Source organism: Ornithorhynchus anatinus, chromosome 16 (assembly GCF_004115215.2).
Source record: "Ornithorhynchus anatinus isolate Pmale09 chromosome 16, mOrnAna1.pri.v4, whole genome shotgun sequence".
NCBI classification, from domain to species: Eukaryota; Metazoa; Chordata; class Mammalia; order Monotremata; family Ornithorhynchidae; genus Ornithorhynchus; species Ornithorhynchus anatinus.
In genome coordinates, this window is record NC_041743.1 from 18,463,820 (window position 1) to 18,607,998 (window position 144,179).

At 46.1% G+C, this 144,179-nt stretch overlaps 1 protein-coding gene and 1 non-coding gene across 4 annotated transcripts; both read left to right on the forward strand.

The window, feature by feature from the left end:
• The first annotated feature begins 22,938 nt into the window (after nt 1-22,938).
• Nucleotides 22,939-103,303, forward strand: HTRA1 (HtrA serine peptidase 1). 3 transcript variants are annotated; one of them, XR_003765211.1, is made up of 10 exons: nt 22,939-23,418; nt 64,290-64,389; nt 65,093-65,297; nt 91,468-91,662; nt 94,019-94,051; nt 99,611-99,725; nt 100,207-100,288; nt 101,361-101,456; nt 102,576-102,881; nt 102,977-103,303. XR_003765211.1 is itself a non-coding variant. In XM_029081020.1 (9 exons), the coding sequence occupies exons 1-9, from the start codon at nt 22,947-22,949 to the stop codon at nt 102,742-102,744; spliced, it is 1,467 nt and encodes a 488-aa protein (XP_028936853.1). In that variant the 5' UTR covers nt 22,939-22,946; the 3' UTR covers nt 102,745-103,303. The 3 variants fall into 3 exon arrangements, 2 of the variants coding, with proteins under 2 accessions (XP_028936853.1, XP_028936854.1); XM_029081020.1 differs by having other exon boundaries at nt 102,576-103,303; XM_029081021.1 differs by having other exon boundaries at nt 100,231-100,288; nt 102,576-103,303.
• On the forward strand, nt 36,302-36,439 carry LOC114817626. The gene has a single exon (XR_003765488.1). It is a non-coding gene; the product is annotated as a small nucleolar RNA SNORA7 (small nucleolar RNA).
• Nucleotides 103,304-144,179: the final 40,876 nt, after the last annotated feature.

A 144,179-nucleotide genomic window follows, 5' to 3' on the forward strand; every position in this document is an offset into this window, starting at 1 on the left:
AATTCTAATGATGAGGACGATGTTGATGTTGTTGGTGGTGGTAATGGTGGTGGTGTTGGGGTGGGGTGGTTACTGGAATATTGGGAAAGAGTACTGTGAAAATTTCTGGGAAGGGTGCCAGATTAAAAGTCTCAGGAATTATGGTGAATGTTTTCATCTGAGGAAACTGTCATGACAGTAATGTCACCTCCTGAGTGTGCCCAATTACTTATTAAAATAACAACTCTGTGGTAAAATGTGTAATTGAGAACTAAAAGTTTCAGGCATCTAAGTTGGCAAAAACTCTCTCAGTTGAACTATTGGTTGCTTCTCAGTCCAATTTGAAAGCATAGCCTAGTGGAAAGAGCATGGGGCTAGGAGTCAGAGGACCTGAGTTCTAATCCTGGCTGTACCACTTGTCGGCTTTGTGTCCTTGAGCAAATCACTTAACTCTCTGTGCCCTAGTTACCTCACTGCTAAATGAGGTAGGACCGTCCTCTTACCTACAAAGACATTTTTCTAATATAAATAAATAGTCACTAAACTAAGGTCAGAGCCCGAGAATAACTGGTGTTGATTTTCCTATCCTCTGTATTTCCAGTCATGTCCACCAGGTCTTTGGCTTCCTCCATCTTCTCATTTTAGGGGCAAGGGTATCTGCTTTCCCTACCCTTTAGGCTGTTAGCTCCTTGTGGGACAGGAAACATGTTTGAGCTGGAAAAAGTGGGGCCCTGGGAGTCAGAGGACCTGGGTTCTAATACCTACCCTGCCATTTATCTGCTTTGTGACCTTGGGCATTACTTCACTTCTCTGTGCCTCAATTTCCTTATCTGTAAAATGGGGGTTAAATTCTATTCCCTCCTACTTAGACCGTGAGCCCCATATGAACAGGGACTGTGTACAGCCTGATTATCTTGTATCTACCTGAGCATTTAGTACAGTGCTTGGCACACTGTCAGCGCTTAACAAGTATTATTATTATCATTATTATTATTATGTTATTGTTATACTTCTTATTATCTGGATTACACTATCTATTAAGCACTTACCAAACTCCAGACACTGCGCTAAGAGATGGGATGAAGACAAGATAAACAGTTCAGACTTGATCCCCGTCCTACATGGGGCTATGGAGGTGGAGATTACAAAAAATCATAAAAAATTTTTTAAAAATTTCAGGCAGTGGGTGAGTTTAAAATTACAAAGTTAAAATAATAAAGGGCCAAACTGATGAACAATCTTAGCGGGATTCTGTCAGGTCGTCTTTGCTCAGGAAAGAGAAGCTGACTCTGTTCAGGAAATAGCTCCTCTGCTTGCTGGGAAAAGTAGTACAGACTTTAGGAATCCAACCCTTTTGCTTACTGAGAAAGTCTTTTGCCCTGCCCACCTCCAACAAGAAGTTTAATTGGCAGTTTTGAAAGACAGTATGGCCCCGTATCTTCAGAATGTGTTTATCCTTTATCGGATTCCTATCATTTGCAAAACTGGGGCCTTTTCGCTGTAGGATAGCCTATGAGGAACAAAATGGACAGCCTTCCTCTATGCAGAGCTTTCAGAAGGAATCAGAGGTGTGGCCAGGATCCAAGTGGAAGGTGTACAAAAGCCAATCAATCCATCAATCAATCATATGTATTTGAGCATTTACCCTATGCAAAGTACTGAATTAAGTGCTTGGGAGAGTATAATATAACAGAGACGGTAGACCTGATACCTGCTCACAAAGAAATTACAGTCTAGAGAGGGTGATAGACACTAAAATAAATAACTCATTAATTTATTCATTCATTCGTATTTATTGAGTGCTCACTGTGTGCATTGCAGTGTATTCAATGTTTGGGCAAGTACAATACAACAATGTACAGTGATATTCCCTGCCCACAACAAGCTTACAGAGTTGGGGAGACAGACCTCAGTACACTTAAAAAAAGTACATAAGTGCCGTGGGGCTGGGACGGGGGGAGAGCAAAGGAAGTAAGTCAGGGTGACACAGAAGGGATTGGAAGATGAGGAAAAGTGGGGCTTAGTCTGGGTAGGCCTCTTGGAGGAGATGTGTACTTGAGTGTTGTGGGGCTGAGGGTGGTGTGAATATAAAGTGCTTAAAAATTAAAGGAGAACACCGAAAAGAGAGGGAGTAAGGAAAATGAAGGTTTAGTTGGGGAATGCCTCTTGGAGGAAATGTGATTTTAATGACTAAAAATGGTTTCCTAGACAGAATGAAGGCCAGAACTAATGTTTAATCACAGTTGTAATGAAAAAGAATGTAAGAAGAGATTAGAACAGAGATTTAAAAACATAAAAACAATCTAGGAACTAAGGAGGCTCCTTAAGATATCTTCCAACCGAGGTTTCTGGGCATCTTTTCCTCTGGGGCTTTAGCATCAAAAGAGAACAGAAAGGGTTTACTATTGCAATCACCTCAAATGAGATGGCTCTTGCCTTTTTTTTTTACCACAGATATTAATTAAACAGGGAGAGACAAAGCCCATGCTCCAAACTCAGGCTCAGGCCACCCTTTCCAGAGCTACATTCCTCTCTCTGCATCAGGGGGTTAACAGCAGCAGAAGCTGAGAGGCTTCTGCATTTTTGCAATTCCTTACAAAGGGTGTATCCACCACTTCTGGCAGTGAATGGAAATTGCTTTTAGAAAACACCAGTGGTTGCTGGGAACTGTATGCAATCAGCTCTTGTCTTTTCTGGGACATGTAGTTTTCTCCCTTCTTTCTCTGGAATTTCCTTGCCAGCTCTCAAACAGACCTCTGATTGAAGGGATTGAAATCACAGAACTCTCCTCCAAAGACTCAGCATTCAGTAACAGCATAAGAAATGCCACCCAGTGACACCAAAGGAATCTTGGAGAAACAGTATGAGGTTGTCTTCCCTCTTCCTTTGTGGTTGACATCTTGGTTACCATTCCTCCAAAATCTATCCCTTCAGCCCCGATCTCTCTCCTTCTCTGCTGTCAGATTTCCTCCTGCCTTCAGTATATCTCTACCTGGTTGTCTTGCTGACACCTCAAGCTTAACACATTAAAAGCAGAACTCATCATCCTCCCACTTAAACTCTGTCCTCTGTTAAACTTTAGACAACAGCACCATGTTCCCTATTTCACAAGTCTTGGCATAATCCTTGACTCACCTTTCTCATTCAACCCACGTATTCAATCTTTCCCCACATCCTGTCAGTTCTCACCTCGCAATATGATTAAAATCTACCCTTTCCTCTTTATCCAAACTGCTTCTACACTGATCTAACGCTTAATTCTTGCCTTGACTACTGCATCACTGACCTCCCTTCCTCCTGTCTTTCCCTGCTTCATCCATACTTCACTCTGATGCCCAGGTCATTTTTCTTAAAAAATGTTCAGTCCATGTCTCAACCACTGAGACTCCTTACAAGCACTCCTCCTTTCAAGCACTCAGTCAGCTCAATCCCTTCTACCATCAATCTACTAACATCAATCTACTCAATATTCGATTTCTCTGCCAACCTCTTCTGGCATATCCTCATTCTGGCCTGGAACTCGCTCCCATTTCATGCCCAATGGACCACCACTCTCTTCGACTTCAAAGTCTTATTAAAATCCCATCTCCTCCAAGCGACCTTCCGTGACTAAGTCCTCTTTTCCTCTGGCCTCTCTCCCTTCTGCATCACCTATGCACTTGGATCTGTACCCTTTAACCGCTTGATATTCCCCCCACCTTCAGGCCCCCAGCACTTAAATACATTTCCATAAATTATTTCAATGCAGGCAGTCTCCCTCTAGTCTTTAAGCTCCTTATGGACAGGGAACATGTTTACCAACTGTTGCTGAATTGTACATTCCAAGCGCTTAGTACAGTGCTCTGCACATAGTAAGCGCTCAATAAATACTATTGAATGAATGAATGAATGAACTCTGTGGTATTGCATTCTTCCAAGTGTTTACCAGAGAGCTCTGCACGCAGTAAATGCGCAATAAATATTATTGATTGACTGATTTTTCCCTCTAATAGCCCATCTCAACCCACAACCTTATCGATGGATTTGTCCACTCCCTTTGTGAATGCCCTCAGGCTCAACTTTCTGAGATTTTAAATGTTGTGAGAAGAAATGTTTCTTTTTGTATAACTTGATCGTGCAATCTGTGAGCTTCAGTGGGAGCCACTTATTGCTGGCAGGATGGGACAGGACAAAAAGCTCTTCCATTTTTACCTGGCTACATCATGTAGCTTCCTGCCTCTGGCCTAGAAATCCCTTTCTCTTCATATCTGACAGACTGTCACTCGCCCCACCTTCAAAGCCTTATCAAAAAGCACATCTCCCCTAAGAGGCCTTTCACAACTAAACCTTCATTTCCTCTTCTTCATCGCCCTTGCGTTTAGATTTGTGAAGCAGCGTGTCTCAGTGGAAAGAGCATGGGCTTAGGAGTCAAAGGTCATGGGTTCTAGTCCCGGCTCCACCACCTGTCAGCTGTGTGACTTTGGGCAAGTCACTTAACTTCTCGGTGCCTTAGTTACCCCATCTGTAAAATGGGGATTAAGACTGTCAGCCTCACGTGGGACAACCTGATTACCCTGTATCTACCCCATAGAACAGTGTTCAGCACATAGCAAGCGCTTAACAAATACCAACATTATTATTATTACCCTTTATTCACCTCTCCCTCAGACCCACAGAACTTAAGTACATATCTGTAATTTATTATCTGTATTAATGCCTTTCTCCCTCTCTGGGCTGTAAGCTCCTTGTGGGCAGGGAATGCTGTATATTTTTAATATCCCAAGGTATAGTGCTCCATCCAGTAAAAGCACTTAATAACTACATTTTACTGATTGATTGAATGATAGTATTTAAAACTTCCTCATGCTTTCCAGATTTAAAATTTCTCATCCTCTCAGCTTTTGCTCATGTCAGAATTGTTTCCTTTTCTCTTGTCATTTTGTTTATCCTTCTTGTAACATTCTTCAGTGATACCTGGACATTACTGTAGATAGTAGTGGTAGCGAGTCATAGTATTTTTAATGGTTTATTCATTCAATTATATTTATTGAGCATTTACCGTGTGCAGAGCACTGTACTAAGCACTTGGGAGAATACAATACAACAATAAACAGACACATTCCCTGCCCACGTGAGCTCAGAGTCTAAAAAAGCAGCATGGCTTAGTGGGAAGAGCATGAGCTTGGGAATCAGGGGACGTGGGTTCTAATCCCGATTCTGTTACTTGTCTGCTATGTGACCTCGTGCAAACTACTTAACTTCTCTGTGCATCAGTTACCTCATCTGTAAAATGGGGATTAAGACTGTGAGTCCCACATGGGACAACCTGATTAACTTGTAACTACCCCAGCGCTTAGAACAGTGCTTGGTACATAGTAAGCACTTAACAAATGCCATAATTATTATTTTTCTTATTATTAGAGGCAGGGAGATGGACATTAATATGAAGATATACATTAGTGCCATGAGGCTGTGAGGAGGGAAGATGAGAGGGAGCAAATCAGGACAATGTAGATGGGAGAGAGAGAAGATGAAAGGGGGGCTTATTCAGGGAAGGCCTCCTGGGGGAGATGTACCTTCAGTAAGGCATTGAAGAGGGGGAGGGTAAATGTCTGTCAGATTTGAGGAGGGAGGATGTTCCAGGCCAGAGGCAGGACATGGGCAAGGGGTTGGTGGTGAGATCAAGGCACGGTGAGAAAGTATTAGAGGAGTGAAGTGTGAGGGCTGGGTATAATAGAAGAGTAGCAGGGTGAGGTAGGAGGGGGCAAGGTGATAGAGTGCTTTAAAGCCAATAGTGAGGAGCTTTTGTTTGACTGGAGGTGGATGGGCAACCACTGGAGTTTTCTGAGGTGTGGGGTGACATGTTCTAAATGTTTTTGAAGAAAAACCTTTTTAGAAAAATAATCTGGGCAACAGAGTGAAGTATGGACTGGAGTGGGAAGAAGCAGGAGGCTAGGGGTCAGCAAGGGGGCTATGTAGTAATCCAGGTGGGTTAGGATGAGTGATGTATTCATTTGGTAGCAGTTTGGATGAGAGGAAAAGGCAGATTTTAGCCATCTTGTGAAGGTGGGACTGACATGATTTAGTGAGGGATTGAATATGTGGGTTGAATGAGAGAGTGGAGTCAAGGATAATGCCAAGGTTACGGGCTTGTGAGACTGGAAGGATGATGGTGCCATCTATAGTGATGGGAAAGTCAGGAGGAGGACTTGGTTTGGGTGGGAAGCTAAGGAATTCTGTCTGGGACATGTTAAGCTTGAGGTGATGGGAGGTCATCCAAGAAGAGATGCCTTGAAGGCAGGAGGAAATGCGAGACTGCAGAGGGGGAGAGAGATCAGTGCTGGAGATATAAATCTGGGTATCATCTGCAGAGGGATGATAGTGGAAGCCATGGGAGACAATGAGTTCTCCAAGGGAGTGGGTGTAGATGGAGAATAGAAGGGGACCCAGAACTGAACCTTGAGGGACCTCCACAGTTGGGGGTGGGAGGCAGACGAGGAGCCCGCAAAGGAGACTGAGAAAGAATGGCCAGAGACATAAGGGGAGAATCAGGACAGAGTCAGTGAAGCCAAGGTTGGATAGTGTTTCCAGGAGAAGGGTGTGGTATTTATAAATGGCATTTATTAAGGATTAATTGTATGCAGAGCAGTGTGAAAATTAATCTTTAAATAGTTGGCATGGTCCCTGCCCCTCAATCTGAGAATAATTCTTAACCCAAGATTAAGGGAGTGGGTATTGGATAGACAACCTATTTATTATAGGAGTCCTCTAATTTACGAGACAATTAGTTCCTGAAAACTACATGTGAAGTTGAACCATCATAACTATGAACGAGTTTTCCCACAGAAACACTGTTATAACTGAGGAATTGTTCCCTCAACCAAGGCCACCTATACTATTTTCACTAAATTCTCCAGAATTGTATACTCCACCAGTTACACCATATTAACATATTTCATATTGTAAAGGACACTTATATTGCTCTACAAATCAGTTGGAAAGTTAAAACTACAGTCTCGGGTGGGGAGGGATGGAGCCACAGGCAGGAAGGAGGGAAGCCAGGGCAGTCAGAGAAGGCTGGCACCTTCTGGGGTGGGGTGGGGGAAGTGGTGTCAGCGGTGATTGGTGGTAACCACATATGCTTAGCTGCAGGAGAGTGAGAAGAATATGGAGGAGGAAGGAAAGAAGGAGGAGGAGAAAGAGGAGGAGAAAGGAAGAGGAGGAGCATGAGGAGGAGAACGAGGAGGAGAAGAAGAATAAGTAAGAGGAAGAATAGGAGGAGAATGAGGAAGAGAAAGAGGAGAGGGAGAAGAAGGAGTTGGAGGCCAAACTCTGGGCGTAGAAAGGTGGCACTGCTTGGGATGGGGGACAGCAGGAAAATAGCAAGACAAGGGGAAGAGAGGACAGGGATGAAACTGACCTATTGGCAGTGATTGGTCAGCAACAGCATGCACTAATGGGATCAGAGGACCTGGGTCACTTAACTTCTCTACAACTCGGTTTCCTCATCAGTTAAAATGGGGAGAAAATACCCATTCCTACTTTGTGAGTCCCATGTGGGATAGAGACTATGACTGAAATTATTATTTTATCTATCTCAGGTCTTAGTACAGTGTTTGAGACGTAGTAAGTCCTTAACAGTTACCATTATTATTATTAGTACTAGTAGTAAGTAGTATCTAGTAGCATAATTATCATCGAGGATAGGATTTACAGATCCTAATTATGGAACTAATTATGGTGCTTACTACAACTCAAGCACTGTTTTCAGTTCTGGGGTAGATAAAAGATAATCAGGTTGGACACAATCCCTATCCCACACGGGGCTCACAGTCTAAGTAGGACAGAGTAGGAGTTAATCCTTATTTTACTGATGAGTAAACTGAGGCTCAGAGAAGTGACTATATTAACCCTAAATAGAATGATAATCAGTTTAGATATATATATTATTCTAAGGATGGCAGTGGAAGCGTCTACCAGCTCTGTTATATTGTACTCTTCCAAGCTCTCAGTAGAGTGCACTGCACGCTGTAAGTCTTCAATAAATACTATTCATTGTGTCTTTTTGAAGATGATGGGAAGGACAGTTTCTATCCTCTAGTCTGCAAACTTGTTACGGGCAGAGAACGTATCTATCAATTCTGTTATACTGTACTCACCCTATTGCTTAGTACAGTGCCCTGCAAGCAGTAAGTGTTCAATAAATCCACTATTGATTGACTAGCCACAACTGCGAGTATGGCTGAAATCTTTCTGCCTTAAGTCCATTTAAAGATAGATTTGGGGCAAAATACGCTTATTCCAAAGAGGGTCCGACTGTTTGGAAACCTGCCTTAGGAATCCCAACATTCCTGAAGTCTTGCGTAGTGGATAGAGCAGAAGCCTGGAAGTCTGGAGGACCTGGATTCTAATCCCGGCACCACCACTTGTCTGCTGTGTGACCTCGGGCCGCAGTTACCTTATCTGTAAAATGGGGAGTAAGACTGTGAACCCAATGTAGGACAAGGACTGTGAACAACCTGATTTGCTTGTATACACCCCAGAGCTCAGTACAGTGCCTGGCACAGAGTAAGTTCTTAAGAAATACCATTATTCTTCTTATTATTAATAATAATGATAAGAATAAACCCATCTCTCAATCACATACTAGCTGGCTAGTCTATCTTTTGCAGGGCTCTCCTGCTAAGCCACATGGCTTAAGACTGCTTCTCAGTAATTTAAATTGTTTCTTCTGTCCTCAGTCAGTCAATCGTACTTGAGTGCTTACTGTGTGCAGAGTACTGTATTAGACACTCAGGAGAGTACAATAGAATAATATACCAGACATACTCCCTGCCCACAATGAGCTAAAGGGTCTAAAGGGGAGACAAACAGTAATATAAATAAATTATGTGTATGTACATAAGTGCTGCGGGGCTGGGGGTGGGGGTGAATACAGGGAACGAGTCAAGGCAACGCAGAAGGGAATGGATCAGGTCACCACTCTCAACTCCACCCTCTCTACTCATCTCAACTCTCTCGTCCCCCCTTTCCCTCTGCCGCTCTCACTCCACTAACCCACAGCTCTGGGTCACTGCCTCTGTCTGCCTCTTATGCTCCTATGCTTAAGCTGCCAAGCGCTGCTAGCGAAGGTCCAAGCTCCAAGCTGACCTTATCCATTTGAAATTTATCCTTTCCTGCCTTAACTCTGCCCTCTCCTCCTCCAGGCAAAACTTCTTTTCCTCCCTCATTGACACCCATGCCCATCACCCCAGCCAATTGTTCCGGACCTTTAACTCTCTCCTTAGGCCCCCTGTTCCTCCCCCTCCCCCATCCCTCACCCCTAATGGTCTGGCCACCTACTTCATCACAAAAATTAACAGTCAGGTCTGAGCTCCCCAAAGTCACCCCTCCCCCTTCTAGCTCCCCCCGCCCCAAACCTCTCCCCTACTTTCCCATCCTTCCCTGCAGTATCCTCAGAGGAGATCTCCTCCCTCCTCGCAAGTGCCACCCCCTCCACCTGCGCCTCGGACCCCATTCCCGCTCACCTTATAAAAACCATCGCCCCTGCCCTCCTTCCCTCTTTAACTTCTATCTTTAACCGCTCACTCTCCAATGGCTTCTTCCCCTCTGCCTTCAAACATGCCCACGTCTCCCCCATCCTAAAAAAACCCTCTCTCGACCCCACTTCCCCTTCCAGTTATTGCCCTATCTCCCTACTACCCTTCCTTTCCAAGATCCTAGAACAAGTCATCTACACTCGCTGCTTAGAATTCCTTAACTCCCATTCTCTCCTGGACCCCCTCCAATCTGGCTTCCGTCCCCTCCACTCTACCGAGACTGCTCTCTCTAAGGTCACCCATGACCTCCTTCTTGCCAAATCCAATGGCTCCTACTCTATTCTAATCCTCCTTGACCTCTCAGCTGCCTTTGACACTGTTGACCATCCCCTTCTCCTCCACACCTTATCTCACCTTGGCTTCATGGACTCTGTCCTCTCCTGATTCTCCTCTTATCTCTCTGTCCAGTCATTCTCGGTCTCCTTCGCAGGCTCCTCCTCCCCCTCCCATCCTCTAACTGTTGGGGTTCCTCAAGGGTCAGTTCTTGGCCCTCTTCTGTTCTCCATATACACTCACTCCCTCGGTGAACTTATCCGCTCTCACGGCTTCAACTATCATCTCTATGCAGATGACACACAGATCTACATCTCTGCCCCTGTCCTCTCCCCTTCCCTTCAGGCTTGTGTCTCCTCCTGCCTCCAAGATGTCTCTACCTGGATGTCTGCCCGCCACCTAAAACTCAACATAAAACTCAACATGAGCAAGACTGAGCTCCTCATCTTCCCTCCCAAGCCCTGTCCTCTCCCTGACTTCCCCATCACTGTGGATGGTACGACCATCCTTCCCGTCTCTCAGGCCCACAACCTCGGTGTCATCTTTGACTCGGCTCTCTCGTTCACCCCACACATCCGATCCATCACCAAAACCTGCCGGTCTCACCTTTACAATATCGCCAAGATCCGCCCTTTCCTCTCCACCCAAATGGCTATCCTACTGCTACAGGCTCTTGTAATATCCCGGCTAGATTACTGTGTCAGCCTGCTCTGTGATCTCCCTTCCTCCTCTCTCTCCCCGCTCCAGTTTATTCTTCACTCCGCTGCCCGGCTCATCTTCCTGCAGAAACGCTCTGGGTATGTCACTCCCCTTCTTAAAAACCTCCAGTGGTTGCCTATCAACCTCCGCAAAAAAAACAAAAACTTCTCACTCTAAGCTTTAAGGCTTTCCATCACCTTGCCCCTTCCTACCTCTCCTCCCTTCTCTCTTTCTACTGCCCACCCCACACACTCGGCTCCTCTGCCGCCCACCTCCTCACCATCCCTCATTCTCGCCTATCCCGCCGCTGACCCCTGGGCCACGCCCTCCCGCGGTCCTGGAATGCCCTCTCTCCTCACCTCCGCCAAACTAATTCTCTTCCCGTCTTCAAAACCCTACTTAAAACTCACCTCCTCCAAGAGGCCTTCCCAGACTGAGCTCCCCTTTTCCCTCTGCTCCCTCTACCCCCCCACCTCTCCGCTGCTAAACCCTCTTCTCCCCCCTTTCCCTCTGCTCCTCCCCCTCTCCCTTCCCATCCCCTCAGCACTGTACTCGTCCGCTGAACTGTATATATCTTCATTACTCTATTTATTTTGTTAATGAGATGTACATCACCTTGATTCTATTTATTTGCTATTGTTTTAATGAGATGTTCTTCCCCTTGATTCTATTTATTTATCTTGATTCTATTTAGTTGCCATTGTTTTTACGAGATGTTCTTCCCCTTGACTCTATTTATTTATTGCCATTGTTCTTGTCTGTCCATCTCCCCCGATTAGACTGTAAGCCCGTCAAAGGGCAGGGACTATCTCTATCTGTTGCCGATTTGTACATTCTAAGCGCTTAGTACAGTGCTCTGCACATAGTAAGCGCTCAATAAACACTATTGATTGAATATTTATTGCCACTGTTCTTGTCTGTCTGTCTGTCTCCCCCGATTAGACTGTCAGCCCGTCAAAGGGCAGGGACTGTCTCTATCTGTTACTGATTTGTACATTCCAAGTGCTTAGTACAGTGCTCTGCACATAGTAAGCGCTCAATAAATACTATTGAATGAATGAAAGAGAAAAGAGGGCTTAGTCAGGGAAGGCCTCTTGGAGGAGATGTGCCTTCAATACGAGTTTGAAGCAGGGGAGAGTAATTGTCTGCTGGCTACGAGGGCATTTCAGGACAGAGGCACGATGTGGGCGAGAGGTCGGCAGCGAGATAGCTGAGATCGAGGAGCAGTGAGAAGGTTAGTATTAGAGGAGTGAAGTGTGTGGGCTGGGATGTACTAAGAAAGTAGCGAAGTGAGGTGGCAGGGGCAAGGGGATTGACTGTTTTAAAGCCGATGGTCCACCTGGCCTTGGTCCTCCTGGTCTTGCCCCCATTCAGGTCTCCATTCAGCAGCCGTTTAGATATCGTGCTGGTATCTTCCATTCTGTGACTCTTGAGTTTCGCCTCAGTGTTCATTCATTCATTCAACAGTATTTATTGAGCGCATACTATGTGCAGAGCACTGTACTAAGCGCTTGGAATGTACAAATCGGTAAAAGATAGAGACAGTCCCTGCCCTTTGTTGGGCTTACAGTGTTGGTGAGCTGACTATAGTTCAAGCCCTCATTATTGGTGCTCTGGCCCCACCATTTAATGTTGAGTATGGCTTGTCGGTGATGCAGGTGAACTGCACTGGAACATGGACGGTACGGGTACAGAACATGCAGCCTTATCCCAAATTGGTGACCCCAATAATTCTATGGAACTTCGAATTGGGAAGGGGCTTGTTGTCTCATTTATTATTAACGCATTCCATGGCACATGTTATTGGGTTTCAATAAATGATGTTAGCTGACAACTGTTCTGGTGAGTAATCTGATCAATATCATGCAGCCACCAGAATTCAATCAGGTCACTTCACAGCTTTTTGTGACCTATCCATACTCAGTTTCTAACAAGACCTGTAGTCCTGATTATATAAAAATCTATTACCCCCCCGGCCCCTGGGCCATTTAGTAAAATAATGGGAAGCAGTGTAGATGAGTGGAAAGATGATTAGGTTGGAAATCAGAGGACCCAAGTCCTCATCCCAGCTCTGCCACTTGCCTGATGTGTGACCTCGGGCAAGTGCCTCAGTTGCCTCATCTATAAAATGGGGATTCAATACCTGTTCTCCCTCCTACTTCGACTGTGAGCCCCATGTAGGACGGGGACCATGGCCAACCTGATTATCTTGTATCTATCCCAGTGCTTAGAAGAGTGCTTGACACATAGTAAGCACTTAAATATAATAGTAACAGTAATAATAATTCATCAGAAATGAATCCGGTAAATGGTTTCTCTCTCTCTTTCTCTCTCTCTCTCTCTCCCTCACACACACACACACACACACACACACACACACACACACACACTTGTTTTCCCTTGTGGTTTTATTAACAGAAATTCTCCTCAGAATACCAGGCAAGGTGACACTAGCAACCAAAAGAAAGATCACACAATTTTTCTCCATGCGCTCATACCTTCCTGCAATTCTTATGTGGAATAAAAATGCAGGGAAATGTATATAAAAGCAAACATTGTGAGAAATTTAAAGGCCGAGAAGCTTTCCTTCCATTTCCTTGCTTCCACTGCCATCCTTAGAATAATATGTAAATCTAAAATGATTATCATTCTATTTAGGGTTAACATAGTAATTGTATTTATTCAGCACTTCCTGTGTGCAGAGTACTGTACTAAAAGACTGGGAGAGAATCCTCAGGTGGGATTTATTCATTCAATCGTATTTATTGAGCACTTACTGTGTGCAGAGCACTGTACTAAGTGCTTGGAAAGTATTATTGGGCAACAAATAGACAATCCCCATCCAACAATGGGCTCATGGTCTAGAAATTAGACATGGTCCCTGTCCCTTGTGGGGCTCACAATCTAATAGCTTAAGTGGGGAGAGGGATTGGAGAGAGACACATCAGGAATGATGAAACTATAAAACGCAACCCAAATCGACAAATAGGCTCAAAGTCTCGGAGATGTTGCAGAAATTGGAAAGCATATGGAAGCACGCGGGGAGCAGGGGCCCTCTCCATGGATGCTCTTCTCAGCAGCGATGGAAGAGTCTGAGAGCTTGAGGGAGGATCTTTTATCCCTAGCCTAGCACGCAGAGAAACAGGCTGGGAGTGTTGGGGGGTGAGGAGAGGAACGTGGGGACCCTCATTGAGGGGAGGGAGGGAAGGAGGCAGTTAGCATGGATGCTTTCTGCGGGAGCAATGGAGGAGGTCCAAGAGTGCACAGAAGCAGCTCAGGACCCATGACGCAGTGCCAGGAGCGGGGATCCTCACTGGAGATTACATGTAGAAGAAAGGCTGGTCCATGCTGAAAGATAATATAATGAAATTATTGAAATTCCCAATCATTTTCGCAGTACACAGCATCATTGTGGTGGTATTGGTTGAGTGCTTTCTATGCGCCAGGCACTGTAGTAAGCTCTGGGACAGATACCAGCTAATCAGGTTGGACACAGTCCATGTCCCACATGGGGGTCACAGTTTTAATCCCCATTTTACAGATGAGGTAACAGAGGGGCAGAGAAGTTAAGTGACTTGCCCAAGGTCACACTGCAGCCACCCAATCACTGTTCCACCAGGAAGCACACTCAATACGTGACCATTCCCATCTTTTTATACTATTCACAAATGCTCGGAGATCGGCAAGTCTTCCTTTAAAGTGTTTTGGCCTAATTGGCCTGTGGCGGCCATTGAACTTGTGTCAAGTTCGATAGGCAAATGGGAAATACATCTCTCTTATTACCAGCAATAGAAACAACTAATTATTGGAATAGTTGATGGTATGGAGGTCTTCTGGGTAATAAGAGGTTCCAAACATCATTAAGCTTGCTAGAGATTTTGGAATAAGTCACTTAACTGAGATCACGGACCATACACATTATTCTAATCGATAAATCATCCATCGTAGCAACTAACAACAATAGCAAGAGCTGCAGTACATCACTGCAGCGTGGCTCAGTGGAAAAAACCCGGTCTGGGGAGTCAGAGGTCATGGGCTCTAATCCCGGCCCCGCTGCCAGACAGCTGCATGACTTTGGGCAAGTCACTTCACTTCTCTGTGCCTCGGTGACCTCATCTGTACAATGCGGATTAAGACTGTGAGCCCCACGTGGAACAATCTGATGACCTTGTGTCCACCCCAGTGCTTAGAATAGTACTTTGCACATAGTAAGCACTTAACAAATACCACCATTATCATTATTATTATCACTGCTACAGGGTATTGTCTTCCTGTCCCTGAGCCCGAGTCGAGGAAGAGATTCATTCATTCAATCACATTTATTGAGCATTTACTGTGTGCAAAGTACTGTACTAAGTAGTTGGAAGAGTCCAATAAAACAACAAACAGACATATTCTCTGCCCACAACGAGCTCACAGTCTAAAGGAGGAGACAGGCATTGATACAAATACATAAATGAATAGATGAATACATAAATACATAGGCCCCCTGTTCCTCCCCCTCCCCCATCTCTCACCCCTAATGATCTGGCCACCTATTTCCTCACGAAAATCAACACGATCAGGTCTGAGCTCCCCAAAGTCACCCCTCCGCCTCTCCCCTCCCCCCCAACAACCCCCTCCCCTACTTTCCCATCCTTCCCTGCAGTATCCTCAGAGGAGATCTCCTCCCTCCTCGCAAGTGCTACCCCCTCCACCTGCGCCTCGGATCCCATTCCCTCTCACCTTCTTAAAACCATCGCCCCTGCCCTCCTCCCTTCCTTAACTTCTATTTTTAACCACTCAATCTCCAAGGGCTCCTTCCCCTCTGCCTTCAAACACGCCCACGTCTCCCCCATCCTAAAAAAACCCGCTCTTGACCCCACTTCCCCCTCCAGTTATCGTCCTATCTCCCTACTACCCTTCCTTTCCAAAATCTTAGAACGAGTCGTCTACAATCGATGCCTAGAATTCCTTAACTCCCATTCTCTCCTAGACCCCCTCCAATCTGGCTTCCGTCCCCTCCACTCTACCGAGACTGCTCTCTCTAAGGTCACCCATGACCTCCTTCTTGCCAAATCCAATGGCTCCTACTCCATTCTGATCCTCCTTGACCTCTCTGCTGCCTTTGACACTGTCGACCATCCCCTCCTCCTCCATACCTTATCTCACCTTGGCTTCACGGACTCTGTCCTCTCCTGGTTCTCCTCTTACCTCTCTGGCCGATCATTCTCGGTCTCCTACGCTGGAGCCTCCTCCCCCTCCCATCCTTTAACTGTTGGAGTTCCTCAAGGGTCAGTTCTTGGCCCTCTTCTGTTCTCCATTTACACTCACTCCCTCGGTGAACTCATTCGCTCTCACGGCTTTGACTACCATCTCTACGCAGATGACACGCAGATCTACATCTCCGCCCCTGTCCTCTCCCCCTCCCTTCAGGCTCGCATCTCCTCCTGCCTCCGGGACGTCTCCACCTGGATGTCTGCCCGCCACCTAAAACTCAACATGAGCAAGACTGAGCTCCTCATCTTCCCTCCCAAGCCCGGTCCGCTCCCAGACTTCTCCATCACCGTGGATGGCACGACCATCCTTCCCGTCCCGCAGGCCCGCAATCTCGGTGTCATCCTTGACTCGTCCCTCTCGTTCACCCCACACATCCTACCCGTTACCAAGACCTGCCGGTTTCACCTCTACAATATCGCCAAGATCCGCCCTTTCCTCTCCACCCAAACGGCTACCTTACTATTACGGGCTCTCGTTATATCCCGGCTAGACTACTGTGTCAGCCTTCTCTCTGACCTCCCTTCCTCCTCTCTCGCCCCGCTCCGGTCTATTCTTCACTCCGCTGCCCGGCTCATCTTCCTGCAGAAACGATCTGGGCATGTCACTCCCCTTCTTAAACAACTCCAGTGGTTGCCTATCGACCTCCGCTCCAAACAAAAACTCCTCACTCTAGGCTTCGAGGCTCTCCATCACCTTGCCCCTTCCTACCTCTCCTCCCTTCTCTCTTTCTACCGCCCACCCCGCACGCTCCGCTCCTCTGCCGCCCACCTCCTCGCCGTCCCTCGGTCTCGCCTATCCCTCCGTCGACCCCTGGGTCACGTCCTCCCGCGGTCCTGGAACACCCTCCCTCCTCACCTCCGCCAAACTGATTCTCTTTCCCTCTTCAAAACCTTACTTAAAAATCACCTCCTCCAAGAGGCGTTCCCAGACTGAGCTCCTCTTCCCCCTCTACTCCCTCTGCCATCCCCCCTTTACCTCTCCGCAGCTAAAGCCTCATTCTCCCCTTTTCCCTCTGCTCCTCCACCTCTCCCTTCCCATCCCCACAGCACTGTACCCGTCCGCTCAACTGTATATATTTTCGTTACCCTATTTATTTTGTTAATGAATTGTACATCGCCTTGATTCTATTTAGTTGCCATTGTTTTTACGAGATGTTCTTCCCCTTGACGCTGTTTACTGCCATTGTTCTTGTCTGTCCGTCTCCCCCGATTAGACTGTAAGCCTGTCAAACGGCAGGGACTGTCTCTATCTGTTGCCGACTTGTTCATCCCAAGCGCTTAGTACAGTGCTCTGCACATAGTAAGCGCTCAATAAATACTATTGAATGAATGAATGAATGAAATTACAGACATATACATAGAGATGCCATCTTCCCTTTCTGTGCCCACCCTGAATGGAGTTGAGCCCCAACCTGCTAGAGGGGTATGGGCAGAGCAGCAGCTGCAGCAAACCTGTAATTGTCAGAACACTGAGAATGACTAAAATTGAATGCTCAATCAGATCTAGACAGGCACAAGGACTAAGGTTGGGTATAAACACATTAAGTCCTAGAGGTGACTGTTGGGTGAGTGCATATTATGAACATATCTTTTAATCATATATTATAAATCATTTATTTCTATTAATGTCTGTCTCCCCCTCTAGACTGTAAGCTCACTTTGGGCAGGAAACTGAGCAGGGGCAAGGGTCAGCAGAGAGATAGGAGAGAGCGAGGTACAATGAGAAGATTAGCATTAGAGTAGCAAAGTGCGCAGGCTGGGTTGTAATAGGAAAGTAGCCAAGTGAGGTAGGAGAGGGCAAGGTGATGGAGTGTTTTAAATAATAATGTTGGTATTTGTTAAGCACTTACTATGTGCAGAGCACTGTTCTAAGTGCTGGGGTAGATACGGGGTAATCAGGTTGTCCCACATGAGGCTCACAGTCTTAATCCCCATTTTGCAGATGAGGTAACTGAGGCACAGAGAAGTTAAGTGACTTGCCCACAGTCACACAGCTGAAGGTGGCAGAGCTGGGATTCGAACCCATGACCTCTGGCTCCCAAGCCCGGGCTCTTTCCACTGAGCCATGCCGCTTTAAAGCCAAGGGTGAGGAGTTTCTGTTTAATGAGGTGGATGGACAACCACTGGAGTTTTTCGAGGAGCGGGGTGACAGGTCCTAAGCGTTTCTGGAGAAAAATGATCCGGGCGGCAGAGTGAAGTATGGGCTGGAGTGAGAAGAGGCAGAAGGTTGGGAGGTCAGCAAGGAGGCTGATGCAGTAATCCAGGCAGGATAGGATGAATGACTGAATAAATCACTCTCTCATTCTCAGTCACACTCTCATTCTCAGTCTCCTTTGCGGGCTTCTCCTCTGCCTCCCATGCCCTAACAGTGGGGGTCCCTCAAGGTTCAGTCCTGGGTCCCATTCTTTTCTCCATCTATACCCACTCCCTTAGAAAACTCATTCGCTCACATGGCTTCAATTTAGAAGACTGCTTGACACACAGCAAGCACTTAACAAATGTCATCATTATTATTATCACCTCTATGCTGATGACCCACAAATCTACATCTCCCGCCCTGCTGTCTCTGCCTCTCTGCAGTCTCACATTTCCTACTGCTTTCAAGACATCTCTACTTGGATGTCCTCCTGTCACCTGAAACTTAATATGGCTAAAACTGAACTTCTTATCTTCCCACCCAAACCCTGTCCTCCTGCTCACTTTCTCATCACTGTTGACGGCACCGCCATCCTTCCTGTCTCAAAAGCCCGTAACCTTGGTATTCTCCTTGACTCCTCTCTCGCATTCCACCCCCGTATTCAAGCCATCACTAAATCCTGTCAGTTCTTCCTTCACAACACTGCAAAAATCTACCCCTTCCTCTCCATCCAAACGGCTACTACATTAATGCAAGCACTTATCTTATCCCGCCTAGATTATCGTATCAGCCTCCTGGCTGACCTCCCTGCCTCCTGTCTCTTTCCACTCCAGTCCATTCTCCATTCTGCTGCCCGAATAATTTTCCTTCAGAAACGTTCAGACCATGTTTCTCCACTTGGCAACTTGGGCCTGGGAGTCCAAGGACCCGGGTTCTAATCCCATTTCCACCACTCGTCTGCTGTGTGATTTTGGGCAAATCACTTAAGTGCTCTGGGCCTCAGCTACCTCGTCTGTAAAATGGGGATTAAGACAGTGAGCCCAGGTGAGACATGGATTGTGTCCAACTTGATTAGCTTGCATCTACCCCAGTGCTCAGTACAGCGCCTGGCATATAGTAAGTACTTTTCAAATATCCTAAAGAAGTGGGATTAGAAGAAATTCACGCCTGATGGTTTATATTCTACCTGCAAAGTGGTTGACAAGCTTGGTGGGGGATAGAGCGGGGAGGTTATGGGCGCATCGGGGACTTCAGTGAAATTAAATGCTTGGGATAGTTGGGATGGGCTGTGGGCATGGAGGTTGATGAACATGGAAGGGAAATGGCAAACAGAAGAAGGAGATGAAGTAAGAGAGAATGAATTTGAAATGGCAGAAGTGGTGCCGGTGCCGCTATATACACCAGTTGGGTTCAGTTGCAAGAGTGCAGGAATCGGTGAACCAAGGATGGGGCTTAGTGAAGGAAGCTCAGCATGGGGCGCAGGGAATGGAAGGGAATTGGGTAAATTGGAGAGGGTGAGGTTGAGAGCAAGGAATTTAGCATCAAAGGATGGGACGGTTGGTAGGATCTCTAGAACTGCTGGTGCCCATTCACAGGTAAAAATATTTCAGTGTCGGTAAACAAGGGCATCCACCCTGCTGGGGTAGAGTGTCCCTTGCTCTGTCCCTTGGCTCAGGAGCCGCACCTTCTCCAGCCCGGCCGGCTCCTTAAAAAAAAAAAAATGTTGGTATTTGTTAAGCGCTTACTATGTGCCGAGCACTGTTCTAAGCGCTGGGGTAGACACAGGGGAATCAGGATGTCCCACATGGGGCTCACAGTCTTAATCCCCATTTTACAGGTGAGGTAACTGAGGCCCCGAGAAGTGAAGTGACTTGCCCACAGTCACACAGCTGACAAGTGGCAGAGCTGGGATTCGAACTCATGACCTCTGACTCCAAAGCCCGGGCTCTTTCCACTGAGCCACGCTGCTTCTTAGCCGGGAGCACTGCTGCCCAAGGCCTAGGAGCAGCCGTGGTGGCCCGGCAGTGGCAGACAACTGACACATCCATTTCCTGAAAGGGCAGGGGAGGGAGAGTACGGGCCCCCAGCCCAGCCTGCCAATCCTGATCATCAGATGGGAGACAGCACCCACCCGGGAGTGTAAGCTACGGGGCCTCCTCCTCTGCCCGAGCAAGGTTCGACTCAACCGGAGAAGCAGCGTGGCTCAGTGGAAAGAGCACGGGCTTTGGAGTCAGGGCTCATGAGTTCGAATCCCAGCTCTGCCACTTGCCGGCTGTGTGACTGTGGGCAAGTCACTTAACTTCTCTGCGCCTCAGTTCCCTCATCTGTAAAATGGGGATTAAGACTGTGAGCCCCATGTGGGACAACCTGATTCCCCTATGTCTACCCCAGCGCTTAGAACAGTGCTCGGCACATAGTAAGCGCTTAACAAATACCAACATTATTATTATTAACCGGTGCAGCGGCCGAGGCTGGGCCGCCGCCTGCCACCCCCTCCTTCCTGTACCCCAAACACAAGCTCCTGGGCTGGGGGGTGGGGGGTGGTCATCAGGTTCCCTCTCTCCGCTGTGGTGCCCCTTTTCCCCCTCCAGCGGAGCCCTGGATCCCCCTTCTCCAACTGAGCAGCTGTCCAGCTTCTGGGCAGGAGGAAGTGAGATGAAAAAGAGAGAGCCTTTACATTCCTCCCTTTCCTTCCCACTTTTCTTCTACCCTTCCTCTTTTTCTCCCATTTATTTGTCCCTCATTTCTTTCCCCACACCGTCATCACTTCCCGGCCCCTTGCTTCCTACTTTTCCTTCTGTACCTGGGTCAGTTATGTGTATGTGTGTGTGTTTGGGGGTGGAGGGGGAATGTTGCCACTTAAGAGCTTTGGCAGAAGGAAAGAGGTAGTGGAGCGGGGGGAGGTGGGTTGTGATTTCTACATCGTTTTTTGTCATCCCCAATGTCCCTGACACTTGGGTTTGTGTGCCCTGCAGAGCTCTCTCCCCGAATTAAATAGATGTCATAACTGATGCCCCCAACCATCCCATATTTCAGAAAATTACGTGTGTTTAAAAAGCGTTGAAAAGCAAAACCTTTCAGACTGATGGAAAAAAAAAAAATCATTTTCAGCCGTTGGCAACCCCGTCTCCCTAGAAGAAAAGCTGGAAGGCAGGGAGAGAACCGAAGAGCAAAGAAAGCAAAGACAGTCCATCTTCTTTTCCAGTTTTCAAATGGGAGTTGGGTCTGCGGGCCTTGTCCTGCTCTGAGCTGCCCTCCGCTCGGCCCGAGGGTGAGGGTGAGGGTGCCCCATCCAGCGTCCCCCGCCGGAGCCCCCGGGCCCTGCAGCCTTACGGGGAGACTGAGGCTCTCTGGCCGCCAAGGACCCGGGGTACAAACGGAGAGACGGACTGATGGCCGAGGAGGTCGAGGCCAGGGCTGAGCAGGGGCGCGGAGGGGGCTCAGGGGGAAATGAGAAGCAGGGTGGCTCGGTGGAAAGAGCAGGGACTTGGGAGTCAGAGGTCGTGGGTTCTAATCCCGACTCCGCCACTCGTCTGCTGCGTGATTTCGGGCCAGTCGCTTACCTTCTCTGGGCCCCAGTGACCTCCTCTGTAAAATGGGGATGAAGACCGTGAGCCCCACACGGGACAACCCGATTACCTTGTATCCACCCCAGAGCTTAGAATAGTGCTTGGCACATCGTAAGCGCTTAGCAAATACCATCATCATCGTTATTATTATGACCTTATCTGTCAAATGGGGATGAAGACCGGAAGCCCCACACAGGACAACCCGATTACCTTGTATCTAGCCCAGTGCTTATAACGGTGCTTGGTACATCGTAAGCGCTTAACAAATAACATTATTATTATGACCTCCTCCGTAAAATGGGGATGAAGACCGTGAGCCCCACGCGGGGCAACCCGATCACCTTGTATCTAGCCCAGCGCTTAGAACAGTGCTTGGCTCATCGTAAGCGCTTAACAAATAGGGATCGTCTCTGTTGCGGAATTGCACATTCCAAGCGCTTAGTACAGTGCTCTGCACATAGTAAGCGCTCAATAAATACTATTGAAATAGCATTATCATTATGCCCTCATCTGTCAAATGGGGCTGGAGACTGCAAGCCCCAGGGGAGGGCAACCCGAGTACCTTGCATCCAGCCCAGCGCTGACAACGGGGCTTGGCACATCGTAAGCGCTTAACAAATAATATTATTATTACGACCACCTCTGTAAAATGGGGATGAAGACGGCGAGCCCCACGCGGGACAACCCGATTAGCTTGCATCTACCCCAGGGCTTAGAACAGGGCTTGGCACATCGTAAGCGCTTAACAAATAACATTATTATTACGACCTCTTCTGTAAAATGGGGATGAAGACGGCGAGCCCCACGCGGGACAACCCGATTAGCTTGCATCTACCCCAGGGCTTAGAACAGGGCTTGGCACATCGTAAGCGCTTAACAAATAACATTATTATTACGACCTCTTCTGTAAAATGGGGATGAAGACGGCGAGCCCCACGCGGGACAACCCGAGTACCTTGCATCCAGCCCAGCGCTGAGAACGGGGCTTGACACATAGTAAGAGCTTAACAGATAACATTATTAGTAGTAGTATTCGTTATCCCTGAATGGGGGGTCGTGCTGGGGGGGTGGGAGGAGGGTGAGTCCGGGGGGAGCAGACTGGGCGTTTGGCAGCCGTTGGTTGGAGGGTGTGTGGGGGGCGGGGCGGGGCGGGGAGCGCCGGCGGGGCCCTCGCCGTGGTCCCCGCGGTGGGGGCCGGTCCTCCCGGGGGCGGGACCGGAGGATGCCCCGGACGCTCTCCCGCCCCGCCCCGCCCCCGGCGCTCTCCCTCCCGCCCCCCAGGCGAGCGGGCGGGTTTAAAACGCGGCGGCGGCGGGCGCTGCCCTCTATCCGCGCCGCTCCCCGCCCGGCCCGGCCCGCTCCGCCGTCCGCCCGTCCGCCCGTCCGCCCGTCCGCCCGTCCGCCCGTCCGTCTGTCCGCCCGCCCGCCCGCCCTCCCGCTCCGAGCCCAGACCATGTCTCCGCCGCCGCCGCTGCTGCCGGGGCCGCTGCTGCTGCTGCTGCTGCTGCTGAGCCCCGGGGCGCCCTCCCCGTCCGCCGCCCCGCCCTGCCCCGAGCGCTGCGACCGGGCGCGCTGCCCTCCCGCCCCCGCGCTCTGCCCGGCCGGGACCGTGCTCGACGGCTGCGGCTGCTGCCCGCGCTGCGCCGCCGCCGAGGGCGAGCCCTGCGGGCCGGGGGTCGGGGCCGGGGCCGAGGCGCCCTGCGGGGAGGGTCTGCGCTGCGCCCCGGCGTCGGGGCCGCCCGCCACGGCCACCGTGCGCCGCCGGGCCCGGCCCGGACGCTGCGTCTGCACCAGCGGCGAGCCCGTCTGCGGCAGCGACGCCCGCACCTATGCCAACCTGTGCCAGCTGCGGGCCGCCAGCCGCCGCTCCGAACACCTGCGCCAGCCCCCCGTCATCGTCCTGCAGCGCGGAGCCTGCGGCCAGGGTGAGCCCCCGCCACCCTCCCCTCTTGCCTGCGGCCAACGCTCAGGCGCCGCTCATGGGTTCGCATCCCCCCTCCGCCGCTGGCCCGCTGGGTCACCTTAGGCAAGCCGCCTCCCTTCTCTGGGCCGCAGGGTCCTCATCTGGAAAAGGGGGATTAAAAACCGTGAGCTCCACGAGGGACCCCCTTGCATCCCCGCCCCCCCCCCCCGCCCCCAGTGCTTTGCACAGAGTAAGCGCTGAACAAATCCCACCGCTATTATTGGAGAAGCAGCGTGGCTCGGTGGAAAGAGCCCGGGCTTGGGAGTCAGAGGTCATGGGTCCGAATCCCGGCTCTGCCACTCGTCAGCTGTGTGACTGTGGGCAAGTCACTTCGCTTCTCTGGGCCTCCGTGACCTCATCTGTGAAATGGGGATGAAGACTGGGAGCCCCACGTGGGACGACCCGATTCCCCCGTGTCCACCCCAGCGCTTAGAACAGTGCTCTGCACATAGTAAGCGCTTAACAAATACCAACATTACTCTTGTTATTATTAGTCGGAGGCCAGGCCAACTCGACCCAAAGTCGACAGTCTTCTCCCGAGGCAGAAGAAACGACTGGCCGAAGGCGGGACTGTTTAGGCCGTCCCGCAGCGTGCTTTCTGTTGGGCTTTTTAAAACACCACAAAAGTAGAGGACGGAGAGGGAGCCGACTTGGGTTCGTTCCTACTTTGGACGGCAGAGGATCCGCAGATCCCGAGGGGAGACACCGGGTGGATGAGAAGGAGCCGTGTGGGAGAGGGTGTCCAGATTCCGTTAGGATTCTTGGTATTGATACCTTCATTCATTCATTCGTTCGTATTTATTGAGTGCTTACTATGTGCAGAGCACTGTACTAAGCGCTTGGAATGTACAAATCGGTAACAGATACAGTCCCTGCCCTTTGACGGGCTTACAGTATAATCGGGGGAGACGGACAGACAAGGACAATAGCAGTAACAGTACCTGTCTTCTTATCTCCACCTTTTACACTGTGAACCCGTTGTTAGGCAGGGATTGTCTCGATCTGTTGCCGAATTGTACATTCCGAGCGCCAGTACAGTCCTCTGCACGCAGTAAGCGCTCAATAAATACGAACGAACGAACGAATGAATTCTCAGCATCAAGCGTTTAGCGCAGAGGAGAGGGCCGTCTGGATAGCGACCCAGTTCCTGTCCACTCACCACTAAGGGCGACCATGTCGATAACTAGCCAAAGGGAGCGCTTCAGCAATAGACCAAAAGTTTGAAACTGGCCACTTCTTTTTTGATTCGGACAACTTTGTCGAGAGAGGCAGTGTGGTCTCATGGACAGCGCACGGGCCTGGGAGGCCGAAGGGCCCGGGTTCTGATTCCGGCTCTTCCACTCGCCTGTTGGGCGACCTTGGACAAGTCACTTCACTTCTCTGTGCTTCAGTTACCTCATCTGTAAAATTTGGATTACGATTGAGAGCCCCATGGGAGACAGGGACGCTGTCCAACCTCATTATCTTGTATCTATCCCAGCGCTTAAAATAGTGCCTGGCACATAAGTGCTTACCAAATACCGTGGTTTTTTTTTAAAAAAAACAAAAACAAGGAGGGGAAAACTAAGAGTCTAGAAATCGATGGATGGTATTTTACTGAGTGTTTCCCTCCTGCCAAGCGTTAGATGCTTGGGGGAGTATGATACGGTAAAGGTGGTAGAAATGGACCCCATCCAAGAGGAGCTTACAGTCTAGAGAAGGCAGACGTTAAATTACTGAATAGGGGAAAAGGGAGAGTATAAGAATATATACGTAAGTGCTGAGGAGCTGAAGGTAGGATGAATTAAGAGCTGAAGGGGCTACAGCTCCGATACAGAGGCAACACAGAAGGGAGATCGAGTGGGAGAAATGAGGACCTAGTCGAGAAGGCCTCTTGGTGGGGGTGTGATTTTAGGAGGGCTTTGAAAGTGGAAAGGCCAGGGTAAGAAAGTGTGAGAATTTAGTGGACATGAAGAAACCATTAATGACTTCCCCAGGGGTAAGCATTTTTTTGTCTGTTTTAAAACGGTATTTGTCAAGCATTTACTCTGTGCCTGGGGTAAGTACAAGATAATCAGGTTGGACACGGTCCCTGGGCTGCATGTCTTAATCCCCATTTTCAGTTGAGGTAACTGAGGCACAGAAGTTAAGGTCACACACAGCAGACAAGTGACAGAGCCAGGATTAAAACCCAGATCCTCCAACTCCCAGGCCTGGGCTCTTTCCATTAGGCCACCCTGCTTCTTCATGTTGATTTCCCTTTGCTAGCATTCAGGCCAGCATCCCAGCCTTCCAATCAGCCATCCGTCTTAGAGCATGTCTATGGAGCATCTCAGCAGAGGAGTGGCCCTTTTGGGTCCTGCTTCTCCCCTCAGTCAACTTTGGCAGAGTGTTTCTTCATTCCTACGACTGCACAGGGCAAAGCCTGCTGACGGTATTCATTCAGGATCAAGCCCAGGGCTCGTTGTATTATAGAGTTTTTCTTTTGCCACCCTTTCCTCCAGTGTGATGTTGGTCCAGCTCGAATGTGGGGAATCGTTATGTTGGAGTTCTCACTTTATCTTTCTGTAGAGAAATAAACGTGTGGGTGTGTCTGTATGAGAGAAACGAGTGACAAGGTGAAAGGTTCTAAGCTCTTTTATCTAGGGCACTGATTTCAGGGCTTTTTTCTTGCAGCGAGTATCTAGGAAATGCTGCTGCTGCAGATTCAGGGAAACTGGAACTGATCGGAGCTTGTACAAAAGTTTGGCTGAGAGGGGAGGAAAAAAATGCAACCCACAGGGGGCTTAATTCAACCTGAGGCACACTTCGGTGGAAGAGTTTAGCTATGGCCAGCTCGCCGCAAGAGGGTATGGGATCCAGGGTAGAGTATGAGGTGGGGGCGGACGGCTTCCATGTCTCAAACGTTTCTGGGACCCGGCTGATGGCAGCAAAAGATGAGGAAAATGGGCAGCACCATGGCCTATTGGAAAGTGCATTGAACTGGGAGTTAGGATAATTAGGATCTAGCTCTGGCTCTGCTACCGGCCTTCTGCGTGTGGCCTTGAATATGTCACTTCAACTTCTTGGACTTTGATTTCTTCATGGGTAAAATGGGGATGATATATCTGCTCTCCCTACTTCTTAGACTGTGAGCCCCCGTGAGATGGGCCTCTGTCCAATCTGATAAACTAGTATCTTCCCCAGCACTTGGCAGAGTAAAGACTTAATAGATCCCATAATTATTATTATTATCGGTCCTCTAGCTACCTTTGGGAGATCTCTTGAGCAGGAGACGGTATCACAAAGAAGGTACAGATTATATATGCAGACAACTTGGGCAGTGTTTCAGAAGTCAGGGGATTGTTACAAATCTTTGGCAAGTAAAGATGACCAGAAACTTGCTTCTAGAGTCGACAGCAGGGGTGACCAAGCCTGATGAACTGAGGAACTGCAAGCCCAAAACATAGTATGGCCCAGAGTCGCCAATCAAAAGGAATTCCTTCCACTGAAACAGTGAGCAGGGGAGAAGATTAGGTGATTAGGGGAGGAGGGGTGGGTGGAGTGAGTGACAGCTAATGATGGTCCTGGAGGCCACACACCTCCCCCCAAAATGAAGGCAGTCGCCTACTGGAGCCTCCCGTGGCCACTGTGGTCAAATAAAACATGTCTTATCCAAGCCGCACAGCAAGCGAAGAAGAGTTGCGGCTTGACCATCCCAGCTCTATACCCTGTCCATTTATGGAGAGGACAGCAGATTGTGGAGGGAGAATTCTTGCCGAAATTGAGTTCCCCCCGCCAAACAGGGGAAGACTAGGCATCAACAAAAAAGTCCAATCTTAAGTGGTGTCTCATATGTTGGTAGGACCCCATAATTGTGGCTCCTATTTCTGGCAATTGCCAGAGAGTTTTTCAACAGCTCGTTTAGTTATTCAGTGATGATCTGTTGTCACGAGTGATATTTTGACAACTCGGGAAGCCCCGGTTTAGTAAGAATAGCCATCTGTTTGCTTGTTGTTTTTGTTGTTGTTGATGGGTTCATTGCTTCCAGTGGTACTAGGATTTTAATTTTTATACCATTTCCCCCGAAACCTACATCAAGTTATGTTTGATCCATTGCCGTGAACTTAGTGGATGATCAATAACTGTAGATAGCATTGAAAGTGTTGCCGGTTGCATTGGAAAATGTGTGGTTACATGAAGAGAGACTCAAAATAAAATTTCTCTCTGACAGGGACAGAGTTGTACTATTATTATGGGATTTCCATACTAAATTACCCTTGGTGAAGAACAGTGAAATGTGTTTTAAAGACAGTGTCCCACATACATGGCAGATCTCCCAGACTCCATTTAAAGCTTTCCGCAAGGAACACCTAGATGAAACATGCTAGCAAATACTGCCGGCCCCTCCCAGTTCAGGATCCCTGGTGTAGTTTTATTCTTGGCCTCCCTGGGAAATAACAATCCCTGTTTGATCTCTGTCCTGATCCCCTGATGTCTGGGGTTTTTAGTCCTCAATCCTTCTTCAAAGGAGGGAGCCACATAAACTCCTGCCAGATATCTGTCGGGGGAGGGAGCAAGCTTATGGTCACCTTGGGTGGGGTGAGGCCCAAAGAAGTTCTGGCACAAAGATCTTGTTGAGGGAAGTGTGGAGTGGGACATGGCGGGAGAGGGAAGTGAGTGAGAGAGAGCAGAAAAAAAAAAGAGAAGGCACTAAGAAGGGGCTTTTTTATGGGTTACTGGGGCTGCCTGCCCACACCACAGTCGGTTAAGAGGCAAGCAGATAATCTGTCTGCTTATGAGTCTCTGATGCGGCCGGATGGATGTGTGGCTGAAGGAAGTCCTGTCTGTGGCTCGCGTGGGCCAAGTCAGCCATGCTGGTGATGGGGCCTGCCACCAGCAGAGAGGAGGAGGAGGAGGGCTGAGGAGTTTGATCCCGGCCCCTAGCACAATCCCAACTGGTGGGGCAGAACCTCACAAAGCAGGATCCAGAATGGAGCAGGATCCAGAATGGAACATCTGGTCCCCTTCTGCTAACCAGTCCTGCCCCCAGAAACAGCTTCTGCTCTGCTGCATCTTTCGTGGTCTATCCAGTGAAAGAGCGAGCGAGTACAGCTGGTCAACAGTGAGAATCTTGTTGAGAGTGAGGCCTAACGGAAAGAGCATGGGCACGGGAGTCAGTGGGATTTGGGTTCTAATCCCAGCTCTACCACCTATCTGCTGTGTGACCTTGGGCGAGTCACTTAACTTCTCTGTGCCTGTTACTTCATCTGTAAAATGGAGGTTCAGTACCCTGTCTCCCTCTGACAGACTGTGAGCCCCGTGTGGAGCAGGGACCGTGTCCCACCTGATTATCCATCCCCAGCACTTAGAACAGTGCTTGACAAATAGTAAGTCAAAGACAAATAGTAAGTGTTTAGCCAGTATTATAATTATCTACTCCAGTGCTCAGAACAGTGCATGGTGTTTGACAGTAAGTATTTAACAAATGCCAGAGTAATAAACACAGTAGTAGTGAGTGGGCACGAGCTGTGAAGGTGACAGCTGAACCTAAGGAACCTTGTATTGCGGTGACTGAGGACGTCTTCAGGTGCTCTCACAATCTCAACCTTGATATGGTCAGTTCACAGTTTTGTTGTGAAAGTTTCTGATCTCTGAGAGATGGGGTTTCTGAGCAGTGGGGAGATGTGGACTGGACCAGGCCTAAGACTCTAACTTTAGTGTACTCAGATTGGGATGGGCTCAGATAGATCCTGCAGCCTTTCTGGGTTTTCAGGCACAGGGGAAGGGGACCACAGTATATTTATGTATATGGAAGTTTGGCCAATCGTGGCTTTCCCTTAGGCTGCTGCAACTGCAACTTCAGCATCCCTAAGGCCGAATATATGTCTGGGAATGGCGTGGCCTAGAGGAAAGGGCACAGGCCTGGGCATCAGAGAACTGCCATTTGCCTGCTGAGTGACTTTGGGTAAGTCGCTTCTCTGTGCCTCAGTTTTCTCAGGTGTAAATTGGGAACTCAAGACCTGTTCTCCCTCCTACTTAAATCGTCAGCCCCTTGGGACAGGGACTGTGTCCAACCTGATTAGCTTGCACCTACCCCAGTGCTTAGAATAGTGCTACACATAGAAAGGACTTAAATACCGTAATTATTTTTATTTTGTTGAAGGGAGGCCTGGCCTATTTCTTTTTGGCCCTGACTCATTCTCGAGCTGGAGCCAGAACAAGGCTTGGCATGGGCTGAGACCGAGGGAGGCGAGGCTGGTTGGTTCTGAGACGTTTGGCTTCCTTGAGGCATTAGCCACCTGGGCAGGACTGAGGAGACCTCCCGGGCAGGAGTTGAAGAAGCTGCGTCGCTCTGTCCGACCACTCAGACAGACTGTTTCTTGGGCAGTATACCCCGTGGGCACGTGTGTGTTTATAACACACGTGACACTGCACGCTTCAATTTTCAGAATGCCCAGTAAAGATTGCAGGATCCGGAGCATCCATTGTTCCCACTACTTGAGTGCAGGATGAAAAACTGGAGGAGTCACCGGAGAGGCAGTCAAGTGCCAGCTTAAATTCACCTGAAAATGTTTCCCCGGTGGCGAGAACTTTCTCATGCTCGTAAAGTAGCCAAAGATTGCTCACCAGTTCCTTAAAGCCAGTTTGGACTTCAAACCTGAAGACTAACTGCTTTCCATAAAAGTTAGAAGCACAAACAGGCACCAACCTCACCCTCTTCCACTCTGGGACCTTTCAAATCTTGGTAACCCAACCTAAAGTAGTCAAGTTATGAATCCAGCCAAAGTTTCAGCTCAATCCATCAATAGGTTGTATTGATTGAATGCTTACTGTGTACAGAGATTGGTACTGAGTGCTTGGGAGAGTACAGTATAAGAATAGAAGCTCCAAGGCAGATGTTTTTCTGCTAAAAAGCTCTGAAAACATGCAAATGCCAGCTGAACACTAATTACAGTCTTGTGCTAGAGAACAATCATCAGCATAAATATTATGGTGAATATAATGAAATCACTGAATCATAGAAATTCCTGTTAGAACACCGCCAACTCTTCAAAATAATGTGAACACACCCACTTCTTAAACCACCAAAAGATGGACTTACTAATAAGAATTCCTCGTGACCGTTTTGAGTACCAGATAGAGAATGCTTTCCAGTCCATTAATCAGTGGTATTGGGTGCTCACTGTGGGCAGAGCACTTGGACTAAGGAGAGCGTATAATGTAACGGAGTTGGTAGACACGATCCCTGCTGTCAAGGAGCTTCCAGTTTCTCTATCTGCATCTGCTCAGTGTGTGTGTATAGTAATGGTTGAGATGAATGTTTATGGTCCAGTGAGTGATCTTTTTAGTTCATTTACACCTTAGAGAAGTTAGAATCGGTAGTTCAGGCTTGAGGAAGGGGGAAGAAATGCTTGTTGTGGGTTACCTTCAGGGGCAAGTAGAGAGGCCTAGTAGAGAGAGTTTGGGTCTGGGAAGGCCTCTTGGAGGAGATGTGTTTCAATCAGACTTTGAAGGGGCAAATAGAGAGGCCTAGCAGAGCACTATAGGGGAGAGTAATTATCTGTCGGATTGGAGCGGGGAGGGGAGGTAGTTCCAGACCAAAGACAGGATGTGGGCGAGATGGATGGGATCGAAGTACAGTGAGAAGGTTGGCATTAGAGGAGCAAAGGGTGCAGGCTGGGTTGTAGTAGGAGAGTAGCGAGATGAGGTAGGAGGGGGCAAGGTGATTGAGTGCTTTAAAACTGTGGTAGCGGGCTAAAAAGTAGTCTTCCAATCTTCCCTGTGAGAGCGTGCCAAGTCTGTGGACATGACATGCAGCTTCCCTGCCCGTACACTGCACACCGGGCCCGAGCAGGGACAGGGCTGTGCCGGGAGAAGGTGGGTGGCACTGCTGGGCATATTTGAAGTTCAGAGGGCTCAGACCGAGGTTCAGCCACCATCATTCCTGGCAGGGGACAGTGTCCTTAGCGTGTTTCTGAGGAGGAAGTGGGTTAGTGGTTCTGGTCAGTTAAAATGTGTGAGGCCTTAGCACTCACTGAAGTCTCTGTGTTTAAGTGCAGTTAATTAGCTCCCTGGCATGTCTCTTCCTGAATCTAGATAAACATAAAAAGTGTACTTTATTTACAAGACTGATTTAACAACCGATTTGCACCCTCAGCGTGTTGGATTCTGAACACACTGAAGCATGAAGCAAGCATGGCCTAGTGGATAGAGTACAGGCCTGGGCGTCAGAGGGACCTGAGTTCTAATCCTGGATCCGTCACTTGTCTGCTGTGGCATGTTCGGCAAGTCATTTAACTTTTCTGTGCCTCAGTTACATCAGCTGTAAAATGGGAATTGAGACTGGGAGCCCTATGTAGGACAGGGACTCTGTCTAACCTGATTATCTTGTATCTACCCCAGTGCTTAGGACAGTGACTGGTACATAGTAAGTGCTTAACAGATACCACTATTATTATTGTTATCAACATGAGGCAGAGTCTGGAGACCTGAATTTCCATGTAAAAAAGACCAAATGGAGAACTGAAACACTAACTAAAATGCCTATCTGTCACTATTACATGGGAGGTGGTCCTTCCTGACTGCATGTACACAAGATAAGGCAAGGAGACTCTCTTCAAAGCAGTCAGATCCAGGAAAAATGCAAAGCACCCTGAAGTGATGGCATACTTGTTGAACGCTTTGGGCGTGGAGGGGCACTGCTTTAAATACTTCACCGGCTTTTCCTCAGCACTGGGGAGATGCCATCACCTTCGAGAGGAAAAGTGAAATATCAGATTCTGGCAACTGTCATGGGCTCTTATTTCTGGCAAGATTTTTGACCACACGCCTGGAATTGCTCTACGGCCTCACACCACTGTGGCTCGGGGGACGTGCTCTGGGCATCGGCTTGTCAGTTATGGGACAAGACAGAGAGCAGCTCCAAGCATGAACAGCGATAGCTTTCCTAGACCTAATGAAAGTAAGTCTCCCCCTCTAGCCTGTAAACTCATTGTAGGCAGGGTAGGTGTCTTCTCTTGTCTTAGGCTGTTGAGTCGTCCCCAGCCCATAGTGACTCCATGGACACATCTCTCCCAGAACGCCCCACCTCCACCTGCAGCCTTCTGGTAGTGGATCCATAGAGTTTTCTTGGTAAAAATACGAAAGTGGTTTGCCATTGCCGTCTTCCACGTGGCAAACTTGAGTCTCCACCCTTGACTCCTTCCCATGCTGCTGCTGCCCAGGACAGATGACTTTTGACTTGTAGCAGATTGCCTTCCATTAGCTAGCCACTGCCCAAGCTAGGAGTGGAAGCCTCTGCTTGACTCTCCCTCCAGTAGCAAGACTGGTAGAGCACTGGAAACTCTCCAGGTGCAATCCTGAGAGGGGAGGAAACGTGTCTACCAACTCTGCAAACTGGTATTCTCTCAAGCTCTGAGTTCAGTGCTCTGCACTCAGTACATATGATTGATTGAAACCATTCGATACCATCAGTAGATCCTGACTCTAGAAACTGTTTAGAAAAGTTAGCACTTTAAGATTCTGAGATTTCTTCAGGTGAGCTGCTGGGATGTGGAGAACTCACTCCTGAGTTCTGGGAGATGAGAACCAGGAAGGAAGCAAGCTTCTTGCTTCCTAATCCCACTTGGCACCATTCCATCCCCCTCCATCATTCTCTGTATGCTCCTTTGAAGCCCTTAACATCCATCTCTACCATCCGACCCAATTACCGATCGCTGTCATCTCTTGCACCCCAGGCCCCGCCTTCTCCCCCAATTAGACTGTAAGCCCATCAAACGGCAGGGACTGTCTCTATCTGTTGCCGACTTGTTCATCCCAAGCGCTTAGTACAGTGCTCTGCACATAGTAAGCGCTCAATAAATACTATTGAATGAATGAATGAATAAATGCCTGGAGAGTACAGTACAATTGAATCGATAGGCACGATCCCCGTCCTCAAGGAGCTTTCAATCTCATGATTTCATGATCTCTGGTACAACCTCTAAACTCACTAGCTCTGAAATCCCACTCTCCGATCACAACCTCCTCACCTGTCATCTCTCCCACACCCCCACTTCCCTGTAAAACTATCCTGTTCACCCACAGAAACCTCTGACCCTCTCGACCCTCTCCAATTATGCAGTCATTTGTACTCCATATCCAGCCTATCTACCTTTTGATGCACAAATCCATGCCCTTTCCACAGAACTCAACTGCCTCTCACCTCTGTCCCTTTGTCGATCTAGTACCCCCAACTTGCAACCCTGGATCACCTCCACAGTACAATTCCTCCACTCCTCTGCATGAGCAGCTCCTGGTGGAAGTGCAGACATCAGACCGACCTCATCCATCTAAAACTTATCCTCACCTGCTATGACTCTGCCCTCTCCTCTGTCCAGCAACAGTACTTCTCCACCATTTTAATTCCAATATCCTTGCCTGTGCCAGCTGTTTCAGACTTCTAACTCCCTCCTTAATCCCCCGATGCCCATGTCTCCATCTCCTACCCCTCATTCCATCGCCATTTGCTTCATTAATAAAATTGAAACCATCAGGGGTGCTCACCCTAAACTTTTCCTTACAATTCTCTAGTTCCACATCTTTCTGCCCCCTCTTTGACTCTCCATCCTTACCAGCAGTGTCTCAAAAGGAGATCTCCCACCTTCTCTCAAAATCTACCCCCTCCGCCTGAGCCTCTGACCCCATCCCTTCACATCTTATTTAAGCCCCTGCCCCCTCACTTTTCTATAGTCAACTCTTCAGTGACTCCTTCCCGGCTGTTGTCAAACGTGCCCAAGGATGCCTTATCCTAACAATCCCTCCCTTGAATTCACTACATCCTCCAGTTATCGCTCCATCTCCTTCCTTCTTACAGAAGCAGAATGGCTTAGAGGAAAGAGCACAGGCCTGGAAGTCAGAGGACCTGGGTTCTAATACCAGCTCTCCCATGTGTGCGTTCTGTGACCTTGGGCAAGTCACTGAACTTCTCTGTGCATCGGTTACCTCATCTCTAAAATAAAGATTCATTCCTACTCCCTCCTACTTAAACTGTAAGCCTCATGTGGGACAGGGACTCTGTCCAAACTGATTAACTTGTATCTATTCCAGTGCTTAGAACAGTGCTTGGTACATAGTGCTTAACCAGTACTGTAACCATTATTTTTATTACCTCCTTAAAACAAGTAATTTAACCTACTGCTTTCACTTCCTCTCCTCTGATTCCTTCCTTGACCCCCTTGCAATCTGACTTTTGCCCCCTCCCCTCTACTGAAACTGCCCTAAGGTCATGAATGACCTCCTGCTTGCCAAAACCAATACTGTTTACCTCCCCGCTTTGTCTGGAAATATTATTTAACTTTGGCTTCACTGGCATTGTCTTCTCTTGGTTCTCCTTCTATCTCTGGCTGCTCATTTTGTCTTTTTTTGCCAGCTCCCCCTTCCTACTTCCTAACTATGGGAGTCCTGCAAGGCTCAATCTGGATCCTCTTCTTTTTTCCATCTATGCCCACATCTTTGCTCCCACAGCTTCAACTACCATCCCTATGTGGAGGATTCTGAAATCTCCCCCTCTAACTGTTCCCTTTCTTCTCTGCTCCTCTGCAATTTTGCATTTCCTCCTCCCTTCATCATTACTTGTACCACCAACACCACGAACTTAAAATGTCCAAAGCATAATTCTGCATTTTCCCACCTAAACCCTCTTCCCTCCAACTGTCTCATCACTGTAGACAACATCACCATCCTCACTGTCTTATAAACCCATTGATCTGGCCATATCCTTGACTTATTTCTCTCATTCAGTGTCAGTAAATTCTAATTTAACATCTCTAGAAATCTGCTCTTCTTCTCCATTCCGCTACAGTACTAGCTCAAACTATCTTATTCTGGCTCTGAATGGATTGAACTCCTCCCCGCCTCCAGCATCTCCCTACTCAAGTCCATTCTTCACTCTGCTGTTGGAATCATTTTTGTAAAAAAAAGCAACTGTGCATGTCTCTCCACTTTCCAAACACCTCCAGTGGTTACCCATCCCTCTCCATATGAAACGGAAAGACCTTATCATCGGCTCTAAAGTACGCAGTCAGCTTTCCCCCTCCTACTAAATCGGGCTCATCTCCCACTACAGTCCACCTCACAGACTTCACTCCTCTAACGCCAAGCTTCTTAGTGTACCTCGGACTCATCTCCGTCACCGTCGACTCTTGCTCATGTGTCCACTCTCTGTTCCTAAACTCCCTACCTCCTCATATATGAAAGACATCTCAATCTTCTGGGTCCTGGTGAACTCCCGGAAGCCTTCCTTGACTAACCTCATTTTCTCACCATATCTCCCTCCCCTCTGTGTTGCCTGTGCCCTTGAATCTGTTCCCCCTTTACCACTTTGACTTTCACTCCACTCCAGCCACATAGCGCTTACGTATGCTTATACTCTGCCGCTTCCCCATTTGTAATTTATTTTAATGTCTGTCTCCCCCACAGGCTATAAGTACCTTGAGGACAGGGATTGGGTCTGTCAACTCTATTGGATCTTACTCTCTTAAGCATTTAAGTATAGTAAGCACTCTGTAAATGCCATTGGCTGATTGATGACAGCATGGTCGGTCACGTTGTAGTTGGGATGCTCTGGCTGATCCACTTCCCATTATCAATGAGACGAAGCAGGGATGGGTAGACTAGTCTGTCCTGTTCAGTTTAGTCTGTCAGATCATATGACAGGGTCCCTGAATGCAGTCATTTGGATAATACTTCCGTGTTTCTGAGAAACCCAATATAACAGGCATCATTCAAGTCCAAGAGACAGTCCTTCAAGAATTGGCATATTTTGATGATTTTACCTTTTGGAGGTAAAGAAACACATGAGAAAGAAGGTAGGCAAATGATTATAGTCCACTTAGCCTCACCAGCCCCTCTCTGGGTCGCACCTGGAGAGTTTTCAGTACTCTACCAGTCTCTGCTACGGGAGGGAAAGTCAAGCAGAAGCATACCCATTCCATTCCTAACTTGGGCAGTGACTAGCGAGTGGAAGGCAATCTGCTACAAGTCAAAACTCATGCATGCTGGGCAGCAGTGGCATGGGAGAGAGTCGAGGATGGTGACTCGAGTTTACTGCACGGTAGGGAGATATGGTAAACTGCTTCCATATTTTTACCAAGAAAACTTTATGGATGCACTACCAGAACGATTGCAAATGGAGAGCGGGGAGTTCTGGGAGAGATGTGTCCGTGATGTCGCTATGGGTCGAGATGACAGCAAAAGAGAAGACAAGCCGAACCAGTCAGGTGCTATAGGCTAACAGTGCTGAGACAACTAGAGTAAGGCATTAGCCAGTATCAGATCTTTATTGGCAGCATGGAGCTTAATGCTGTCCCAGAATTGGTTACTTAGGCCAGACCCTGGATAACACTGCAGTGATACCGTACAGGAAAGTAAAATGAAGAAGGCCAAACCAAGCTTTGGGAGATTGTCAAATAGAGACTGGAGGAAGTATGGTGTTGAGCTTTGGGTCAAACATAGCCCGAAGAGCTGTGGGAACTGCCCAACATATGACCCTGTCATATGATCTGACAAACTAAACTGAACAGGACAGACTAGTCTACCCATCCCTGCTTTGTCTCATTGATAATGGGAAGTGGATCAGGCAGAGCATCCCAACTACAACGTGACCGACCGTGCTGTCATCAATCAGCCAGTGGCATTTACGGAGTGCTTAATATACTTAAATGGGTTTGAGAGAGCTGGACCTCCTCAATTTGAGAGGCAGCTTGGCTTCGTGGATAGAGCACAGGTGGGACTCAGAAGAACCTGGTTTCTAATCCTGGCTCCTCCATGTGTCTGCTGTGTGACTTTGGGCAAGTCACTTAACTTTTCTTGGCCTCAGTTACCTCATCTGTAAAATGGGGATTAAGAATGTGAGCCCCATGAAGGACGGGGACTGTGTCCAGCCTATTGACTTGTATCTACCCCAGTATTTAGAACAGTGCTTGGCACATAGTGCTGAACAAGTACCACAATTATTATTACAGATACTGCATCTGATTCCTTGGGATGGGCCATCAGCACCACTTAGGGGCCATTCCAACATCTAGTGCAGTTTAGGATCACAAATAAAGGAGGCTCGGAATTAAGTTAGCTGCAGATTTGAGGCTGAGTGGGGCCTGATGATAGCTACTATACAGGGGACTAAAATGGGGTATCTCAAAACAAGGGGACAAAAAACATTGCAAGGATGGAGTAAAACAAACCCTGAGGCGATATGGCATCTCAACTGAAAACTGATAGAGAACTTTGGCAGACCCAGCCCAGCATGGCTTATGGCAGTCGAGAAAGAAACAATTCTGAGCAATAGCTTCAAGATCATGAGACAAGGCAACAAAAGTGCAAACAGCACCAGGCGACGCAAACAACTTAACAAAGGACGGTCTGTGAGGGGGCAAAGAACGGTTGCGACTGTGGGTGACACTTTGGCCTCGGAACAGACACACACACACACACACACACACACGCCTTAGTAGGGCTTTTTTAAAAATATGAATGTTACTGAGATATGTGTGTGTGTGTTTGAGTATTATATTATGTACACAATAAATGATTTGGAGACTTTGAGTGAGATTGGAGCAGCCATGGCCCTGCTTCTAATAATCTTTTCTGATGAAGGGGAAAAGGATGGTTTAAATAAGAAATCAATTCCCCACTGTATCACTAAAATTGTAGATATTTGAAGAATTGCAAAGCTCTTTGAACTATGTGGGGGAAACAGAGAGGTTGAACTGCTCGGATAACTTAGGCAATGATTCCCTCCCAGAGGAGTTCAGCCATAGACTTTTGGCATGTTCTGAAAGAGAGTTTACTAAATTTAGTGTTTATGTCATGGTGCCATACCACCAAGTGGAGATTCCTTCACCTTCTCCAGATCACCAATCTCTCCTCTTTATCTTTCATTTTTCCCTGTTTTTCCCTTCTTCTCAGATAGTGACTTCTACGGGCCTCAAATACCTACGCTACCTGACTCCTCTCCCTTCACGACACCAGCTCCAGTCCCTTCTGCTGCCCTGCTTCTCTGATTCCTGCTTTTTCTTTTAAATAGTGTTCTTTAAGCACTTATGTGCCAGGCACTGTTACTAAGCACTGGGGTAGCTACAAGCTATTCAAGTTGGACACAGTACCTTTCTTACATAGGGCTCACAGTCTTAATCTCCATTTTAAAGATGAGGGAACTGAGGTACAGAGAAGTTAACTCACTTGCCCGAGGTCGCCCAGCAGACAATGGTGGAGCTGGGGTTAGAACCCAGGTCTTTCTGAAAGTCAGGAAGATTCTCAGGCCCTTTCCCTATCCACTGGGCCACGCTGCTTCATCTCTTCTCATCCCCGGGGTCTCTGCTTCCCACTTTGGGGAATGGTGCCTGAGTTTAGGAACTCGGGAGGTTCAATAGCCTTAGCAGGAGCCAGCATAACAACAATGAGGGGACAGAGTAGGAAGAGAAACTCAGCTGAGAAATCTGGGAAGGTCGGGAACTAAGCCAAATTCTTATCAAGGGGAAAGCTGAATGTTTTTGTGAACTGAGCCTTCAGCTGTTTCCCTGAAGATAATAATACATAGATCATGTTTGGCATTCTAGAGAAATTTTTAAGAAGGGCTTGCATTTTTTTTAGATAAAATGAGTCTAGGCTTTTTTGACCAGAACTCCCTTAGTGAATACCCTGAAGTCGGCTGTGACTTTACAGTGTTAGAAACAACACTGAATGTGGGATGTGATCAACTCCTGAGATCATTCCGGTAATGATTTGTGAAATGTAATTTAGAAACAAAATTAAGGATAGCCTGATGCCCCTGTGGCCTGAACAACTTGGTGACCTCTGCCACTTGGCTGCCAGATGATGGGTGTGTAGAGATTTAAAGTAATTGTTCCAGTAATCCTCTTAGAAAAAAATCCTCTTGTTTGGGTCCCGTTTCCTGATTTCAAAGGAAAATAGGACACCTAACATTTTTCACCTGCCTTGTGCCATCTTGTAAGACTATCTCTTGAAGGTACAGGCTCTGCCTCTGAAAAACGACTCCCTTCTTCCCCACTCCACTGCGGAAAGATTTGCAGTCCTTCTCTGTGGGCTGGCATGACGCATTTTTCCCACAGTGAGCTGTTTGTGAGACAGGACCGGAAAACGGTAGGCTGCCAACACTTGGAAGGCCTCGTTCGGTTGGAAATAGAGACTTAAGGAAACCCTCCCCTCCCTTCCCTCTTTCTTTCTGCTCAATAAGCCCCCTTGAATGGGCCTGAGATCTGGCTGAATGAAGTTAATCCTGCAGGGCTCGGAGTCGAGTAATGGAAATAGTTCACTTTAGTTTTTAATATCCTGGTGTCTGTGGTTAGGCGGCTCTACTACCTTTTCGTTTTTGTCATTACAGTCGGCCAGCTGCCGTTTCCATTACTCAAGTCCTTGGCTAAATTACCCTTCAGAAGAGTGGATTTTGCTGATCTAGGAACCTCAGAAGTTACGTACGCAGCCTCTTTCCTCTTGAACTACGTCAAGCTAGCCGGCCGCTCCCCCACCCCCCCGACAATCTCCCCTCTCTCCTTGGAGTTCTATGATTTTTCCTGTCCCTCCCTTCCCCCAGATTGAACTCCGTATTTCTTCTCCTGTAGCTCTTTTTTTGTGGTTGTTTTCTAGAGGTTCCAAGTGGTGGACTTGCCTTCTCCAGCCACCTCTGCCCCTGTTTGCCTTCTGGACCTGAAAAGTTGGGATCTGGGCTGACCTGGAACAGGCAGGTTTAATGAGAGCAGGTAGGGGTGGTAGAAGAGGAAGAGATGGGTAAGGGAGAGTCTCTGACTTCCCTGTGCCTCCCCCCATCCCCCACCACTGCTACTGCTGCTCTCCCCACATTCCCATCCAGTCTACCCTGCCCCATCATCCCCACCTTAGAGTCCCGAGGGGCATAAACAGCGGCAGCGAGATCCATTGTTCTAGGGTGGTGTTCCAGAAAGAGATGCAGAATAGAAAAGAGTGCAGGAGATCCAGGAAGACAGGCAAGTTTGGGGTGAGGGAGGTGGAGGGCCAGAACGCCTAGAGAATTGGGAGGTCTGGGTTAGGATGGAGGGGCAGGACTACCCAGAGGGCAAGTTTGCAAAAGTTGGGATTTGATTGCATTTAATTTGCCAAAGTGGGAAAATCTCTTTGAGAGGAAGCGATTCTGTAGGACTGGAGTAGAACAGTTGGCTAGACGGGTTGTGCCCGGTGGGCTGGTTCACGCAGGCACACTCCCTTTGTAATGGGATCCTGCTTCCTTGCAGGGAGAAGGGCAAGCTGGTGTCCTGAGAAGTGCAACCCAGTGTGCTCAGAAAGATTCTCAACCCCACCTTATTTTTCATGAGCACCCTGGCCTTGCAGCTGCATCATTGATCTGACGGAGCCCAGCTTCCTGCCTTGGCCCAGCCTTGCTTTTGCTTCCATCCATCCAGCCGTGGGACGGGCTGTCTTCGGGGCGGACTTTGCCTCGCAGCCGTCCCTGACAGGTTTTCTTGGAGACCAGTGTGCTCTAGTGGATAGAGCTAGGACCTGAGTTCTAATCTTGGCTCTGCCACTTGTCTGCTGTGAGACCTTGGGCAAGTTATTTCACTTCTCTGTGTCTCAGTTCCCTCATCTGTAAAATGGGGATTAACACTATGAACCCCGTGTAGGACAGGAACTGTGTCCAACCCCATTTGTTTGCATCCACCCCAAGGCCTACTACAGTGACTGGCACATAGTAAGCATTTAACAAATACCATAATTATTCTTATTATCATTACGATGATTATTCCTTTAATAGTAGTTAGAGTAGCCACAGTGCTTCCTCTTGGAGGTACAACAGGGAAGGCTGGGGCTTGGAGGGTGCATTCATACATTTATAACTTTCTTTAGGTTTGGGGGGGTTACTGTATATTAGGCAAGGCAATCCAAAGCAGCAAGGCCTCGCTTGTGCTTCGTGGCGTTAGGGACGATCTTCAGGTCACAGATTCAGATTCCAAAGGGAGCAAGTTGAATGTCATCCCAGGAGGGTGGGGCGACCTGTCCAGGCAGTCGATACCAGAGGCCTGGCCATTACCGCTTCCTCCGTGACACATTTTAAAATGCAACTCTTCTCCTTGTGGACCCATTTAAGTTTCTCCCTGAGCCCTTAACATAGAAGTGAGCAATCTACAGGATGAAACCCCTCCCAATAGGTCTTTCTCAGGGTCCTTGTGGTCACTCTGGCTTCTCCGCTTGCAGGCTAAATTTCATCACTGACCTTGGGCTTGAAGAAGGGGCGATCTCAGCTCCAGGTCCACCCCCACCTCAGGTTTCCCTTTGCCTTCCCCCCTGGGTGGGAGAGACGGGTTACTAATTCAGGGGAGTTAGTAAATCTGGTTAAATATTTCCAGGGTACCGGACAAGTGGGGCTGATTCAAGGCACCGTTAGTATGGTTAAGCTCTGGGTTTCCACCTGGACTTTTCTTCTCCTTGGCATGCATTCATGGTCTCCCTCAGTGGCCCAAGAGAGGGAGTATGGAGGGAAGGAGATCAGTAATTCACAGGCAGACCCAGTGGGGCCTCAGGTGATGGATGCAGTGAGTTCACTGAAAGAGAAGCTTTTGCACACTGTCACCCATAAATCCTGCCTCCATCACATTGGGTGAGCATGGCATACCATGGCAGAGTAGCTCAGACACCACCATGATGCTGCTGCCTCTTCAGCATCGTCACCATCACTGGGATGCCATTTTTGAGAAGCGATGTGCCCTGGAAGTCAAAAGGATCTGGATTCTAATTCTAGCTCTGCCACTAGTCTGCTGGGTGACCTTGGGCAAATCACTTCACTTTTTTGTGCCTCAATTACTTATGCCTCAATTGGGATGAAGATTGTGAACCCCAAGTGGGACAGGGACTGTGTCCGACCGGATCTGCTTATATCCACCCCAGCACATAGGACAGTGCCTGGCATATAGTAAGTGCTTAACAAATGCCACAATTATTAATTACTATTGTTACGTGGGACTTTAGGGTTATGGGAGGAAGATAGCCTACTGCCAGCAAGAGTTGTGGTTCAAGCAGAAACTCCTCACCATCAGCTTTAAGGTACTCAATCGGTTCTACACCCACCTACCTGACCTCACATCTGCTACAATCCAACCCTTTACAGCCCTACTCCAACCATCTATCTCATCACCAACATTTTGCCCACCCTCTCCTTCCTGCTGGATCTCCCTCTCCTTTCGTATCCTACAAACTCCCCATCTTCAAAGCTCTACTAAAATCATATCTCCTCCAATAAGTTTTCCCTGACTAAGCCCTCATTCCCCTGTTCACCTTTCTCTGTCGCCTATCCTCGTTGGTCTGTACCCCTTAAGCACTTTGGTATCATCCCACCCCCATGGCCCTAAGGTACATATCTTTATTCTCTGCTGTTTCCCCCAGCTGTAATTTATTTTAATGTTTGCATCCCTCTGTAGACTGTAAGCTCTTGTGGGTGGGAACTGTGTCTTCCGATTCTATTTTATTATACTCTACTAAGCGTTTAGTACAATAATATATACACAGGACTCAATAAATACAACTGATTGAGTGGTGATGGTCTTCCCTGGTCCATCTCCACTCTTTTGCCTAGTTTTCCTGCACCATAGGCTGTCTGCAGGTGGGAAGTGGCTGCAGGTATAAAGCTGCAAGGCTTGAATGTGGCTGGGTCCTAAGCAATCGCTGAATGAGGCATTCATGGTACCTTGCTTAGGGCTGGGCCTCTCTCTCACCGATTCATAAAAATCACTGAAAGAATAGAACAAAGCAAAACTAAGTACCAAAAAAACATGCCCAAGGAAAACAATACAGCATAGCACAAAAACTGGTGTAAGCAAACACTTTTCTTGGACAAATCTCTCCTGTAAAGAGCTACTCAGAAGCATTCCAGCCCAGCAATCCTAGTAGTGATAACTGAGGTATTTCTTAAGGAGTTACTATTGGCCAGGCTCTGTACTAAGTGCTGGGGATGATATAGCAGATTGGGCAGACCTAGTATCTCCCAAATGAGGCTCACAGTTTAAGAGGGAAGGAGAAGGGTATTGTGTCCCCATTCTACAGATGAGAAAGTAGAGGCACACTGAAGTTGTGACTTGCCCAAAGTTGCACTCCAGACTGTAAACTCGATGTGGGCAGGAAAGGTGTTTACCAACTTTGTTAAATTATACTTTCCCAACCACTCAGTGCAGCGTTCTGCACACAGTAAGTGCTCAATAAGTACAGACGTATATGGCGGAGTCAGACTTAGAACCCAGGTCCTCTGTCAGGCCTCTGCTCTTTCCACCAGGCCATGCTCATTCTCACTCCTCCTCACCCATCCCCTTTCACCTTTCCCTCAAGCCCTCATGAGACCAAGAACTAGACCTCAAGTCCTCTAGTGGGGCCCGGATTCCACCCCCTTCCAACCCATCACCCCATTACGGTGTATCAAGCAGCCCCTTCATTTTCTTCTATCTCCTGAAAAACTCTAGATCTTGATGGTCCTCTGGTTTCAGAGACGGATTATACCTCTAATACCCCCTATGGCTAGTTCCTTGTCGTGCAGGCTAAACAAACATACACACACACACACACACACATCATCCTTTATATTGAAAGAAGAGGCCACTTTTATGGCGAAGTTTGCTCGTGGATGCGAGTATGACTGGAAAGGCCAATATGGGATCTATTTCCCAGCCATATCTTATACACTCCCAGCTTTCTTCACTATGTTGTTGCATTTGTCACATGCAGTCTCAGGCTCCGTTTTAGTCTTTCCCTCCTTGCCTCACTATCCCTCAAGGCTGGGGCAGTAGAGCTGTTGACTGGGCCCGGGGAGTTCTCGCAGATTTGAACCTTCTTCACACTTTAGCCATCTGAGGCATTTTTGTTTCAGCTGGATTTGAAACTTACATAACAGGAAGAAGAGAGGAAGTGGAGGTCTGAAATAGAAACTGAAGTGTTGTAAGATGAGAAGACTTGGAACGAGAGAAGGAGAGAGCGTTACTCCCAATCCATCCATCATTTTCCCAGAGTCCATCTGTGAGGAAAGTAACAAGTCTGCTTTTGATCGTGCAGGATAATTGCGGAGTCCTGCAGGAAAGATGTTCTGTTCCTCTGTCTGGGATCCAGCCCAGGCTCAGACACATCAACTGTTCTTTTCCTCTGGAGTGCTTTTGGTAAAATTTTCCTCCCATTCCTGTCTTGTTTCTATTGAGATTCCACAGGGTCCCATGCGGGCTCCTGGAAAGAGGGTCGCTGGTCTCCCCCATTGAGGACTCTGTCTATCCTCTAGGCTGAGCTTGTTGTGGGCAGGAATGTGTCTGTTATTATATTTTACTCTCCCAAGTGCTTTGCACACAGTAAGCACTCAATAAATATGATTGAATGAATAGCTTCAGAAGAGATTCAAGGGGTAGGAAGTAATCATTCAGTCAATCAGTGGTGCTTAATCAATTCTATACTAAGCATTGTATGGAGCCATATTAAGGTTTAATAGTAATAATAATAATAACAATGATTGTATTAAGTATTTACTATCTGCCAAGCACAGAGAAGTGAAGTGACTTGCCCAAAGTCACACAGCTGACAAGCGACGGAGCCGGGATGAGAACCCGTGACATCTGGCTTCCAAGCCCGTGCTCTTTCCACTGAGCCACACTACTTTCATTCGATCATTAGTATTTATTGAGTGCTTACTGTGTGCAAAGCCCTATACTAAGCACTTGGGAGAGTACAATATAACAATAAACAGACTCATTCCCTGCCCACAACACGCTTACATTCTAGAGGCGTTTACAGCCTAGAGTCGATTGAGCTCTTTAATGCCATCACTAAGGAATTTCTGTTGGATGTGGAGGTGATTGGGCAACTACTGAGGGGTGGGAGACATGGACTTTTTTTGTTTAATGATATGGACATTAGAATGAAGTATTGACTGGAGTGGGGAGAGACAGGAGGCTGGGAGTAGTATTCTAAATGTAGTAGTCTAGGTGGGATAGGATCCCAGCTCCGCCGCTTGCCAGCTGTGTGACTTTGAGCAAGTCACTTAACTTCTCTGTGCCTCAGTTACCTCATCTCTAAAATGGGGATTAAAACTGTGAGCCCCACGTGGAACAACCTGATCACCTTGTATCCCCCCAGCGCTTAGAACAGGGCTTTGCACAGAGTAAGTGCTTTACCAATACCAGCATGGCTCAGTGGAAAGAGCATGGGCTTGGAGTCAGAGGTCATGAGTTCGAATCCCAGCTCTGCCACTTGTCAGCTGTGTGACTGTGGGCAAGTCACTTAACTTCTCTGGGCCTCAATTACCTCATCTGTAAAATGGGGATTAAGACTGTGAGCCCCATGTGGGACAACCTGATTTCCCCGTGTCTCCCCCAGCGCTTAGAACAGTGCCCTGAACATAGTAAGCGCTTAACAAATACCAACATTATTATAAGTGTCTGGATCAGCACCCTAGTAGTTTGAATGGAGAGGAAAAGATGGATTTTAGCAAAGTTGTGAAGGTGGGATCAACAGGATTCGGTGCCAGAGTGAATTTGTGAGTTGAGTAAGAGAGATGAGTGGAGGATAATGCCGACCGCCACACAGTTCCTCCAAGTATTCCCCCTGCCACTTTGGAAGCCAGGATCGTGGGCTGGGTGGACCAGTGTTGTGACCCACTGTTGTGTGACTATTGTTCTGATGCACAGTTGGCATAGACTTTGCATGGAAAGAAAGCAACCTCCCTGGCATTGTAGCTAGTCTGCACTCGGCCAATGTTCAGTACAGTGCCTTCGATCGATCAGTGAATGGTATTTGTTGAGTGCTTATTGTGTGCAGAGCACTGTACTAAACACTTGGGAGAGCACTTGGAGAAGCAGCATGGAGTGCTGATCGGTCCAGCCAGATAGAGCATGGGCCTGGAGTCAGAAGGTTATGGGTTCTAATTCTGGCTCTGCCACATGTCTGCTGTGTGACATCACTTCTCTGTGCCTCAGTTACCTCATCTGTAAAAGGGATATTGAGACCGTCTGACCTGATTTGCTTGTATCCGGCCCAAAGCTCAGTACAGTGCTTAGCACATAGTAAGTGCTTTACAAATACCACATTTTTTTTTTTACAGCACAGCAGAGTTGGTAGACGTGTTACCTGACCACTTTCTAGAGATGAGCTGACAGTCTAGACTGCCAACATGTTAGGTGTCCAGTAATGGAGAAGCAGCATGGCTTAATGGAAAGAGCCTGGGCTTGGGAGTCAGAGGTCATGGGCTCTAATTCCAGCTCCACCCTTATCAGCTGTGTGACTTTGGGCAAGTCACTTCACTTCTCTGTATCTCAGTTACCTCATCTATAAAATGGGGATTAAGACTGTGAGCCCCATGTGAGACAACCTGATTACCTTGTATCTATCCCAGGGCTTAGAACAGTGCTTGGCACCTAGTAAGCGCTTAACAAATACCATCATTATTATTATTATAAGGCTATTTTCTGATATGCCACTGATTTTCATGGAATCGGTGGCAAAAATTTGCATTCCATCAACAGAATTTATTGAGCCCTTCTTATGGTATTTGGTAAATGTTTACTATGTGCGAAACATTGTTCTAAGTGCTGGGGTATATACAAGTTAATCTGGTTGGACAGAGTCCCTGTCCCACTTGGGGCTCACAGTCTAAGCAGGAGAGAGGATGGGTATTTGATCCCCATTTTACTAGTTGAGGAAACTGAGGCACAGAGAAATTAAGTGACTTGCCCAATGTCACATAAGCAAGTGATAGAGTGGAATTCAAACCCTGATCCTCTAACTTCCAGGCTCGTGCTTTAAATAAGACAGGATCACAGACAATGAAGTTCTTGGTTAAGTCAGTATCCTAGAACTGAAGGCACGTTCACCTCAACACAACTCGGCTAGGTGGAACATCGATGGAGAATGGATGACAGCAGGATACTCTGGGAAGCAGGATGGTGGAGTGGATAGAGCACGGGCCTGGGTATCAGGAGGCTATGGATTCTAATTCTGGCTCTGCCGCTTGTCTGCCATTTGACCTTAAGCAAGTCACTTCACTTCTCTGAGGCTCAGTTACCTCATCTGAAAAAAAGGGGATTGAGACTCTGAATCCCACATGGGAGAGGGACTATGCCCAACCCGATTTGCCTGTATCCAGCCCAGCGCTTTGTGCATAGTAATGCTTAAGAAAAACCATAATTATTATCACTCAAAGAGCTGCTATTTCTATTGGAGCCATGGGTGACAGTCATATCCACAAAGGCTTGGGGTTAAACAGGATACTGGTGACCAGTATCATCTGCTGCTGCTGCAGAGAGACTGAAAGCATCACTTTTCCCACAGAGCCTGGGGTCACCCTGTAGATCTTGGCTCTTGAGACTCTCCACTGAGAGTCTCCGAGGAGACACTGACCGTTGAATGACAGAGTCCTTGTGGGAACTTAGTGACCTTGCAGGCTTGGCCTCCTACAGAGAAGGGCTTGCTGGAGCCCTGCATATGGATGGAGCAGCCTGGGAATGCAACCCGCTGTCTGCCTGAGGGACTCCATTTTCTTCGGGATTGTGGTGACCGACTGCAGCTCTTTAAAAGTTCAGCTTTTCACTGAACCTACTGGTGCTCATCTTTGAGCATCACACAGGTTCTCGCCCATCTCCAGAGGTTCCATGGCTGTGGTCTGAGGTGTATCTTCTCCAACCTTCTCACTGCCAGGAGCGGACAGTGCATGACCCATTCCTTCTCTCGGTGCTCTACAGTGTGGCTGGCATGAAAGGCTTTCCACGGAAAGATTTAGTCCACAGAAGACTTGGGTCCTGAGTAGGTCTTGGCCTTAGGGGTGCTGTTCACGGCTGAACTGGATTCTCTTCTGATGGTTTCTAGTAGTTATTTTTCTGCTTTCTGAGCTCTCTGTTGTTTCTGCATTACACGTCTATGTTCGCATCATCTTCCTCCATTAAATTGTATACTCCTTGAAAGTAGGAAGCCACTTTTTTTACAGCACTTAGTACAGTGTTTAGCTCATCAATCAGTGTAACCATTAGCCACTGTCTCCTCAAATAGAGAATCAGGGATTGCAGCTGGTGCAGCAGTCACAATAATGACGTGAATTAAGTAGTGTAGATTACTACTACTACTCGTCAATATTATTTTCCCCTTTAATTCCGTTTCATGGGCCCAAGTTATTCAGTACAAATACTTTCTTCCTTCAACGAAAGATGGGATCACTCGTGATTGAGCTCTTTCAACAAGACAGTTGTGTTGGGTCTAGGTCTTAGAGTCTTGATTTCCTGCAACAAATCAGCCAGATTTTTCTCTTAAGGAAATGCAGCTTCTTCAAATTCTTTACACTTATCCTGACTGCTCTCTTCCATAAGAAACAACCCTCACTCAGAAGGTTCTTTTCTGAATTTTATACCGTTGATTATGATTTTGATATCACTGGCTTTTTTTTAATTTTTTATTCACTCAGCAGTGTGTAGTTGAGCACTTCAAATTGCAAGACAGGACCGCAGTCAATGAAGTACTGAATCTGTGCTCTCCGCAACATATTGTCTTGGTGGAAAATGTGAGGAGAACGAATGAGAGAAAGATACGTAGCTGCTCTGTGGAGAGCAGAAATCAGGAAACCCAAAGTAAGGAGGGCAGAGGAAACAATTTAAGGATCTGGTTCAATAGGTCCTCAGACTTCTGACTGGGTGTCAGGTGCTGCAGTAAACCAGCATGAAGGGCTTCCATCATTAAAGGAACAATCCTTTTTCATCAGAAGCTTGGTAAGGATCGATACAAGGTGCTGCAAGCATCAACTATCACAATACAACGAGGGACAACTATTTTATGTTCTCAGTGCACCTAGGACTGTGGGTCCCACCTTGGCCTTTTGCGCCACACGTGCATTCATTGGTAAATTTCACTCTCTTGGTGTCTTCAAGTACAAAGGAGGACAATATATACATGTTTGCATATATATTGAGCACTTACTGTGGGCAGGGTGCTGTACTCGATAATAATAATTGTGGTATTTGTTAAGTGCTTACTATGTGCCAAGCACTATACTAAGCGCTGGGGTGGTTACAAGCAAATTAGCTTGGACACAGTCCCGGTCCCTCTTGGGGCTCACAGTCTTAATCCCCATTTTCCAGATGAGGTAACTGTGGCACAGAGAAGTGAAATGACTTGCCCAAGGCCACACAACAGACAAGTGGTGGAGCCGGGATTAGAACTTATGACCTTCTGACTCCTATACCCGTGTTCTATCCACTATGCCACACTTCACCTCCTGTGTACAGAACACTTGACCGGGCACTTGTAAATGATATTGCCCCTGTTCTTGAAGAGTTTAAAGCTTAGTGGGAATAGTAAATTGTAATTGGCTATAAAGGGTAATCTCCATAACACTCCGGGGATGGTTGCCTTCTTCAGTGATTGACATTTATGAAATATGGCGATTGACCAAGATCTTTTATGAGTGTACAGTGTTTATGGTTGGAAAAGGCTGAAGGGATTGTGCTGTTCTTAGATGAAAACTAGGAATAGAGCAAACAAATAAAGAATAAAGCAATATTGGCAGCTCTTCTCACCTTGGACCATTTAACACTCTTCTCTGGGACTGACTACTTGATGAGATGCATTTTTGAAATGTGAAGATATTCTTCCCTTTACATAATGTGATTTCAGTCTTGGTTTGCTCAACTTTTTCTGTAAACAAGTGCTTTGGTTCCTGTTCTTTGTTTTTCTCCCTCCGTGCCCCTAGTTTCTATGCCATTTAATAGAGCTTTCAAAAGAGAGACTTCCTGCCCCCCAAAAGGGCATTCTATTTGAGTTACATCGTTTTTTTCCTTGGTTTCATTCAGAAAAACAAAGGGCCAAAAATAAAGGACTTTCTTTTTGAGTTGCTTCTACATTTTGGTTTGATTGACTCTTTTAGAAGGAACTTAATTGTTCTTTGAGGTAGCAACTTGGCTCCAATATTTTTCCTTTAGACTCTTCTCCCCCTATAATTTTCCTCCCTCCTCTTCCACTACAATCCAGCCTGCAAGTTTTGCTCCTCTAAAACCAGCTTACTCACTGGGCCTTGCTCTTTTCTCTTGCCATCGACTTTTTGTTCACTCCGTCCCTCTGACATGGAACTCCCTCCCTCTTCATATCTGACAGACCTCTGCTCTCTTTATTTCCAAAGTCTTGACAAAATTACACCTCCTCCAAGAGGTAGGGGTTGGATCTACCAAGATCCTTTCTGATCTCCCATCCTCCTGTCTCTCCCTGCTTCAGTCTATACTTCACTCAGCTGCCCAGATTATCTTTCTGCAGAAATGCTCTGGGCATGTCACTCCCCTCCTCAAAAATCTCCAGCAGCTGCCTATCAACCTTCGCATGAAGCAAAAATTCCTCACTATTGGCTTCAAAGCTCTCCATCACCTTGCCCCCTCCTATCTCACCTCCTACAGCCCAGTCCGCACACTCGGTTCCTCTGCCACTAACCTCCTCACCTCTTTCCCGCCTGTCCTGCCGTCGACCCCTGGCCCACGTCCTACCTCTGACCTGGAATGCCCTCCCTCCTCACATCTGCCAAGCTAACTCTTTTCCCCTCTTCAAAGCCCTACTCAGAGCTCACCTCCTCCAGGAGGCCTTCCCAAGGCTGAGCCCCCCATCCTCTGCTCCTCCTCCCCTCCCCACTGCCCCTACTCCCTCCCTCTGTTCTACCCCCTTCCCCTCCCCACAGCACTTGTATATATTTGTACATATTTATTGCTCTATTTTATTAATGATTTGCATTTATCTATGGTTCTATTTATCTATTTTGATGGTGGTGATGCCTATCTACTTGTTTTGTTTTGTTGTCTGTCTCCCCCTTCTAGACTCTGAGCCCATTGTTGGGTAGGGATTGTCTCTATCTGTTGCCAAATTGTACTTTCCAAGTGCTTAGTACAGTGCTCTGCACACAGTAAGCGCTCAATAAGTAGATGGAATGAATGAATGAATCTACCTTCCCTATTGTATTCTCCCAAGTGCTTAAGTGCGGTGCTCTGCCCAGAATAAGCACTCAATAAGTACCATCAGTTGGCTGATTCCCCAGATGCCTGAATCTCCGCTGGGGAACTGCTTCAGCTTTTTGATGAATGTTGGTACCTGGTTGAGGTGGAGAATGGGTTCCTGCCATTTACACCTGGGAGGAAGGAGGATTGAGCTCTCTGTATTCATTGCAGAGATTATAAGGAACCCAGGCAACATCCCACACCAGCTGTGGGTCCAGAACTAGGCAAGAAACAGAGGATCTGCAAATAAAGATGAGAAGGGAATCTGTGTTCCCTCTCTTGGGGGGAGGCCAGAAATTGAGCTTCACACTATTCAATAATACTTCAGGCAGTTTTCTTTCAGCTCATGTCTGGAAGCTTGTAAACCCATCAGTTCAGGCTCTCAGAACCACCCGAATGTTGGGTTTCAACATGACCGTGAGGGGCCTCTTCTAGGGAAACGGTGGGGGACGCAGTTGTTCCCACCCCATGGCTGGATTCCCAGCCTCGTTCATTCCTGGTCTCAACCACAGCTTGAATGTTTCCTGGCCTGGACTAGAAAGGCACTAAATCAGGTTTTTCTGACCCATTATCTCTTTGAAACCCTCCTGCCACTCCCAAGCCCCATCTGGCTTCTTTCTCCCCCTCCTCTTAGTATCCCTTCTCCTTTTCTGCCCCCCTGTTCAGTAATCAAAGTTGGTACCTCTGAAGATAATGCTTAGAAGTGCATCATGGCAGTGTACTCAGAACAATAGACTCTGGGGCCTGAAAAGCTCAGTGTTGGACAGAGGGCACCAGACCCCCAGGTATCTGCCCTTGAGTAGACATGAATCTCTGTCAAGCTCTCCCCTCCCAGAAATCCTTCAAACCAGGAGTAATCTGGGGCTCTGCCAGATCTCTTTGATTGGCTTTAGGCAAGGGCAAAAAAATCCCATCTCCACTCGCCAGGCTCAAGCAGACTCAGAACAGGTCAGCCAGTGAGAAGGGAGTTACCGAGTGACCAGCTGTTAGCCTCCCTGAATTCTCCACACTAGACTTTCCGAGAAGCAGGGTTACAACTGGTCAGTGGGGGTGGAGCCTGGAACCACTGCCCTGTTTGAGACCAGATAGAAATTCTGAGGGATTAAAGTTTTGAAAATACTTCCTTCAAGGATGGGGTGGCAATCAGGTGGCCTTAAAATGTTTTAAGAAAAGCCTTGTTCCTCTTACAGGTTAGGTTTGTTGTTAAGCTACCCTTCTTGTCCTTTAGCCTCATTCGTTTTCATCCTTTAAGACTTAGTCATTTTCCTTATTTTGTTTTGATCTCCTTCAGCTGTTCGACAGTTCTTCCTATCCAGGGCTGACATTGCAGAATGCTTGTTGGCTGCTTTTGTTGTTGGGCTTGTTTTTTTTTTGTCTGAGCTATATGATGTTGGCTTCTTGAAATCCTCCTAATAGATCTGTCCTCGGAAAATTCCCACTGCTGCTTTCCACATTCCTTAGCATACTAAATTTTGAATGCAAACTATCTATCGAATAGCATTCAAGGATGGTACCATATATTGAAGCCTTAGAGCTCATCCAAAGAGGAATAAATGGAATCAGTTAATCAGTAGTCTTCATCCAGGGCCTGCTGTGTGCAGAGCACAGTACTCAGGGCTTGGAAGAGTACAGTATAACAGAATTAGCAGATACATTCCCTGCCCATAATGAGTTTACAGTCTAGAGGGGAGACAAGCATCAATATGAATAAATAATTTATAATAAGTAATTTAGAAATAAGGTACATAAGTGCTTTAGGATGGGGAGCAGGGAGACTATCAAATGTCCAAAGGCCACAGATCCAAGTGCAGAGATGACGCAGAAGAGAGAGCAAGCCAGGGAAAAGAGCACTTAGGGAAGGGCTCATGGAGAAAATGTGACCTTAATTGTGCTTTGAAGGTGGAAAGAGTGATGGTCTGGCATATATGGAGGGGGAGGGAGTTCCAGTCTATGGGGGGATGTGGGAAGGGGGTCGACGGTGAGATAGATGAGATCGGGGCACAGTGAGTAAGCTGGTGCCAGAGTAGCAGAGTGTGTGGTCCGGGCTGTAGTAGGGGATTAGTGAGGTGAGGTAGGATAGGGTAAGCTGACTGAGTTTTAAAGTCAGTGGTAAGAAATTTGCTTGATGCGGAGGTGGATGGGCAGCCATTGGAGGTTCTTGAGGAGTGGGAAGGCATAAACTGAACATTTTTGTTGATAGATGATCCGTGCAGCCGAGTGAAGTATGGATTAGAGTTGGGAGAGACAGGAGGCAGAGAGGTCAGCGAGGAGGCAGATGGAGTAGTAAAGTGCTTGGATCAGCTTGGTAGCAATTTGGATGGAGAAGAAGGAATGGATTTTAGCAATGTCGTGAAGGTAGAACTGACAGGATTTGGTGACAGATTGAATTTGTGGGTGGAAATGAGAGATGAGTTGAATATAATGCCAAGTTTATGGGCTTGTGAGGCAGGGAGGATAGTGGTGTCTACAGTGATGGGATAAACAAGGGCAGGACAGGCTTTGGGTGGGAAGATAAGGAGTTCAGTTTTGGACATTTTTAATTTGAGGCGTTGGCAGGACATCCAAGTAGTTATGTCTTGAAGGCAAGAGGAAATACAAGATTGCAGGGAAGGAGAGAGGTCAGGACTGGAGATGTAGTCTTGGAATTCATCTGCATAGAATTGGTAATTGAAGCCTTAGGTGTGAATGAATTCTCCAAGGGAGGGGGTATAGAGGCAGAATAGAAGAGGACCTAGAACTGAGCCTTGAGGGACTCTTACTGTCAGAGGTGGGAGGCAGAGGAGGAGCCAGTAAAAGAGACTGAGAAGGGGTGGTCAGAGACATAGGAGGGGAACCAAGGGAGGACAGTGTCAGTGAAGCCAAGATGGGGTAAAGTTTCAAGGAGAAGGGGGTGCTCTGCAGTATTAAAGGCAGCTGAGAGGTATAGGGATATTAGGATGGAGTAGAGGCCTTCAGATTTGGCCAGAAGAAGATCATTGGTTATCTTACAGAAGGCTGTTTCTGTGTAGTGAAGGGGGCAGAAGCAAGAATGGAGGGGATCTGGGAGAGAATTGGGGGATAGGAAGTGATCACAGCGGGTGTAAACAACTCTCTCAAGAAGTTTGGAGAGAAATGGTAGGAGGAAGGTGGGACTTTAACTGGAGAGAGCCATGAGGAACACTTTTTTAGGAGAGGGGATACATAAGCATGTTTGAAAGCAGCGGGGTAGAAGCCACTGGAGAGTGGACAATTAACAATAGCGGTCAAGGAGGGAAGGAGGAAGGGGTTGAGTATTTCAAAATGGTATGAAGGGATGGGGTCAGAAGCACAGGTGGAGCGGGTAGGTTTACAGAAGAGACAAGAGATTTAATCTCGAGGTACTGCGTGAAATAAAGGGAGAATCGAAGAGGGCAGAGGAGGAGAGGGGAATTGGAGAGGGGCAGGGGAGATTTTAGGGAGATCATGCCTCATGTTTTCAATTTTTTTGATGAAGTATGTGGCCAGGTCATTAGGGAAAGAGATGGTTGGGGGCGCAGGAGAACCAGCATGGCATAGTGGATAGGGCCTGGAGGTCATAAGATCATGGGTTGTAATTCAGACTCCACCACTGTCTTTGTGACCTTGGGCAAGTCATTTCACTTCTCTGTGCCTCACTTACCTCATCTGTAAAATGGGGAATAAGATCTGTAAAATGGGGAATGAGACTGTGAGCCCCACATAGGACAGGTACTGTTGTCCAACTCGATTTGCCTGTATCCATCCCAGCGCTTATTCCAGTGCCTGGCACATAATAAGCGCCATAGATGGCACAAATACCCTCATTATTCTTATTATTCTTCTTATTATTATTAGGAGGTTTGAAAAGGGAATTAAATGTCTGGAACAGCTGCTGGGGGTAGTGGATATAGAAGTGAATTAGGAAGGAGAAGTATTGTTTTGGGGTAGTGAAGAGGGCCGAATTGAAGCAGATAAGAATGACTTGAAGGTGGACAAGGTCAGAGAGATGTCTGGATTTCCTCCAACAACATTCTGCAGCTCAGGCACGGGAGCGGAGGAAATGTACTGTGGAGGTGATCCGGGGATGTGGGTAATTAGCACGAGCCTGGCAGAGGGAGTTCAGTTCAGTGGATAGGGTGGTGTAGAGTGTGTCGATTTGTGTATTAGGAGAAGGTACCTTGGGTATGGAGACCAAATAGGGTAGGATGGCTGTAGAATACTGTAGGGGGGACAAAAGAATGGAGGTCTTTGGGTGGGGTGGGGCAGAACAGATTTGCGTGGGGAGGGTGAATGGAAAGAGAGCAGGTGAGGAGGTTGTGATCAATTAGAGGAGTTTCAGAATTGGTAAGAGAGATTGAAAAATTACTGGAGATTTTAAAATCAAGTATTTGCCCAAGTTGGTGAGTATGTAAGATGGAACGGAGCAGGAGGTCATTGGAGTAGATGAGTGAGAGGAGGTGGAAAGATCATCGGGGACATCCATATGAATCCTGATGTCCCCAAGGATCAATTTAGGGATGGAGAATGAGGGAAGGATTGTGAGAAAGGGATCAGAATGGTTCAGAAAGTTGGAGGTGGAACGTTAGATGACTGTGACTAGTAGTTGGAGTGGGTGGTAAAGGTGGCTGATATGGGCTTCAAAGGAAGGGAAAGAGGCATGGGGGTGGGGCGGGGCGGTACAAAAGCAGCATTGAGGAATAAGAATAATGATAATTGTAGTATTTAAGCACTTCAATGTGCCAGGCACTGTACTAAGCGCTGGGTAGATAGAAGGTAAAACATGAGTGGAATGACATTTTAGAACAATAATCTAGGTGTCATAGTAAAGTATGGATTGGAGAGAGGAGAAGCTAGAGTCAGGGACACCAGGGAGAAGACTGACACAGTAGTCTACCTGTGATAGAAGATAGAAGTGCCTGGACTAGGGAGATGATCATTTGGATGGAGAAGAAGGGGAAGAGCCAAGAAATGTTGTAGGGGGAAAGTCTTCAGGATTTAAAGAATGAGGGAGGAGTCATGGAAAATGCCAATGAGAAGAATGGTGGCCTACTGGAAAGGCCAGTGCTTGTGTTATAATCTGGTGGAGAGAGAGCACAAACATGGGAGTCAGAAGGACTTGGGCTCTAATTCCAGCTCTACCCATTGCTTGCTGTGTGACCTTGGGCAAATCATCTAACATTTCTGTACCTCAGTTTCCTCAACTGTAAAGTGGAGATGCCTGTTCTCCCTCCTATTTAAACTGTGAGCCCCATGCGGGACAGGGACTGTGTCCAACCTAATTAACTTGTTTCTACTCCATGGCTTTGACACATAGTGCTTAACAAATACAATTTAAAAAAAAATCCTGGCTCGGTCCCTTGCCTGCTGTGACACCTTGGGACAGTTACTTACCACATTAATACAATCACTCATCCTATGCTGCCTGTATTACTGCATCAGCCTCCTTGCTGACCTCCCAGTCTCCTGTCTCTTCCCTCTCCAGTCCATACTTCACTCTGCTGCCCAGATCATTTTGCTACAAAAATGTTCAGGCTATGTTTCCCCACTCCTCAAAAACCTCCAGTGTGGGGCCTATCTACCTCTGCATCAAAGAGAAACTCCTCACCATTGGCTTCAAAGCACTCAATCACCTTGCCCCCTCCTACCTCACCTTGTTACTCTCTTCTACAACCCAGCCCTCACACTTTAGTCCTGTAATGCTAACCTTCTCACTGTGCCTTGATTTCCTCTATCTCGCCGCCGACCCCTCACCCATGTCCTGCCTCTGTCCCGGAACATCCACCTTCCTCAAATCTTACATGAGTATTCTCCCCCCTTCAAAGCCTATTGAGGGGACATCTTCTCCAAGAGGCCTTCCCTGACTAAGCCCCCCTTTCCTCTTCTCCCACTCCCTTCTGAGTCACCCTGACTTGCTTGCATTGTTCTTTTCCCCCCTCCCAGCCCCACAGCATTTATGTCATATATGTAATTTATGTTCCTGTCTCTCTCCCCCTCTAGACTGTAAACTCATTGTAGTCAGAGAATGTGTCTGTTGTTATACTGTATTTACCCAAACACTCAGAAAGCACTTAGTAAATTTGATTGAATGAATGAGTATGAATGAACTTCTCAGTTCCTCAGCTTCCTCATCTATTTAATGGGGATTCAATACCTATTTCTCCTTCCTACTTTAACTGTAAGACCTATGTGGATAGAGACTACGTTCAACCTGATTATTAGAGCTTAGAATAATGCTTGACATGTAATGAGTGCTTAACAAATACAACTATTCTTAGGGTGGAGGATTTGGAGCCATTGAGGAGGCTGTTGTTGTCAGTTGTGATGAGCAAGATAAGAGAGGGAGAGTGTCTGAGGGGGAAGTGTCGGTTTTGAACGGGTTGAGCTTGAGCAGCATCCTTGTGGCTGCTTATCCTGGAAGCAAGGGGAAAAGAGTGATTGCAGAACAGGCGAGTAGTCGGGGCTTGAAAGGTAAATTTGTGAATTACCACATGGAGGGGATAGTTGAAGACCCGCATTCCCCAAGTGAGTGAGGGCAGAGTGAGAAGAGAAAGGAGGAGCATGGCCTGATGGATAGAGCATGGGCCTGGTAGGCAGTAGGACCTGGGTTCTAGTCCCAACTCTGCCATTCGTCTGTTTTGTGACCTTGAGCAAGTCACTTTACTTCTCTGTGCCTCAGTCCCCTAATCTATGAAATGGGGATGAATGCCCTTTGTGGGACAGGAACTGTGTCCAACGTGATTGCCTTGTATCTGCCCCAGCACTTGGAAGAGTGCCTGACAAGTAGTAAGTGCTTAAGAGAATAAAAAAGAGAGAGAAGGGGGCCCAGGCCTGAGCCTTGAGGGACACCCCAAGTTAGGGAGTGACAGGTGGAGAAAGAGCGAGGAATAAAGACAGAGAAGCAGCCCAATTCTTCATCACCATGGACATGTTTCAAAGTCAGTGTGCCGCCACTTGGAGGCCTCTTGTGGAGAACATGTGTGGCTGGACCTTACACCAGTCAATCAATCAGTGGTATTTATTGAGCACTTCCTGTATGTAGAGCACTGTATCCTTGGGATAATACAGTACAACAGACATGGTAGACAACATTCCCTGCCCTCAAAGAACTTAGAGTCTAGTTGGGGGGGTTGGGGAGCGGGTGGGAGAACATTTATTCACCACGCCTGTTGCTACAATGGGTAAATTTAGATTTAGGCGTGCAAAATTGAAGTCGTTTAGTTAGACATTGGCAGTGAGCCAGTTCAGGAAATGTGGAAATGTATGCAGAGGTTAGGCTTAATGTTGTATAACCAAAGAAGATTTTTCAAATGATCTCTGGCCTTCATGGAATTAAGTCTTTTCCAGTTTGCAATTAAAATTCCTAAGAAAGTAGGATTGAGGGTAATATCCTCTGTTAAGTTTACAAACATCTTTGAGTTAATGACTTGTTTTGGGGATAACAGCTTCCTAGGATTGCTGACTGAAGGCATAATTCCATCCCAGAAAGCCCAAACGATTGGTGCAATGAGTCAGCTCAGAGGCAGAAAGCCAAGCAATGTGAATGGCCTCAGTCTCCCTCTTTAGATTGAAAGCTCCCTGAAGACGAGGACTATGTCTGACTCTTCTGACTGAAGGGTTAGTATACTGGAAGACGCTTAATGAATGATATTAATTGTTTGATTGAGAGAAAGAAGGCCATGACTCTGCAGTTGCAGAAATCAGTTTTTTGAGTCATCGCGAAGGCCTTGTTTATTGGTCTCCATTTATCTAGTCCAGATCTTGGCACGTAGCGCTTTCCAAACACCTTAAATATTATCCTAGATCATACATAACCTAGATCCTAGAACGAGTCATCTACACTTGCTGCTTACAATTCCTTAACTCCCATTCTCTTCTGGACCCCCTCCAATCTGGCTTCCGTCCCCTCCACTCTACCGAGACTGCTCTCTCTAAGGTCACCCATGATCTCCTTCTTGCCAAATCCAATGGCTCCTACTCTATTCTAATCCTCCTTGACCTCTCAGCTGCCTTTGACACTGTTGGCCATCCCCTTCTCCTCCACACCTTATCTCACCTTGGCTTCACGGACTCTGTCCTCTCCTGGTTCTCCTCTTATCTCTCTGGCCGGTCATTCTCGGTCTCCTTCGCAGGCTCCTCCTCCCGCTCCCATTCTCTAACTGTTGGGGTTCCCCAAGGGTCAGTTCTTGGCCCTCTTCTGTTCTCCATCTACACTCACTCCCTCGGTGCACTCATTCGCTCTCACTGCTTCAACCATCATCTCTGTGCAGATGACACACAGATCTACATCTCTGCCCCTGTCCTCCCCACCTCCCTTCAGGCTCATATCTCCTCCTGCCTCCAAGACATCTCGCCACCTAAAACTCAACATGAGCAAAACTGAGCTCCTCATCTTCCCTCCCAAGCCCAGTCCTGTCCCTGACTTCCCTATCACTGTGGATGGTACAACCATCTTTCCCATCTCTCAGGCCCACAACCTTGGTGTCATCTTTGACTCGGCTCTCTCGTTCACCCCACACATCAGATCTGTCACCAAAACCTGCCGGTCTCACCTTTATAATATCACCAAGATCTGCCCTTTCCTCTCCAAACGGCTATCTTACTGTTACGGGCTCTCGTAATATCCCAGCTAGATTACTGTGTCAGCCTGCTCTCTGATCTCCCTTCCTCCTCTCTCTCCCCGCTCCAATCTATTCTTCACTCCGCTGCCCGGCTCATCTTCCTGCAGAAACGCTCTGGGCATGTCACTCCCCTTCTTAAAAACCTCCAGTGGTTGCCTATCAACCTCCGTGCAAAACAAAAGCTTCTCACTCTAGGCTTCAAGGCTCTTCATCACCTTGCCCCCTCCTAGCTCTCCTCCCTTCTCTCTTTCCACTGCCCACCCCGCACGCTCCGCTCCTCAGCCACCCACCTCCTCACCATCCCTCCGTCTCGCCTATCCCGCTGTCGACCCCTGGGCCACGCCCTCCCGTGGTCCTGGAATGCCCTCCCTCCTCACCTCCGCCAAACTAATTCTCTTCCCCTCTTCAAAACCCTACTTATAGCTCACCTCCTCCCAGAGGCCTTCCCAGACTGAACACCCCTTCTTCCTCTACTCCCTCTACTGCCCCCCTTCACCTCTCTGCAGCTAAACCTTCTTTTCCCCCCATTTCCCTCTGCTCCTCCCCCTTTCCCTTCCCATCCCCTCAGCACTGTACTCGTCTGCTCAACTGTATATATTTTCATTACCTTATTTATTTTGTTAATGAAATGTACATCGCCTTGATTCTATTTATTTGCTATTGTTTTAATGAGATGTTCATCCCCTTGATTCTATTTATTGCTATTGTTCTTGTCTATCCATCTCCCCCGATTAGACTGTGAGCCCGTCAAAGGGCAGGGACTGTCTCTATCTGTTACCGATTTGTACATTCCAAGCGCTTAGTACAGTACTCTGCACATAGTAAGCACTCAATAAATACTATTGAATGAATGAATGATTATTGTGAAAAGGCTAAAGTGCATCCGTGATTTGAATGGTTGGCCATTTACTGGTTTGTTTAGCTGGGTTTAATGGCAGTTTACTTCTGGGACAAACTAAGAGCAGCATGTCAGCTCTGCTCCTTGGGATAAAAGCTTTTTGGAAGGGGGGCAATCCCCTGCTGTCTATGAAGAAGAGGGTAGAACTTGGAAAAGAAGAAAGCTCCTGAATTTTGGAGCCCTGCATGGTGAAAATGAGCCAAAATGAAAGCGACTCAGAGTTTAGTTACTAAATGCAACTATTCATTCCCTTTGTTCCTTTCCCTTCCTGGGGAAAAAGCTGTTCACTGGGAGTCAAGTTTCAACACTTCGGGAGATGCATTCATGTTGCTAGGCTATCACAGTGAACCGTTCATTTCCTTACTGAAGATCTGAAAGAGTACATGTATTTCCAGTGGGCCACATCCGTCAGGCAGTCTGATGAGCAGCATGACCTAGTAGATAAAACACAGTTCTGGTAGTCAGAAGGACCTGGGTTCTAATGCCAGCTCAGCCATGTGTCAGCTGTGTGACCCTGGGCGAGTCACTTCGCTTCTCTGTGCCTCAGTTACCTCATCTGTAAAATGGGGATTAGTTCTGTGAGTCCCATGTGGGAACGGAATTGTGTCCAACCTAAGTTTCTATGTACCCAGTGCTTAGTAAAGTGCCTGGCATATAGCAAACACCTAACAAATACCATTAAAAACAATCAGTCCCTGTACTTTGGAGAGTTTATATTTCTGCCCCTGATGCAGCTGCAGTACTTCTCCCTCTGCTGGGTGGGGTGAAACAGCCAACATCTTTTTTTCACAGTGCCTGAATGGAGAATGTAATTCTGCTTTCTGAAATAGGCAGGCCTATTTCACGTGGGTCTCGTTGTTGTCCACAAAAGCCCAATATTGGATGCAGCTCCAAATTAGTCCTTGTCAGAACGGTCTCTTTCATTTAGGGGCAGATTCAAATGCTAGAGGTCACCCCGTGTTCCCGAGTAACTGGGAAAGTGGAGAAGGAAGAATGGGAGGGGAAAGACCCCTCCCCCAGCTTTGCCCTTTCCTCCTCCCCACAACCCACCAGCCACTCTACCCCTGCGTGAATTTACTGCTCTGGCCAACACCATCACCTCTTGGTTCTGCATTTCCCTTCTCTCCTCATGGGCCAAAGTCTTGATTTCTCCTGTCCATGCTGCTTCAGAAGGGAGGATTGCCTACAGCTAAGCAGGGACATGTAAATGTCCGAGTTTATGATTGTAGAGAAGTTACTGGGAAGCAGCATGGCTTAGAGGATAGAGCACAGTCCTGGGAGTCAGAAGGTCATGGGTTCATTCATTCATTCAATAGTATTTATTGAGCACTTACTATGTGCAGAGCACTGTACTAAGTGCTTGGAATGTACAAATCGGCAACAGATAGAGACAGTCCCTGCCCTTTGACAGGCTTACAGTCTAATTGGGGGAGACAGACAGACAAGAACAATGGCAATAAATAGAGTCAAGGGGAAGAAAATCTCATTAAAACAATAGCAAATAAATAGAATCAGGGTGATGTACATCTCATTAAACAAAATAAATAGGGTGATGAAGATATATACAGTTGAGCGGACGAGTACAGTGCTGAGGGGATGGGACGGGAGAGGGGGAGGAGCAGAGGGAAAGGGGGGAGAAGAGAGTTTAGCTGCAGAGAGGTAAAGGGGGGGGGGGTAGAAGGAGCAGAGGGAAGAGGGGAGCTCAGTCTGGGAAGGCCTCTTGGAGGAGGGGAGCTTTAAGTAGGGTTTTGAAGAGGGGAAGAGAGTTAGTTTGGCGGAGGTGAGGAGGGGGGGCGTTCCAGGACCACGGGAGGACGTGGCCCAGGGGTCAACGGCGGGATAGGCGAGAACGGGGGATGGTGAGGAGGTGGGTGGCAGAGGAGCGGACTGTGCGGGGTGGGCAGTAGAAAGAGAGAAGGGAGGAGAGGTAGGAAGGGGCAAGGTGATGGAGAGCCTTGAAGCCTAGAGTGAGAAGTTTTTGTTTCGTGCGGAGGTCGATAGGCAACCACTGGAGGTTTTTAAGAAGGGGAGTGACAGGCCCAGAGCGTTTCTGCAGGAAGATGAGCCGGGCAGCGGAGTGAAGAATAGACTGGAGTGGGGAGAGAGAGGAGGAAGAGAGATCAGAGAGCAGGCTGACACAGTAATCTAGCCGGGATACTATGAAAGCCCATAGCAGTAAGCTAGCCATTTGGGTGGAGAGGAAAGGGCGGATCTTGGCGATATTATAAAGGTGAGACCGGCAGGTTTCGGTGACAGATCTGATGTGTGGGGTGAACGAGAGAGCCGAGTCAAAGATGACACCGAGGTTGCGGGCCTGAGAGACAGAAAGGATGGTTGTACTATCCACGGTGATAGGGAAGTCAGGGAGAGGACTGGGCTTGGGAGAGAAGATGAGGAGCTCAGTTTTCGTATGTTGAGTTTTAGGTGGTGGGCAGACATCCAAGTGGAGACATCCTGGAGGCAGGAGGAGATACGAGCCTGAAGGGATGGGGAGAGGACAGGAGCAAAGATGTAGATCTGTGTGTCATCTGCGTAGAGATGGTAGTTGAAACCATGAGAGCGGATGAGTTCACCAAGGGAGTGAGTAAATGGAGAACAGAAGAGGGCCAAGAACTGACCCTTGAGGAACTCCAACAATTAGAGGATGGGTTCTAATCCCAGCTCTGCCACTTGTCCACTGTGTGCCTTTGGGCAAGTCACTTAACTTCCCAGTGCCTCAGTTACCTCATCTGTAAAATGGGGATCAAGAGTGTGAGCCACATGTGGGGTATGGACCGTGTCCAACCTGATTTGCTTGCATCCACCTCAGAGCTTAGTACAGCACCTGGTTCATAGTAAGTGCTTAACAAATACCATAATAATAATAATAATAATTACTATTATTAATATCATTGAGAATTGAGCTCCCATTTCCTTAGCGGCTCCCTAGTGGCCATAAGGGGTTTTGTAAGCTCTTGCTCTTAATTTGATGTGCAAACGGAGATGGAGAAGGGATTGCTGACCCTAGTGATCAAGTTGAACAGATTCTCTGAGCATGTTATTGAGTCACATATTTCCAGTGCTCCTCAAGAGTTGGAAAGTTGGTTTGGGGATTAGGGAATTGTGCTGCAGGATGGTAAAGTTGGCTCTCTTTCCTATTTACACCGTGAGCACCATGTGAGAAAGGGACTGTGTCAGATCTATCTTGTATCTACCTCGGCACTTAGAGTAGCTCTTAACAAATGTAACAATAATGACAATAATGATAATGGTGGTGATGATGATAATAGTAACAAACTTTTACCCCCAAGACCTCCCTACTGCTGATTTTGTGTTCTTGAATTTAGCTAACGCTTTTCTCCTTTGATTGTGATGACAATTTTTCTGCTTCCATTTCCAGGCCAAGAGGATCCCAATAGTTTGCGTCATAAATACAACTTCATCGCTGATGTTGTGGAGAAAATAGCACCCGCTGTGGTTCACATTGAATTGTTTCGCAAGTAAAGAAAGCATCCCCTCTTCCAAGTTGACAACCCACCGGGAGTGAATAGCATTTGTCGAGAAAATGTTTCATTTTTAGTTAGCTTTAAGATAAGAAAATTCTTTAAGTGTGACTGAAATTAGTTTCAGTAACTTCATGAAAACCCTCTTAAATTCCTTCTTTCAAAGATTTTCTGGATGACCTGGTCAAATTATAAAGTTCCGTTTCCATGGCCTTAATTTTCCATTGAAGTCCTAGGGATTGTTTCTGTTTGGATATTTTCCTTACCTGGTTCCTTGAAAACTGGGCAGGAGGGGTGCTGGGGTATATTCCTTTCCCTTTGAAAGACCACATCTGTGTCAAGTTTAGTCAATGACAACATTTTAAAAAGCAGATAGAAGATTAAATGAACACCTAAAATATTTGGATTGCCATGGTTACCAGATGTATGCCGAGGACCCAGGGATATATATTAAACAGTCTGAATAAGCAGACTGTGTCCAATCTGATTATCTTGAATCTACCCCAGGGCTTAGCATGGTGCTTAGAAAATGCCATAATTATTATTAAGCAGTTGGCTTAATGATGACCTTCCTCAGTCGGTCAGTCCTGTATTTATGAACAGCTCATTCGGGGCTGAGTTGTGTGGGAGCGACCGAGGAAGGAGAAGAAACAATCCCTACCCTGGGGGAACTTAGATCTTGGGTTCTTTCCATTTTCAGGCTTCCTTTCACCAAGAGGGAGGTTCCCGTGGCCAGCGGCTCCGGGTTCATCGTTTCAGAAGACGGACTGATTGTTACGAATGCCCACGTAGTGACCAATAAACACCGGGTTAAAGTGGAGCTAAAGAACGGAGCCACATACGAAGCCAAGATCAAAGATGTCGATGAAAAGGCTGACATTGCCTTAATCAAAATAGATCATCAGGTGAGTGGCTTTCCCAGGCTAAGCTGGGCCCATTACCTCTCCAAGAGGTACACGGTTCATCCAAATGGCCACCACCTTGGTATAGATGCTCATCGTAGCCCAGCTTGACTATTGTAGCAGCCTCTTCACTGGTCTCCCTGCCTCTGGTCTCTCCCCTTTCCAGTTTAAACTTCACCCTGCTGCTTAGATGATCTTTCTGCACATTGTTCTGCACACAATCTGCGTATTGTTCTGCACAGCTCTACACTCCGCAGAACACTCCAGTGGTTGCTCATTCTTCATTCAGTCATATTTATTGAGTGCTTACTGTGTGCAAAGCACTGTACTAAAAGCTTGGGAGAATTCAATTTAACAACAGACACATTCCCTGCTCACAACGAGCTCAGAGTCTAGAGGGAGAGACAGACATTAATATAAGAAAATAAATAATAAATACATAATAAATTACAGATATATACAGATATTTACGTACATGCTGTGGGGATGGGAGGGAAGATGAATGAAAGAACGAGTAAGAGTGGCACAGAAGGAAATGGGAGAAGAGGAGGGGAGGGCTTAGTCAGGGAAGACTTTTTGGAGATGTGCCTTCAATAAGGTTTTGAAGGGGGAGAGCAATTATCTGTCAGATATGAGGAGGGAAGGCATTCCAGGCCAGAGGTAGGATGTGGGTGAAAGGTTGGCAGCGAGATAGATGAGATCAAGGTACAGTGAGAAGGTTAGCGTTAGAGGAATGAAGCGTGCAGGCCGTGTTGTAGTAGGAGAGTAGCAAGGTGAGGTAAGAGGGAGCAAGGTGATTAAGTACTTCTTCACTTCAAGCAGAAACTCCGGGCTCTAAGGCTCTCAATCAGCTTCCTCCCTCTTATCCACTTTCTTCTCTTATTTCATCATAGCTCATACTCTCCCTTCCCCACAAGCTCACCTCGCTCTCATCTTTTCCTCCTCAGACTCTTCTTTGACCCCTTCCTTCTAGCTGGTACTCCCTCCTGCTTTAAATCCATCCCAGACTACCACTCTCCCCTCATTCAAAGACCTTCTGAAATCTCACCTCCCCCAGGAGGTTTTCCCCAGTTAATTTTTATTCTTCTTGGGTAAATCCAAACAATCAATCAGCGGTATCTTTTGAGCGCTTACTGTGTTCAGGCACTATACTAACTTCTTGGGAGAAAGTGGTGGAGTGGGTAGACATGATCCCTGCCCTCAAGGAATTTACAATCTCAGTGAGGGAGACAGATAATAAAATAAATCACAGTTAGGGGAAGAAACTGCGTATAGGTTCTGTATAGGTACAGAAATGTTGTTGGAGTGAGTTGGAATAAGCACCAAAGTGCTTGGGGGTACAGAGTTAAGTGCTTATACTATGCAGAAGACAGGGAGACCAGGGTGGGGAGATGAGGTGCTCTCTGTGCATGAGAAGCAGTGTGGCCAAGTGGAAAGAGCATGGGCCTGGGAGTCAAAGTACCTGGATTCTAATCCTGGTTCTGCCAATTCCCTGCTGTGTGACCTTGGGCAGATTACTTAACTGCTCTCTGCCTCAGTTTCATCATCTACAGAATTGGCACTTAATCCCTCCTCCTCCCACTACTTAGATTCTGAGCCCCATGAAGGACAAGGGACTGTATCCAACATGATAAACTTGTATCTACCTCAGCCAAGAGGACAATGCTTGACACGTAGTAAGCATTTAACAACTACCAACACCATCAACCATGATCATCACATCAGCATTTTGGTGACTCATTCTTGCATTCAGTATTTCTTGTATATTTGTGCATATTGTTTCACATACTCTACTCTGTAGGCACTCTCCTATTTGTAAATTATTTTACATCTGCCTCCCCTTCTAGATTGTAATAAGCTCCTTGTGGTCAGGGATTGTGTCCCTTCTGTAGTTACCTTCCCAAAAAATGCTCTGCACCGAAGTTTTGATTCCTAAAATTGCTTACAAGCTAGTGACCATGTAAGATGTCTTAACCACTGGTAAAAAGATTAGAAATTGATAGAGCTCTTTTTCTTAGGATGACTGCCTCTCTTAAAGACTCTTTAAAGACTTACAAGATGATAATATAATTCCAAGCCATATGAGTTATCAATATATGATAATAATAATAATGGTATTTGTTCATTCAATTGAATTTGAGCATTTACTATGTGCAGAGCACTGTACTAAGCACTGGGATGGGTACAAGCAAAACGGGTTGGACACAGTCCTTGTCCCGCATAGGGCTCACAGTCTTAATCCCCATTTTATAGATAAGGGAACTGAGGCACAGAGAAGTTGTGACTTACCCAAGGCCACACAGCAGACAAATGGTGGATCCGAGATTAGAACCCATGACCTTGTGTCTCCCAGGCCCATGCTCCATCCACTACACCATGCTGCTTCCCATGTTCCCGTGTATCTGGTTTTTTTCCCCCCAAAATTTCTTGTTAAACAGAATCCAGTCATTTTTTTATAGTCACCAAGTGGAAAAGTTGAAACAAAATAAGTTTTAGATGATTGACTAATCTATTTAATTCATCAAGCTATTCTTCCCACTCCATAAAATATAGTCATAAACAAATAAAGATCAAGTCTAACAAATTTTCTGGACAATTCAAGGTGGAAAATGTCCTCATTAGCCTTAATTGTCAGAATATTTCAAGTGAAATTATTTGTATGATTTGCGCTAGTGGGTAATCCAGGCTGAACAGAATAGAAATAATTAGTATAGCTTTGAGCTACACTAGTAGGTAAAGGGTCTTCAGAATCTTAAAGACCCTTTAGAGAAAAAAGGCAGGCATGGACTTCTCAAGGCAGGGATTGAGACTTTTGGTTATTACTCCGTTCTGGAATTTACAAGAACACTGCGGTTGCTCAGAAGATATGAATGATGAAAGCTGGATTATGTGATGGCGCCTTTGGAGTTTTCCAAGCCTTAGTGCCCACTCACCGAGTTAGTTTAGTTTTGAAAGTCAGAAGTAGGGTCATTTTCTCTTTCTCTTCACCAAACATGAGATGGAGAATATTTTCCGCTTGTTTGCCAAGATGTAAACTAAACTCGAGTGCCGGTTGTGGCGTGTTCAGGCAGGATCTGGAAGAGATAAACAGATGAAGCTTTGCATCATGTTTCCGTTCTGCTGTTGCTGCCCATAAGGGTTTAGTCACAACCCTAGCATGCACGCTATTCGACATGTGTTTCTGGCCAGAGAAAGACCGCTGAAAATACTGTGGCTTTTCAGAGTGGAATAGGAAATGAAAAAGGGGTATTGGATTGCAGGCAGGCACCAACATGATGGGCTGGTTGGGTTTTCTGTTGCCGATGGTTGATTTGATGCCAGTGCTCATTCCTTGGCTCTGGTGTTGGAAGTTTCATGACCGGTCTGGTGTTAATGCAAGCCCTGCTGGGCTGTAAGAAATATATTGTGATTCCACTTGGAGGACTTCTCCCCGTCTAGATGGTAAGTTCCTTGTGGGTGGGGAGAGTCTCTACCAACTCTATTGTACTCTCCCAAATGCTTAGTACAGCGCTTTGCACACAGTAAATGAATACAATTGATGGGTAGCTCTGAGTGGCTTAAGAAAGCAGTATGGCCTAGTAGAACTGGGGGGTCAAGAGACCTGGGTTCTGATCATTCATTCAATCATATTTATTAAGCGCTTACTGTGTGCAGAGCACTGTACTAATTTCTTGGGAGGGTAAGATGTAATGGTAAACAGGCACATTCCCTTCCCACAATGAATTTACAGTCTGGGGGAGGGACAGACATTAATATAAATAATCCTGTCTCCACCCCATGCCTGCTATGTGACTTTTGGCTAATCATTTAAATTCTCTGTGCCTCAGTTTCCTCATCTGTCAAATGGGGATTGACTACTTGTTCCTACTCCTTCTTACACCATGAGCCCCATCGTGGGACAGGAACTGTGTCTGATCTGATTGTGTAGTATCTATCCCAATACTTAGAACAGTGCTTGGCATGTAGTAAATGTTTAATAAATATCATAATTATGGTGATTATTATTATTAGAACCCAATGAGAGGACACGACAACCACAATCCACATGTTCAGTTCATCACATTCAAGCCACATAGTCAATCATTAAATCATGTGGATTGACCTTCACAGCATCACTAAAATCTGCCTTTTCTTTGCCATCCAAAATGCAACCACATTAAACCAATCAGTTATCCTATCCCAGTTTGATTGCTGTATCTGCATCCTTGCTGACTTCCCAGCCTCCTCTCTCTCTCCCCACTCCAGTCCATACTTCACTCTGCTGCCTAGATCATTTTTCTACAAAAATGTTCAGGCTATCTTTCCCCACTCTCAGAAACCTCCAGCGGTTGCCCTTACTCTTCCACATCAAATGAAAACTCCTCACCATTGGCTTTAAAGCCCTCAATCACCTTGCCACCTCGTACCTCACCTCATAACTCTCCTGCTGTAACCCAGCTTGCACACTTCGCTAACGCTAACCTTCTCGCTGTACGTCGATCTCGTCTATCTCAGCACTGACCTCTCGCCCATATCCTACCTCTGGCCTGAAACGCCCTCCCTCCTCATATAATAATAATAATAATAATAATGTTGGTATTTAAGTGCTTACTATGTGCAGAGCACTGTTCTAAGCACTGGGGGAGATACAGGGTAATCAGGTTGTCCCACGTGAGGCTCACAGTTAATCCCCATTTTACAGATGAGGTAACTGAGGCACAGAGAAGTGAAGTGACTTGCCCACAGTCACACAGCTGACAAGTGGCAGAGCCAGGAGTCGAACTCATGACCTCTGACTCCGAAGCCCAGGCTCTTTCCACTGAGCCAGGCTGCTTCCACTGAGCCACGCTGCTTCCATATCTGACGGACACTTACTCTCCCCCACTTCAAAGCCTTATTGAGGGCACATCTCCTCCAAGAGGCCTTCCCTGACTAAGCTCCCCTTTCCTCTTCTCCCACTCCCTTCTGAGTCACCGTGACCTGCTCCCTTTCTTCATCTCCCCTCCTGGCCCCACAGCACTTATGTGTGTTTCTGTAATTTATTTATAGTACTATCTCCCCCTCTAGACTGTAAGATCACTGTGGAAAGGGCATGTGTCTGTTATATTATACTCTCCCAAGTGCTTTAGAGAAGCAGCGTGGCTTAGTGGAAAGAGCATGGGTTTGGGAGTCAGAGGTCATGGGTTCGAGTCCTGGCTCTGCCACTTGTCTGCTGTGTGACCTTAGGCAAGTCACTTCACTTCTCTGGGCCTCAGTGACCTCATCTGTAAAATGGCGATTCTGACTGTGAGCCCCACGTGGGACAACCTGATTACCTTGTATCTATCCAAGCACTTAGAACAGTGCTTGGCACATAGTAAGCACTTAACAAATACCAACATTATTATTATTATTATTACTGTGCTCTGCAGACAGAAAGCTCTCAATAAATATGATTGACTGAAAGACAACAGTGGGGGAACTAGCAAGATCTAGTGGAAAGAGCATAGGTCTAGGAGTCAGAGGACCTGGGTTCTAATCTTCCTAACACCACACACTCTGCTATGTGACCTTCGGCAGAACACATAACTTCTCTGTGCCTTTAACCTCACGTGTAAAATGAGGATTCAAATCTTCCTCCCTCCAACTTAGACTGTGAGCCCCATATGAAACAAGGACTGTGGTCCATTCGGATCATCTTTTATCTTCCCCAGTGCTTAGCACAGAGCCCGGCACATAGTAAGCACTTATCAAGTACCATTAAAAAAACCAAAACAACAGTTGTAGTGGTGGGTGAATTAGTTGTGCACTGGGGGATATGACCAGGAAAGTGTGATTGTGTAGGCTGGCCCAAGAGTCATTAGGGGCTAAACACTGAGCCAAGGAATGTGTACATTGAGTAATCCCACAGACGAGTCTCTAAGCTCAGGAAGCCCCCATCGCCAGGATTGTTTCCAACAAAACCAGACGGGCTCTTGAAACTATAGGATAGGGAAAAGCCTTCACTGGCGGAGACGAGCTAGATGACTAACATATTCTGCTTAATCCCATTTTCCCCCTCTGTAATTTCACTTACAAGAACCTCCATTAATAACGTGGCCATTCCTGTTGTCAAATGCACCCACCCTGGTGCTTTACATTATGTGTGGACATATGGCTTTTCACTTTCTCATATTTTCCCCTCCTTTAACCCTGACCCGATACATATCCTTTTGGGTGATGTCATAGGGTGCTAGAAGAAATTCTTTAGGAGCAGTTAGCATTTGGAGTGAAACTGCTCCATCCTCTTGCTGCTTATTAAGACTATTTTTTTTTAACATGGAAAGCAAACGTTCATCATTTACCTCACTGCTGCCTCCGCTCCGCAGACCTGACGACATTGTGCCTCAGATGACCCAGGGTCATGGGTAATGTCAGACTAAAATCTTTCCCAAGTTATGAAATGAGTTTCTCGTAGTAAAGTTGGCCCCTACAGCCAGTGCAAGAACCCGAACAGCTAGAGCTTGAACTAAGTAGAGGCGGTATTTCTTGTTTGTGAGAAGCAGCGTGGCTCAGTGGAAAGATGCCGGGCTTGGGAGTCAGAGGTCATGGGTTCAAATCCCAGATCTGCCACTTGTCAGCTGTGTGACTGTGGGCAAGTCACTTAACTTCTCTGTGCCTCAGTTACCTCATCTATAAAATGGGGATTAAAACTGTGAGCCCCACGTGGGACAACCTGATCACCCCTATCTACCCCAGCACTTAGAACAGTGCTCTGCACATAGTAAGCGCTTAACAAATACCAACATTATTATTTTGTAGGTAAACACGATAAGAGCAGCTTTGAGAGCAGTCCAGTTTTGCTTCAAATATAAAAGTGTTTCCAAAAGTAATTCCCTATGATTCATCTGTTATCTCTGTAGAACATGATTAACATTTATTAGAAATCTTCCGATAGACTTCGATGCCTCTCTGTACTATGTGGTCGTTATGGGCAAGGAAGGTTGGATTGAACTCTCCCAAGTGCTTAATACATTGCTCAGCACATAGTAAGTTCTCAATAAATACCATTGATTGCTTTTACCAATGCAAATGGAAAGGGGCAGAGAAGAGTTAGACTGGAACTAGGTTTAGTAGACTGTGCTGCTAATTTACTCAGGAGATGGTGGCTGTGAGGACCCTGTTCACTTTTTTTATGGTATATGTTAAATGCTTACTCTGCGCCAGACTCAGTACTAAGAACTGGGGTAGATCCAAGATATTGGGGTAGGACACAGTCCCTGTCCCACATAGGGTTCACAGTGTTAATCACCATTTTACAGATAAGGTAACTGAGCCCAGAGAAGTGAAGTGATCTGCCAGTATCGTACAGCAGATACCTCACTTTAGACGACCCCCAAAAGAACTGATAGCTCTGAAGTCATTTTCAAAGAGACGTGGTTATTAATGGAAGTGACAGGCTCAGGCAGAAGGAAGGGGTGCAAGAAGGCCCATGAGCCAAAGGTGGAAAGTGGAAGTTGGAAAAAGAGAAGAGACCCCCTGACAAATAGTGCCCTGGGCAGCCCCCATTTCCCCTACTCCCTGTCCCTTCTGTGTCATCCTTCCACTTGGATCTCTACCCTTTTTTCACCCCACCTTCAGCCCCCAGCATTTATATACACAACTGTAATTTATTTTAGTGTCTGTCTCCCCACCTTGACTGTAAGGTCCTCATGGGCAGGGAATATGTTCACCAACTCGGTTGTATTCTCCCAGTCACTTAAGTACAGTGCACTGCACACAGTAAGCGTTCATAAATATCATTGATTGTGGGGTAAAACCAGCTCTGGCATCTGGTTTGCCGTGGAAAGGTGGGTCTTAGGACTGTGGTCTCCAACCCACAAGGATCAGTAGTTTGGGTTTGTGAAATAGTTTCTTGTTCCTCATATGGTGAGGTTGACCTGATCAGATGAGTGTTTTTAGATACAGGATTACAATCTAACTGGGGAGACAGACAGGCAGACAGACAAAAATGAATCACTTAGGCTGAGAGGGAGGCAGTGTGGTCTATGGACAGCCTGGACCAGGAGCCCGGAGACCAAGTTATCTAGTCCCAGCTATTTTAAGGGTCTGCTGGGTGACCTAGGGCAAGTCATGTAATCTCTCTGTATCTCAGTTTTCTCATCTGTGAATTGGGGATAAGATGCGGTTCTCCCTTATTCTTAGGTTATGAGCCTGTGTGGGGCTGGACCTGTATAATAATAATAATAATAATATTTAAGTGCTTACTATGTGCAAAGCACTGTTTTAAGTGCTGGGGGTGGTGATACAAGGTGATCAGGTTGTCCCACGTGGGGCTCACAGTCTTAATCTCCATTTTACAGATGAGGTAACTGAGGCACAGAGAAGTTAAGTGACTTGCCCAAAGTCACACAGCTGACAAGTGGTGGAGCCGGGCTCTTCCCCAGCAGTTAGAACATAGTAAGCACTTTCATTCAAATCAATCATATTTATTGAGTGCTTACTGTGTCATACTCACCCACCTCTACCTCCTGGCATCCTGTCCATCCTGAGCTTCTCCTGGGAGTCAGGCAGGGTGACTGGTGAGAACCAGGAGGGTTGTGCGGGAGGCGAGATGGAGGCTGCAGGGGAACTGACTGGTGGTGTCCCTTCTGCCCTCTCTCCCACTTTCTGGGCATTCTCAATGGGGAGCGAGTCCTGAGCCGGTCAGGCTCGTCATTCTCTGTATCCCCTCGGGTGAGGAGGCAATGAGGGAGCTGGAGGAGCTGTGGCCGGAGCCACTGGCAGGGGGTGGGCTCAGTGGAGCGGCTGCCCCCCTGCAAGGGTACCGCTCCTCTGCAAGAGTGGCTCCAACCACTCCTTAGTCTCCCCCCGCCCCGTGCTAGCCCAGGGCCAGTCACCAGGACGTGGCCCCTAAACTGTTTGGCCTGGCCTGGGGTCGGGTGTGGCAAGTTTCCCAGGCATTCCAGGAGTCAAGGGTTGTTTTTTGATAGGTTTCATCCCCAGCCCTCTGCCACCTCCGCCCCTTCCTGCTCCTTTTCCCGGCCCAGCTTATGAGCGCTTGCTCAGGCATCATCCTCACTCAGCCTAACCCGTGTGAGACATGGGAGCTGTGCATATTGTACAGCACCAGATGCCTTGGCTGGCTCCCGTGGTCGTGCAGCATCGGGAGGCTCGGCGGGGTTTGGAAGCATCTGTGACTCCCCCTTCCATCGCTTCTCCTGACTCTAGAGTCCTACCCGACTGCCCCGACCCCAATTTCTCCCATTCTCTATGGCCCTACCTGACTCTCCCTGTCCACTCAAAGACCTAACACTACGCTCCCGTCCACTACTTCTCCCGTGCTTTGGGGCAAAACCCAACTCTCTCTGTCCGCCATTTCTCCCGTTCTGTAGGGCCCTACCTGAGTCTCCCTGTCCTTCTCTTCTCCTCTGCTCCAAGACCTACCACTACTCCCCCTGTTCACCATTCTCCCATGATGATGCAAGGTGGAGATGAGGCAAAGCCAGTAGAATGGCATGAGGGAGCCAGGTTTGGGATAGAGGAGACTGCTGGCTGAGCACATAACTAGAAAGCTCCATAGTCTCACCAGTGTCATGCCCTTCCCTGAAGGGGAACTTTGGTTTGGGGGCAAGATCAGAGTGAAGCTGAATATGTCACGTACAGTATGAAATAGTTTTTTGGTTGTTGTTTGTTTTTTTTGACATTTGTTAAGCGCTTACTATGTGCCAGGCACCGTACTAAGCGCTGGAGTAGATAAAACCTAATCAGGTTGGAAGCAGTCCAGTCCCACATGGGGTTCATAATCTAAATTCCCATTTTACAGGTGTGGTAACTGAGGCCCAGAGGATTTTTGCCCCAGGTCACACAGGAGGCAAGTGGCAGAGCTGGAATTAGAACCCAGGTCCTTCTGACTCCCAGGCCTGTGCTCTGGCCACTTCAAATGCTTCCTTTATTTGAAGCCCATATCATTCACCTCTACCACCCACTCCAGATTCTAGTAAGGGTCATCTACCCCCCACCAGCTCCCACTATCAACTTCTTTAACAATTTTGATCCCTTTCTCATATTCCTCTCTCTTTCTCCATGGCCACTTTGATCCTTGGGGACTTTAATATCCACATAGATGCTCCTGATGACCCTTCTGCTGCCCGCCTTCTATCACTCCTCAGTTCCACCCTACCTCGCCCACTCACCAACTTGGATATACACTCGATCTCATCATCTCTAACCACTGTACAATCTCTACCTGACCACAGCCTCCTCACTTGCCTTCTCTCCCACACACTTCCTCCTTGTTAATCTGTACTATTGCCCCACAGAGACCTCCGATCCCTGAGCCCCATCCAATTTTCTCAGTTCATCATACCTCATTTAGTTCTCCATACCCAAACTACCCACCCTTGATGACCAAATAGGCGTTCTCAACACCACCCTCTCTACTGAACTCAATTCACTCCATCCCTTATCCCCTTCGTTGACCCTTGTACCAGTAACCCACAGCCCTGGATCACCAGCACAGTCCACCTCCTTTGCTCTTGTGCTTGAGTTGCAGAGCGCTGCTACCGGAAATCTAAACATCAGGCCCACTTTGTCTACTTTAAGTTTATCCTTGCATGCTTTAACTCTGCCCTCACCTCTGCCCAGCAAAGCTATTTCTCTACCCTTATTAATACTCATGCCCATTGTCCTAGCCAGTTGTTCCAGACATTTAACTTCCCTCCTCAGGTCCCCTGCCCCCCAAGGCTCATTCATTAATTCAATCCCCATCCCCTATCCCTTGCCCCCAGTGATCTGGCTTCCTACTTTATTAAGAAAATTGACCCCATCTGGTGTGAGTTCCCTAAAATTGCCCCTGCCCCTCCTTTGTTCCTCCCCCTTCCAGCCCCCACTTCAATTCTCCCATTTTTCTCAGAAGAATCTCTAGAAGAGGTCTCCAGCCTCCTCTCAAAATCCATCCCTTCCACATGCACATTGGACCCCATTCCTTCTCACCTTTTCAAAACTGTCACTCCCTCCCTTCTTCCCTCCCTAACAGCCATCTTCAACTATTTGCTTTCCAGTGGCTTCTTCCCCACTGAAACATGCCCATGTCTCCCCTATCCTAAAAAATCCTCCCTCGACACCATGGCTCCCTCCAGTTATGGCCCCATCTCCCTCCTACCATTCTTCTCCAAAATCCTTGACTGAGTTATCTACACTGCTGTCTCAAATTCCTGTCCTCCAATTCTTTCCTTGACCCCCTCCAATCTGCCTTCTGTCCCCTTCACTCTACAGAAACCGCCTTCTCAGAGGTCAACAGTGATCTCTGTCTTGCCAAATTCATTGGTCTTTACTCTGTCCTAATCCTTTACCTTTCAGTTGCCTTCAACACCGTGGACCCTTCTCCTGGAAACGTTATCCAACCTTGGCTTCATTGACTCTGTTTTCTCCTGGTTCTCCTTTTATCTCTCTGGCCATTCATTCTCAATCTCTTTGATGGGCTCCTTCTCTGCCTCCCCCCCTCTAATTGTTGCAGGGGGGTCCCTCAAGTTTCAGTTCTCGGTTCCCTTCTATTCTCCATCTACACCCACTCCCTTGGAGAGCTCATTCGCTCCGATGGCTTGAAGTACCACCTCTATGCAGATGATAGCCAAATCTACTTCTCCAACCCTGATCTCTCTCCCTCTCTGCAGTCTGGCATCTCCTCCTGCCTTCAAGACACCTCTACTTGGATGTACTCTTATAACCTCAAATTTAACATGTCCAAAACACAGCTCCTTATCTTCCCACCCAAACCCTGACCTCCCCTTGTCTTTCCCATCACTGTAGATGGCACCACCATCCTTCCTCACAAGCCCATAACATAGGTGTTTTCCTTGACTCCTCTCTCTCATTCAACCCACTTATTAAATCCTCACTAAATCCTGGTCCCACCTTCACAACATCGCTAAAATCAACCCTTTCCTCTCCATCCAAACTGCTACCATGTTAATATAATCCCTTATCCTATCCTGCCTGGATTACTGCATCAGCCCCCTTGCTGACCTCCCGGCTTCCTGTCTCTCCCCACTCCTGTCCATACTTGATTCTGCTGCCCAGATCATTTTTCTACAGAAACGTTCAGAACATGTTACTCCGCTCCTCAAAAAACTCCAGTGGTTGCCCATCCACTCTACATCAAACAAAAACTCCTCACCATTGGCTTTAAAGCACACCATCACCTTGCCCCCTCCTATCTCATCTCGCTTCTCTCCTTCTAAAACCCAGTCTGCACACTTCGCTCCTCTAGTCTTAACCTTCTCACCTGTATCTTGATCTCGCCTGTCTCACCACTGACTCCTAGCCCATGTCCTGCCTCTGGCCTGGAACACCCTCCCTCCTCAAATCTGACAGACAGTTACTCTCCCCTCCTTCAAAGCCTTAATGAAGGCACATCTCCTCCAAGAGGCCTTTCCAAACTAAGTCCCACTTTTCCTCATCTCCCACTCCCTTCTGCGTGGCCCTGACTTGCTCCCTTTGCTCTTCCCCCCCCAGCACCACAACACTTACATACATATCTGTAACTTCATTTGTATTTGTAAATTTATTTGTATTGATGTCTGTCTTCCCCACTCTAGATCGTAAACTCACTGTGGACTGCGAATGTCACTGTTTATTGTTGCATTGTACTTTCCCAAGTGCTGAGTAATAATAATGTTGGTATTTGTTAAGCGCTTACTATGTGCAGAGCACTGTTCTAAGCGTTGGGGTAGACACAGGGGAATCAGGTTGTCCCACGCGGGGCTCACAGTCTTCATCCCCATTTTACAGATGAGGGAACTGAGGCACCGAGAAGTGAAGTGACTTGCCCACAGTCACACAGCTGACAAGTGGCAGAGCTGGGATTCGAACTCATGACCTCTGACTCCAAAGCCCCTGCTCTTTCCACTGAGCCACGCTGCTTCTGGCAAACCGTGCTCTGCACACAGTAGGTGTTCAATAAATAAGATTGAATGAATAGAATGACTGAACATTCATTCACTCATTCAATAGTATTTATTGAACGCTTACTATGTGCAGAGCACTGTACTAAGTGCTTGGAATGAACAAGTCGGCAACAGATAGAGACAGTCCCTGCCGTTTGACGGGCTTACAGTCTAATCGGGGGAGACGGAAAGACAAGAACAATGGCAATAAATAGAGTCAAGGGGAAGAACATCTCGTAAAAACAATGGCAACTAAATAGAATCGAGGCAATGTACAATTCATTAACAAAATAAATAGGGTAATGGAAATATATACTATTGAGCGGACGAGTACAGTGCTGAGGGGATGGGAAGGGAGAGGGGGAGGAGCAGAGGGAAAGGGGGAAAAGAGGGTTTAGCTGCGGAGAGGTGAAGGGGGGGTGGTAGAGGGAGTAGAGGGAGAAGAGGAGCTCAGTCTGGGAAGGCCTCTTGGAGGAGGTGAGTTTTAAGTAGGGTTTTGAAGAGGGGAAGAGAATCAGTTTGGCGGAGGTGAGGAGGGAGGGCGTTCCAGGACCGCGGGAGGACGTGACCCAGGGGTCGACGGCGGGATAGGCGAGACCGAGAGACGGTGAGGAGGTGGGCGGCAGAGGAGCGGAGCGTGCGGGGTGGGCGGTAGAAGGAGAGAAGGGAGGAGAGGTAGGAAGGGGCAAGGTGATGTAGAGCCTTGAAGCCTAGAGTGAGGAGTTTTTGTTTGGAGCGGAGGTTGATAGGCAACCACTGGAGTTGTTTAAGAAGGGGAGTGACATGCCCAGATCGTTTCTGCAGGAAGATAATAATGTTGGTATTTGTTAAGCGCTTACTATGTGCCGAGCACTGTTCTAAGCGCTGGGGTAGACATAGGGGAATCAGGTTGTCCTTCGTGAGGCTCACAGTCTTAATCCCCATTTTACAGATGAGGGAACTGAGGCACAGAGAAGTTAAGTGACTTGCCCACAGTCACACAGCCGACAAGTGGCAGAGCTGGGATTCGAACTCATGAGCCCTGACTCCAAAGCCCATGCTCTTTCCACTGAGCCACGCTGCTTCTCGTGCGAGGAGGGAGGAGATCTCCTCTGAGGATACTGCAGGGAAGGATGGGAAAGTAGGGGAGAGGGTTGGTGGGGTAGAGGGGAGAGGCGGAGGGGTGACTTTGGGGAGCTCAGACCTGATTGTGTTGATTTTTGTGATGAAATAGGTGGCCAGATCATTGGGGGTGAGAGATGGGAGAGGGGGAGGAACAGGGGGCCTAAGGAGAGAGTTAAAGGTCCGGAACAATTGGCGGAGGTGACGGGCATGGGTGTCGATGAGGGAGGAAAAGAAGTTTTGCCTGGAGGAGAGGGCAGAGTTAAGGCAGGAAAGGATAAATTTGAAGTGTGTGAAGTCGGCTTGGTGCTTGGACCTTCGCCAGCAGCGCTCAGCAGCTCGAGCATAGGAGCGTAGGAGGCGGACGCAGGAGGTGATCCAGGGCTGTGGGTTAGTGGAGCGAGAGCGGCGGAGGGAAAGGGGGGCGAGAGAGTCGAGATGAGTAGAGAGGGTGGAGTTGAGAGCGGAGACCTGATCATCGAGAGTGGGAAGTGAGGACAGGATGGCAAGGTGAGGAGAGATGCTTTTGGAAAGATGGATGAGATCGAGAGAACGGAGGTCTCTGTGGGGCAGTAGCGAAGATTTGCAGGGGGAGGGAGTGTGAGAGATGAGGCAGGTGAGAAGGTTATGGTCAGAGAGAGGGATTTCAGAGTTGGTGAGGGAGGAGATAGTGCAGCGGTAGGAGATGACGAGATCGAGGGTGTGACCGAGTCGGTGAGTGGGCGCCGTATGGTGTAAGAGGAGGTCAGCAGAGTCGAGGAGGGATAGCAGGCGGGCAGCAGAGGAGTCATCGGGTACATCCATATGGATGTTGAAGTCTCCAAGGATCAGAGTGGGCAGAGAGAAGGAGAGAAGGAAGGTGAGAAAGGGGTCTAGGTGGTTGAAGAAGTCAGAGGTGGGACCAGGAGGGCGGTAGATGTCAGCGACAAGTATCTGGAGGGGGTGGTAGAGGCGAATGATATGGGCTTCGAAGGAGGGGAAGGAGAGGGAGGGGGGAGGAGGGATAGTGCGGAAGTGGCAACGGGATGAGAGGAGGAAGCCGACGCCTCCTCCCTTACCGGTGAGTCTGGGGGAGTGGGAGAAGGAGAGGCCTCCGCCGGAGAGAGCAGCGGCGGAGACCGTGTCTTCGGGAGTGAGCCACGTTTCTGAAAGGGCGAGGTGGAGGAGAGAGCGGGAGAAGAAAAGGTCATGGACAAAGGGTAGCTTACCTGTAATAGAGTGGGGGTTCCAGAGGCCACACTTGAAAGTAGCTGTGGGTGCAAGGGGGGGAGGAGGGGAAAGGGCGGGGGGAGGGGAGGGTTTGGATGGGAAGGAAGTGGCGGGGCCCTGGACAGGGAGAGGGGGATGAGGGGTAGCGGTGGGACAGGAGGACTGGGATGGGGCGTGGGTGGGGAAGAGAGAAGGGGGAGGGGGTGAGGAGCGGGTTTGGTGGGGGGGAGAGTAGGGGGAGGGGGAAGAGGGGTAGCGCTGGTAAAGTGGGGTTCTAGGGCAGGGGAGGGGAGGTGGGGAGGAGGCAGAGGAGAGAGCGGGAAAGAGCTGAGCAAGAGAGGGGAATGGGAAGGGGAGGATAGGAAGGGGCCGGAGGGAGGAGGGTGGGAGGAGGGACATGGTGAGGCCAGAGAGGTGGGTGGCAGCACTGACAACAATAAACAGTAACAAACGAAATCGGTAATATAGCAACATGATACAGTATGATACAATACAGTAGTGTTAAAAAGCGGGTGATGACCAGGGTCGGGGGTAGGCTCGATTAAAGGCCAACCTGATCAAACTCAAAGTCAGGTGGCTGGTGAGGCCAGAGAGGTGGGTGGCAGCACTGACGACAATAAACAATAACAAGCGAAATCACTAATATAGCAACATGGTACAGTTAGATACAATACAATAGTGTTAATAAGCAGGTGATGACCAGGGTCGAGGGATGACCCAACCCTACCCAATCAGACTCAAAGTATTCCTTTAGTATTCCTTTAATCTCCTCACCCAAACAAAGCCTCAAGATTCAGTCCTGGGTCCCTTTCTATTCTCCATCTAGATCCACTCCCTTGGAAAATTCATTCAGTCCCTTGGCTTCAACTACCACCTCTATGAGGAAGATGTCCAAATCTACATCTCCACACCCTGATCTCTCTCCCTCTGCAGTCTCTCATTTCCTCTTGCTTTAAAGACATCTCTACCTGGATGTCCTCCCGACATCTCAAGCTTAACATGCCCAAAACAGAACTCCTTATCTTCCCATCTAAACCCTCTCCTCCCCCTGACTTTCCCATCACTGTAGATGGCACCACCATCCTTCCTGTCTCACAAGCCCAGAACCTCGATGTTATCCTTGACTCCTCTCTCTCATTCAACCCACATATCCAGTCTGTCGCCAAATCCTGTTGGACTCATCCTTCACAACATTGCTAAAATCCGTCCTTTTCTCTCCATCCAAACTGCTACCATGCTAATGCAATCACTCAATCTATCCCACCTGGATTACTGCATCAGCCTCCTTGCTGACCTCCCAGCCTCCTTCCTCTCCTCACAACAGTCCATACTTCGTTCTGCTGCCCGGATAATTTTTCTACAAAATGTTCAGGACATGTCACCCTGCTCTTCAAAAAGCTCCAACAGTGGTTGCCCATCCACCTCTGCATCAAACAAAAACTCCTCACCATTGGCTTTAAAGCAGTCCACCACCTTCCCCCCTCCTACCTCACCTTGCTACTCTCCTTCTACAACCCAGCTCGCACACTTCATTAATTCAGTTGTATTTATAGAGCACTTATTGTGTGCAAAGCACTGTATTAAGTTCTTGAGAGAGTACAATACAACAATAAGCAGACAATAATAATAATAATGGTATTTGTTAAGTGCACATTATGTGCCAAGCACTCTTCTAAGTGCTGGAATAGATACAAGGTAATCAGTTTGTCTCACTTGGGGCTCAAAGTCTTAATCCGTATTTTACAGATGAGGTAACTGAGGCACAGAGAAGTTAAGTGGCTCAGGCAAGGCCACACAACAGAAAAGTGGCAGGGCCGGAATTAGAACCCACATCCTCTGACTCCCAAGCCCGGGTTCTCCCTGCCCACAACTAACTCACAATCCTGAAAGGGAGATGGATATTAATATACATAAATAAATTACAGACATATACACATGTGCTGTGGGGCTGGGAGGGAGGATGAATGAAGGGAGCAAGTCAGGGCGACAGAGAAGGGAGTGGGAGAAGTAGAGAGGAGGGTTTAAGTCAGGGAAGACTTCTGGGAGGAGATGTGCCCCCAATAAGGCTTTGAAGTGGGGGAGAGCAATTATCTGACTGATATGAGAAGGGAGGGTGCTCCAGGCCAGAGGCAGGATGCGGGCGAGAGGCCAGCGGCGAGACAGACCAGATCGAGGTACAGTGAGAAGGAAGATGAGCCGGGCAGCGGAGTGAAGAATAGACTGGAGCGGGGCGAGAGAGGAGGAAGGGAGGTCAGAGAGAAGGCTGACACAGTAGTCTAGCCGGGATATAACGAAAGCCCGTAGCAGTAAGGTAGCCGTTTGGGTGGAGAAGAAAGGGCGGATCTTGGCGATATTGTAAAGGTGAAACCGTCAGGTCTTGGTAACGGATAGGATGTGTGGGGTGAACAAGAGAGACGAGTCAAGGATGACACCAAGATTGCGGGCCTGAGAGACGGGAAGGATGGTCGTGCCATCCACGGTGATAGAGAAGTCTGGGAGAGGACCGGGTTTGGGAGGGAAGATGAGGAACATCTGTCGGGGCCCTGCAAAATTGTTTAGTCCTGTAGGCTATGTGAGGGCTAATCCGGTCTGGGGTACCGACTAGGGAGGGTCTCAGAGTGGATGTAGCAGAGTCCTTGTAAGGAGTGACCCTGAAGGATGTCTCTACTGAGAGATACTGGCAGCACGTACAGTACTCTTTCAGGGCTTTTCCAGGTTGCCTTAGTCTCAGGAGGAGCTGGCTTAGCAGAAATAGCCTTTTTAACTGTTTCCTCACAGAATCCAAGATGGAATTGGACTATATTGTGGAAGTTAATGCTCTCATTTCTTCCTCCATGCTTCCTCCATTCACATAAAACAAAGCCTTCCCTTCACCTTTCCTCCCACACCCCTTCCGCTTTCTCTGTCTTCCAGCCCTTTCCGTCCCACCCACCACCTTTATCTCCTTACTGACGTGGCCTCAGCTCTATGTGTGTTGTAGATTTGGGTTCAAGCAGACCATGCTGATGTACTTTTGCTTCTCTCACAGCATTCATTTCCTATAGTTTTATGGGGAAATCAATATTTCATTAGATAATGTAATCCAGGCAGAATGAAAAGCAGTTTTCATTCCCACAAATAAAACCTTTGTCCAGAGGTATAAATCGAAGGAGATTGTTTTAATACTCCAAATTCTTTCAGAATAGAGAAGTATTCTCAAAATTTGCAGAACTGGAATGTCTTTGTGCTCTTTGGCCCCTTTACAGGAAACTTGTTAATTATTAAGGGAACATTTTAGTTCTATTTTCTCCTTAATATGGTAATGCCTGTTTCAGTTTTTCATTCTGGCACCCTCTATTCAGAGCAGTGGATTCAGACCATTATTTATAGTGATGGCAAAGCTGTCCCCAGAACTCTTGGAGAGCTCTGCTGCACAGGCCATTGCAATAAAATCTGAATTTCTGAGTACCTCACAAGAAAATCTCCTGATCCCTTTCTACTTAAGTAAAATTGGGACTAGAACTGCCAGTTGCCTCGCAGCATAAATCAAAGTCAGAACACAGTCTTCTCATTTCTGGATAATGTAGCTACAAACCTCTTTCTGCAAACTCAGACTCTGTCATTGTGCCATCTGAAGATTAGTTCTCCTACCTCACTCCTCTCAAAGGAACGGAGTGGGTTTCTTCTGATATTAATCCGTGTAGCTTCAGATCTTGTGTTTCAATATATTTACCGTTTTCTCATGAGTTAAACCCTCGGCTTTCCACAAATATTGCTTTGAGCTAGGCTGTTTGGGGGCTAATTAATTATTGGATTTCAGCTTTTTTTAGTATATATATTGTGTTTTCTTCCCAGCTAATACTTTGGATGCTGTTGTGAATAGTTTAAGATCGATACTGTTTTCTGGTTAGACCTTTTTTTTTATCATCCATTTTACCTATTCTAAAGGTGAAATCCAGATAATCTACCTTGAGATTGCCTCTCACCCTGGCAAGTTACGACAGGTCATGCTTGTCTGTTTATGAATTTGGGCCTCCCCTGATCTGGGAGGTGGAGGAGACTGAAAGAGGTGGAGGGGAGAGGTGGGAAATTTGAACGTTGAACCAGAAAACAGGGCTGCTTTGCTTGTCCTCTAGACTGTAAGCTCACAGTGGGCAGAGTCTGTGTCTGTTATATTGTTATCTTGTACTCTCCCAACTGTGCTCTGCACACATATACCATTGAGTGACTGACTGTATTCATGTGTTTACAAAACCTTGCCACCTAGAGCCCTATAAAGCTGAATTAATTTGGCCTTTATGAGGGGTCACTGCTGAGTGTCATCTCTTCAAGACCTACCCAGATGTATCACTTTGGAAGCAGAGCATCCGTGGCTTCTCTTGGACAATCCTGGAAGACTTGCCCCATCAGTTTGTCCAAAAATGATGCTTGCACACTATCGGTCAGTCAGAAACATGGCTATAGGTTTCAAAGAAAGAAGACCAAGGCATTATCTAAACTGTTAAGCTCCTAGTAACAGGCAAGGAAAACACGTTTACCATCTCTGTTGTTTTGTACTCTCCCAAGTGTTCAGTTCAGTGCGCTGCACACAACAAGCACTCAGTAAATGTCATTTATTGACTGCTTGTCCTGGCTTGAGGATCCAACACTCAGACAGCAGAAAAAAGAAGAGGATAAAAGCCCTCAGATGCAGCACATGTTCCATTAAAAAGTTGAACTCCGAATAAAGATGTTGGAGACCTCCTGTGAGCACTGTCAGTTGTACACTCAGTTGTCATTGTCAGTTGTAAAGTTACTCCTCCTTTCCCAGGGCCGGGTACACTCTGGTTCTCAAACCTAATGGTGGTATTTGTTAAGCGCTTACTATGTGCCGAGCACTGTTCTAAGCGCTGGGGTAGACACAGGGGAATGAGGTTGTCCCACGTGGGGCTCACAGTATTCATCCCCATTTTACAGATGAGGGAACTGAGGCACTGAGAAGTGAAGTGACTTGCCCAAAGTCACACAGCTGACAAGTGGCCGAGCCGGGATTCGAACCCGTGACCTCTGACTCCAAAGCCCGTGCTCTTTCCACTGAGCCACGCTGCTTCTCTGAAATCTGAAATGGGGGTCTAAAGTTTTACAGGCAGTTTAAATTAATGATAACTGTGGTATTTAAGTGCTTATTGTGTGCCAAGCACTGTAATAATAATAATGGTATTTAAGCGCTTAATATATGCAAAGCATTATACTAAGTGTTGGGATAGATGCAAAATAATCAGACCCCGCATGAGGCTTACAGTCTAAGTAGGAGGGATGACAGGGATTGAATCCCCATTTGCAGTTGAGGAAACTGAACCTCGGAGAAGTCGAGTGACTTGCCCTAGATCCTACAAAAGGCAAGTGACGGAGCCGGAAGTAGAACCCAGGTCCTCTGGCTCCCAGGCCTGTGCTTTATCCACTAGGCCACACTGCTTCTTTCATTAGAGAGCTGTGCAGTCCAACAGAAACACAGAATAGTCTTTGCCCCATTAAAATCTGAGCACCATGAGGGCAGGACATTTTGTCTGACTTGTATTGTTCTCTCCAAATTAATCAGTGGTATATATTGGGTGCTTACTATTTGCAGAACACTCTCAAACACCCAACACAGAGTTTTGCATACAACAGGTCTTACATACTATTGAGAGAACAGGCATATATTATGAGATTCCACTCTAGCAAAAGTAAAGTTGAGGTGGAGTTAAGCCAAAAGACTGCCCGATTTGGTGTCATGGTCGGGGTTAGGGAGAGTCTGCGGTGAAATCCACCCCACCCCATGGGCACTAGGATTTTGCTTAAGAATGTTTACTTTGGGGATATACATTATGCCCAATGAATCTTTTTAAATCCTAAACTATTTCTTAGAATTTGAAAGAGATGAATGAAACTTCACTTTTCCAGGCAGACAGTCAGGCAGCAGTTTCAGACTAAATCATTTGTGGACAGTCCCTATAGATGAATTGTTGAAGTGCTGAATCCTCCAGGGGTTTTTCCAAGGAGTTCTTCTGCTTCTGGAAAGTTTGTGCACAGAGCACATATGCTCCACAAGACCGCCGAATGTTGCCTACAGAGGAGCATTTTTTTTCAGAAAATGAAAGGTTAGCATAACTGTTTCCAGAAGACATGTTGATTCACCCAGATGAGTTCTAGCCAATCCATGCAGAATTAGACTTCCAAACAGCTCTCAGCCTCTGCAGGCCCAGGCCGGAAAACTCAAGCCAGTGAAAATGAGCGGGCCTTGTGAGTGTCAGCGGTGGATTTCAGCGTTCTCCTCCTGTGGCCAGATGGAGATTCAGCAACAAAAAATAGTGGCATGACTCAGAGCACTGAGAATGGATGGGCAGAAAAACAACGTGCTTCAAACATTGCATTTTTTCCCTCTAGATATGGGGAGTTATTTATTTACCTTAATTTTTGCTCTTTCCTTTCTGAAACTTGGGAAAGAAAAGCTTTCGGTATAAAGCTGCTATAAAGATAGAAGCTGTGTGGCCTAGTTGCAAGAGCACAGGTTTGGGAGTCAAAGGATGTGGGTTCTAATTCTGGGCTCTGCCACTTGTCTGCTGTGTGACCTTTGACAAGTCACTTCACTTTTCTGTGCCTCAGTTACTTCAACTGTAAAATGGTTATTAAGAGTATGAGCTCTGTGTAGACAGGGACTGTGTCCAACTTGATTACCTTGAATCTTCCCCAGCACTTAGAATAGCACATAGCACTTAACAAATACCATAATAATAATAATAATTATTATTATTATAAAGCAAACATGATTGGTAAGGCAGAACTCAGGGCACCTAAAGAAGTTTGTAAAAAGTAATCCCTGAAATATCATTTTTGTCTTTTGAAAAAGTAATAATTAATCCTGATAGATTAGGGAGCCGGAATCCCTCCCCAGAAGAAGTTTACAGTCTAGTGGATGATCTTAAAATAGAAAGAGATGGAACCATGAGATTTTTACCTGCTTTAACATTATCTCTGCCTCCAATTACATTTTTTAAAAGTTTTCAAAATTTACCATGAACTCTTGTTGCTTTGTTAAATACAATTTGGCAGTGAAAGTGTTAAGCAAGTTGATTTGAAAAACCATCCTTACCCCCCTGGTCCATTTAAATTGATATTGGACATGAATTATTAGGAAAATCAGCTTGGATTTTGGACTATCTAGAAGGCTTGATTGTTTATGAAAGCATCATAAATGCTTCTTTCAGGCAGTTTCCCTTTTTCTCACACTCGAATTCAGGAGTTTCATAAGGGGACTTCCTTCTCAGTTGTAATCTCACGTCAGGTTTTACTTATCACTAGCCTTCATTCTTTTAACTTAAGTATGGCGCACTCACCTCAAAATCAATATTTGGACATTGTTATCTTTGGGATTGACACTGGTGTCCAATTCCTAATTGAACATTGCTAAGTACTACAAAGGAGAGCTGTGATATTGGGTGTCCATTTATCTATTTACTTCATTTGCAGACATTGGAATAATTCAAATAAGAAATGGCAAAATCTAATAATTGCCCTCAACTCTTTTAGATTTTAAGCTTGTCCACTAGACTGTAAGCTTCTTGTAGGCAGGGATTATGTCTTCCAACTCAACTGCTCTGCATAGAGTAAATCCTTTGTAAATGCCATTGATTGAGTGATTGATCAATTTTATTCTTTAACACCCAAGCATTCATTCTCTAAATACCGATTGGTCTTTTAGTTTATGTAGCACAGTTACTTTGATATAGCCAGGACCCTGGGCTGTTGTCATTTCCTCTTATCTTTAGAGCAAATAAGCAAGTCTTTTGGAACGCTTATGAAAAGTTTTTTCCTGTAAAAGTACTTTTGACCATGTTTGAGGAATGGCATAGTTTGATAAGATCCCTAGCAATAATTTGGGCTAGATCCTCCTAGTGTGTGAGCTACTCTGAGAACGATTTAGTTTAACTCTTCCATGCCAATGAGTCATTAAGATGAGTTACTGCCATGTTACTCCAGCCAGAACGTTCCAGAAGATTTGACTACATGAACCAACCAGGATTGGTTGTTATAGTCGTAGAGGTAGAAATTAATCGATCATATTTATTGAACGCTTTCTGTGTGCAGAGCACTAAACTAAGCACTTGGTCTAGAGAACAAGCTTAGGTAGTAGCCATATTTATTAGAACACCTACTTGGTGTGGTGCACTGTACTAGACTTTTGGGCAGTTCAGAATAAAGAAGTGACGTGTTCTCTGTCCACAAGGAGCTTACACTTTTAAACATTTCTTGTTCCCAATGTATCATATGCGTATACTAGTCAAGATTTCATTTTGGTTATTTCCAATTTATAGTATACTCTGTTCTTAAATCCTTATATGTCTGCCTCATTTACCATGGACTGGTTTGAGCACAGATTGATAACTGGCTGGGGACCATTTTTACTATATGTGATTCAGGTCAAACTCAGTTGTTGGAAGAGGTTGCTATTAATATTGTGCTCTAGCAACATCTTGACCTGAAATCTTTCTCCACTTCCTTGGAAGAAAGGGTTTAACTGTCAAGTTACTGGAGGTTTGTGCTCAACCAGAACCTCTGTATGTTACTCTTGTTTTATTTAAATCTTTAATGATCTGTAATTAACAGTGCAAACCCTGTCCAGAAAACCCTCTGTAATAGTTCCTCAGGCTCTATTCTCTGCAACTTCACAAAACTGAGACTGTGGAATGTATTTAGTGAGAATTGGGAGGAAAATTGAAAATGCATGAGGTTTCCTGCATCATTAAGGGCCCCGAGAAAGTGCAGTCCAAAGATTGGCAAATCATCCTGCATTTCAGGGCTCAATTCTCTACTCATTTATGTAGAACATAACCCTAGTGTTTCAGCATTCCCCTGAGATCCACTAATAGTTACTATGCAGGATGGGTTTCCTTCTTTTTAAAGCCTGCCCCTGAGTGTCTCTGAGTAAACAAAAGGGGTATGGAGCTGTTGGGAAACAAAGAGTGAGTGTTTGGCCAGCCCGCCGGTTCAGTTCAGCAAAAAAAATCCATTTAGGAAATAAGTCCTTGAGCCTAAGTCTGTTCAGCTCAAACAGTGCCTTGACGCAGTGTCTGTCAGGTAACCAGTCTGTCTTTTCAGCCAGATTCTCCACCCTGGGTAGTGAGCACCTCTCCATCGGCAGAAAACTCAGATGACAACTAAGAAGATACTGAGTATCAGGAATCCGGAGAGCACCCTGTATTGTGATTTCATTTGAACCCCCTTTTTATCCCACTTGGTTTTTATATTTTCCCTCCCACCAAAAATGTGAAATAACTGTGCAGATACCAGCAGGATGAAGCACCCGGTTGGTTAATCAGTATCTGGCCACCATCCTAACAGCCCAGGGGAGTGACTCCCCTCTTTCCTGTGCTGGCAAAGGGATCCAACCACTTTTTCTCTCCTTCATCTCCTGAAAGGCCAAGGCAATTAAGCTCAGAGTCTGCCCCAAGCCCTGAATCCCAGGCCCTGAACGTACAGTAGTTTTCCCGATAAGACTTACCAGCGCGGCTTGCGTAGGCTGTGCACATTTCCCACCTTCCAGCAAAGACCAGTACTGACCCTTAACCCACTGTTACTGGTGAATACAGTCGGCCCTTGGCAGTGGTCATTGGCAGGACTCCACCATAAATATACAGCTTTAAGTAACCTCTGGAGTGCCTCTGAACCCAGATGATCTCCAAGAATGCTCTGGACTATGAAGGGAATGTGATTTGATTGCATTTCTGAGCTGCAGACAGCATCCAGAGCACAGCTAAACCCTTTAGGAACTGGGGCCTTTGGAAATCTGAACCTGGAATTTGCTCGGCCTCCTTTCGAAGAATGAGCAGTGTCCTGACATAACTGAAGCCTCGGAAGCATGTTCATAATGATTGTGGTATACTGTGTGCCAAGCCCTGGGCTAAGCCCTGGGGTAGGTACTATATAAACAGATCAGACGAGTTCCTGACCCACACAGGACTCACAATCTAAGCAGGAGGGAGAACAGATACTTAATCCCTATTTTACAGATGATGAAATCGAGTCACCTTGGCTTTCAATGCCTCCTCCCACCCTTCTCCATCTTCTATTTCATTTGTATAGCTCTGGGTAGGTTATGTTCCCTCCTGTATGCTTCCCGTATAGACTCATTATTTTCTGGCCTGGAAATGATTCTTCATTCTTTCATTGATCCACCTTATCTGGAGAAGGATGGGCCAGAGGAGACTCTAGAAGTCTCTTCCAGACCCAGTGGTGGTATTGTAAGTCACCACTCTACCCCTTACTAAAGTTCCTCAGCATTGTGGAATTCTCAAACAACTGGTGGTCCAGGTGAAACACCTCCAGTCCTTGGAAAATGCCCACCCTAAGGAATCCTGAGAGAGCTGACACCCAGGGCAGGACTGACTGAAGAGCAGGAAAAGCTGAAACAACTTGGGAAATGTATTTATCTCAGGATGGGAGAAGCAGTTGCAAGTCACATTCAGGCAGTTTAGTTCTCTTAACTAGATTTTAGAATATTGTGTCGAATCCAGTCAACTTCAGAACTGCCATTCCGGGCATCTGGCGATTTCATGTCTGATGCTTACGTCACCAAGCTATTCTCCTTCCCAGCAAAGAAATGAAATACATTTTCCTTTGCCTTACTTGATCCTGAGCTCCCCTTGTCCTGAAATAAACATGGCAAGTGTGTTCTAATTGCTTCAAGATGCTCTCTGGAAACAGAAACACACTAGGGCCTGAAGATATTTTCCTTGGCGGGCAAAATACAAATATCTACTCGTTTTATAAGTGCATATGATTTATTGGGTGTGGTTTGTGGAAAAGGAAGTGTTGTCTCTGTTAAAAAAACAACAACAACAACAAAAAAACCACTCCTCACAAAGTCCCAGGGTGCCAGACGAGTGTCAGCTTGGACATTTGGGAGCACCTCCATTTGTAGATCTCATTTGTAAGGGAAATCTGGAGGACTTGCTTTTTATGAACATTGGATCTTTCCCCAGGGGAAGCTGCCAGTCCTTTTGCTCGGTCGGTCTGCAGAACTGAGGCCTGGGGAATTTGTTGTTGCAATTGGAAGTCCATTTTCACTCCAAAACACGGTGACTACCGGGATCGTGAGTACCACCCAACGTGGAGGCAAGGAACTGGGCCTTCGGAACTCAGACATGGACTATATCCAGACGGATGCCATTATCAATGTGAGTCATCTGCCGTGCCTTTGGCTTTGCGCTCTTTCTGGATTTCTTCTCATTAAATGGAAATGGATTCAGCATGGCAGTTTTGCTGAAGGAAAGGGAAAGATTGTGGCATAGAGGTGGAGAGCCTTGTTTAGGTCATTATAGTCCGTCACTCAGCACCTCTGAGGAAAAATGTGTGCTCCATTAGTCGTCTACAGGGAAAAGGAACAGCTTTCTATCAAACAATCGGATTTATTGAATGCTTTATGTGTGCAGAGCACTGTACTAAGTGCTTGGGAGAGTAAATGTATAACAGACATTCCCTGCCCACAACAGGCTTACAGTCTAAAGGGGGAAACAGACATTAATATAAATAAATTATAGTTATGTACATAAATGTACATATTACATGTACTGTGTAATATGTACATGTACTGTGGGGCTGAGGGGGGGCATGATAAAAGAAACAAATCCAAATTCAGGGGTGATGAAGAGGGAGTGGGAAAAGAGGAAATGGGGGCTTAGGGAAAGTTCTGAGAGGAGATGTCCCTTCACTTTGGCTTTGAAGGTGGGGAGAATAATTGTCTGTCAGATATGGAGAGAGAGGATGTTCCAGGCCCTAGCTGTGTGTGGGTGAGAGGTTGGGGGTGAGATAGATGCGATCGAGGTAGAGTAGGTTGGCATTAGAAGAGTGAAGTGTGTGGTCTGGGTTGTAGTAAAATATTGTTTATTGCTTTTTATACTCTCACGAACACTTAGTACAGTGCTCTGCACAGAGTAAGTGCTCAATAGATACGATTGAATGAATGAATGAAGAGTAGTAAGGTGAGGTTGGAGTGGAATCATCTGCATAGAGCTGGTACCTCAAGACATGGAAGCAAATGAGTTCTCAAAGGTAGTGTCTAGAAGGAGACTAGAAGAGGCCCCAGAACTAAACCTTGAGGTAAGTCCACATCAAGGGGTGAGAGACAGAGGAGGAGCCTGTGAAAGAGACTAAGAATGGAGCGGCCAGAGAGAGATGAGGAGAATAAAGAGAGGACAGCATCAGTGAGGCTGAGGTTGGATAATGTTTCCAGGGGAAGGGGACAAGGGGATGGCTGACAGTGTCCAAGGCAGCTGAGAGGTCAAGGAGGATTGGGAGGGAGTAGAAGCCATGGGATTTGGCAAGAAGGAGATCATTGGTGACCTTTGAGAGGGTAGTTTCCGTGGCGTGAAGGGGATGGAAGCCAGACTGGAGGGGGTCAAGAAGCCAAAGTTGAAGGCTGTCATTTTTTTTTTCTGGTAATTTTGTAGCCCACTTGTCCTTTCTTGTGACTTAAAGACCTCACCAGCAGATCAAGGATGATGATTCTGAAAGATTCTGGAAGGAGTGAAAGAATAACCTAATAGATCATAATCTCTTACAGGAGTTTGGCTGCTTTTCCCTCCAGTTGAGCTCTCTTCTTTCAACCTAATAATCTCTGCATGACATTAAATTGCCAGTATTTTCCACAATGTAAAAATTGTTTTCTACAAGAGTGCTTTACCTCAGATACCATACCACGTTTTTTTGTTTTGTTTTGTTTTTTTGAAGTGCAAATTTCTGTATCGGGGCAATCCATAAGGAAAAACAGGTACTTATACTCCTGTACTTATGCCAGATGGAGGCTGACACCAAGGCTGATGCGTGAAATAAAAATAAGGAAAAGCTGGTTAATGTCAGTGGAAGTGGATGGATTTTAAAAAAAATAGTGTTCTTTAGATAATAACTAGAAAATTGTCAGATAAATGTGGTGTAAAAATTGTAAGTTTCCTGTACCTTTAGAAAATAGGAGGGAATAGGTTGTTTTCCAGCATTCAGGATGAACTTCTTGGCATTAGGGACCTTTTTTTAAACAAAAATTCATGAAATAAAGCACATCAAGAGCATACATTACACAGCCCACAGCTTATATTACACTATTTTTCTCCAAAAGCTTAGCCTATTTGATAAGTAAAAGAGTTCAGAAGGGACCCTTTACTAAAGCAGAGGGATGTCTGAATCAAGGGCCAATATTTTAAGTTACTCAAAGTGGGTTGGGGCCAGTTTTCCGTGAGAGTGGGATGATGTGTCCAGGAGTAGAGGGAGGAAAATGGTCAGAAAGGGAAACTGAATGGAGACAGGGAAGTTGAGACCTACCACCAACCCCCTGGCCAAAGGTAGTGCTGTAGCCTGTTCGCTGGACTCCAGGCCCCTTCTCCATTTTAGGGGATAGGAAAAATCCATATTAACATTAAGGAAACAAACTTAATATTTGGGTTTTAGAATTCTAAGACTCAAAATGCTTGGAGATATTCTGTTTGTGCCTGTAGCTTGATGTGAAGAAATAATCTATTGTTTTGTCTTGTTTAATTTCAGTATGGAAACTCAGGAGGCCCTTTAGTAAACCTGGTGAGCATTTTCAGTTCTTCTCTCAATTTTACATTGTGCTCTGTCTTTTCCTCAGAAATGAAATTTATTAAATATTTGTCAATAATATTTATAATATCCACAATATGATATTTATGAATGCTGTAATATTTGCAAATATTACAGTATTTATACTATTTAATTATTAAATATTTATTTGGTTGTGGTTTAGTTTTGCAGAGACTTTGTTTTCTCACTGACCACTCAGATTTTTAAACGAGTGAAATTCCCATTTCCCCCGCCAAATGCCAAATGTTATGCTTACGAGGATTTTTTTAAAATATTGCCCATTTTAAAGTGACTCCATGATTTATTTTGCCAAAGATTTGCTAAATAAAGCCTATACTGGGACCTGAGGTATTTTGATTTTTAATGAAGATGTCAGACCCAGAGTGACCTAAGTGGAATGTAACTTTGAATGCTTCAACCGAGATCTGGTAGACCCAAATGGACAATCACACTTGGAGACCAGAAATTTTTAGGTTGGAAATTACATACCTTAAGGCAAGGTGGAACCCAGTTAATGGGTTAGTAGGTGCTAAGGAATTTCTGTTTGCCACTGCAATCTTTGCCCAAATTAGATCTACAGTATGATAGAGACCATGTCAATGGTAGTGATAAAGTAAATATGGAATTCAGGGAATATTTCCCAGAGTGCAATGTTTAACCATATTCACTTAAGTGTACAAAAGTACCATGTAATAAAATTGTGAGGAAAAACCGAGTACAAATAATAAATACATTTGCAGAAGGTATTGCTTTTATAATATCCTCGCACTGGGCATTCGGAGTAGTTTGCAGAAATTGAGGTAGATTCTTCTGGGGACTGAACTACTCCCTGGATATGGAAACACTTTAATAATGGATATGCAGGTCCAGGGCCTTACTGGGTAGCTAGCTGTCCTGTATTACAATCAGTTCTCTGATAATATGGGGGTCATGTGCTTGAAGAACCTCACATTAAGGAAAGCTTGCATTTTTTCCAAATGCCCATTTCTGTAAGACATACATCCCAAAATTCCTGATGTTTGATCAAGAATGCAAAGGGAAAGCATGTGTTAATGGGAGGACTGACTGTACTTGCCTTCTTCTGCACAAGATTACATTGTGACCAAGAAAACCCTTCCCTCCCCAATTAGTCAAAGCACAAACTCATTCCCAGGTCACAAGAAGCTAGCACTCTAATGGGGAGATAATCATAAAATTATTGACCACTTGAGTAGTCAGAATAATTACGTGCAAAAAGTACAACCAAACAAAACTGTTGAGGATGGGTCTGAATAGGTTCATAAGTGTTATGGATGGTTTATGGGTTTATGTGACTCAACATTAAGGGAAATAATCACGATAGACTTGGAGGAGAAGGTGGGATTGTAGGAGGGTTTTGAATGTGGGGAGAGCTGTGTTGTGAGACGCTGTGTGTGAGAAGTAGTGTGGCCTAGTGGTAAGAGCACGGGCTTGGGAATCAGAGGACATAGGTTCTAATCCCAGCTCTGCCACTTGTCTGCTATGTGACCTTGGGCAAGTCACTTAGCTTTCCTATGCCTCAGTTACCTCATCTGTAAAATGGGGATTAAGACTGTGAGCCCCATGTCGGAGAAACTAATTACCTTGTATCTACCCAAGTGCTTAGAACAGTGCTTGGCACATAGTAAGCATTTAACAAATACCATCATTATTATTGTTATTATTATTATTATTATGTCAGATTTGGGGCAGGGGGAAAGAGTGTTCCAAAATGGAATGACACTGTGAGCAACGTAGAGGCCATGAGAATTGAGTACTGCTAAAAGTTTGGATTGGGAGAAATGTAGAGAGGAATTGGGGAATAGCAGGTGGAGAAAGTAGAAAGATAATATGGGTGAGTTGGTGGAGAGTCTTTTCTTTTTTAATGGTATTTGTTATTAAGCACCAGGCACCATACTGAGCAATGGGGTAAATACAAGGTAATCTGGTTGGACATAGCCCATGTCCCCTTCGGGGCTCACAGTCTTAAGATCCATTTTACAGATAGGGTAACTGAGGCATTGAGAGGTTAAATGACTTGCCCAAGGTCACACAGCAGTCAAGTGTGCAGAGGAGAGCATGACCTAGTGGATACAGCACTGGATAGAGTGCTCTAGATAGATAGATAGATGGAGTAAGTCAGAAGGACCTGGGTTCTAGTCCCAGCTCTACCACTTGTCTGCTGTGTGACTTTGGGCAAGTCATTTAAATTCTCTGTGCCTCAGTTACCTCATCTGTAAAATGAGGATTACAACTGTGAACCCCGTGTTGGACATGGATTGTGTCCAATTTTGTATCTACCCCAGCATTTAGATGCCAACTGGAACAAAGTGTTGGGAATAGCTGGCTGTTGGGTCCCACCCATCTTAAGAAGAAGATGTAAGTGCTATTTGTGGTTACTTAATCTAGACCATCTTTATTTAAGGCTCTGGGCCTGGCCTCAAAATCACAACTCACTCTGGCATTAGTGACACCTAGAATAATGAGCTTGTCATTCCCCGGGCAAGCCTGGATGGCACCATCTAAATTCCCAAAGAAACACTCCTTATCATCAACAGAGTGAATCATAATTAGTGCATATGAACTGATAATGGTAATGAGTTGCGACTGCCTTAATCCAGTCATAGCACTATTAACTGATCTTTGCTTGCTCGGGATTGAGCCGAATGTTTTGACCAGCGATGTCCTGATTGTGAGAAATAAATGTGTAAAAGCTTCTAAAGCAATAATATTTTTATCTCGCTAAGAAAAACCTATCCTGCCTGCAGACATTCTGGAAATGGTTTGCCAATCCAGTAAAAAAAAAAAAAAAAAGTATCCAGAACCATCTTCCTCTGAGCTAGATTTGTTAGACCGCCTGGTTATCTCCGTGGAAGTGGCAGGAATAGCTCGAGATCATTATCGCCAGACAGGGGATGAACACTCCGGGTCGCAAGAATGAGAGAATCATCCTTGGTTTAGGACCACTGAAGTGGGTGACCACTTGGTCAAAATGTCTGGCTGGAGTGAGTGATTTTTTTTTTTTTAGGGATCATTTTCTCTCCCTTCCTTGGGTTGGGGACAGCCGCATAAGTCCTGAAATGAGCTGAAATGGAAATTATTTAGAAAGTGGGAAAGAGAGTCCTGGGAGCTAGGAGTCAGTCATAAAAGTTCTAGTGGCCACAGTTGCAGAGCCCTCTGTTTATATTTTAAGCACGGATCTCATGAAGAGCATCGTGTTTAAACAGGATCACCGCTCTGACTTACCTGAATGAAGGAATGGGCTTCGCTTGTCTGAGCTTCTGGTTCTTCCAAGGGTCAGGCACTCAGCTGGAGAGAAAGGGGTGTTAGGGCCAAGGTCTTAAAACCGCTTGGAATTTTGGGGGGCTGTAGATGTGGAGGGACACAGGCAAAGCCGAGTGGATTTTGGGGGAAGAACTTATGCAAAGCAAATTTAGGATTTTAGTACTGTGTTCTGCCCATGTTAAGCCCTCAATAAATATCACCGACTGCTTGATTACTCTCCCTTATAAATAGGAAAGGCACATGGGAGCATCACAGCCTGGAAGGAATATTAATAATGATAATATTTGTGGTATTTGTTGAGTACTTCCAGGCCCGGTACTAAGCACTGGGGTGGACATAAACAAATCGAGTCGGAAACAGCCCCTGTCTCACATGGGGCTCACAGTCTCAGTCCCCATTGTACATATGAGGTAACTGAGACACAGAGAAGTGAACTGACTTACCCAAGGTCACCCAACAGACAAGTGGCAGAATCGGGATTAGAACCCATGACCTTCTGACTCCCAGGCCCACACTCTATCCACTACGCCATGCTGAATACACACTCCTCCAAAGTGAAAATCACTGACTGCCCAGAACCTGTCTGGGACAAGTTGGCTACTTCTGCTGATACAACCGTCCCTCTCCTTGGCTCAAGGCCCCCATGCTCGCCCTGTGGGGCTGGGCCACGGTTGGCCATGGAGAGAGCGGGTGGCCAGAGAGGAGGGAACTGTGGTGACTGAAACTGTTTCTACTCCTCCTTCTGCCGCTGCTTTTAGGAGCCCCAATTAATCAGTCAATCACTTGTATTTATTGAGCACTTAATGCTTGCAAGGCCCCATACTAACTGTATGGGAGAGTGCAGTTCAATAGAGGTGGTAGACAGGATCCCCTGATAACAATGATGTCGTGAATAGAGCACGGGCCTGGGAGTCCAAAGTCATGGGTTCCAATCCCGGCTCCACTGCAGGTCTCCTGCGTGACCTAGGGCAAGTCACTTCACTTCTCTGGGCTTCAGTTACCTCATCTGCAAATGGGGACTGAGACTGTGAGCCCCACGTGGGACAGGAACTATATCCAACCTGATTTGCTTGGACCCACCCTAACCCCTAGTACAGTGCTTGGCACATAGTAAGCGCTTAACAAATACCATAATGATTATTATCTTTAAGGAGTTTACAATCTAGTGAATCCTGCTGGTTGCCATAGGGAACCAGTAGCAACGTTGAGCAGAGAGAAGGTACAGGGTTTAAGAGACGAAGGGGTGAACCTGGGAGGGAGAGAGAGTCGGAAAGCTGTCAGGATGCGTGAGGTGGGGAGCAGAGTTGTGCGCTACTTGCTTTAGGCGTCTGAAGTAGTAAAGTTAGGTCTGATGTTTTAAACCCGAAACAAGGTCTAAATTCGGAGATGTCGGAAGTGTCATTTGGTATTAAATGTCATTTCTTATAACTCATAGAGTCAGAGGTTGAAACCTTCCGATAGTTGCTTGTCCACTTTATCTGTACGAGACACATCATATGTGGTATTGCAGTCCGTTGCAGTCCAGCTATGGGCTCTGTGGCAGAGTAAGGGACACGTGTCCCTCTCAGAAGCACTTCCTTAATGGTCAGTTGCCTAACAGGAAGACTAATAAGTAAACTGTTTAGGGGAAAAAAAAATGTGGAAAGAGTGAAAGGGTTAAAAAAAATACTGCAGCATTACATCATGGTGATTGAGCATGAAGTAGATTTTACTTGCAAAAATAGGAGTAATTGAATTGTGGGTGAAACACGAGGTCATCTGGAACTGCCTCATTTTTGAAGTGTGTGTGTGTGTGTGATATCTACGACGCTGATTTGCTCTAATATATATCAGGATATAGCCCCTTGAAAGCAGCCCTAGGACATCAGAATTGTAAACGTTGACCATCAAGCAGGTAGTTTGGTGACGGGGATTGGAACAAATCCCCTTATTTCTCTCCAAAACAATAGTTGACCAGTGCTGACTTTGCTAATGGCAAGCCTTCTTACCTCTTCTGTCAGCACTGTGCTTCGGTCTGTCTGTGCTCTTTGGCTTACAAAGCTTCATTCTGAATCTTGGCTTAAAGCCTGGGCCAAGAAATACTGTCCACCTCACAGTGCGTAACTGATATTGAGAAGCTGCTTATTTGTTATCTAGTAGGGTACAGCCTGTGTTTCCACTGGAGAGTTGGAGGCTAGTTTGGGACAATTTTGCTCTTTTCCTTGCCTTCTGAGATTGGACTGTAGCTGCCCACCCTTCTTTTTGCTGCAGGATGGTGAAGTGATCGGAATCAACACTCTGAAGGTCACTGCCGGAATCTCCTTTGCTATCCCGTCTGATAAAATTAAGAAGTTTCTCACTGAATCCCATGACAGGCAATCCAAAGGTATTTTGCCAACAAGAAGGACACTGTGGGTGTTTTTTTTTTTAGCAAAATGCAAAGTATTTAACTATGTTTTCATTTGAAAAATGGTCAGTCAATCAGTGGTATTGAAAGCTTACTGTTGGCAATTAGTGCCCTATACTCAACACTTAGGAGAGTACAATGCAGCAGAGTTGGTAGACACATTCCCTGCCCACAGTGAGTTTACAGTCTAAAAGGGGAGGCAGGCATTAATATAAGTGAATAATTTGTAATATATGATTTAGTGATATGACATCAATGCCATGAGGCTGACGGTAGGGTGAATACCAAATGCCCAAAGGTCACAGATCCAAGAGTGTAGATGACCCAGAAGCGAAGCGCAGCCAGGGAAACGAGGGCTTAATCAGGGAAGGAGATATGACATTATTAGTACAGTGCTAAGTATTTAGTAGAGTGCTATGCACACAGTAAACACTCGATAATACCATTGAATTGGCTTCAGATTTGCCTTTTGCATTCACAACAGGAAAAGCTATCACTAAGAAGAAGTACATCGGCATTCGAATGATGTCTCTGACTTCCAGGTAAGTTGGTGGTAGCGCCTAGTGGAAACTGACAGTGATTGATCCAAGGCCTTCAGTGGACCAGTTGCCAAGACCACTCCCTCCGTTCCCGGGACAGCTCTCCGAAAGTGGGCCCTGTCGGTCGAATGGGTGATTCTGGGTTCCAATTTGAAGTTTCACCAGCATGAGCCAGACATGTTGGTACTCACTGGCAGGTGGCTAAAAACGGGGAAACTTTGGTCACGTTTGATTTTGTTCAGGCTTCCAGCCAGGTTCTTCTGTTAAGCAACATTCTGGGTGGCGTGCTGAGGCAGCGACTCTGTCTTTATTCCATTCCCTCTGCTGTCAGTCAGCCTGGTAAAATATCCAGTTTAAACCAAGAACAGGCAAAAATCCGTCCCATCCCCTCCATCCCTTAGGCCAGGAGAGTTCTGGCTTTTACTTGCTTGGGTTAGCCCTCCACAGTATGGGAGTGGAAGATCCATGCTAAGCCCACTCCAAAAGGAGTTTTGCTAGAAATCCAGGACCAGTGTTGTGTGTTTGATTTTTTTTTTTTAAATATCACAACAGTCTGGCATTTTCTCTCTTCCTCTCCTTAATTTTTTGTGTCGAAGTTTCAGAAATGTGATCATTGTGTTCAAAGATGAGTGTCAGAAATCTGGTTTTAATGACTGATGGTTCTTTGGCTCAGCTTTGGTAACCAGAGGCCTGACTGTAGCTGCCTTGAATAAAAGACAGGTATGTGGAGTTGGAGGCACATTGAAAGTCCCTCCTGAAGATTTAACGAGCTTCTGCCACAGATGGACTGTGTGGGCTACTTTGGGAATGACAGCAGCAAAGCGGTTTTCTGCCACATACTTTTGCTTTGGAATAAAATGCCACCATGGGGAAAAAAAAATCACTGATTCAGATATAATTCCCAATAAAATTCAATTCCATTTTTCATAGTGCACCGTCTTAAAAAATGTTAACAAGAATGTCAGATACTTTTTTATAAGCCTTTGCATGATAACTTGTCAGAAAAGTGAAATTGTCTTCTAAAGTTTCATGGTAATAGTCAAGATTCTTGGTGTTTCCCTCCCCAACCCTATAGTAAAGCTAAGGAACTTAAGGATCGCCATCGAGACTTCCCTGACGTGCTCTCAGGAGCCTACATCATTGAAGTGATTCCAGACACCCCTGCTGAAGCGTAAGTTAGAAAAAAAAATTTTTTTTAATTTCCAACATTGTTCTGGATGAGCCATTATTTTACCGTCATCTCAGGTTAACAGAACCTGGATGATGCCGATTTTTTGAGCTTGTTCACATGGCCAAGTATAGCACAGGGCATCTTAGGAAGAAGATTTATCTGACATTTCCTCTGACTTCCTCTGACTTTTCTACTCTCCCATTAAGAAGGCATATGTGGTGCTAAAAGAGTAAATTTCAGAATTTCTGGATGGAACCAGAAGAAGATTCATTTTAAAGGTTAACTTGTAGAGACCTGCCCCATACCATCAACATCTTATTCTCTATCTAGTAGTAGTTGTGGAAGTATTACCCGCCTACTGTATGCAGAGCCCTGTGCTAAGCATTGGGAAAGCGTATACAATTGGAAATTAGACCTGGTCCCTGTAACATCTATGTGATAAAACTATCATGGAGGGACACTTTGGCCCTCAATCGCAGCCTGTCCCTTATATTGGTCATGACTTTCATTTTTTTGTTGTTGTAAGTGCTTACTATGTTCCAGACACTGTACTAAGTGCTAGGATAGATACAAGCTTATCAGATTGGACACAGTCCATGTTCCACAGTATGTTCACAGTCTTAATCCCCATTTTACAGATGAGGTAACTGAGGCACAGAGAAGTGAAGTGACTTGCCCAAGACACGTGGAGGAGCCTGGATTAGAGCCCATGACGTTCTGACTCCCAGGCCCATGGTCTCCTCTACGCCATGCTTGTCGTTTTAGTGTATGCCCAGTTTGCTGCAAAAAAAGTTTTCACTACTAATTTTAGATAGAACACTTTTTGGGATTTAAGGAGGTTTCTTTGAAAATGCAAATCGATCTGGATAGAACATCTGATCTCGGGAGAAAGGAAGGGATCTTTACTTGCGGCATTTACAATGAGGGTCAAGGGGACATGAACTATAACAAGAGTTTTCCTTAACGTTGTGTTCATCAGGGTTACAGGTGATTTGAGTATGCTGCTTTTATTCAACTTCTAAAGAAATAAGAAATTTCGATTCTGTCTTCTATTATGGACAAATGAATTGTGAACTAGGAGTGCAGTAACGTAATTCTGCTTTGCTTTTTATGTTTCAGTGGAGGCCTGAAGGAAAACGATGTGATAATTAGCATCAATGGACAATCTGTGGTCACAGCCAGTGACGTCAGTGATGTTATTAAAAAGGAAAGTACCCTCAATATGGTTGTCCGCAGAGGGAACGAAGATATCATGATCACAGTGGTTCCTGAAGAAATTGATCCTTAGGAAGAAACCTGAGCTGGATTTCTTGTTTTCTTCGAAGGAATGAACAATAGACTGCTTATAATGACTCTGTGCTGGTACAGGAAACAGACTTTTGACCAACATTTTGCTTCTTCAGCAAAGCAGCACTGGCCAACAAAGTAATTTGTAATAGATTTAAGGCAAACCAAATGTAATGTTACAGATACTCAGGCAATAATTCTTTCCTTCTGTTTTTTTTTTTTTATGTATGCAGCGTATTCTTTACTGCCAACTTCAACCTTTACTGCTCTGACTGTCCACAGTTGTTTCTCTCTGTTGCTGAACCTTCAACTTAGTCCAGCAAGTCAGATGGATAAAATATAAATAAACGCAAGGAAGACCAACTGGATACCAGAGTGAGGAATTGGGAGAGCTTTGATCCTAATGGAAACACCACCAAAAGTGAGATGGACTGATCGAGATCATGGGTGGGCTAGTGTTGGCTTGCAAAGCAAACCGAAGTAGCCTTCTTTCAGAATTCATGCAAACTTGGGAGCACTCTGACCTTTTTGTTAGTGCTATTAAAATACTTCTATATACATCTTGTTCCACTGTCATTAATTTCTTTTCACATAAACAGCCAGGAAATTCTTTGGAAATGATTACTTTGCTCTCATTTCCTTGATGAACATGTATACATATGGAGCCGAAATCTCAGGATTGCATGTAAGAAGCCTGTTGCTCAGGCATCTAAGGTTTCATATGTAATTCAACGCTTTAGGGTCAGGGGCTAAGATTCTCTATTGAGTGAAAGTTGGCAAGCTTCAGCTAGAATGCCGCAGGCTCCGCCTCAGAGGGAAAAGTTAGGCTTTCTCTGATAAGGTGACGGAAGTGACCGTCAGAGTCTGGAAGCCAATCTATACATCATCTCGTATCCAGACTGGTGGCATTCAGAAGTCAGAGAAGAAGCAGTTCTCCTGATGATCCCAATCTCCTTTGATAATAATGATGGTGTCGAAGTGCTTACTAGATGTCAAGCACTGTTCTAAGCACTGGGGTAGATACAAGCTAATCAGGTTGGACACACTCCCTGTCCCACATCAGGCTCACAGTCTTAATCCCCATTTTGCATTTGATACAGAAACAGAAGTGAAATGATTTCCCCAAGGTCACACAACAGACAAGTGGCGGAGTCGGGATTAGAACCCAGGTCTTTCTGACTCCCAGGCCTGCACTCTATCCATTATGCCACACTTTGATGCCTCTCAGTGTTTTCATAAGTAACTTGGGCCTCAACTACAAAACTCAGAGCAACCACCTTACACTGCCCTTGGAAAAGCAACAGGAAATCAATATGACCATATCTATCAGTGTGACAACCAAGCAATCAATGGTATTGAGTGCTTGCTGTACTCAGCGCTTGGAAGAGTGCAAACCCAAAGCTGCCGATATCTACATCTGCCTCATTTAAAGCTTTTCAGAGGTCTGTGTGAAAGAGGTTATATTACTAAAATAACAATGCGCTTACTATATGCCAAGCACTGTTCTGAGCACTGGGGTAGATACAAGGTAATCAGGTTGTCCCACTTGGGGCTCACAGTCTTAATCCCCATTTTACAGATGAGGTAACTGAGGCACAGAGAAGTCAAGTGATGTGCCCAAGGTCACACAGCATTTAGTCATTCATTCATTCAATAGTATTTATTGAGTGCTTACTATGTGCAGAGCACTGTACTAAGCACTTGGAATGTACAATTCAGCAACAGATAGAGACGATCCCTGCCCAATAACGAACTCATAGTCTAAATGGGGGAGACAGGCAGCAAAGCAAAACAGAACAAAATGAAAGTTGGCAGATCGGAGATTAGAACCATGACCTCTGACTCCCAAGCCCGTGCACTTGCCTCTAAGCCATGCTTTGTCTCAAGTAGTTCAAGGTTCAAGTAGTACTGTGTACATTGCAGCTAGAAGTTATTCTAACCTGAATTAATGTTGCCAAGTTCAAATCCAAGGGAAAGAGGGTTGGTTCTGTCAAGCACAAAATATTAAAAATGATTTAACAAACTCCATCTCAAGAATCCAGAAGAAGGTGAATATCAGAATGTCATGGCTTTGTTCTTCTGCGGAAGTAAAATTCCTTGGCTCTATTTCTTGCTATGCCTGGTGCAATTCCTTGCTGGACCACAGTGTAGCTATTTGCTTGGAAGTGAAGCCTTGCTAGAATAATCCTGAATCATGTCCAGAAAGCTATGGAGAAGGACCTAGGAGATTGACTCCAATCAGTGTCAGTCATATTTAGTGAGCACTTACTGTGTTACAATGCCCTGTACTAAGCCCTTGGGAGATAATAATAGAAGAAGCAGGAATGACCCCTGTCCACAAAGAGCCTATAATCTAGTGGGGAGCCATATTGACATAATTTGCAAATATGAGAAATGTTAAAATCAATCAATCATATTTATTGAGCATCTGCTATCTGCTGAACACTATATGAAGCACTTGGGAGAGTACAATATAAAAGAGTTGGCAGATACATTCCCTGATCACAATGAGCGACAGTTACAATATAGAAAACTAAATGAGTGCAAAACTGTTAGGGCAATAATAGGGACGGTGTTGCCTAGGGTAAAGAAAAAATCAGAGAAAGTCACCTGGAGTAGGTAGGATTTCAGAAGGATTTGGAAATAGGAGATCTGTGGTTTGGCAGACTTGAATGGGGAGGGAAGTTCCAGGGAAGAAAAAGGGTGTGAGCAAGGGATCAGAGACAGAGCAGTAGAGAATGAGGTACCATGAGGAGGTGAGCTTGGAAAGAATGGAGAACGTGAACTGGGGTGTAGTAGGAAAACAGAGGGGATTGGTAAGAGAGAGCTGATAGAGTGCCTGAGGGCAGTGGTCAGCAGTTTTTTCTTGAGTGGAGTGGAGAGTTGGGTGCAAAATTATGTTTTAGGAAGGTGATCTAAGGAGAATAGTGAAGTGTGGATTGGAAACGGGGAAGGGAGACAAGTGAGGAAGCTGATTCAGTAGCAAAGCCAGAATACAATGATCACCTGGACCAGGGTGGTGGCTGTTTGGATGGAGATGGAAGGGCAGATGAGGGAAATGTTTTGGAGGAAAAAACAATAAAGTATAGCAACAGGCTGGATGTGAGAGATGAATGTGAGCAAGAAATCAAGAAAAGCACCTAAGTTGTGGGCTTTTAAAATGGAGGATGGTGGTGTGGTCAACCTTGATGGGACAGGCAGATGGATTTAGGGGGGAAGATGACAGTTTTTGACATGTTGAGCTTGAGATGCCAGCTGGACATCCATAGGGATTTGGGCAGAACAAGAGGAAATAGACTGGGGAGAGATGGAGATCAGTGAGATAGATTCAGGAGACATCTGCATAGAGGGAGTAGCTGAAGCCGTGGGAGGGAAATGTCTACCTGAAGATATGAGTATAAAGAATCAGATCAGAGCCTGAGAGACCCCCAGTATTACGGGGTGAGATACAGAAGAGGGACCAGTGAAAGAGACTGAGAAAATACTGCTAGAGAAGTAGGAGAAAAACCAGAAAACAACAGAAACCAAGATGAGATAGGATTACCAGAAAGAGGGAGAGATCCATAGGGTCGAAGGCAGTTCAGAGGTCAAGGAGAATTAGGCTGGAATAGAATTCATTTACTTCGGCAAGGAAGTCAGTGGTAACATCGGAGAGTGCAGTCTCAGTGAGGTGAAATTGATGGAAACCCAAATTATGTCAGTCAAGAAGAGAATGGGAAGAGTGTGTACGTAGCCAGTATATACAACTCATCCAGGAGTTAGGACAGGAATAGAAAGAGGGATATGAGGTGATAACTGGAGGTCGCAGTGGGACCAAGAAAAGGGAGGGGAAAAATTTGGGCATGTTTGAAGGCGGAGGTAACAGCCATTAGAGCGTCAAAAGTTGAAGATGGTGTGTTAGGGGCAGAAGAAGGATAGAGGCAAGAGTTTTGGAAGGCGAGAGGAATTAGGGTCCAAAGTTCAAGGAGTAGAATTTGAAAGCAGAAGCCTAGAGGACGGGACTGGGTGTCAGAAGAACCTGCATTCTAACCCTGACTCCACGACTTGTCTGTTGTGTGATCTTGGGCAAGTCACTTTGCTTCTCTGTGACAGTTCCCTCTGTAAAATGGGGATTAAGACTGTGAGCCCCGTGTACGACAGGGACTGTGTCCAACCTGATTAGCTTGTATCTCCCCCAGTGCCTAGAACAGTGCTTGACACATAGTAAGTGCTTAACAAATACCATAAATGAAAAAGCAGATTAGAGAACACGTTAGAGACATTTGGGAAAGAAAAGTGAGAATCTGGGAGTGAGAGAGTAGGTGGAACTTTGGAAAGCTTGTGCTTAGTAGTTTCAATGTTGTCGACTAAGGTGTTTGTGACATTATCAAGGATAAGAAAGTGGGAAGAAAGAGGACTGGAGGGTCAGGAGATGTGGGATAACTGGTGGAGAAAACGGGCCTGGGAGCCAAAGAGGGCAGAGAAATAGTATTGCTAAGATGAAGAAAGGGCAGAGTTATGAAAGCAAGTAAGAATGGTTGGTCCAGATCCAGCTTCTTCGGGAAAGAAGGTAGGCTGTCGCCTCTGGATGGGAGAGAGTAACGAGGACACTGAACCTCCTGACTCTTCCAAAACAACCATCCTTGGGATATTCAAGATGGTGCCTGTACCGGACCTTATCAAGAAGCCACTGCCCATCTTCCCACCCAGCCCCCCTCTGCTGCATGCATATGGCCTTTATTGAATCTTTCTTTATCCTCTTCTTTTCCATCCTTCCCTAACAACCCCTCCCCGCCGCCCTGCTAAATAAAGGATGCTTTGGCAAAGATCTGATGGTTTTTTAAAATAATATTTAGTTAAGGGACAGGGAGTGGTGTGCTTGCCCTTTTTCCTCCCTCCACCACCTCCCTACCTCTATCACCACAACTGCTCCTACTTCCCCAGGATCCAGGTTGGTAGGAGTTACCCAGTACTGCAGAGTCCAGACCCATTAGAGCTGTTTGCTCCAGTTCCCAGAGTCAGCAAGGGGATGAGGCTTGTCCCTTTGAGGGATTCAGTGGGAGGAGTTTTTGGGGGGCAGTATCCCCAGGCACAGAGTTGAGGCAGGACTCCCCAGCCTCCCTTAAGTGAGGGGGAGCAAGGATGGACCACTGATTAAACAGCAGATTCAACTAGCCTCCTGGTGCCCAATTCTATGTCTACTTCTTCTTGGGCAGGATGGTAGAGAAGCATCGTGGCTCACTGGAAAGAGCACGGGCTTTGGAGTCAGAGGTCATGGGTTCGAACCCCGGCTCTACCACTTGTCAGCTGTGTGACTTTGGGCAAGTCACTTAACTTCTCGGTGCCTCAGTTACCTCATCTGCTCGGCACATAGTAAGCACTTAACAAATACCAACATTATTATTATTATTATTATTACGGGGGTTGGGTGTCGCTTAAGCCTCTGATTTTCTTAGTCATCGGTCCTTGTCAAGGAACACCAGGCTAGGGCCCGGGCCCAAACCCAGGCCTAGGTGAATCCATGTGTCCCCCTCCATCTGGGACCAGGCCGATGGAAAGCCTGGGGTTCTGGACACAGCTCTTCCTTCCCTGGGCAGGTGGTCCAGGGGTCCCAAGGGTGCACAAGGCAGGATAACAGGGCAAGAACAGTCCTGGCTCTCCTCTCCCTACAGCCCAGAGCAGAGTGAGAACAGAGGCTCAATCCTGAGAGTGGCTCGAGTAGGAATTGTGGGTGGCTGTTGTGTTTCACAGAACCAGTCCAGCCCTCGGGGCTTCTGTCCCACCCATTGCCGCATTTAAAAAGGAAAGTGGGGCGAGGTCAAAGCCTGAGGCTAGAGGAGGGCTCCAGGTTGACTGTGGTCTCTGCCCCTTGGAGGGACTTTACCTCTGCTCAGTGCAGAGCTCCTTTCCCAGATGGAGAGACTGAGGATAGGTCCACTTGTGGGGTAGAGGGGAAGGTAGTTGAGTTGTCCTTATCTTAGGAACATGGGCTCCTAAGGGCACAGAGGAGGAGAAATACAAGCCACTCCCAACTTCAGTTCCAGTGAGCTGAGCCCATCATCCCCTGCCCAAGTTACCAGACCTTGACTTTGGGTCCCGTCCAGGAGGTGTGGGAAAGGAAAGGTCAGGGGTGCCAGAAGGAACAAGAGAAAGGGTTTGTCTACCCCTCTTCTCACTTGCTGATCTGAAGATGACACAAAAGCAGGAAATGGCGGTGTCTCAAGCTGTTTCAAAAAAGCAGCACCACAAGTTCGTCTGAGGCAGCAAGATGGCAAGATGTTCATATTGGAAAGCAGCAGTAAAGAAGAAGGATATTCAGCAGTTGTTTTTGCTGGACTCTGGCCGCCGAGTCTTAACAGCCTAACAGCTGGGAGTGGTGAACGTTCTTCCTATCTCACTGGGAGACTGTAGGGGGTCAAATCTAAACTATCCGCTCCCTGTATCCATTCCTCCTTTAATCAATCAGTGGTATTTATTGAGCACTTAACTGTGCACAAAGCATTACACTTTGGAAAATACTGTACAATATTGTTTTTACACATGTTCATGGCCCACAAGAAGCTTACAGTCACTTGATTATCATAGGAGAATGCTTACTGCAAGGGGTAGCCTGTGCCTTCAGGCACCTTTTCCGAGGCCACTTGCATTTGAGTGGGCTCGCACTGGAACCTTCTGCAAATCTGGAGGGTCTGGGTAAGACTGTTTCTAATCATGATCTGCAGTCCAAGATTGTTTCTCTCCAGCTTGTCAGCTTTTCTGGAGATCCCAGCAAAAAAATGGCAAAGGGTTCCGCCTCTGTGGTTAATCAGGCTGCGTGCTTATCAACACACAAGAACTTCTTTGTTGGAAGAGATGAGAGTTTTTAGGATGGGGTCTGGGGGAGTGGGTGGATTTGAGGCAATCTAGCAAAAGCAAAAATGCAATCCAGCAGTGCTAATCCCCAAGGAAAGAGTCCTTCTCAGTATCCAAAGACTGGAGTTCTTACATTTTGGCTCTTTTCCTCTGCTGGCCCAGTGAACGTTGGCCTGTGAACTATGCGACGCCTAATTAGGTTCCCTTCCACATACAATTCTGTTTGTCACGCCAATTCCAGCAAACCTCAGAATTTCCCCCGTGTGGCAGGTCCAGGGCCAGACTCTCCTCCTCTACGTGCTCTGTGCAACAAACAAAATATTTGCCCCTGGCCCAGGCTTCAAACTTCTGGAAACCCTAATGGCTGGAGTTGCAAGACTCAATCTTGGACTCCCCTCGTCTCATGAATGCTTACCTCCACCTCCCTACTTCAGGGTGAGGACTACCTGCTACAGAGTGAGGGCAAGGACAACAGTTTTTGTCTCTTTCTGACTGGCTCCCTGTTGGGTAGGAGGTAGACCATTGCGAGGTCTCAGCTCCTGTCCTTACATGTTTTCCAGACTGTTCTTGGAAATATGTTTCTTGTTTTCAGGCTCTATGGGCCGATAAACAATATAATCCCTTTCTCTTATTGAATGCTCTCTCTTCAGCGCTCAAGCAGGCTGACAACGCGCTTTCTGGATTATCTGTCAAGTGTTTGCTCTCATTTTCTCTCTTTTGCAAGACCGCAAGCAGTGGTGATCACAAAGACACTTCTTTGGCATCCTTCTTTTGCCTGAAAATTTGAAACATTTGGCCTAGTTACATAGTACCCTGCCAGGGCTTCTTTAGATTCCTGAGGGTCTGGAAGAGAAGAATTATTCCCCAGTCATCTCCGTGTTTTAGAATTACAGGCTCAGCTGGGACGCCAGCATTCTATGTGGCGAAGACAAAGTCCCTTTCCTTTCCTCGTCTAGTTTCTCCACCTGAAAATCTGAAAGAATAGTCCCCATAGCAGTTGGGTGGAGTGAAGATTAGTTAATGTCTTCCAGGGCCCGAGGACCTGTGCTTTTTACTCTGTTTAACTCTTTGGATGGCTGCAGGGGTCTGATAACTGGCTCTGCTCCACCACTGTGCCAGGGAGAAGCAATAAGTGCTTCTACCAGCATCCTTCTCCACCGGACTGAGGTTTTATGCCCGGGAGAAAAGCTGTCACTGGGACTTCCTTTCAGGCCCTGCTCTACTCCACCATGACAGGGAGAAGAAGCAGCCCCAGAGAAAGGCCTTCTCAGCCTTTAGCAGGTTTGGAAGACTGGGACTATGACTGCCGCTGTTGATTATGATAGCAGTTGAACTCAACTGCAAAGAGCCTGAGGCTCTGCTCCACTAGCCAGCAGGCCCCACTGTTGCTCTTTATATATTTATCATTCCTTTGTCTTTTAGGTTGTTTGGGGGTTTTCGCCATTTGATCTTCCCTTATGTACCTTTCACCAGCTTCCTCTCCCCAACTTGTTCTTCGATCGTGAACCCCTTAAGGGAATAAATACTGTTATAACCGTAGCAGTGTGCTATGAAAGCTAAGGAAGTCACTGAGCTGATTTCTGGTTTGCTCATTCTCATCTCCCCCAACACAGACCTCTTGCTCACGCTCTCCCTCTGCCTGGAACTCCCTCTCCTTTCATATCTGGCAGATCACTGCCCTCCCTATCTTCAAAGACCATCTGAAATCATATCTTCTACTGGAGGTCTTCTCCGATCAATCTTTCATCACCCCCTCACCCTATAACCTCCCCACTCGGAGGCTTCAGCACTTCTGGGGACCCAAACATTTGTTTACTTCTCCCCAGCACTTTTTTTTAAAAAAATGATATTGTTGCAGGCCCTGTTTTAAGTGCTGGAGTCCCTGTCCTACATGGGGGTCACAGTCCTAACCTCCATTGTACAAATGAGGTAAGTGAAGCACACATAAGTGAAATGACTTGCCCAAAGTCACACAGCAGACAAGTGGCAGAGCTGGGATTAGAACTCAACTCCTTCTGACTGCCAGGCCCATGCTTTAACCACTAAGTCTTGCTGCTTCTCTGTTTTCTTCTTGTGTTTATATCTCCTTATCTATATCTGCTTCCATTGGTTCCTCCTACTTGCCACTTGTTTAGTTTCTCTCCTTGCTACTGGATCGTAAAATGCCTTGAGGGCAACAAACATGTCTATTAATTCTATCCTACTTTCCCAAATGCTTAGTCACATCCTCTTTGTACAGTAAGCACTTGTATATATCTATAATTCCATTTATCTATTTGGTTGCTATTGAAGCCCTTCTACTTGTTTTGTTTTGTTGTCTGCATCTCCTTTCTAGACTGTGAGTCTGTTGTTGGGTAGGGTTATCTTTATCTGTTGCTGAATTGTACTTTCCAAGCACTTGGTACAGTGTTCTGCACACAGTAAGTGCTCAATAAATACAATTGAATGAATGAATGAATGAGTACTATTGATTGATTGATTGACAGAGGTGATCTTACAATCCAGCCCATGCCGGGGGGAATCTCGGGTCCATCATTGGTCCTTGACAACTGTGCGGTGGACCCGGTGGACCCCTCCTCTCCTCCTCCAGGAGTCAACAGCAGAGACACTTCTTCTCTCCCTGGCATGATCCACTGCAGCACTTGTATCTCCCTGAGGGAATGTCTCTGAACTTCAGAGCACAGGCCTGGGAATCAGAGGATGTGGGTTCTAATCCCAGCTCAGCCATTTGTCTGCTGTATGACCTTGGGCAAGTCACTTAGCTTCTCTGTGCCTCAGTTACCTCACCTGTAAAGTGGGGATTGAGACTGTGAGTCCCATGTGGGATAGGTACTGGATGCAATCCTATTATCTTGCATCTACCCCAGTGCTTAATTCAATGACTGGAATATAGCAAGCATTTGACAAATACCACAAATATTCATTCATTCATTCATTCATTAACCATATTTATTGAGTGCTTATTGGGTGCAGAGCACTGTACTAAACACTTGGGAAGTACAATTCAGCAATGAAGAGAGACAATCCCTGCCCACAATGGGCTCACAGACTAGAAGGGGGGAGACAGACATCAAAGCAAATAAACAGGCATCAGTAGCATGGATATAAATAAATGGAATTATAGATTATACACATCATTATACACATAAATGGAATTATAGATTATACACGTCATGGAGCCTGTGCTCCATCCACTAACCCAAGCTGCTGCATGGACTATGGTTCCCAAAGATTTTTAATTATTATTAATATTATCATTATTATTAACCCGGCTCTGCCACATGTCTGCTGTGTGATCTTGCACAAGTCACTTCACTTCTCCGTGTCTCAGTTCTTTCATCTGTAAAATGGGGATTAAGACTGTGAGCCCCATATGGGACAGCGACTGTGTCCAATCCGATTATCTTGGATCTACCCCAGCACTTAAAACAGTGTTTGGCTCATAGTAAGTGCTTAGCAAATATCACAATTATTATTATCATCATATGCATGAGTCAGGGTCCCCGAGGATCTGAAATCGACCCCCTCCTGCCCATTGGGCCCCTTCTGGAGCATGTGAGAAAGCTCCCAGCAGTCACAGGGAGTGAGTCACAGGAACACGTGTGAGTGAGGTCTCCAGGCCCCAACCACCTCAGCCGCTCGGTGCTGTCCCGCTGCCATCGGCCTCCGCCTATTCGCATCCTACTGACTGTTCCGCTGCTCCAGCAGAAGGGGATCACTGAGCTCCTGGTCTGAAGGTGCCTCACTGGAAGCCTTCACCAGTGCTGGCCTCAGTCCCTTTGGTGATTCCCATGCCACGGCCAAGGTTTTCAGGTGGAGATTGGATCCAAGAGCAGGGCGTGTGTGGAGTGCAAGGTCCAGCAGCAACACACGTGACCATCTACTGCCACTGATCTATTTCTGGTCCACTGCCATGGGCTTTCCACAGACACAGACCCACAGAGCAAATTGCAGAGTGACCTGAACTATGACTATTGGTGAAAGCTTTTCTTGGTCATGATAGTTATTTTCGAAGGACTCCTGTCTGTTTTCTCTGGTGGGGATTTAGTGGGTTTTTATGGAGCATTAATGGAAAAAGCATGGTTCTGGGAATCAGGAGATCTGTGTTCTAATTCCAGCTGCATCACTTGAATGTTGTATGACTTTGGGTAAATTACTACTTAACTTTTTTTTTAATGGTTGTTAGGCACTTACTATAGACCAGGCGCTTTTCTGCAAAGGGGTAGGTACAAGCTAATCAGGTCCATGTCTCAAAACTCAGTCACATGTCAAATCCCCATTTTACAGATGAGGGAACTGAGGTAAGTTAAGTAACTATCTCCAGGTCATACAGCAGGCAAGTGGCAGAGCTGGGATTAGAACCCAGGTCCTCTGACTCCCGGCCTGGTCTCTATCCACTAAGCCACATTGCTTCTGTAAACCTTAGTTTGCTCATCTGAAAAATGGGGATTTAATCACCCCCCAGACTGTGAGCTCGTTGTGGACAGGGATTATCACTCTTTACTGTTGTACTGTACTTTCCCAAGCACTTAGTACAGCAGTAAGTGCTCAATAAATGCAATTCGATTAATGAATTCCTCTTCTCCCTCCTCCTTAGACTGTGAACCCCATGTAGGACAAGGACTGTGTCCTGTCTGATTATCCTGGATTTACCATAGCACTTAGCACAGTGCTTGGCACTTAATGAATGCCACAATTATTATTATCATTGTCCAGTTTAGTAAATTTCAGAACGCGATGGAGTGGCCACACTGCATCTCAGGCCTTTGTAAAATGGACTGTGACTTTCTGAAGTTGCAAAAGGAGAACATGTATTATCCAGATAAAGAAAGTGAGTAGTTCTCAAATATAAAGTTAATCCTGATTGGTACCGATGCTTAATTCTCCCTCCTTAAAGAATTCTTCCTTCAGAAATTCCAGGCCAGGCAGTACCTAATGAGCAGCATTGACACCCAATAATAATTCTATATGTTTGGAATCTCTGCCATGGGGCTGGCAGCTGTGGGAGGAATTGAGTGGATGTGGATTGAGAGTTAGCCAATCAAGGCTCTGATTACTTGGTTGAAAAGAGACAGGTTTGGGTTGTTGAGGGAGAGAATAGCATGAAGATGGTACATGTTCTTTAAGGCAGCCATTCAAATCTTACTGGTAGGTGGGGAGACAGCTAGGAGGGAAATTTATAAGCTTTTGAACCCACTTCAGATTTATCAGCTCAGGAACCTCTGAGGGCAGAGAAAGGAAGTCTCATGAAAGTTTCTGCTAAACATTCTGATGGGTTGGACTCTGTCACCTGCTTTTTGTGGTTTGAAAATATTTTAACGATAATATCAATTGATAAATCAATGGTATTTATTGAGCACTTACTGGGTGCAGAACACTGTACTAAGTGAGTGGGAGAGTACAACAGAGTTGGCAGACGTGTTCCCAGCTCACAGGAAGCTTGCTGTCTAGAGGGGAAGATGGACATTAAAATACATTTTGGATATGTACATAAGTGCTGTGCTGAAGGTGGGATTAATATCACATGCTTGAAGGGTACAGATCTAAGTGCTAGGATGAGGCAGAAGGGATTGGAAAAAGGGGAAATGAGGGCTTAGTCAGAGAAGGCTTCTTGGAGGAGATGTGATTTTTGGAGGGTTTTGAAGGTGGGGAGAGTGATGGTCTGTTGTATATAAAGGGGAGAGGAGTTCCAGGCCTGAGAGAGAGATAGGAGAGATCAAGATGAAGTAATAATTAATATTCCCTGACTGGCTGATATGGATGTGATTCTGGTAATGACTGTCATAGTTCATCATTGCACATTCCAGAAATGCTTTCTTTGCTCTCTCTTTGGCAGTTCTGTTTGAGGGTTCAAAAGGGGAATAATCAGGTGAAGACTTCTGCTTCAGGAATTCACACCAAAATGAAGAACAAGGGCTGAGCTCTTCGGGTATTGTTGCCTCTCTGAGATTACAGAGCATGGTTATCCAGGCATTATTTCATTTTAAAGGGACTCATTTCTGAAATCAGCCAGCTCTCGAGCAGTCAAAGTTTTTGTTGTCCCTTTTTCTGAAGGCTGGTTTTAGAGATTAGGTGTTGATAACATTTCATTGGCTGTAGAGATGCTGCTGAGGGCCCATTCTGAGAAGAAATAATGCTCTAAATTAGAATGATATCACTCAGTGTTGAAAGAGAAATCAGAACCTGTCATACTGGGCATAGCTGCAGAACCGACGTGTCCGTACAGACTCACTTTCTCTAAGAGTTATCCATGCTGAATTTCTGGATCTAACCGTGACAAGTGTTCCTGGCTCACTCCGGGTCCCTGAATGAGAAGAATGGATTCCAACACCCTCCTTGGTTCGGAGAATGTACTCTCCCAAGCACTTAGTCTTCTGCACACGGTAAGTGCTCAATAAACACTGATTGATTGATTTGAGGGTGGAGTCAAGAAGGAGAAAAATCCTTACGTAATTACAAGGCACCTCAATAAACCACTCCTGTTGGACAGGAACAGTTTCAGATTAAAATGAAGGGAAGAAGCTCTGCAAATGTAGTGGGTTTTTTGCCTGTTCTGAGTTAAACTCCTCTAACTTTTTGGACTAATCCGCTGGCTGATCAAGTCGTTTTCAATTCCAGCAATTTTACGTGTAAATTCACTAAGGTTTGTTCCAAAGATTCTTTCTGCAGCTTGTTAAGGACACTTTGCGCCATATGGGGAATGGGATGGGCAGTGGGAAAAGCAGAAATGGTTTGGATGAGAATGTGAGGGGCAGGGAGTTGGGAACTGTCAGTCTGGTTGTTTTCTGCTTTGACTAACTGGCTTTCAGAGAGCCTCAAGCAATAGATCTGTAAACACCTCCCCGGGTTGGGATGGTGGGGTCACGGAGGGGGGTGAGGGGAAATTTGGGCAGCAGTTTTCACTGCCAGAAAGGAGAATGAGGAGGGAAGTCAGGCAGCTGGCAGAGAAATTTCCAAAAGAATAGTTCCTGGCAATAGCGAGGTCAGAGAGACTTCTACATATAAAGATAACCTTTCTAGACTGTAAACCTCTTGAGGGCAGGGATCCTGTCTACTTACCCTATTGTATTCCCCCAAGTGCTCAACAGAGTGGTCTGCATATAGTAAGCACTAAATATATGCCACTGATTAACTGACTCAGAAGCCATGATATCAGATTCAGAGATATCTGGTTCAGAGGGAAGGAAGCTTGGAAGAGGAAGCCAGATAAATTTAAATTAGACAATCCTGAGAGGGAGACATGGGCAGGGGACTGAGGGAGAAAATAAAGACAGAAATTCAAAGCCTGTGCCATAAGCACAGCCCAAAATATCCCCATGTGGATGTCCCATCATCCCCTCCAACTCAGGATGGTAAAATTTAACTCATCTCTCATCATCAACTACTTCTTCATAATTTTCCTATCCCTGTCGACAAGATCACCATAAACATTATTGATTGATTGGTAGCCTGATTAGCCAAGCCTAGTGACTTTTTGTCTTGATGTCTTCCTGAAAAGCAGTAGAACACAGACACATTCATTCTTTCCACTTGGCACTGAACAGAAACTCCTTACCACCAGCCTTAAGGCACTCAATCTGCTCTCCCCTTTCTACTTTACCTTGCTGATTTCCTACTACAACTCAGTCTGCACACTTTGGTCCTCTAAAGCCAACTTACGCATTCAACCCCAGTCTCATCTATCTCACCTCTGACCCCTTGTCTGTGTTCTCCCTTTGTAACTCTCTTCCCCTGCATGTACAACAGACCACCACTCTCCCCACCTTTAAAGCCTTATTAAAGGTTACAACTCCTTCAAGAGGCCTTTCCCAATTAAGCCATATTTGCCTTGAGTCGTTCTCCCTTCTGTGTCACCTATGCACTTGTATCTGTACTCTTTATACACTTGATATTCAGCCCACCCTCAGCCACACAGCATTTGTGTACATATTAGTAATTCATTTTAAAGTTTGTCTCCCCAGCTAGACCTTAGAGACTTATTCTTTCATTATGGGCAAGGAATGTGTCTACCAACTCAGTTGTATTGTACTTTCCTAAACACTTAGTACAGTGTTCTGTACAGAGTAACCACTCAATAAATACCACCGAATGACTGATTGACTTCTGCAGGTCATCTCTGGTTTGTCATGCATTGCAAATAGGAATGGCTTAGATTTCTCATTATCATCATCATCATCTTCATTTGGTCAAGGGTGAGCCTGGAGATGATGGAGGAAGAGATCGGGCTGGAGACCTCTCTTTCAGGGAGACACGGGGTTAGGGGTGAGTCCAGAAATGGTGGAAGAGAGACCGGGCCAAGGGCGAAGAGTGGAGGAAACAGAAGGGGAGACTGAGCCAGGAATGAGCCCAGGGGCAGTGTAGAGAGAAACCAGGCTAGGGAGAGACTGGGCTGCAAATATCCCAGGTGAGAGGTGTGCCTGGAGATGGTAGCCAGGGAGAGACAGATCTGAGAAGAACTAGAGGGGAAAGAAAGGTTTGAGGTGAACCCAGAGATAGCGGGTGAGAGTCTGGTCTAAGAGTGGACCTGGAGATGGTGGAGAGAGAGAGACCAAGGCTGGGAGAGACTGGGTCACAAGTGAACCCAGAGATACCGGGGCAGAGACTGGGCTGAGGGTGAGTCCAGAGACAGCCAGGGGAGAGACCAAGGTGGGAGTGAGCCTGGAGAGCAGCGGGAGAGACTGGGCTGGGAGTGAGCTAGGAAAAATCGGGGGAAAAGATTGGAGGCAATCGAGCTGCGGGTCATGCACCCTACAGGGTCCCCCAAAGTCTGAGTGGAGACAGAGCATCCCACCCAATTCCCTGGTGGTGCCAGCCCTCCATCCTCAGCCAGTGGCCCCACCCACCTCCTGCTGCAGCTTGCCCATGGCTCTGATCACCCTCTCAGCCTCCCTGCCACTATCGCTCCATCACTGTGGCCTTCAGGCTGAGCTTCAGCTACTTGTTCATCTGCCAACAGTGATGGGATGGGTGAGGTGAGGAGGAGGATGGTGAGGAAGAAGGAGCCAGAAGGGGACAGGGATGGCCACTTTCTCAATGGTGAAAGTATGACGGGCCAAGAAGAGACCCATGAAAAAACTTTCTGGAATAGGGGTTAGTCCCCCCAATGGATGGCTCTGGGAAGGAGTTGCCGGGGTTGAAGCCAGAGGGGTGGACAGGATGACCTCTGAAGAGCTCTGACAACTCTTCATGACCCCTGACACCCTGCCCCAAACTCATCCCTATGGCTCAGTGCTGTGTCGAAGGCTTCTGCCACATGGAGTGCCCCAGCATGCAAACCTGGGTGGGTCTGGCAGAGAGTACGGGACCATCTAAGTAAAGAGAAAGCGAGGTATGGAGAGACAGCGGGGGAAAAAAGTGAGAGAAAGCAAGAGGAGAGAGAGAATGAGAGGAGAGGAATCATGAAAGCAAGAGAGGAAAGTAAAGAGAGAGAGACAAAGACAGAAAATGAGAGTGAGAAAGAAAAAGAGAGAAAGAGGACCTGGGTTCTAAACCCAACTCTGTCACTGTGAGCCCCCCGTGGGACAACCTGATTCCCCTGTGTCTACCCCAGCGCTTAGAACAGTGCTCAGAACATAGTAAGCGCTTAACAAATACCAACATCATCATCACTTGCCTGATGTGTGACCTTTGGCAAATCACTTAACTTCTCGGGGCCTCACTTTCCTCATCTGTGAAATGGGGATTCAATACCCGTTCTCCCTTTTACATAGACTGTGAGTCCCTGTGGGACAGGAACTGTATCTGACTTGGTTAACCTGTTAATATCCCCAAATCTTAGAACAGAGTTTAGCATATAATAAGCACTTAAATGTAATCATCACCATCATCATTATCAAATCATTAAATAGCATTATGTGAATAGCCCTATATGAAAACCATCCTAAATTCATATCTTCTCCAAGAGGCCTTCCCCAACTAAGCCCTTATTTTCCCTACTCACTCTTATTCTGCATCATCTATACACTTCGGTCTGTACCCTTTCAGCACTCGATACTCACCCCAACTTCAGCACCCCACCACTAATGTACATATAATAATAATGATGCTATTGGTTAAGTGCTTACTCTGTGCCAAGCACTGTTATACCCTGCCATTTCCCTTCTTTTTAATTTATTTTAATGTCTGTCTACCCTCTAGACTGTAAGCACCTTGTGGGCAGGGATTTCTTTTACCCACTCTAATGTATTGTAATTTCATTCATTCATTCATTCAGTCGTATTTATTGAGTGCTTACTGTGCGCAGAGCACTGTACTAAGCGCTTGGAAAGTACAATTCAGCAACAGATAGAGACAATCCGTACCCAACGGGCTCACAGTCTAGAAGGGGGGAGACAAAAAAAAACAAACAAGTGGACAGGTATCAATAGCATCAGTTTAAGTCAATAGAATTATAGATATATACACATCATTAATAGATAAATATGTACATATATACACAAGTGCTGTGGGATGGGGGGTAGAGTAGAGGGAGGGAGTAGGAGAGATGGGAAGGGGAGGAGCAGAGGAAAAGGAGGGCTCAGTCAGTGAAGGCCTCCTGGAAAAAGTAAGCTTTCAGTAGGGCTTTGAAGGGGGAGAAGTGTGCTAGTGTGGCGGATGTGAGAAGGGAGGGTAATCCAGGCCTGAGGTAGGACGTGGGCCAGGGGTCGAGGCGAGAAGGAGGCACAGTGAGGAGTTGAGCGGCACAGGAGCTGAGTGTGTAGGCTGGGCTGTAGAAGGAGAGAAGGGAGGTGAGGTAGGAGGGGGTAAAGTGAAGGAGAGCTTTGAAGCCAAGAGTGGGGAGTTTTTGCTTGATTCGAAGGTTGATAGGCAACCCCTGGAGACTTTTGAGGAAGGGGGTGACATGCCCAGAGTGCTTCTGTGGAGAGTTGATCCAGGCAGCAGAGTGAAGTAGAGACTGAAGCGGGGAGAGACAGGAGGTTGGGAGATCAGAAAGGATGCTGATGCAGTCATCCAGTCGGGTTATGATGAGTGACTGTACTAAGAAGGTAGTGGTTTGGATGGAGACGAAAGGGTGGATCTTGGCAGTGGACTCTACCTAAGTGCTCTGCAAACAGTAAGTAGCTTGGCAGAGTGGATAGAGCAAGGGCCTGGGAGTCAGAAGGTCAGTTGTTCTAGTCCCAACTCAGACAGTTGTCTGCTGTGTGGCCTTGGGTAAGTCTCTTCACTTCTCTGTGACTCAGTTATCTCATCTGTAAAATAGAGATTGAGACTGTATGTCCCTCGTGGGACAGGGACTGTGTCCAACCCGATTTGCTTGTATCTACCCCAGTGCTTAGTATAGTTCATGGCACATAGTAAGCACTCAATAAATACCATTATTATTATTATTATTAATAAAAATAAATACCTTTGATTAATCGATAGACTGATTAGCTCTTTCCCTTGAAGATGGTGGACAGGCTTCCACTTTGGTCAGAGAGCAGTCTCAAAGAACACTCCTCATTTCTAGAAACAGAGAGAAGTTGGCTATAGTGGTTGGGATTGGTTTACCTTTAGGAGGATTGAGAAGCAGCGTGGCTTAGGGGAAAGAACCTGGGCTTGGGAGTCAGAGGTCATGCGTTCTAATTCTGGGTCTGTCACTTGTCTGCTGTGTGACCTTGGTCAAGTCACTTAACTTCTCTGTGCCTCAGTTCCCTCATCTGAAAAATGGGATTAAGACTGTGAACCCCATGTGGGACAACCCGATTGCCTTGTATCTAACTCAGCACTTAGAACAGTGCATAGTAAGTGCTTACCAAATACCATCATCATTATTATTATTATTATTGTAATGGGGGTGAAGCTACATTGAGAGTGCAGCATTGTTTCAGGAGACTGACATTGTAAGGAGCGGAGCGAGCCAAGGGTCCCACAACCTTTGAGAGGACTTTCTTGAAGTATGGTAAATTAAGGCCTGGTTTCGGTGGTAATCCAAATCCCAAAGGAGTCGTTCTGGGGCGAGAGAGGATGCGGTGGTGTACCAGCCTCTGGTGCATTTTTCCACTGGGCCCAGCAGATGACAGCAGAGAACAACAGGTCACCCAAGTCTAGGAGGAGCCGAGCGGATCCTCCACGGGAAACTGAGTCACGCAGTGCAGGGATGGGGCCAGTTTGATCACGTTCCCTCAGGAGCCTGCGGCTTTCAGACTTCTCCCTCCCATCGTCCCCTAGAGAAGCAGCATGGCATAGTGGATAGAGCCCGGCCTGGTAGTCAGAAGGTCATGGGTTCTAATTCTGCTCTGCTGCTTGTCTGCTGTGTGACCTTGGGCAAGTCCCTTAACTTCTTGGAACCTCAGTTACCTCATCTGTAAAATGGGGATCGAGACTGTGAGCCCCATGTTGGACAGGGACTGTGTCTGACCCCAATTTGGCCAGCGCTTAGTACAGTGCCTGGCACATAGTAAGTGCTTAAAAAATACCATAATCACCATAATTATCCCCTGCTATCTTCACTTAATGCCACCTCCACTAAGAACACCTCCACTGTTCTTTTCGTTTGCTGTTTTTACTGCTCTAATGCTTCCCTCTCTTTGGATTTGATCGCAATTCTTACTTACACCACTTTCCTACACCCCAGTGGCATAATAATACCTTAGGCAAAGTTCATAAAGCAAACAAAACTCCTTAGAGAAATACTCCAAATGAACCAAATGTGGACACTTGCATTTGTTCCACAAAACCACCTGTTACAGGACTCATGAGGCAGGGCTTGCCTTTTAGAGTGTCATCCACCTGAAAGGAAGGACTGTAACGTTAGCTTCTTCTGGTTCAATCCTGTGTGTGCCCAGAGAGGAGCAAAACATTTTAGGAGACAGGGAAAGGAAGGCAGCTCAAATTGACAGGTGGCCAGGTTTCTTACGGAACATTGGTGGACTAACTCTCTTCACAAGTGGAGGAGAAAGGGAAGAGGGCTTGATGAAAATAACATAAGTAGGCTTTGGTGGGGGACATGCAGTGCTCGGCTTCCATTTTGCCATTTTTCTTTCAGACCCTCACTCTGAAAATGTCACCATTCCCCTATTCCTCCTCCTTCTTCCCTGTTCCCTTTCTTTCCTCATTTCCTCTATCTTCAGCCTATCCCACTACTCCAGGGTCAGGAGGCAGATAAACTGGCTTTAAACAGAACTTTAAAATGTACCAAGCTGCTGAAGCTAATTCATGTTGTTTGCCATTATTATTATTATTGTCATCATAATTACTATGGTATTTGTTAGGTGTTTACTTTGTGTCTAAGTGCCATGGTCAATACAAGTTAAGCAGGTCAGACAAAGTCCCTGTCCCACACGGGACTCACAATTTAAATAGGGGGAAGAACAGGTATTGAATCCCCATTTTACAAATGAGGAAACTTAAGCACATAGAAGGTTAGGGACTTCCCTAGGGCCATCCAGCAGGCAACTGCCAGAGCTGGTATTAGAACTCAGATCCTCTGACTCCCAGACCTGGGCTCTTGCAGTTGGTGGGAAATAGCAATAGAGCAGGCTTTGAGCAGCGATTAACGACAATCTGATCATCATAATAATAATAATGTTGGTATTTGTTAAGCGCTTACTATGTGCAGAGCACTGTTCTAAGCTCTGGGGTAGACACAGGGGAATCAGGTTGTCCCACGTGGGGCTCACAGTCTTAATCCCCATTTTACAGATGAGGGAACTGAGGCACAGAGAAGTTAAGTGACTTGCCCACAGTCACACAGCTGACAAGTGGCAGAGCTGGGATTCTAACTCATGAGCCCTGACTCCAAAGCCCGTGCTCTTTCCACTGCACCACGCTGCTGATCAGGGTGGATCAAATAAATATCAATAAAGTTGATGTGGTTGACCATAAACCACATAGGTATCCTGCCTCTGAGAAGATCTTTTATGCTGAAAGGGATTCATCCTTTTGCCTTAGGTTGTTATAATAAGTGTTTTGGAGGATCCAAAAATGAAGCAGCATTTATGTTAATTATAATGTTAATAATAATAATAATGCTATTTATTATGTGCTGATTATGTGTCAAGTACTGTTTTAAGCATTGGGGTAGATACAAAGTAGTCAGGAAGTCTGTGTACTTCCATAGCAAATAAAAACTGACCTCAATCAGTTTCAAGACTCTCCTTCTTGTCCCTCCTAATCCACCTACCATCTTCACCAGCTCTTCCCAACTCGCTGTCTTCAATCTACCCAAGCCAATCTTCTAGTTGTACCTCCCTCTTGGTTCTTGCACTTCTCTAACCCTAATCCTAACCCTAACCTCTGGAACTCTCTCCCTCTCCACATTAGACACACCATAAGTTCCCATTTGCAAAGTCCTCTTAAAATCGCACCTCCTCCAACAGACCTGATTAATTTCCTTTCAGCCTACTCTAGCATTTTCTCAGCACACTTGCACATATCTGTGTATTGGGTTATTCATTCTGATCACTCCAGTTGTAAAGATTTTTAATGCTTCTCTCCCCCAATAGAGTGTAAACTCCTTGTGAACAAAGAAAGTTCCACTTCTTTATTTTGTACTCCCCAAGCACCCAGTGCAGTGAACTGCTCCAAGTGAGTGCTCAGTAAGTACTGCTAATTTTCTAGTACTGCTAGAAAACTACTGTTTTCTCAGAAGAATATGCTTCTAACCTAAAGGGAAGTTTACAAATGATAAATACAGGGAAAAAAGGAGAGAACAGACAAGCTTATGGAATGGGACCAAGGCATTAGTGATTGTAGAGAAAGAGGGTGGGTAACTCAGCCTGTAATAATAATAATGATTATGGTATTTGTTAAGCGCTTACTATGTGCTGAGCACTGTTCTAAGCACTGGAGTAGATATAGGGTAAACAGATTGTCCCACGTGGGGCTCACATTTTTTAATCCCCATTTTTACAGATGAGGTAACTGAGGCACAGAGATGTTAAGTGACTTGCCCAAGGTCACACAGCCGACAAGTGGCAGAGTCATGATTAGAATCCATGACCTCTGATTCCCAAGCTTGTGCTCTTTCCACTACATATTCTAAAAGTGAACATTTTCCTAGACCCAAAAGAGATGAAAATTAGCATCAAATGGCTGAAACCAAATGCTTCCCGTATCTGGGTGCGGCAACATCCCAACCCCGATCAAGGAAGTTGGAGCTTCATACTTCCTTCCTCCTCACCCCTAGCTCTGGCAAGGAGCAGGCTGCCAAGCTTCCTTAGTGGGTCGGTAATAAGGTTGGAGTGCAGCCCAGGGACATTATGAAGACAATGGCTTTCTTGACAATGGTTTAGTCACAAGCGGAGTTGTTATTCATTCATTCAATCATATTTATTGAGCACTTACTGTGTGCAAAGCTCTGTATTAAGTGCTTGGGAGAGTACAGTACAACAAACAGCTGTCATTTAGGAAGAAATAACAAATATGGAAATGAAACCAGTGAAGGACAGGACACTTAATGGGGACTGGGTAACAAACAAAGGAAATGAGAAAGCGGGGAATACTGGGAGGATTTGGATCTGACTTAGGCAGTGACACCAAGTTAGGGCGAGATTGAAACCGAAAAGAAAAAAGACCAAAGGAATCAGAACTACTACCAGTTGAAAGGAATGGTATCGTAGAGGGTAAAAATCATTTGGGAAAAAAAAATTGGATTGAAGAAAGATGAATGAGGAGGATCAATAGGTGTAAAATGAAGAATAATGAGACTATCAAGAGTGAAGGAAACTGAGGACAAGATATGTTAATAAGCTCAACTACATTGAAAAGACAGCTTGAAAGACTAATTGGAACAGTTTAAAACATTTAAATTATTAATTTTAGAATATCAAACATTAATTTTTTTTACAGGAGAAAGGGTCTTGAGGAACTAAGAGGAAGACACACTCTAAATCTTATAAATAGACAAATGTTTGTTATTTAATAGACATCAATCAATAATACTTATTGAGATGTGTCTATGTGTGGAGACCTATATTGAGCTCTTTGGAGAATATAATACAAAAAGATTAGCAGAAACATTCCCTGCCCATAACAAGTTTACACAATCCCTGTCCTCAAGCTGTTTGCAATCTAATATGGAATGTTAGTGAATTGCAGGTGGGATGATGAAAGAGAGAATGGAAAAATGGGTATGTGGGTAAGTGCATAAATAAGTAAAATGTTTATGTCAACATGTATAGAAATGTTTCCAGTCGTGTGTATAAATGTGGACATGCGTACAAAACCCAATGGCCAAACAACGTCACCAATCGTTTCCTTCCCCTGAGCCATTTTTGCCACCTTGTTTTCAGAGCTAACTAAGTCATTTTCTTTTCCTCTCGGGTGCAAAAGGAATGACTGTAGACTAAGAAATGAACTGTTATGCATTCTCTCTGAGCCACTGTGCTCTCATTAGCTATTGTTACCTCTGAGTGGGGCTTCTGGTTTGGTTAAATTAGTGTGGAAAGTAGTTTTTCTGTTTTTGGCACTCAATAAGTACCACTGATTGAGGGGAAGAAAATGAATCAGGGTGAGGGAGCAGTACTTGATTCAGAACAGGTAATTACTTGGGGAGAGGGGCCTTAAATAGGATCGAGAATCCCCTCCAGGGAGATGTAAATTGGGCCAATGCACAATTAAGGGTCAAAATGTGATGAAAATAAATAATTGAATAAAAATAGTATGTGACAAGACCTCCTTGAGTTGCCCTTCCCAGATGCATTTCTGGGACTTCCCACTGGGAAAAATAGCACTGGAGGCTGAGACTACTGTGTTCTGGGCTCTGGGCCAGTGTGGGTCAGTGGGCCTACAGGCTGTTGATCTGGGCCTCCCACCTCCGGCAGTGGCTGGCTGGGGCAACGAATGTCCAATCAAAGGAGTACTGGGATGACTACTGGTGCCTCTCCTGATGGTCCCTGAGGTGGGAGGGGTGCACACATCTGGAGCTTCCAGGATGGAGGAGAGGTAGACCCTGGAGGAAGGTCTTCCCCGGGGCTGGACGCAGCTGGGATCCTAGGGACCGGTCACCGAAAATGGGAGTATGGGTGTGACCATAGGCCGGTCTGTATGAAAGGAGGTTAAGGCAACTGGGCTGGGGGTGGGCAACTGGGCTGATGTTAATGGGTCAGTTCAAGAGGAACTTGTCATCTACTCCTCCTACCTCCACTTGGTCATCTTCCCCAGCTACCTCTCAAAAGATCACCCAACTGCTTTCAAAATCTTAGGAGCAGCATGGCCTCATGGATAGAGCATAGGCCTGGGAGTCAGAAGGACTTGAGTTCTAGTCCTGGCTCCGCCCCTTATCTGCTGTGAAATCTCAGGCAAATCACTTCTCTGTGCCTCAGTTTCCTCATCTGTAAACTGTGGATTGAGACTTTGAGTACCACTTGTGACAGGGACTGTGTCCAACTTGATTAGCTTGTGTCTACCACAGTGCTTAGTGTAGTGCCTTGCACAAAGTAAGCACTTGACAAATACCATTAAAAAAAAAAAAATCTACTCACTCTGCCTGTGCATCTGACCCCATCCCCTTGGGTGGTACGGTACTCTGCAAAGACCTCCTTCTTGACAATCTCATCTTCCTTACTCTCTCTACTGCCTTTCACACTGGGGACCATTTTCTACTTCTGAAAACACCATCTTCTCTTTAAATGACACAGTTTTCTCTGGATTTTCCCTTTACTTAATAATAATGTTGGTATTTGTTAAGCGCTTACTATGTGTCGAGCACTGTTCTAAGCGCTGGGGTAGACATAGGGGAATCAGGTTGTCCCACGTGGGGCTCACAGTCTTAATCCCCATTTTACAGATGAATTTTACTTATTTTACTTCTTATTTATTTACTTATTTACACATTTTATTTACTTATTTACACATCTTATTTACTTATCTTATTTATCTTATTTACTTATTTACACATTTTACTTCTGGCTCCCTTCCACCCTTCACCTCCTAAATGTGGGTATCCCTGAAGATTTTATTATGGATCCCCTTCTTCAGACACTCACTCTTCCTGGGGAGCCATGGCTTCACCACCTCAGCATTTCCTCTTGCCTCCAGAAGCACTTGGCATGGCTACCTGCTGTCTCAATATGTCTAAACCAGAACTTCTTTTCCCTCTCAAATACTTTCCTCAATTTAAATTTTCCATGGGTTCACAACACCATGGAAACATCACAACAGAGGAGAAGGTGGAGCTTGGAGAGGATCAGGGGAGATTTGGGGGAAAATACACCTGTTGGTTTCAATTTTGTCAATATAGTATTTGAATACCTCGATCTCATCTATCTAGCCACCAACCTCTACCCCACAACTTGCCTCTGGCCTAGGGCACCCTCCCTCTTCATATCCGACAGACAGTACTCCCCTACCCTTCAAAGAGGCCTTCCCTGACTAAACCTTTTCCTTTTCTTCCACTCCCTTCTGTGTTACCCTGACTTGCTCCCTTTATTCAACCTCCCACAGCCCCACGGTATTTATGTATATAGCTGTAATTTTATTTATTTATCTGTCTCCTCCTCTAGACTGTAAGTTTGCTGTGGGCATGGAATGTGTCTATTATTTGTTATACTGTATTCTCTTGAGTGCTTAATACAGTGCTCTGCACACAGTAAACACTAAATAAAAATGATTGACTGGTTGACTGAGTAGAAAAGAGAAGGTGGGGGGCTGGTGGCAGGAGGTTTTAAGAGAGATTTAGACATCTGGAATAACTGGATGGGGCAGTGGGTATGGGAGTCTATTAGGAAGACAAGGTCTTCTTAATTACCTACTGTGTGACCTTGGGCAAGTCACTTAACTCCTCCCTCCAATTAAGACTGTGAGCCCCATTTGTGGAAAAGGGACTGGGTTCTTCCAAATCATCTAGTAGCTACTCCAGTACTTAGTACAGTGCTTGGAACATAGGAAGCCTTTAAAAAGTATCATTAACAAAACAAATGAAAATGCTGCATCCCAGCTGAAAATTGGGAGTCAGTTGCTCAGCTGAGACCTGTGTTGTGCACCGGTCTCAAGGAAACAGCAACTCTCGTGGAGAAAATACTTTGAATGGAAAGAGAGACAATGAGACAAAACAGAAAACAACATCAGGAACTGTAAAGATTAAAAACAACAAATAAAGGTACATCCTTTTTGTGTATACAATGTGACTAGAGTGGATCCCATATTGATCCATCCTTTTCAGTTACTCTCAAACTCATGGTGTCACCGTCACTGGACTCTTTTTCAAATACAAAACACAACTATATATGAATGATAGACTAGAACCAAGGCTTGCGTTCTGAATTTGAAAGTCTGTCCACTGTTGAGTTTTTTAGTTCAATCACAAATGAGAATCAAGTCCCAAATTCAGACTTTTGGGCCTAACAGAATAAGAACATTTGCCAGATTTTTTATAACTATGATTCACCTGGTTCTGAACAAAAACTTTGAGTCAACACCCAGAGCATGATATAACAAGAGAAATTCATGACAAGATGTGTTAACACAACACATTTTGCATCTCCATCTTTAAAATTGGGCTAACCGTAGGACTAAAATATGATCAATCAATCAATCAGTCACATTTATTGAGCACGTTCTGTGTACTGACCACTGTACTACACTCTTGAGAGACTACAATATTGCATAATTAATAGGCACATTCCCTGCCCACAAGGAGCTTACAGTGCAGAGGGTCTAAATACAATGAGCTTGTTCTATGACCGTGTATTAACTGTCCCAAAGAATGAGGTAAGAGAGTAAATCCACATCAGCTATTTCTGAAGCAATGCACTCGCGTTAATTTGTAGTCCTCACTCTGGTGAGAGACTTGGGTGTGAGTTTCTAATTCACACAAGTTTTAAATTACAGCATTTGATATAGGATTGAGCCGGAAGCCCCACACAGTTTTTGGGTAAAGGAAGAATTGCACTGTTATCCACTAGAGGGTGAAGTGGGATCATTAAAGTCGCCTCAGAATAGATTCCATTACACATCGGTGACCAGAAATGCGGCTTCTTGCTCGGGGCTACTTGAAGTTCTGCGATATAGCAGAGAAGGAGAGGAGAAGAAATGAAGGAAATTTTGTTGCAGGAAATTGGTGAACAGTCTACGGGGGAATACTGCTTATCACCTTTTCTGTTTGGATAAATAACCATAGCGAAATGCGTATAAAATGTGTGCTTCCAGACATGTTTGAAAGTTGTCACCTTGTCCTAAGGCAACTGGCTTCTGAAAACCTCAGGCCTATCTCCATGTAGCAGGCCCTCTGTTTTGCCCACAAAACATCCCTTTTTAGTGCCAGCTGAAAGAACTACAAGGGCCTGGAAAGCTACCGAAGTCCCAACTTCCAGGCAGGATTCAGTCAATAGTGTGGTATTTGTTAAGCGCTTACTATGTGCAGAGCACTATTCTAAGTGCTGGGGTAGATACAGTGTCATCAGGTTGTCCCACGTGAGGCTCACAGTCTTAATCCCCATTTTACAGATAATTGAGGCACAGAGAAGTTAAGTGACTTGCCCACAGTCACACAGAGGACAAGTGGCAGAGCTGGCATTCGAACCCATGACTTCTGACTCCCTAGCCCGTGCTCTTTCCACTGAGCCATGCTACTTCCCTATGTGGTACTTACTGTACACCTGCTGTGGAGAAAATACTCTACTATGGGCTAGAACTTGATCTCGGCTGTCAAGAAGCTTACAGTCTAGCCGGGGTACAAACACTAAAATAAATTACAGGTGGAAAAGAGGACATACATGGGTTAGTGCTTATGTAATAGGATATATTAAGATATGTTATGTATCAATCACCTGTATTTATTTGTTCAGTCATTCATTTGCTCATATTTATTGAGTGTGTACAGTGTGTAAAGCCATATACTAAACACTTGGGAGAATACGATATAACAGTAAATAGGCGCATTCCCTGTCCAAATTGAGCACTGTGGGTAGAGCACTGTACTAAGCATTTGGTGGAGTACAGTATAAGAGTTGAAAACACTTTTCCTGCCCACAGTGAGCTTATAGTCTAGAGGAGGAGACAGACATTAATATGCATAAATAAATTATGGAGATGTCATAATAATAATGGTATTTAGTAAGCACTTACTATGTGTCAAGCACTGTTCTAAACACTAGGATAGAGATAAGGTAATCAGGTTGTCCCACAGGGCTCACAGTCTTAAGCCCCATTTTACAGATGAGGTAACTAAGGCGCAAAGAAGTTAAGTGACTTGCCCAAATTTACACAGCTGATAAGTGGCAGAGCTGGGATTAGAACCCATGACCTCTGATTTCTCAAGCCCGTGCTCTTTTCACTAAGCCACACTGCTTCTCTCCATAAGTGCCGTGGGGTTAAAGGAGGGATGAATAAAGGGTGCATATACAGGAGCAAAGCAACACAGAAGGAAGTGGGAGGAGAGGAAATGAGGGCCTAGTTGGGATAGGCCTCTGGAAGGAGATGTGATTTTAATAAGGTTCTGAAGGTGGGCAGAGTGATCATCTGTTGGTTAAGAGGGAGAGAGTTCCAGGTCAGAGGCAGGATGTGTGAGAGAGGTTGGCAGTGAGAGAGATGAGACTGAGTAGGGTGGCATTAGAGAAGTGTGCAGGTTGGGTTGGAAGAGGAAATCAACAAGGTAAGCTAGGAGGATCAAGGAGATTGTATGTATGTATGTATGCTATGCATGTGGTTCTGTTACCACTGGGCATTTGATTTTTGCCCCACTCTTAGTACCACAACATTTTTAAGAGCATCAATTAAATATTATAAATCATTTATTTATATTTAATGTCCTCCCACTCTAGACTGTAAGCTCACTGTAGGCAGGGAACCTATTGACCAACTCTGTTGCACTGTACTCTCCCAAGTGCTTAATTCAGTGCTCTGCACACAGTAAGTACTCAATAAATGCCACTGATTGATATGTGCGTACATGGTAACAGTGACTGCATGTACTTAGGTTTGGCGAAAGTGCCGAAGTAGTAGATAATAGGGGGGATAAGGTGGGGAGATGAGAAATTAATTAGGGAAGACATCCTGGAGGTAATACAATTCCAGGAAGCCTTTGACAAGGGGGAGAGCTGTGGTCTGTTGAATTTGAACAGGGAGGGACACACAGGCAAGAGAAAGGACATGAGTTGGAGTTTGGAGGTGGGAAAGACAAAAACGAGGCATCAAGAATAAATTGAACTGAAAGAAATGTAGCATGTGAACTCATGTATAGTGGGAGAAGAGAGTTGTGGGTATGAGGGAGAAAGGTGATTGAGTGTCTTGAACCCAGGGATGAGGAGTTTCTGCTTGATGCGGAGAAGAATGGAAACCATTAGCGGTCTTTTAGGAGTGAGGAGATGTGCAGAACGATGCTTAAATAACTGATTTAATAATGTTGGTATTTGTTAAGCGCTTACTATGTGACGAGCACTGTTCTAAGCGCTGGGGTAGACATAGGGGAATCAGGTTGTCCCACGTGGGGCTCACAGTCTTAATCCCCATTTTACAGATGAGGGAACTGAGGCACAGAGAAGTTAAGTGACTTGCCCACAGTCACACAGCCGACAAGTGGCAGAGCTGGGATTCGAACTCATGAGCCCTGACTCCAAAGCCCATGCTCTTTCCACTGAGCCACGCTGCTTCTCTAAGCAGGAATTGAGTGATGCGGACTGGAAAGGGGAGAAACTGGAGGCAACGAGGTCAGAGAAAAGGCTAATTAATGCACTTATATCTAGTTCACTGCCCATGAAGTTTACCTATGAGTGTGTGTAGGCTGAAAAGGCCAGTTTGGGATCCTGGCCACATTAGGCATTTGAAAAGACTGTCTCTTGTGCTGTTGGACTTAATGTTTGTAGAGCCTGCCTCTGTTCTCTTTTACTTCCTTGTCTCACTTGTCATATGAAGTTTTGTGCAAAACTATGAGAGCTAAGAGAGCTTCTTGTTGGCAGTGTGCTATGTAGATCTGTCCTCAGCCAATGACTCCCAGGTTTCAGCTGGGATTAATCAACCAAAAATTAATCATGTTAAATGAACCCTTACTGTGTGCAGAGCATTGTACTAGGCACTGGGGGAGTACAATATAACAGAGTTGGTAGAGATGTTCCTTGCCCTCAGCAGTCTAGAGGGGGATGGAGCAGTACTGTTCCCATGCACTTCTCCTGGACCTTGAATCGCAGGAAAGACCACATCTGCAGTGCCAAGCAGCCATCTGAAGCTACATGGTGACTCCGGGAGCATCTGGTCAATGGTATTCTTTAGCAGCTGAGTCAGGAAGACAATGGCTAAGATATTGCTGGAAATGAAGAGCAATGAGACACCTAGATACTTGACTGCAATCTGGCCTCCCACTTGTCTTTTTGAAAATGGGGATAACTTTGAGAACCTGCATCATTTCCTCAGTGGCCCATTGGCTAAGGAAGTGTTTGTGCAAGTGCTTGAGCAGGGAGTTCCCTCCCTGTTTGAAGATCTCAGCAGCTAAATTTTTCCATTCTTTCTGGCTCTGACCATGCGGTGACTTCTCCAGTAGCTGGTACAAGGGCTATGTCTTCACAAAGCAGGAGGTTTTATATGTTTGCAGAGCCTCTTGTGCGATACAGGAAGGTGAGTTGTGGAGGATGATGAAATATTCTTGCTATCTTTTTTAAGATTCCTTCCTTGTCTGTGATGAGACTGGAGCCTTCTTCACCTTCTTGAGGCTTTATGACTATATATAAAAGGCCATTTAATATCATGAGTGAAGTGAAGTTTTTGGTTTCATGCTTATCTACGTAGCCCTAGATATCTTCCGCTTTGGTATCCACCACATACGTTGAATTTTTCTCAATTTGGTTAATAGTTGTAGTGCGGGTTTCTGAAAATCTTGTATTTGAGTTCTCGGATGCCTCGGGATTATGCTGATGTCATAATATGTCATCAATGTCATCAATATTTCCAAATTGTTTGCATCAAACCAGTCCTGGTGCCTTCCCTTGGCTGAACCCAGTGTATTGATAGCTGCCTGGAAGACAGCCTCAGGGAGAAAACACCCATTCTCTGCCAGTCCTGATGCTTGAAGTTTGATTTTCTGTTTGCAGCAGGGCTGCTGTCGTGTTGCAGCAGAGTTGCTTAAGGTTGTCTCTACCCCAGAACTTAGAACAGTGCTTGGCCCATAGTAAGCGCTTAACAAAAACCATTATAATTATTATTATTATTTGGCCTCATCTATAAAATGGGGATTAAGACTGCAAACCCCGTGTGGGACAGGGATCGTGTCCAACTTGATTACCTTGTATCTACCCCAGTGTTTGGCACATTGTAAGCACTTAACAAATGCCACCGATATTATTATTAATGAACCTTTTTACCTCACTTAAGTCCCTCTGTTGCAGCGGAAAACCCGTTTCTCTCTCCTGTCCCCATCTGACACCATTTCTGGTAGAAGAGCTCTTCTCACTCTTGGAGATGGTAAACTTGATCTCCACCCATCTCTTCTGAAGACTGAATAGTGAATAACGTCCAAGATTTTTGTCATCTGTCTTACCCTCTCCAACATCCCCACAGCTTGTGGGACTCTTTCCCTCCCAGCTAGCCCCCGGTCCCGGTTAATCTATAGGTCACTGTTCTTTGGCTCTGGTAGGCCTCTTAGACACTCTAACACAGAAAGCGTAAATGTCTCTAGAAGGCTGTTAGCCTATCTGACACAGGAGAGAGAGAGATATTCCTGGCAGGTTTGTTAGCCACTTTGACCCCTAGATCTCACTCTGACTAATTTGCACAGAGCCCGGCCTTTCTCATCTTGCAGTGGATTACTCTTTCTCAACTTTACTGCTCTGCAATTGCCCTTACTGATTTTTGTTCTGTTTGTTTCTGACTAATTCTCGACTTATGCAGACCTCTCCCACCTCCCAGAGGCACCGTCCTGGGAGCTGGCCTACTTTATCTCTCAGGGCAACGGAGCAGGGTCCAGGAGACCAGGCTGGTTGCATATACAACAGCATTCAGTTCTCTAAGAAAGGTTCTTCCAGGAGGAACCCCTTCCTTACATTCCAACAAGAACAGAAGCTCTCTGGAGAGGGCCTGGGGGTCAGGCGAACCCTGACCTCTCACCCTAGCTCCTGGTGACTTACAGACTGTGTAGAGAAAGGGTAATGGATGCATATCCATCGGGACAATTACTACTTGGTGACATATCACACTCCTGAGCAGTCAGAGGGGATGGGCGACAGATGGGCACTCTGACATTTAGTTCTCACAAGCTGGATCAGGATATGTTATTTTATCACAAAATTGTTTGGAGGCATGTAAAAGTCTGAGCCTCGGGCTGGAAAGTGAACTGAACCCCCAAGAGGCGGTGATTACATCCCAGAACCCATGACCACATTGGCAAGTGAAAACAAGGCAAAGAGACAAAATCAAAAGCCAATTGTTAAAGACAAGAAAACACGAAGAAAACAAACAAATAGCCGAGGAGGCCTCAGGATGAAACTTTGAAAGGAAGGCTGACTTGGGCATACTTTCCAAAATTGTTTGTTCATGGCAGGATTGAACGCCACCTCCCCCCCAACTTGGGCCTATACAATTTTTACTAGGGAAATGTTCTAAAAGAAAGAGGAGACAATGCCTTCCCACCCCCCCCAACCCTCCTGAAAAACCAGATTTGAGGCTTCCATCTCAAAATGGGTTGCTACTGTAGTTCACTGAGTACTCTGAGATCTTTTCTAAATTCATCCACCAGTATAGTATCTGATAGACTCAGAGAAATCCTCAAACTCTGTTTGTGATTCCCTCTCTAGGGTACAAACCCCTGGACAACCTAATTTGTCCAGAGTGCCTGGGTACGTTGAAATGATATCACAGAATGGTCAACTTTAGGCATTGTGCCACATCCTGACTAGGGTAGGTCCTCTACCTTTCCAACTCTTGTACTTTCTGGGGCACTTTCTGGGGCCCAGGGGAGCTGTGTTGTTTAGTGGAAAGAGTGTGAGCCTGGGAGTCAGGGGATCTGGGTTCTAATCCCAGCTCCACCACTTATCTGCTATGTGCAATCCCTTTAGCAAGTCGTTTAACTTCAGTGACACTGATTCCTCATCTGTAAAATGGAGATTAAAGTCCTCTTCTCCTTCATTCTCACATTGTGAGCCCCATGTGGGACAGAGACTGTGTCTGACTTGATTATCAAGTATCTATCCCAGCGTTTAGTATTTTGCTTGGCACATAGTATGCACTGAACAAATACCACCATTATTATTATTACTGTTATTATCATTATTATTAACACAGTAATGTTAAAGAGGAAGAGGGGAAGAGGGAGAAGAGGGGTAGAGGGCACAGAAGGAAGAAAAGGGTAAAAGCAACTTCAAAAAACATTGGGATTTGGCCTGGGTGTGAATTTTAGGGGTTGGGGAATTTGAGAGACAGAGTGGAGTCATTCAATCAGTCAATCAATAGAATTTATTGAGCATTTACTGTGTAAAGAGCACTGTACTAAGCACTTGGGAGAGTACAATACAACAGAGTTGGTAGACATGTCCCCTGCCCACAAGGAGCTTACCGTCTAGAAGACAGTCTAACAGGACAGTATAGATGACAACTATGATTAATAATAAATAACAATAATAATAAATAATGGTGGTATTTGTGAAGCGCTTACTATGTGCAAAGCACTGTTCTAAGCGCTGCGGGGATACAAGGTGATCAGGTTGTCCCACGCGGGGCTAACAGCTTTAATCCCCATTTTACAGAAGAGGTAACTGAGACACAGAGAAGTTAAGTGAATTGCCCAAAGTCACACAGATGGCAAGTGGCGGAGCTGGAATTAGAAACCACGACCTCCGACTCCCCAGCCCGGGCTCTTTCCACTGAGCCACGCTGCTTCAGAGTCAATTCTGAGGTCTTCATCTGTCAATCAATCATATTTATTGAACATTTACTCCATGCAGAGCATCATATTAAGAACTTGGGAGAGTACAACAGAGTTCAAAGACACGATCCCTGACCTCAAGGAGCTCACAAATCTAGTCAGTTGAAGTGGCTTGGTTATGACAAGATGGCTGACTAATCCTTAGGCCCAATTTACTTTTATAATTGTGGTCAAATGATGATTACGTATTAGTCAAGCCCTGTTCAGTTCAGACACAGTCCCTGTCCCATATGAGGTTCACAGTCTAAGCAGGAGGGAGAACGGGTATTGATGACACATTTTACAGTTGAGAAAATGGAGATAAAGAGAGGTGAGTGACTTGATCAAGGTCACACAGCAGGCTAGTGGTAGAGCTGGGATTAGAATCAAGGTCCTCTGATGCCCAGATCCATGCTTTTTCCACTAGGCCATGCTGCTTCTCAAATAATCATGGCTTTAATCATGGCCTCCTAAACATAGAATAGTAATTATTAGTATTGGTATTTTTAAGAAAAAGGTCAATCCTTGGCTGACTTTCTCTAGCAGTGGTATGCTGGTGTGTTTTGGGGTCTTGCCTAATGATACCACCCCCTTTTTTTTATCAGAAACTCACCATGTTGGCTATATTGTTTGAAATTCCAGGTCTTACTTAGTAACTGATAATTACTCTACTTTTTTAGAGACCAACAGTTGGAAATATAGAGGAAAGGGGACTTTGATCAGATAACATTTGGAAGTTAAAGTTATCCATCATAATAATGAAAGAAAACTTTGGACGAGGTAATTTTTGCAGCTTTAGAGGGGGCTGCAGTGAATGTTTGTCACTTAGTTGCTCTGTATCATGGGCCTGAGCAGAGTAAAACCAATTCAGGAACTGTGGGATAGATTACTCTGGTTTCTTATAGTAGCACATTGATAATGTCTAATCTGTAATGTGATGTAGTGAAATATTAACTTCAGTTCCAAGTCCGAGGCACTTACTTCTGTTCTCTCACAGCACAATTTCCCATGCTCGGTTTCACACTCATACAACTTAGTTCAATTCCTTGAGTTGAAAGGATCGGGGACTCTCAACAGGTTTTAGGTGAAGAGTTAAAATTACCTGGCTGTTAGAGATCATAAATCCTTCAGTGGAAAATGTTTAGTCTTTTCAGTACAAGCTAAGCATTGTAAAATATGCACTAGATTTTAATAATTTACTGAAAGATGGGAGCCAGGAAGCAGTATAAAACCTATTAAACCCAATACTTAGGAAATGGGTTTGATGATTTTGAACCCAGATTTCCATTTAAACTGTAGAAGAGGTTGCCATCTTTCCCGTTTCTTGATATGCCAGTTGTACCATTTCCAGAGAGTAGAGGAAAGGATCTGAGCATCGTTCCTCGCTTTTGGATGGTCCTTGCAGGTGAAAAAAGATGAAATGCAAGTTCAAGCCACCAATAACCCCTTCTCATTCAGCCAATCAGTCAATGATATTTATTGAATGTTGACAATATGCGGAGCACTGTACTAAGCAGTTGGGAGAGCACAACTGAATTGGTAGAAATGGTGCCTATCTGCGAGAAGCTGTGATTTCAGTTCCCAGTAGCAACCACCTCCAGGGAAGCAGAGCCAGAACTATGAGGCTTTCTGAAGAGGCTACCAACACTTGGGTGGACTTTGGCCCTGTAGAACTTTAAAATTCCATGAGGAGCTGCGTTCCGCGATCTCTGTTGCCAGAAACGGTAATGGGAGCAAGTGGTATTTACTGCACACCCTTAGTGGAACACACTGTACGAAGTGTTTGGGAAAATACCTGATGCCGACAATCATCTTTGGGTGGAAGAAGACCCTGCTGATGGTGAGGCTGCATCCATGAGTGGTAATGTCTTGGAGGGAGAATCTTTTCATTCCCACATTTTGTCCACGAAAATATCAGGTGGGGGGAGAAAGAGGTGTATCTTAATGTCTGCAGGGCATCTGGTTAAGTTGTTTTGGCAGTGGTGGTGATGGTTTGTGCTGAGCCATCCACACTCTCTCACCCTGTCCTCTTGTGCTCAGCAGCAGTGGCCACCGTGAGATGGCTGGTAGTGAGAATGAGTGCAGTCCCAGTAACAGAAAGGGAACTGAATGGGAAAGCACAACAGAAGCAAAACATGGTCTCTGCTTCCAGGTTTTTTGGACTGTCATCTAACAGCAAAAGTTGTATTTGTGTTTCATGTGCAGAAGTTCTTAAACCTTCCCTGAACTGAAAGGTAAAGTTTCTTCAGCACCAGGGCCTCACATTTGAAGCGGCAGTAAGGTAATCGGGTCAAACACGGGCCCGGTCCCACATAAGACTCACAGTCTTAATCCCCATTTCACAGATGAAGTAACTGAGGCACAGAGAAGTTAAGTGATTTGCCCAAAATCACATAGCAGACAGATGGCAGAACTGGGATTAGAACCCAAGTGCCTCTGACTCCTAGGCCCTGCTCTGTCCATTAGGTCATGCCGTTTTCCAGTTCAGTGACTTGCACGAGGTCACATGGCAGGCAAATGTCGGAGCTGGGATTATAACCCAGGTCCTCTGATTCCCAGATCCATGCTCTTTCCACTAGGCCATGCTATTTCTTATGCGCTTGGCACAAAGCAGAGTAACAAATATTATAATTATGACTGTTACCATAATTGAACAACTGAGTGGGAGCCTGGGCACTGGGTTGAAATTATGATTTCTCCACCAGCTTTCTGAGTGACCTAGAAGCTTGAAAGATGAGGATGAAACTCTATTTCTTATCCCCTCGCTGAAATGGGAGACTTTTATAAGAGCTGATATATGATGATTAAACGAAACCAAGAACTATGTTTTCAATCTTGATTTCCATTTTCCCTCCAATTTTCAGCAAAAGGATAACAAAGAAAAAATATCCAACCTTCCCACATTAGGGGGACAGTCATAAATTTTAGGGAACCCATTTCCTGTTACTGTAAAAATAGTTGGGGAACACTAGGGGAGGCATAAAAACTATGGTAGTGGAGAGAAGGAGCTGCCATAGTGGGTTGATTGTGACTGTTAATACTTCCACTGCACACTCTACGATGGTTACAGTCACCAGGATTGGTAGCAGTGTTTGGGTGAATGTGTGTGCCTATGCATATGTGTGTGTTTTATCTGCCTCTCCAGTCCCTCCTGTGCATTTCTCTCCCAGAACCATGCTCTTCTTATCCCACTCTCTTCTTCACTTGACCTGCCTCTGTTTTTCCTTCTCTGTCCCTTCTCACTCTTCCTCATCTTTCTCTCTCTCTCCCTGAACTTCATTCTTTCTCACTTCTTCACTCTTTGTCTTTTCTGCCTTGTCCTTTTCTCTCTCTTCCTCTCTCCTCCCTCTCTGTCTCTTCCTCTTTGCCTCTGCTTCAGATCTTGTTCTCTCTCTCCCTCTCCTTCTGGATCTGTCTGTCTTTCTCCCTGTGTTTCCATCCATCTGTTTCTCTGTATTCCTTCCCTATCTTTGGCCCCTCCACTAGAGACCCTAAACGTATAGCCACCTTCCTTAAATAATATCTCACAATCCTTGCCCTTTTCAATGAAGGTTGAAGCACACTGGGTTGCTAAGACAGATTTGATAACCTCCTTCTCTGAAAGCCTTTAAAAAACAGGCTGGAATCTCATCTCTCTGAGATGGTTTTAAAAGCTCTTTGAAACAGAGATTGGACTAAATGACCACTCATTGGTCCCTTCCAGCCTAAGATATCTTGATGCTCAAAACACATACCCACATACACACATAAGCACTGGAAACATTATCCAGCCTCAGCTTCACTGACGCTGTCGTCTCCTGGTTCTCTGCCTATCTCTCTGGCAGCTCATTCTCAGGCTCCTCCTCTGCCTCCCACCCCCTAACTTTTGGAATTAGGGGTTCCCTTCTATATTCCATCTACACCCACTCCCTTGGAGAACTCATTCACTCATATGGCTTCACCTACCACCTCTATGGGAATGATTCCCAAATCTACATTTCCAGCCCAGATCTCGCTCTCTCTCTGCAGTCTCGTATTTCCTCTTGCTTTCAAGACATCTCTACGTGGATGTCCTGCCGTCACCTCAAATTTAATATGCTCAAATCAGAACTCCTTATCTTCCCACCCAAATCCTGCCCTCCCCATGACTTTCCCATGACTGTAGACAGCACCACCATCCTTCCTGTTTCACAAGCTTTGGCATTATCTTTGATTCTTCTCTCTCATTCAACCCACAGCCTATCAGCCTATCCCAGAATCCTGTCGGTTCAACTTTGACAGCCTTGCTGAAATCCACCATTTCCTCTTCATTCAAACAGCTGGCATGTTTATCCAATCACTTATCCTATCCCTCCTTGATTACTGTGCCAGTCTCCTTGCTGACCTCCCTGTCTCCTGTTTTTCCCCACTCCAGTCCATATTTCACTCTACTCTCTCCTCAAGAACCTCCAGTTGTTGCCCATCCACCTTTGTATCAAATAGAAGCTCCTCATCATTAGCTTTAAAACACTCAATCACCTTACCCCACTCCTTCGTCACTATAACCCAGCCCACACACTTCGCCCCTCTAATGCTAACCTTTTCACCTACCTCGATCTCATCTATCTCACCACCAACCTCTCTCCCACGTCCTGCTTCTGGTCTGGAATGCCCTCCCTCCTCATATCCAGCAGACAATTATTCTCCTGCCACCTTCAAAGTCTTACTGAAGGCACATCTCATCCAAGAGGCCTTTCCTAACTAAGCCTTCCTTTGCTTTTCTCCCACGCCCTTCTGGGTCCCCCTGACTTACTTCCTTTATTCATCCCCCCTCCCAGCCCCACAGCACTTATGTACAAATTTGGAATTCATGTATTTCTATTAATGTCTGTCTCCCCCTCTAAACTGTAAGCTTATGATGGCAAGGGAATGTGCTGGTTTATTGCTCTAATTTACTCTCCCAAGCACCTAGTACAGTGCTCTGCACACAATAAGTGCTCAATAAATATCACTGACTGAGTGGCTGACTGACACACAAAGACAAATCTCCATCTTAATCTGTGAGTCCATGTGGGACAGGGATTATGTCCAACCTGATGATCTTGTATTTACCCCAGTGCTGAGAACAGAGCTTGACACATGTTGTTGGCTTATGCTTCGAGTTTTGTCCGATCTATAGCGATGCAATGGACACATTTCTCCCAGAACGCCCTGCCGCCATCTGCAATCGTTCTGGTAGTGGATCCATAGAGTTTTCTTCGTAAAAATAAGGAAGCGGTTTACCATCGCCTCCTTCTGTGCAGTAAACCTGAGTCTCTGCCGTCGACTCTCTCCTATGCCGCTGCTGCCCAGCACAGGTGAGCTTTGACTTATAGCAGATTGCCTTCCACTCACTAGCCATTGCCCAAGCTAGGAATGGATTGGGTAGGCCTCTATTTAACTCTCCCTCCCATAGTCGAGACTGGTAGAGTACTGGAAACTCTCCTTCCACTCACTAGCCACTGTCCAAGCTAAGAATGGAAGGGTAGGCCTCTGCTTGACTTTCCCTCCCATAGTCAAACTGGTAGAGTACTGGAAACTCTCCAGTTGAAACAAATAACTTAACAAATACCGTAATAATCATAATCATGATTATGTACCAATTATAAGCACACTGTGGGCAGGAATTGACTCTCTTTATTGCTGAATTATACTTTCTAAGGACACAGTCCAGTGCTCTGCACCCGTAAGCACTCAATTAATACGATTGAATGAATGAATGACCGGACTGGCAGTCTTACATGAGTTAAGCTATGCTTCTCTCTCCCTGCTTCCCACAGTTTGCTTTAAGCTGGTGATGACAGAGTGGAGCAGGACTTTGGCTTTGGATACTTCCTTCAGGCAAAAAGAAACAGAAAGGTCGAGGCAGGAAAAAAGAGAGCAAACAGTGAATGCCCATTCTAGGAAACAACAAGAAGTTTATTTGGCAGTGTGGGATGATTTGGCAGGGTTTGGTGGAAAATGGTGACTTTTCCTGAAACGGTGAGTGATAACCCATTATTCATGCAGTACGCAGAGAGCAAAGGGGGTGGAAAAGGAAATGGCTTGTCAGAGATCAAGGATTAAGCCTATGTGTGGGGGGAACAGGGGTCAAGGCAACTGACAAAGAAGGCCGAGGCTAGTGATTTTGGTAACTATTGTAAATTGGAAAGACCCATAGGACAACAAAGAAAGCATTCTAGAGCATTTTGAAGTACCTGAAGTAGTAGAAATAGCGATACTATTTATTAATTGCCTACAGTACCGAACTCAGGTGGGAAAAAATGCACAGCTGTGAATTAGACATGGTCTCTGGGCCCAAAGACTCTTACAGCCTAAGAATAAGGAGAGTAAGTCCCTTTTCAGGGAGACAAGTCCCTTTTCAGGGAGACCTGAGGGGAGTACAGGAGACACATCTATTACAGTGCCTGGCATGCTTAACAAATACTATTAATATTATTATTACTTCTATTGCATATTCCCTAAATGTCCATTACAGAGCTCTGCATATCATAAAGGCCTGCTGCATGCTTAATACACAGTAAGGCTCTGAATATAGTATGTTAGTACAATGCTCGGTACCCAGAAAGTGCCCAGTACCTTACTCTGCATATAGTAGATCAGAACAGTTCATTCAATAGTATTTATTGAGTGCTTACTATGTGCAGAGCACTGTACTAAGCACTTGGAATGAACAAGTCAGCAACAGATAGAGACAGTCCCTGCTGTTTGACGGGCTTACAGTCTAATCGGGGGAGACGGACAGACAAGAACAATGGCAGTAAATAGAAACAAGGGGAAGAACATCTCGTAAAAACAATGGCAACTAAATAGAATCAAGGCGATGTACATTTCATTAACAAAATAAATAGGGTAATGAAAACACTCCCCTTCTTAAACAACTCCAGTGGTTGCCTATCGACCTCCGCTACAAACAAAAACTCCTCACTCTAGGCTTCAAGGCTCTACATCACCTTGCCCCTTCCTACCTCTCCTCCCTTCTCTCTTTCTACCGCCCACCCCGCACGCTCCACTCCTCTGCCGCCCACCTCCTCACCGCCCCTCGGTCTTGCCTATCCCGCCGTCGACCCCTGGGCCACGTCCTCCCGCGGTCCTGGAACGCCCTCCCTCTTCACCTAAGCCAAACTGATTCTCTTCCCCTCTTCAAAACCTTACTTAAAACTCACCTCCTCCAAGAGGCCTTCCCAGACTGAGCTCCTCTTCTCCCTCTACTCCCTCTACCACCCCCCTTCACCTCTCCACAGCTAAACCCTCTTTTCCCCCTTTCCCTCCGCTCCTCCCCCTCTCCCTTCCCGTCCCCTCAGCACTGTACTCGTCCACTCAACTGTATATATTTCCATTACCCTATTTATTTTGTTAATGAATTGTATGTTGCCTTGATTCTATTTAGTTGCCATTGTTTTTACGAGATGTTCTTCCCCTTGTCTCTATTTATTGCCATTGTTCTTGTCTGTCCGTCTCCCCCGATTAGACTGTAAGCCCGTCAAACGGCAGGGACTGTCTCTATCTGTTGCCGACTTGTTCATTCCAAGCGCTTAGTACAGTGCTCTGCACATAGTAAGCGCTCAATAAATACTATTGAATGAATGAATGAATGAAAATATATACAGTTGAGCAGACGAATACAGTGCTGAGGGGATGGGAAGGGAGAGGGGGAGGAGCAGAGGGAAATGGGGGGAAAAGAGGGTTAAGCTGCGGAGAGTGAAGGGGGGGTGGTAGAGGGAGTAGAGGGAGAAGAGGAGCTCAGTCTGGGAAGGCCTCTTGGAGGAGGTGAGTTTTAAGTAGGGTTTTGAAGAGGGGAAGAGAATCAGTTTGGCGGAGGTGAGGAGGGAGGGCGTTCCAGGACCGCGGGAGGATGTGGC

What these genes read in the sequence shown, in the direction of transcription:
- HTRA1 (XM_029081020.1), top strand. Translation starts at nt 22,947, where the DNA reads ATGTCTCCGCCGCCGCCGCTGCTGCCGGGGCCGCTGCTGCTGCTGCTG. An exon ending in GCGCGGAGCCTGCGGCCAGG is followed by an intron (nt 23,419 to 64,289) that starts GTGAGCCCCCGC and finishes TTCCATTTCCAG; the next exon opens with GCCAAGAGGATCCCAATAGT. An exon ending in CCATGACAGGCAATCCAAAG is followed by an intron (nt 99,726 to 100,206) that starts GTATTTTGCCAA and finishes AATTGGCTTCAG; the next exon opens with ATTTGCCTTTTGCATTCACA.